Source organism: Camelus ferus, chromosome 33 (genome assembly GCF_009834535.1).
Source record: "Camelus ferus isolate YT-003-E chromosome 33, BCGSAC_Cfer_1.0, whole genome shotgun sequence".
NCBI classification, from domain to species: domain Eukaryota; kingdom Metazoa; phylum Chordata; class Mammalia; order Artiodactyla; family Camelidae; genus Camelus; species Camelus ferus.
The window spans coordinates 8,175,310-8,318,965 of record NC_045728.1 but is presented as its reverse complement, the minus strand read 5'-3'; the positions used below and the strand labels follow the sequence as shown (position 1 = coordinate 8,318,965).

Sequence of the window (143,656 nt, the reverse complement as noted above, 5' to 3'; positions counted from 1 at the left end):
CTTAGGTTACAGCACACCTGAGCTGCTCACAGGTTATCGTCTTAGCTTGAATGACAACCAAACATCCTAAGGCTCTCATAAGTAACTGTCCCGAAACAACGGTGAGGATCAAAATGATGTGGTTAGTAAATACTAACACTGATATTAATTAGATTACTAAGTGCTGCGTGAATGAGTTCCTCTGACGGTGACATCTACACACCTGGTCCAGCAAGACTCCTGGACTGGAAGAGGAGACTCAGACTTGCTGGTTCTTATCAGAGGGAAAATCACTGGGGCCTAGGAGGGCTATGAACACACAGCAAGTTGAGTTTCCAGGTACAGAGAATAATGAGAGAGGGGGGGAGTGAAGCAAGGCGTTTTGAGGCTGCAAGAGAATAGCATCTGAAGAAGATGAAAACAGTCCTCTCACTCGGGACAGCGCAATGGAAAGGAGGCTTCAATTAGTATGTGTGAGTGTTGTGGAGGAGATGGCTAGATGACTTGCAGCTGTGAAAGAGATTAAATTAAGAAGAAAAAAATCTCGGGTGGGCTTCTCTCAGGCCAAGAGCCCTCTGGCCTCTTACCAACTTACGTCTGACCCGGGTTACTCTCATGATGGGAAAGAGATGGAGGAGACACAGACATGGCAGCTCTCAATCAGGGAGCGATGATCAGTCACTAGAGGAGTTTTCCCTCCACGTCCAGAACCCGCTTGAGAGATTTTGCTTTGCTAACTCTGACACAAGATTGGAGGTGTCTGTACTTTGACTATGGATCTTTGGGAAAGCGTAGAATAAAGGGGAGCAGGGTCCTTCCGCTCAAGAACTCCGCAGCGGGTGCAGGGGTATTAGGAGTGGAGGGGAGAGGAGCGAGCAGAGATGGGGCTCCCTCTCCCCCGGCCCACCTGCGTCTCCGACAGGCTGAGGGCCGTGGCCAGCTCCACCCGCTCCGGCGTGGACAGGTAGCGTTGGATCTCGAATCTCTTCTCCAGGCCGGAGAGCTGCGAGTCCGAGAAAACCGTGCGAGCTTTGCGGCGGCGGCAGTGCTTCCCCGGCAGCTCGGTGTGCTGGGGGTGCGGGAACAGCGCCGGGACCGGCACGCCTGCGGAGAGAAGAGCCGCCGAGTGGGCAGAGCCGGATCTCCAGCGAGCGACCTCGGCTCCACTCCCCACTCTAGTCCCCTGTCCTCTCCGCCTCTGCCTCCACCAGTCCGCGCCTCGCCCCAAAGCGCTTCTCCTAGGAATCGCAGAGACGGGGGGAAATCGCAATAGCGCTTGGAGATCTCTACCAGGAAGGCCATCTAGAAATATAAACAATAAACAGTACAAAGGAGAAGGAGATTATAAAATAGATCTGAAGATCTTAAAAAATGTCTTCTTGGAGAAACTTCCACAGAGTCCTCGGCTGCGCGCCTCCCGAAGTTTTCTTGCAAACGTCGAAATGGTCCAGTAGCTTCCTTCTCCCCACTATCTCCCCCGTCCTTTCAGACCCCGGATGACAACCAGTGATGCTCTGGGGCTGGTAGAAACGTGGATGTGATCTGCCTCCCCACCGCACCTAAAAAACTCCTTTCTCTTTCCCCAGCCGCCTCCATTCTCCCGCCTGCAGCCAAGGGGAACAGAGCAACGCTCTCTTACCCAGAGAGGCTCATGAGCGAGAACGGAGGGGCAATTCCCGCCTCGAACGTTTCCTTACCAGTTTCGGGGTCGCGCTGGGACCCCTAGCTCTCTAATCTGGTCCTTATTCTTTTTCTCATTCTTTCCATCCGATTCTGAGCAGAAGGATTGAAGCGCTCCCCTCCTCCCCCGCCCGCCAGGTCGTGGGAGACTTCTCGGGTCTTTCCTGACCCTCGCAGGCGTTACGGTATGAGACGCACCTAGCAGGCAAACCGCCCCAAACATCAGTACCGGCTGACCCGGGGGACCAAAACCAGAAAACAATAAGTTCCGGTATCTCGGACCTTGGCCACTACTATTTGCGGGGTACACGGGTGCAGCCCAAAAGAGACTGTTTCTGGCCGGAGGTCAAGCCAACGTTGGCAGGCGGACTGAGACGCCGGCTTTATAGCTGCCCTTCCAACCCAGTGCCCCAAAGTCTGGGTTTTACCGCTTCAGCTTTTGTCGTGGATTCCAGGGCCCACATTTCACAACTGTCTCGTGTCTTTCCAGCCCCCGCCCGTACCAGTGTTGTTTTCCCGGCTGTGCTGTGCTTCTGGGCTCAACGAATGATTCTATTCTGGCCTGAATGAAGATGCCGGAAAAGACAGCATGAATGTGGCCTTTCAGAGAGGGGCAGAAAAAAAACCTGGGTATTTCCCCATATCTCCCTGTCCCACCCAGACTTTGCGGCTCCCGGCTCCTTGCCATGCCTAGGAAATCAAAATACTTTGGATCCAGGCTCCAGAGACACCAGCAACTGGGGCAGAAGAGGGCAGCCCAGCCCAAGATTTTGAGTTAAATGCTAGATGTTGGGAGTGAGGAGGATTAAAAAGCAGTCGAGTCTCTCCCTCTTCTTTTTCTTACCTTTTCGCCCTTATTCAGGCCAGCCCAAACCTTCAGTGCTCAGAATATTCCAAACCCTCCTTCACTTCTAAGCCTCTGCTGTATTGGCAAATGCTCAGCGCCTGAGAGAGCTGGCCCCACTGGGGTGTTTGCAGCTTCTGCGCTGGAAAGTTGAGTTCCCTTCCATGGGGTGAGATAGTCAGGGGTCTCCCTCGGAGTGGGAGAGGCAGAGATGGGGACTGAGAGATAGACCAAAGTGGCCAGTATGACCAAGAGAAAAGAAACTGAACACTGCCCATCAAAATTATCGCCAAAACCAACCGTCACCTCTTGTTTAGGAACGTTTCCTCAGTTATGAAAAGTGTGGAGTGACCACGAGTTACTACCATGGATTGGCCTCATGGGAGTTCCCTGTGTTCTCAGCCATATCCCCAACCTTCCACTTAGGGAAGAAGGCGGAAAGCCGGGCCTAGCCAGCTCTAGCCTTTCCTCGGCTCCATGACAGGGTCTGTGCTGGAAGACCTGCTCTCTCGCTCCCCGAACCTTCAGACCCCTGTTACTTACCCGAGGTGGTGAGGAAATAAGGGTGGTGGTGGTCTGCCTTATGTAGAGGGTGATGGGGGTGAGGAGCCAGGAGGGTAGGTGTGGGCATGAGAGGGTAGCTGTAATCTAGCAGAGGCACCCGAGAGGCCAGAGAGCTGGCGAAATGGTCGGGGGCCACCTCCCTTAGCGGCTTGGGCTTGTGCAGCAGGATGTCCTCGATGAAAAAGGACGTGGGCCTCTGAGAAGACGCCGGGTGTAGAGGGGAGGTGAAGTTGAGATTCATCTTGAACCGAGCGCCTGCCACAGGGCGAGGGCCCGGGACCAAGTGTAGGAAGTAGGCAGCGTCTCGGCACGCCTGGTCGAGAGCCAGCCACTCTCGAGGCTCGGATCCCCGATGCTCTCTCCTCTGCCTGGGCTACCCCGGCGCTGGAGAGGCGAGAAGACAAGCTCCTGGGTAGGTTGGGTCTACGTGTAGAATTGGCAGCTTGGAGAGGGGAGCTGGGAGAGCCAATGGCAAGGCTGCCAGAGGCGGAGGGGAGGGTGCGGTGGGCGCGGGGCGGGGCGGGGCGGGGAGCTGTCCGCGGTGCTGAACACGACCGGCCAGGCCTGAGGAGAGCGGAGCGGAGCGGAGCGGGTTCTTGCTCCTACCAGGTTTCTCCCCCTCAGTTCTGCCCCGCCACTGCAGAAGCTGCCTGACTCCCTGCCGTTTTCAAAGAAAGCCAAAGAGAACAAGTCTCTACCACCGGGGAAACTCCTCTTTAGAGAGCAAAAGGCATTTAAAGGGCCCCAAAGCAATAGGGATAAGGCACTTATTTCAGTATTGGGATTTTAAAACTTTAGAGAAATGATAGCAGGAGGGGAAGAGGAAAAGTGAGGAGACAGCCCGTATCTGCTAGGCCCAACTTAAGTTGATGGCTGAGGGATGACTGGACTGTTGAGGTAAATAAATAAAATGATGATGATCATAACATTCCTTACCTCAGTTAGAAGGTGGTGTGAGGAAAGTTATATCTGTATTAGCCAAGCGATTTGGTCTGTGTAAATATGCTCATAGCTACCTCTTAATGCCAGTCTCCACCTTCTCTCAAATTTCCATTACTTCCTCCTCATTCCTCTCACACAGCTGTTATTTCTGCTGTACTACCCCTCCCAACCCTAGCCCCCCAAAACAACTGTGCTGTGTTTTTGTTTCCCATTCCCTTTTGCAGCCTTTCTTTTCATTTTTCCTCCCTCCCAATCTTTTGTGTTTTTTTCTGTTTGTCTTTTTCTAATCTGTCACATTTATTTCCCTGGAGTCAATTTGCTAAAATTAAGGTGATCATCTACAGCACAGCAGGGGTAATTTCAGCTCACATCTCCGAAAATTGCTCTAATTATTGATGTTAAACTCAGGGAAATTAAAAGAAGCCACTTCTCTTCCATCTCCCCATTTTTAAGCTCTAATTTGTTGAAATCTAGTCATCATCACAATTCCAATCACTACTGCTAATAGTAAAAGTGTTTTAATAGAGACTGAGTCCTCACAACCCATGCTATTAGATAATTAGAGGAGGTGTTAGAAAGCCAAGTGCTAATCCTTGGGCGCACGGGCAGGATTTCCATCTGATCTAGCAGGTAGAACAAATTAATTACCAGAATCAATTAGGCCCCGAACTACAGAGCTCCAAGAAGTGGGAGCGTTGTATTCCATACGGATGAACTGGTAAATGGTAAATAAATGAGGAGAGTGAGAAGAAGGAGGAAGAAGGGGGCAATGACTTTAAAATAAGATCTTGGCAAGTAAGCATCTAAATGATGTCAGAACTCTATGTCCTAGAGTCTGGAATGTGATCTTTTTAAAGTTTATAATGGTAAGAACTGAAGGCCGAAAAGCAGACAGCCACGGAGAGGGAACATTGCAGACTTTCAGGAGTAGTTCCTTGGTCCTTAGCCCTGGTCCAGTCATCTCCTGCAGAACTAAAAGGAAGACCAAAGTGACTTGTGAGGAGGTGCTGGGGGTGGCTGTCCACACTTTGCCGACATCCACCCTGTTCTGTCAAGTGGAGACCGAGGCATCCTGTCTCCTAAGACCCTAAAGGCTGAGTAGCTATTGAGAGTGTGGCCGGTATACAACCAGATGTGGCCCCTGTAAAGAGCCTTGCCTTGCCAGTGTGCACCTTCACTCCATCCCTTCAGGGCACAGATTTGCACTTGGCCTTGGAGGTGGGATTTCAGCTTCACTCTGAGTCAGGGACTAACTTCTGCCTCAGAAACAAAAGTAGCAGGACTACTGAATGTCCCTTGGGAGCAGGGGCAGCAAAACAACGACTTTGGGTAGCGATGACCCTTGAGCCAAGGCACTGCAAATCCTTTCTCAGAATTCAGCCTTACACATCTCCCAGTGTTCACAGGGTCCAAGGAAGGAAGGGAAGGCATGGGATAGACCGCCTGCTCAGTCCTCCCCCTTCGCCTTATTTCATATACTTTTATTTCATACTCCCTGCTCTCCCTCAAAGCTAAGGCTGTCTCCCCAGGCCCTGCTCGCTGTCCAAGACATGAGGGAGGATGGGCCGACTCCCCACTCTCCCCTTTTTCTACTTCTGCTCACACTGGACCTGTCTGCCCGAGAGCTGAGAGCCACCGAGGGAGACTTGAAGGCATTTTCCTAGGGAGGACAGCTCTCCTGCCTCTGCCTCAGCCCCACTGGGAACCTAGGAAGTGAGAGACGGAGGGAGGAACCTGAACCACTCTGGGAAGGGCAAGACCTCCAGGACTGCAGGATCTTTCCTTCCTCTCTCCCTTTCAGCGATGCTGGGAAACAAAGCTCCATGGCTGAGAGAGTGAGACCAGCCTTCTGCACCAAAGCAAGCCCCTGGGGACATGGAGGGGGTAACAGGGAATCAGAAGTGGAGGCGGAGACAGGGATTCCTCAGTCACCACCCTTTTCCACCTAGGAGACCCCCTTTTCCAAGGGCGCTCAGATAATCCCAGCTGGGGCTTTCCAAGGGGACTGTGGGGCCAGAAGGGCAGGCAGTGCAGGCAGGGCTTGTCTTGGAGAAGTTCCTTTCTGGTCGGCCTTACTTTCCTCTTAGAGTAATGGCCCAGACCTGCAGGGAAATCGAGAGGCCAAGAAAGCTGGGAAGTTTCTCTGTGATGCTGGGACTCTGAAACGGAACCACAAGAAACCTCCTGGGTTACCAGAACCCAGCCCCTACCTTACCCTCAGGGATCAGGCCTGGCCCATCTCACTTCCCCTGTAGGGTGAAGGAGGCCCCCAAGGTGTCCAGCCCATCTCCTGAGATTCAGTTCCAGTAAATTTCAGGGTAGAAGGAAGAGGCATTCCAGAGCCAACAGGCCTCCTTCTCCCCTCCACTCCTGCCAGCCCAGGGAAGGAGTAAATGTTATGTTTTTATTTAGTTTGTAAACAATTTGCCCCTTAAAAGCAGAGATATTTCATTGCCTGGATTGTCTCTAAAGTCTAGACCAGCGATGTCCAATGAAAATATAATGTGAGCCACATAAGTAATTTAAAAATTTCTACTAGTCACATTAAAAAAGTAGGAAGAAATGGGGGAAGGTATAGCTCAAGTGGCAGAGCACATGCTTAGCATGCACAATGTCCTGGGTTCAATCCCCAGTACCCCCTCTAAAAATAAACAAATAAGTATATCTAATTTCCTCCCTCTCAAAATTAAAAAATAAGTAAATTAATAATTTTTAAAAAGTAGGGAGAAACAAGTAAAACAGTATTTCATTTAACCCCAATATTTCCAATGTTCAACATGTAATCAATATAAACATCATTGAGACTTTTTGCATTTCTTTTTTTTTATACTAAATCTTCAAAATACAGTGTGCATTTTATACTTACTCACATCGCAGTTCAGACTAGCCATGTTTCGGGTGCGCAATAGCCACACGTGGCTGTGGTTACCTACTGGACAGCTCACATCTAGTTAATTGCCATAGTCCCTTTGACCCTTTTCCAATGCAGGTAGACACACACAGAAAATGGAAAGCAGCTGCTAAAGCCCACTTAGCACATTTCAGTGCTTGCCCTTCATCCACCAACTATAGTCTATTATTGTGAGAATTCATTGAGCATCTACTCTATGCCACGCTACTCAGTACACACCTTCACAAGCTTTCCCCAAGCCTTAGGAGATTAAATTAATGCATTTATATTACACTTATTTTTTATTCTCATTTGACTAAAATCAGTCACCCAGAGCCAGTAGGCTGTGACCGTCTGCCAGGCTGACACATAAAACCAGATCCTGTTCACTGCTCTGAGCAAAAAAAAATAAAGATCAAATAATTTTCCCCCCGCCTATCCAACAAGACCTGATAGAGCTCCTGTTTATGATTTCAGCTGAAGAATTATTAATTTTAAGAGAGAAAATCCATGTTCTTTTCAGGGAACTAATAATTAAACAGTCTCTCTCTCTTTCATGTCAGCCTCATCTGAAACTGTCATCTGAGCTGGAACTTAGTTTCCCGAAAAGATAACCCTATTGATGATCAAAGGAAGAGACTGGTTCCATTAGCCAAGTTGCCTATACTGTGGCCTTCAAAACAAAGGGAGGAATGTATTTTAGAAGGATCTGAGTAACACACTTTACTTATAACATTTTGTATTATATTGCTTGTTGTCTGTTTCAACTTACCTTCTATCTGAGTACTTTATTTTAAGCACAACCAAAGTGGATGACATGTCTAGGAAAAGAGCAGGAGTCACTGAATGCTTCCTGCAAATGCATCTTCAAATAATGCCTTGACACTGGAAACTAGGATATGAACTCATGTGAGAGCACATTCAGGATAGGGTATTCAAATCACAGTACCCCTAGCATCAGGAGCACTAAATCCACCCAGTATGCTCATTCAGGACTGGGTCAGACTGAAGGGTCAAAAACCTTCGTTTCATTTCTCTCTTGAAGTTTTCTATGCCACCTTTGGCATCTCAATTCAAAACAAGCCTCATAAAGTGATTTTTTTTAAAGACCTGGAATTAAAGGTTTGAAATACGAGTGATTATCTATCAGTCCTTAATCCTCTAAGAGGTATGTAGTAGAATGAGGATGATCTTTAAATAGATTTCTTAGTATTCCATCATTTTCCTCATCAAGTCCTAAAAGAATAGCTAAATACATTACCAGAAAGCAAAACATAAACTAACAAAAATGCCTTTTAAATATCATTTTCTTCCATTCTAAACCATTCAAATTCTATCATCAGATTTAAAATTTAGCACCTACTGGCACAATGTACTTTAAACAATAATATAAAATTAGTATGCAGAGTTTTAAAAACAAAGGGGCATGAATTGATACCATCAATACTGTGAATATCTGATGTTACAGGTTGTAAGACCCTTTCAAACTCTACCACTGGATATAGAAATTTCAAACATTCCTCAAAAGGACTTGTGCATGGAATGAAATATTTGGTATGTTTTGTTAAAATGCTGGACTGTTTATATTTTGTTTGAGATACTGTTCATGAAACAAGTTGATTTTTATTTTTAACTCTCACTGATAATGCAATCAAGTTAGTGCAACAAAAAAATGGAAGGTACAAATGTTGTCATTGTAAGACAATACTATTGAATTTGTCTTACAATGACCAAGATGGTAGATAATCTTAAAAGGAAACAAAAGGAAAAATACTGGAGAACTTTTCTTAAATAAATTTAAAATAGGAAAAGTCATTCTGTGTATAACATAAAAATCTGGAAGTCATTAACTATATTAATTTTTTTTTTAATTCTGCATGGCAAAAGTTATAAGCAAATGAAAAAGACAAACAACAAACTGGGAGAAAGTATTTGCAACTCATATCCCAGACACAGGGATAACTTGTTATATATAAAAAGTTCCTACAGATCAATAAGAAAAAAGATCAAGAGTACAATTTGAAAATGGGCAAAGGGTAGAAAGAGTTCACAAAAAAGAAAATATAAATAAATAGCTGTTAAGCATTTTGAAAGATGCTAATAATATACTAAAGGTAAGATTAATAAAAGTTTACACTGAGACATCACTAATCTGTTGAATTTTTAAAAATTAAAAATCTAATTACCCACTCTCTTGGCAAAGCTGTGGGGGAAAGAATCACTCTCATATATTGATGCAAAGAATGCAAATCTGCACAATTTCTATGGAGAACAATTTGGTCATATATACTGAAGTTACAAATACACATTGGAATCTATCCAATAGGTACGATTTGCACATCATCACTAAATTACACAAACCCAGGATGAAAGGCACTCTAGGATGCACCGTTAAGTGAAAACGGCAAAGTACGGAAGCTAATGTTTGTTTTAAAGGGGAAAGGTAGAGGGAAACTACACAAATTTGATTATATATTCTGTACATACTTCTGGAAAGATACATTAGTTGCCTCTAGGGACTGAGGTGCTGGGACTTGGTGAGAAGCAGTTTTTTCCCCGTAAATGCCCTTTCATACCTTTGAGAAGAATCGTATGAATGTAACATTTGTTCAAAAATAATTTTAAAGTTAAAACATACAGGAAAAAAGAATTTTACTTCAACCACAAAATGTTAAAATCAAAATCCATTACATTATTTTTATTATGATTTTAGCTTTTCTCCGTAAGTTACTAGACCCAAATTAGTACATAGCTGTATTTAATTGATATTTGCCAATAAGGGACATTAAGATTTTATTCCTTAGTAAAAGTTCTACAAGTCTTTATTTTCATATAAATGACATTGTGATTTCAAAAAGTTAATCACACACCCCCCACTCTCACCCGGAAATTAGACATAATAACGATTTAATCACTTCAAAAAGTCTTTGATGGGGGAGGGTATAGCTCAAGGGGTAGAGCGCATGCTTAGCATACAAAAGGTCCTAGGTTCAATCCTCAGTACCTCCTCTAAAAATAAATATATAAGTAAACCTAATTACCTCCCCTCAAAAAATAAATTAAAAATTTTTCTTTTTTAATTTTTAAAAAAAGTCTTTGAAGAATGCTTTTTAACTCTTTCAATGATGGTACTGTAGATAATGAGGTGAATTTCTTGCATTTATATTGTAAATCATATATTTTGCTCTGCCTTCTCATTTGAATATCACAACTCTTCCTTTTTACACACAAAGAAATGGAGGATCACTTAGGTCGAGTCATGAGGTCAAGATCACTGAGCTCTGTTTGCTAGGATTCGAACTCTGGATTATCTGACCCCAGTGTCTCTCCAGAGTATGTCAATCATACTCTGTTCATTCCAGCCACGTTATCTTTGAAAAATACACAAATAAAGCAATAGTATATGTTTCCTATTTCTCATCTGGAATGGAACTATGGCCCTTGATTTAAGAGGCCAATTCTTCTCGTTGGAGGGCTTATAAATTCATACTATGACTTACAATAACTAGAACCTAAAATACCAGAAAGGATGTTTTAAGGTTTTAACTTTGGAATATGAACACACACACACACCCCTAAGTACATGCAACCAACCAAGAGATTCTCTGTGCATTTTACTTAATTAGCAAAATATTTTCATCACTAAAATGATGCAGGCTCAATTGTAATTAGGATAGAAAATGATATTGGGAGACAGTGAAGCCAAGAGCTCTGTAATTTATTCAATTTACATCTGCAAACATATATTTCCAGAAATATGTGTTACATTTCAAGAAACTGAAGCTCAGAGAGGGGACTTCAAGGGCAGGCATCTGGAAAGTGGCAGAAGAGGTAATCAGACCCAGACTTGCACGGGATTGAAGACTGAGCTCTTTCCACCAAACCTCATTTTGACTTATAATGTAAATAAATAAACCACTATTATGGCTTTAATTTTTAAAAACACTTATTTAAAGCATCTATCAAATATAATGAATGAGTGAAGGCTTCATGCAAAACACAGGACTAGAGCTGGACCATCCAGGACTGGTAGAATTTGGACAGGTGGCGTGGAGGTGATGAAACTGTTCCAACAAAGGAGAAGAGCGCATACAGGTACTCACAGGTGGGACAGAACAGAGCGTATTTGTAAGATACTGAGGTTAGCCTAACTAGAGTGGAGCCAGTAGTATCTGGAAATGTGGTTAGGGTCTTATGAACAAGTACTTTGAAGGATAGTCAGAAGAGTTTTTTCTTAATTTAGAGGACAATGGGGTTGAGGGTAGAGGCCAGTGAAGATTTTCTGAGCAGAGCTCTAACTGTGGATGATAACACTTTAGGAAATTTTATCTCAAATCTCTATGTGTGGTGAATTAAAGGAATGGTACTAGAAAGTCCAGAAAGTAAATTACTGGTGTTTCCAAATATAAGTCCAGTCAGCCATTCAGTCAATAAACAACTATTCATTCGTTCATTCATTCAACAAACATTTTAAAATCACTTTCTACGGATGTCATAATATAGAAGATATAAATACAACATGGTCTGCTTTAAGACTTTCAAATCTCATGATAATGGCATGATCTTAAGTGCTAACAGCCTCTGTGTTCCTCCCTTGTCACTCCCTCCAATCCATTCCTCACTAGCCAGGGTGATGATTCAAAAGTACAAACCTGATTGTTAGTCCATACTTAACATCCTTTGGTACTATGTCCCATTACCCTCTCTGCCAGGAACATTTGCTGCTCCACCATCTCTCACTCCAACACTGGCTTATTCCTATACAGTTCTCAGTTAAAACAAATCACTTCCTCCTGGAAGCCTTCCCTGGTGCCCTGAAGTGTGCTAGGTACCTTGCCCCTGTTTACCACACATTTCTGACTTCATCAGAGTTTTCTCACTACATTGCAACTGCCTCTTTAATCTTTTGTCTCCCTCTCTACACTATAAACCCTACATCAGAAGGACCAATTATACCCCAAGCATCTAGTTCAATGTCTGGCACATGGTAAGGTCTCAAATATTGACTGACTGAATAAGTGGGTAAATAAATACGTGCATTGGTGAAATAGCCACTCAGATAAGCAAGTCTGGACAATTTTACTTTGCGTGGGAAAGAAGCAAGTGTTTCCCATTGTTTATAAAATGGCATGAAAGCAAATCAATCCCTGGTCACCTTTCCAGTTCAATATCAAACGGGGCAAGATCCCACGTGGCAATGGAGTTGGAATGGCTGGTTTTCAGATAACAAGCTGTGGGGAGGGTGGTTGCTATGACAACCTGTAAGCTTATTAAATACCACAAGCCTACAGCACAGGAAGGGTGTGGGGATTCACAGGCTCAAGTTGGTTCAAGATCTGCGAGCTCCAACTATCTGGTCCCAATAGCGCTTTGTTTGTTTGTTTTTTTAAGAATCCCGGAATTCTAAGGCTGGTAGAAACTTAGAAATTTTTCCTTTTTGTATTCCTTGTGGTACAAGGTCCTAAGTTCCAGAGAAGGTAAGTGATTTGTCCAAAGTCACACAGCAAATTGTTGGCAAAGGTGAGTCTAGGAAACCTGCGTCTCTCCACATCCAGTGAGGTGTTAGCATTTCATGCGTCCCAAGGTGTTGGACACTTTCACTAACGTATCAGTCACAGGTGAGTTTGTAGAATTTCTTATTATGTTAAGTTTTTCATTTTATTCACTCAAAACCTCATGTATCCATCCATCCGTTCATTCACACCTTCCCCCAGTATTCTTCAATGTTGCTACATATCTTACACTACTAGGTGCTGCAGAAAACAGGGAACTCTCTAATGCAGGGTCCTTGACCCTCATTTGCTGTGAAATGGGGAAACTGATATTTTTTTAATGGCACCAAAGAATCACTCTACAGATTACTTGCTGTTTACAAACAAGAAAGTGCAACTGTATCTGGTGCGATCAGGCTGTCAACACTTCAACCGAGTTATCCATCTTAACACCCCTGATGGTGCGACAACCAGATATCACATGTGCCCTTCCGTGATGCTAAACGAAGCGCATACCATCCCCTATAAAGTATTCCTGCCAAATGTTCAACCTGAATCCAATCAGATTTAGATCCGACTGTAAGTTACAGAAAATACAAAGCATAAAAAAGCAGGCTAAACTATACTGCATAGAAGCAGTGAGACAAATCCAGGAGGTCCAGCGTTCCATGGGACAATTCCCCATTTCCCTCAATGAGGGAATGCCACGAGGAACGTAGAAATAAAGTGAGGATTGGAGACTTAAGACGTAAAATCAAACACTATGTGTGGTCCTTGATTAGATGCTGCTTCGAACACACCAACCGTAAAAAATACTTTTAGAGGAATGGGGAAATTTAAGTAAATCTCAGGGGCTGAGAGAGAGGAAATAAATACGACAAAAAGTTACTATTAAAATATAGTGATCAATACACGGAAGTTCCTTATACTATTTTGTTCTTCTATTTGTTGAAAGTTTCCATAATAAAAAGAAAAAGGTAAGAGCGAATATAGCATTCAACCATAAAGAGAAAGTTGGAACATGGCAAGAGTTAGGGCGTGCTCAGTAACCGGTGTCCAGAAAGCATCACGGAAACATAGACCAAAAGCTTTCTAGGAGTCCAGAGAAAAAGGATCTCTTGGCCTGAGGTGGGCAAGGAGTACTTCCCGGAGGAGGTGGGACTTGGATGAATGAAACTGAAACATACAGCAGGGTCAGTAATCCCAGGAAAGCCAAGGCAGTGCCCGTATAAAGACACGTTCCCCGCCCCTTTCCTCCCACTGTGGGCTGCAGGAGGGGTGCTGGCGAATCTATCCTGAATTGTCTAATTTGATATTAAAAGTCCACTCACAGTTGGTACATAAAGCAAACCCAGGGCCGGACCTCCCTCTGTGCGCCGACAGAAGCCCCCAGCCGAATAATCAAAACTAATTATAAACACAAAGGGATGCTCATTTGCAAAGAAATGACCTCCAGCTACTTGTTGCGCCAGCCGGAGGTCATCTCAGTCCCACCCAATTAGTACTTTCCCGGGAGATTCCTGTGACCCCCCTCGCCCATCCCAGCAGCAGGCTCTAGCTGGAGCCCCAGTGAAACCACCCAGAAGCCTCTAAAAGTCAGAGGGGCATGTTTTCTCCAAAGCTCAAAGCAGACCAGTTTTATAAGCCCTTATCCCTTAAGAACAAACTCGGCGAGTCTTCATCAAACAAAACAACAGGCGCTGGGATGACGCTACCATTTAAATACTCTGACTAATGCACGTCCTGATTTCCCTTCCAAATTAAATGCATTTTGCTTTAGTACATTTTCAAAAGACGTTACTCATCTGCTCGATTAATGAGTTTGCAGTGAAAGCTACTTGGGTAGCAATTTGAAACAAAAGCACCTCAACGTGACTGAGGCTTTGCTTCCCCTTCTCTCTCCATATTAGCCTGCCTTCCTCCCTCTCCCTCCCCAGGGCAAATGCATCACCGCCAAGGACCGGGAAGCTGGAATCGGCGAGGGTTCTCTTCTGTCACTACACTACATTAGGAATAAAACCTTCCACTTAAACACTTAAATGAAAACATCGAGAAACTAATTTACTATTTGCAATCACATGATTTAAGCCGAAGCTGCCTTAATTTCCTTCCCATTTTGCTTCATATTCAATGTGAGCGCACACTAGATTGGTCTCTGAAAAGGCTGTCTTCGAATCACAACACTTAAGACCTCTTTCATTTTCTTTTTGATTAAATAATTGAAATTCCTGTCAGGGCCTGCACTTTACTGACGCACAGATTTGGTGTGTGAGGATAAAGACCACTTTTTGTTTGCTGCCTGGGTCTTAAAAGCCAGCAAGCTTTTCTTCATTAAGCGGCTGAGAAAATGGACCTGCGCTATTCACCCATTTCGCAGAAATTTCCTGCGCCCATTAAGTGATTGTTTGAGACCAAGTATGAAAAGCATCTCCTCTTATTTAACCATCCTCATTCATCGGAGGCTTCTTCCTGCAGCAAAGAGGTCGCCTTCTCCCATGCCAACCTCATCCGTTAGGAAAATGAAAACAAACACCCACATGCATATGTATGTACGGACACAAAACATGCAAAAATTAAAATGAAATAAACCACAGAAAGCTTCATTTGCTTCCACTAAAGAAACCTGAGGTTACTGACATTCCGTGATGGGCCACGGCAGGGAAACCCCAGATCCACAGCCTGGCCCGGCCCAGCCCTGGCCCCTGGGGCTCCTTCAGGGTGAGGTGAGCAGATCCTGAAGGAGGCAGGGAGAGCCCCTCACTCAGAAGAGAAGCTACGCCACCCCCTGCAGTCCCACCGTGCGATGAGCCAGCGGATGAACTGGCCAGCAGCAGGTGCTTCTGCGGTCTCAGTAACACACACACAGTCTTAGAACGCACATCTGTGTTTAAATACAAATCACCCATCTTCTTTTATGAGGCTGATCATCAGACACGCCCAGATGTTCAACCCATGTCTACCTAGCTGTGTGCCCTTGGGTATGTTATCTGGAACCCCTCAGAGCCTGCATCTCATATGGAAAATGGGCACATAAATAAAGGGTCCCCACTTCCTCACAGGACGGTTGAGAGCTTTAAATGAGACAGTGCATGATAAGTGGTTAGTGTGTCCAGCACATGGTAAGTGCGTGATAAAAATTAGGCAATCCTGTTATGTGCTTAGCATCTTTAATATGCATATATGACCATGTTCACTCTCCTTCAAATAGTCTACTTTCAGAGAACAAATGATCTTTCCCACATTTACCCATTAAAAAGCAAACAAAAACCTATGTCTGGGTCCAGGAGGAGAGACACATGCTTCACACACACACATATGTACATATATACATAGTATAATTTTATAGCAGAAAGGAGCCTTAATGGATATTTGGTCCAACCTCCACCCAGAGTAGGTCTCCCACCTAAAAGATCCAAAACCGTTTAATGACTCCCTCATATGAAGCCTCAGTTTACTTTTGTGTAACCTGTACTACTGAGCCCTGCTCTGACCACTGGATTCACATAGAAGAAAACTCCCTGCTACAAAGGAGCCTTTCCAATATTAAAGAAATTTTTAAAAAATTTTTAAGCTCTATTGTTTTCTCTGAGTAGTCTCTTTTCAAGAATGAATATCCCAGAACCGGCCCTGCTCCACGAAACACATCATTTTTTGTCTTCTCACAACCATGGAGCTCTGAACTTTAAAAGAGAGCCTGCCTGGAACTGAACATAATATTCCAAATGTGGTCCGAGTAATGCTGGATAGAAATACGCTTTGTATTCATTCATTGATAGACTAATCCAGCACTTACGGACAGCAGGAACTAAACTAACCACATATTTGTGCATATGTATTAAAAAGCATCATAAATGCTATATAGGAAAGGTTACCTCTTCAGCATAGTGTCTATAATTAATAATATTGTTTTGTATATTTTAGAGTTGCTAAGAGAGTAGATCTTAAATGTTCTCATCCCAAGAAAAAAACTTGTAACTATGCGTGATAATGGATGTTAACTAGATCTATTGTGATGATCATTCTGCAATACGCACAAATTTTGAACCATTATGTCGTATGCCTGAAACTAATATGTTATACGTCAATAATATTTCAATTAAAAAATAATAAACTATTCCAAAAGTAATTACCCTTTGGTTGTGCATATTGAAGACCATCCGTGGCAAAGCATTCTTTCCAAGGATGTTGCTCCTATCCCAGCCATGCTTCTTGGGGTTCTTCATTTATTTTCAGTTGTTAAGGGCTCAGGAACCACGAAATCATTTTTAGCCTTAGCCTAAAGAATAAAACACCAAGAGATGCATCTCCCTCAAAAAGTTTCCCCATGCAGAGGGATAAATCAGGAGTTTGGGATTAACAGGCACATGCTACTATATATAAAATAGATAAACAACAAGGACCTACTGTATAGCACAGGGAACTATATTCAATTTCTTGTAATAACATATAATGGAAAAGAATTTGAAAAGGAAAAATATACATATGTATGTATATGTATGTGTATAACCGAATCACTTTGCTGTACACCTGAAATGAACATTGTAAATCAACTACACGTCAATAAAATTTTTTTTTAAAAAAGCTCCCCCAAACTTCTCGGCACCAGACGGAAAGACCTTGGTATTGGGCACTGCTCTGCACTGCCACCCAGTCACCCTTCTCCGTGGCAACAGCACCGGCAACTGCGGATGAATTCCGATCTTAATGAAGAAAGTGGAACTGACGTTTACAAGGCTAGACCTGGGAAGGCCCACAATATTATCAGCCAAGGAAGCTTCCGCAGGAGGTGACTGGGGAGAGCTGGCAGTTTGGATGGAGGGCTGAGGGCTTGCTTGGCCCTGGCGGGAGAGAGGGGAGTGCCGTCCAATGGTAAGACTGATGCAAGCACAGCCCTGCCTGGAGGCCAGGGGAGAGACAGGATGCTGCTTACAGATCCCAGCCAGACTTCTTTCTCTAAAGCAGAACTGACCAAACTCACGCAGAGCAGGAGAAGCTTGGTGTTTATTTTCCCACTGTCAAGTTCAGACAAGGATGCTGGTCTCCTCATTTCCACCGTCAGGAATTCGGTGGCCTGGGGAGGTACCTGAACACCTCCAGCCTCAGACTTTCAGGCCTGCTTCTCCCCTGTTGCTCTTGCCCCTTCACGGGGCTCTCTTTCAGGGATACTTTTTCAGTGTTTGAGTCGCTTTATTGCCATTTCCAAGCCTGCTGGACACCTAGCAAGTAAGAGATACTAGCCACACAAAGCCATTACCCTGACTCCCAGGTCACTGCTTTGGGCAGAGTGGGAAGGGCGATTTGGAAGAGGTGGAGCCCAAACAACCGAGGGGAAGAAATAAACAAGGTTGCTGGTACAGCGGCCTGGAGACGCTTCTGGTCTTTTCCACTCTGCACAGAGGTGACTCTGACTTGTCCCATGAGTAGATCCATGGATGAAAAGCCAAAGAGCCAGGATTGATCCTAAAACCATCACTGCCTTACCAGGTGACCTCTTCCTGGGGCTCCGTTTCCCTGTGTGGGAAATGAACTTGAGCCCCCAGGGCTATTAACGAGCTGTAAGGAACCAGGAGAGGGAAAGGTGCTTGGAATGTTTTGAAGGGTTTCCAGACTTACTAGTTAAGGTTTAGAAAAAGTAGTCAAAGTACAGTGACATGCACATGGCCACTTCCCCGGTGGAACCAAAGCAGCGGAAGCTGCACTCACAGAAGCCTGGCTCATGCCACCCCACGTTGTACACACCACGCTCCATTTCCTCCCTGAGCCCTCGAAATCTAGACCGCATCTAAATTTTGATCTGATTTCCTTCCATCTGAGATGACTTCAGGGCTCTGTCCCTGGAAGCAGACAAACGCTGGTCTGTGGACCAATGCTGCCACTAGACAAGGTTGTAACTAATGGAGATGAAAAGATAACAATAAGGACACTGGGAAATCTTTCATAGAGTTTGGTTTGTTTCACTTAGAGAGCTGAGATTATGTGACTGGAATGTCAGCTCCAAGAGGGCAAGGACAGTGATATCCTCACTCGGTTTTTTCACCAACACCCAGAATACCTGCATGTCATAGGCACTTGATATTCGTTGAATGAATGAAGGAAGGAATTATTTCCTTTCTATTCTCTTAGCATTAAAATATCCTTTCTTCTCTGAAATGATATCAGTAGTAGGTGTCAGGGTTTGGTTTTGTTTTTGTCATTTGTTTATTTTTAATAGAGGGGCTGGGGATTGAACCTAGGACCTCATGCATGCTAAGCATGTGGTCTAGCACTAAGCTATACCCTCCCCCAGTGTCAGGATTTTTTTTTTATTATTATTTTTCCTTGGAAAGAAGTCAAAGTGTATAATTATCTTTCAAAAGGTTCATGGATCTGTTATGTTTAAGTTTGGGAATCTCCAGACCAGATGATCCACTAAAGAATGTTCAGTCCTAATGTCCAGCAGACACTGAGTGAGAACATATACACAGCCTTTGGCCACATCACAAGAGAAGCTTCCTTTCTGAGATCTTAGAGGCAGGGAGACCTGGGCTCAGATACTGGAAATGCCTTTCGGCAAGTCACTGGAGCCTGTTTTTCTCTCTGTGGAATGGGAGTCATGCTACTTGGTTTTTTGTTTGTTTTGTTTCAGGGATGTGTGTGTGTGTGTGTGTGTGTGCGCGCCATTTGTGGGTTTGCAGCACTATGAAGGAAGGACCTTGAAAGCTGTCCCAGTAGCCTGGCTGCCTGAGGATGTTCTCAGCCTTCTGTAGGAAAGATGTTCCCTTTTCTAGGCTGGTACCTGGATCCAAAAATCCCTTTAAAAAGAAAAAGAGCAACATTTGCTTCCAAATTGGGCACGTTCTTGCCAGCATGAGGGCAAACTGGGGCAAATCCCAATGCAATGAGTTAAGTGGGGGAAATGAGTTGTTTCTTTTTTTAGAGCAGAACATATTTTACTTGAAGGATTGCTCTTTATTCCATGTCTTGGGCATTAAGGCTTTTCGTTCTGTTATTATATGATGGTGATGGTGGTAGTTGTTTCTTTTTAAAGTCAGGAATTAACAAAATTGAAAGTTTCCAAGATCAAAAACTGAGAATCTATGCTGCTGTGTCAAACTGACCTAAGCCAGCTCGGTCACACACAATTTTTAGGTTCTTTTTGATAGATGCTGGTAACTTCCAGCAGTTGAGATAGGAAAAGAACGCAGGTTTCTGCCCTCCAACCTCACCAGCTGGTCCTACATCCAGGTGAAAAAGAGGCACAGACTGCATTCTGCTGCACATGCAAACCTGAGAAATCAGGTCCCCAAACAATCCCACAGCCGGTTCTGTGAGCTCAGTGAAGCTGAAGCTCTATCCTTTCCCCGGGTTTCTGGGCACTGCTGATGTTCGGGGGTGGGTCATTCTTTGTTGGGGGACAGGGCTGTCCTGGGCATCGTAGGATGTTTGGCAGCCTCTCTGGCCTCTACCCACAGATGCCAGGAGCTCCCCCAGCCCAAAACACACACACAATGGTGACAACCAAAAATGTCTCCAGATACTACAAATGCCCCTGCTTGGGGGCGGGCGGTGCAGAATTGTCCCCAGCTGAGAACCACTCCCTCCATCCAGTATCTTGCAAGCAAAGTTCACTCACAGTAGATTCAGGTCACTTCTTAATCAAAGCCAGGCAACCAGATCCTGTATGATTCTTAAAAGATGACCAGGAAACATTCTGGGCTGAGGCACCGTCCTGGAGGGTGCTGACCACTGGGCTACCCTGTTCGTTCATGACAGAAAATGCCTCATCAATATTTCTAACCCACACACGTGTCTTGAACATCGCTCATTACACTAGTGAAAAATCATTTCTGATGTCAGCTGTGCACATTAACAAAACCCCGATGTTAACAGGAGCTAAAGATCATTAAAGTGCTTGCAGAAGCCACTGTAGGGGTAGGAGCTTTTGATGGGAGACTTTCAAATGCTAACAAAGCAACTGAAGTGCGAGCAATACTCCACATTCTTCATCTCGAAGTAATTTTCAACCAAGGCCACATAATAGCTCAAGAGAACAGCTATTTAGACATCCCAAATCTTTCATTATTATTATTATTATTATTACTTTAAAGATGATTCTGATCCACAAAATTCAAAAGGCTGAAAACCACTGCCTCACAGCAAACCGCTTCTTTGTGAAAGGCTTTTCAGGTAGGCACAAGTCCCTCTGAAGCGACAAGGGACTCTGGCACTCAGACTGTTCCTCCATGTGATCTGTAGCCGAATTTTAATGAAAACCAATGTCCCCAGCCACTTTTCCCAACTGACAGAGAGGACAATCGAGACAAGAAGTCAGCCCAGAGTCCATCCAGGGGGTGAGCTGCATGAATGCCAACCAGAGTTTGTTGCTTGCGAGTTTGTGTGTATAAGAATGCACAAGTTGCAATTAATTCCCAGTGAAGTCACTCCTCAAGTTAATTAGAAATGCAAAGTGTGAGTCTAAATGTTATGAGATTATAAAATGGCTTAATAATGGGAACAATGAGATTGAAGCATATGCATTCTGGCCATGTAAATATTTCATAACAGTGCCAAGCTGATTTCATTTGCCTAATCATGCCATTGATATGCAGCAACCAGCCTGCAAATAGAAAGGCTGAATTGCAGCAGATCACCCTTCTAATGTCATAATTATTAATATTGGAGGGAACTGGAGCCGCTACACTCCGATGGAAACAGGCTGGGCCTCTGGCATTGAGATGGGGGTGGTACTGCTGGGGGAAGAGGAGGAAGGTGAGAGACACACCAGCTCCAACATCCCCATCCTGCTTGTGGGCCAAAAGTATTTAGGTAATTAGGCAGCTCAACAAATTAAAGTGACGAGAATGCTGGGGAGAAGGGTTACAGGGGATAAATTCTCCAGCCCTCAATCAAAACCATAATGAAACACACAGGCAACTTGAGGAAAGGCAAAGAAAGAGACATTCTGTGGCCCTAAAGGATTCTGTGCGTGACGGTTCCGCCGGGTGCCGGATGATGGGGCTGACGGCTGGGCAGGGCGGCTGCTCCCTCCCTTTTGGCTTTCTCTGTTCGGTCAGTATGTTCTGCATACGTGGTGCACAAACCTCTTTTGTATGCACAGAATCTGACCTCCTCCTTGCCATTTGAGAACTGCTTTCCCTTCATTCCGATTGCATGAATGCTTTGGGACATTTCTTCTACCATTGACCCATCTCCCCGTGCGCCTTGCCTCTGCACTTGAAATGTAAGGAACTTCTAGCCCAGAAACCCTCTGACTCCTCCACGTAGGTGTCGTGAATTTGGCGGCTTGGTTGACCTCACTGGCAGTGGTGCCAACTCCTACGCAGCGCAGTGTAGAGAGAGACTGCTCGATGGAAATTTGGAAGATGAACGTTTGGGTCCTGGCCCTGCACCGAACTTGCGCCAGTGACCTAACCCCTCCCAGTCTGTTTTCCCATTTATACAATGGGGATCATAATGCCTGTCCGACAGTTGTGTTGTCGAGGACTCTTGAAGAGAAGGAATGTGACAGCACTCTTTTTTTGGTTATGCAATCCCTTGTTTCAAAAAGGATTTGAAATCACCAGAAAGCACTTAATAAAAGGTCAAACGCTGGGCATGTTATCACAGCTTCACATTTACACAGTTTAAGATGCACATTTTCAGCCTTAAGGTTCTCTGCTTCCTTTAACTCCAAGCAGTCTCTTCCTGGCCTAACAAGCCATGGCTGGGCAGCAAACACTAGGACAGCTTCCTTTTAAAGAACAGTTCCTTTCCCAGAATTTCTCATCTGTAAGAGTCATAGATATCGACAGAGGATTATATTAAATCTGGACAGCACCTTTTTTGTGCTTTTTAAAAACTGACGGAGCAAATTAGCTAATGTCTCTAAGCCTCAGCCACCTCATTCGTAAAATGGGGATAACAGCCCTTGTCACAGAGGATTAATGTGAAGATTGAGATGACATATATAGAAAACATTTAGTACAGTGCCCAACTTAGAGAAAGCTCGCTATCTCTATGTAATCTCTTACTATTATTACTTTTAACTAATTGTGTTATTACTAATACATTGTATTTTAATAAGTAATACTAATTATTTATTTTTAATAACTGTAAAATAATAAGTAGAGATATATGGGTGAACTCCAGGGAATCTGGGCAGTTCAAGGTATTGCCACACATATAACTCTTAACTTACCTTCTCGCTGTCAGGCTGCACACAGAACTGGAGGTTGATGGTCCGCAGCATCCTGAGCTTGTGAAATGTGCACCACAGAAATAATAATACCTGCCAGACACTGTCCTGCACATTACATGTAACTCATTTAATTCCTAAAACAGCTCTCACGGCATGGGCCCCGCCATTCTTCTCATCTTACAGATAAAGAAACTGAGGCAGAAGGAGGCGTATCATTTGTCTGAAGTCAAAGAGGCATTAAATAGTAGAGCCGGGATCAAAATCACATAATCTGGCTCCAGAGTCCATGCACACCTTTACAGTGCGAATGAACCACATTGTGCTTCCTCCTGACCATGAGGAACTCACAGGAAAGGAGAAATTCTAGGTCCACTCCCATCATTCCGTCTTCCGAGGAGCTAAGAGCCTTGCAGTGATGGACCCAGAGCCTTGCACTGCTCAGTGGTGTTGTTTTTGTTTTTGTTTTTGTTTTTAAAGTTTTTATCCTGAAAGCCTTTAGGCAAAATGCATGCTCTGCAGGTAAAGGCAGGAGCCACCACTCTCTCACTATTTCCCGAGGACATTTGAACACGCAACTCTGTGCTCTTAGAAACAGAAGGATTGGCGTCTGGCATTCGAATTTGAACTTGAGCAGTTTTACTGCAGTGAGGGAGCTGCTGGGCTTTGCCGGGAGCATTGAAATGAGACGAAGTGGGGACAGGGAAGACAAATTTCCTTTTCACAGTCTTCATCCACGGCAAGCACCGGAGGCTGGAAGGCTGGCAGAGGCGCGGGGTGGGGGTGCCCTCGTGCTTTACTGAGGGGTTTGGGCTGCGTGTTTCCGGCAGATACTAACTTGTCTGCTGATCTCGATCCACTGCGCATCCTGTTTCCCCTTTAGACCGGGTGTTCCCAAACACTGCAGCCAGGTCAGAGCTGTACCTTCGGGACCCCCCCTCCCCCCGGTACTCACCCAGGCTCCCTGAGCCGAGCACGGGGAGTCCCCAGAGGCCCAGGCTTGGTGCTTCTCAGCCCCAGCTGCTTCTCAGCCCCAGCTGCTGCACTTGGGTCTTGGCCCCGACGATGCCTGTGACTTCGGCTCCAAGTGCGGGAAGGAGGCAGCTGAGGTGAGGAGCCACGCAGCCCGGTGGTTATGAGGGCAGGGGGCGGCAGCAGCAGGAATGCCCAAGCCCAAGTCGTGGTTTCCCTTCACTTGAGCTGTGACCTTGGGCAAATACTTAACTTTTTTAGTGCCCCCGTTTCCCTCATTTTTAAAATGAGAACTAGTAAGAACACTTAACTTGGCAAGTTGTCGCGATTAAATCTGTTAATCTGTTCCTTCCATATACAGCATATGCCTGGTACGTAGTAAGTACTCAGAAAAGATTTATTTTTATTCTTTTTCATCGCAAGTAAATCAGTCACTCAGGTGTCTAGGTAGTTCCCCCACCGCTGACCTCTGAGCCTTTGGCCAGTCACCTTCTCCCTTGATTGCCTCCTAGACTGCAGACAAAGGAGAGACAGAGCCCCTTGCCTGCCTCCCTCTGTCTCCTCTCGTGGGGCTACAACTAACAAATGACAACAGCACAGGTTGGACTCAATTAGGACAAGATCCCAAAGCAGATGCTGCTTCTGTGCAGAGGATGGAGCCAAAGAGTCGGCTCCAGAAGGCTTAGGACCTGCTCACAGAAGACACTAATTGGTTTTTTGCGGGTAATTTTTCACCCCTAAGTGAACAAGAAAGAGGGCATCTCAGAGGCTCATCTGCTTCGCAGGTGATCAGGCAAATGAGTATCTGTATCCAGGGAGAGGTGAAGATTGTCTCTTTTCTTCTCTCTCTCCAAAGGGAACATAATCTCATTTGTCCCAGGCAAAGATTTCATCCCTCCAGGTCTGCAGAGCTGGAGTGGGATAAGGTCACCTCCACGTGCCTTGTGATAAGACATAAATATGCAAAAGTGTGTGGGAACAGGGGTTGTGGTGGGGCCAGGAGGAAAGCGCTCCTCCTCGCAGCCTCACCCACTGGTCGCTCTTCGACACGTACGCTTTGTCGCCTAATCATTTGAGGGTTAGCTTTGTGCCACCTCAAGGCCACAAATTCTCTGGAGGCCTCTGTCATCTTTTCACCCCAAAGGGACTAAGAAAATATCTTGCTTTTAGAAGACACACTGTCATTGTCACCACTTCTCTCCTTCCCTCTCCCTCCTCCTGCCCTCACACACCACAAGATGCTCAGTCTCTTCTCTACACCCACGGTGGTCCTCCCCAACCAGACTTCTCTCCTCTTAGGGAACAAGACAGGATGGACCGCTGAGACTCAGTCTTATGACTTCAGCAAAGGACGCAGCTGCTTATGCAAAGTGACTTGCAAAATACTATGTGGTTCAGGATGTAACAAGTCAGAGTAACAAGATTCCAACTTTAACTCTACAGGCATAACACAGAGATATTGTAAGTTTGGTTCCAGGCCACTGTAATACAGAGAATATCACAACAAAGTAGGTTACAAATTTTTTGTTTCCCAGTGCATATAAAAGTTATGTTTATTAACCGACGAGGTGAAAGACTTATATGCTGAAAACTAAAACACTGATAAAGGAAATCGAAGATGATTCAGAGAAATGGAAAGCTACCCCAAGCTCTTGGATTGGAAGAATTAATATTGTTTAAATGACCATACTCCTCAAAGCAATCTATAGATTTAATGCAATCCTGATCAAAATACCCATGACATTTTTCACAGAACTAGAACAAATAATCCTAAAACTTATAGAGAACCACAAAAGAGCCAGAATTGCCAAAGCAATCCTGAGGGAAAAGAACAAAGCTGGAGGTAGAACCCTCTCAGGCTTTAGACAATACTACAGAGCTACGGTAATCAAACAGCATGCTACTGGCGCAAGAACAGACACGCAGATCAATGGAACAGAACAGAGAGTCCAGAAACAAACCCACACACCTACAATTAAGCTATGACAAAGGAGGCAAGAATACACAATGGAGAAAAGATAGTCTCTTCAACAAGTGGTTTTGGGAAAGTTGGAGAGCCACGTGTGAATCAATGAAGTTAGAACACTCCCTCACACCATATACAAAAATAAACTCAAAATGGTTTAAAGACCTTAATATAAGACACGACACCATAAAAGGCCTAGAAGAGCAAAATATTCTCTGATATAAGTCATAGCAATAACTTCTTAGATCAATCTCCCAAGGCAAAAGAAATAAAAGCAAAAATAAACAAATGGGGCCTCATTAAACTTAAAAGCCTTTGCACAGCAAAGGAAACCATCAACAAAACAACAAAACAAAATGACAACCAATGGTATCGGAGAAAATATTTGCAAACAATGGGACTGGCAAGAGGTTAATATCCAAAACATGTAAACAGCTCATAAAACATAAAATCAAAAAAAAAAAAAAAAATCCCAAACAACCCAATTTGAAAAAAAAATGGGCAGAAGGCCTAAATAGGTATTTTTCCAAAAAAGACATACAGATGGCCAACAGGCACACGAAAAGATGCTCAACATCACTAATTATTAGAGAAATGCAAATCAAAACCACAAATGCGGTATCAACTCACACTGGTCACCATGGCCATCATCAAAAAGTCTACAAATAACAAATGCTTGAGACGGTGTAGAGGAACCCTCCTACGCTGTTGGTGGGGATGTAAATTGGCACAGCCACTATGGAGAACAGTATTGAGGTTCCTTAAAAAACTAAAAATAGAGCTACCAAATGAGCCAGCAATCCCACTCCTGGGCACGTATCTGGAAAAAAATGAAAACTCTAATTTGAAAAGATATACATACCCCAATGTTCATAGCAGCACTATTTACAATAGCCAAGACATGAAAATGACCCAAGTGTCCATCAACAGAAAATTGTCTTAAGAAGATGCAGTGTACATATATATATATATATATATATATATATATATGTGTGTGTGTGTGTGTGTGTGTGTATACACTCACATATATATACACACACGCACATATACATATATATGTATATGTATATAATGGACTATTACTTAACTATTAAAAAAAGAATGAAATATTGTCATTTGCAGCAACATGAATGGACCTGGAGGATATTATATTTAGTGAAGTAAGTCAGCCGGAGAAAGACAAATACTATATGATATCACATATATTTGGAATCTAAAAAATAATACAAATGAATCTAAGTACAAAACAGAAGCAGACTCAGACATAGAAAACAAACTTACAGTTACCAAAGAGGGGAACAAATTAGGAGTATGGAATTAACAGATACAAACTACTATACGTAAAGTAGATAAGCAAAAGAATATACTGAATAGCACAGGGAATTATATTCAATATCTTATAATAAACTATAGTGGAATATAATCAGAAAAAATAGCTGAATCACTATGTTGTACACCTGTAACTAACACAATGTTGTAAACAAACTATACTCCAATTTTAAAGTTATGTTTACACCATACTGTAGTCTATTAAGTGTACCATAGCATTATGTCTTAAAAAATGGATATACCTTAATTTAAAAATACTTTATTGCTAAAAATGTTAACCATCATCTAAGTCTTCAGCAAATCATAATTTTTTGCAATAGTAGCATTAAAGATCACTCATCACAGATCACCATAATAAAATAATATTAATGAAAAAGTTCAAAATATTTTAAGAATCAGCAAAATGTGACACAGATGGGAGGTGAGTCAACGCTGTTGGAAAAATGTTGCCCATAGACTCACTCGACAGAGAGTTGTCATAAACCTTCAGTTTGTAAAAAATGGTATCTGTGAAGTGCAATAAAGCAAAGTGCGATACTGTACACCAGAAACTGACACAACACTGTAAACTGACTATACTTCAATTAAAAAAAAAGGAATTTAAAAAAAGTAAAGTACAATAAAGCAATATACATCTGTACCTTCATCTCTTACTGTGATCTTGGGCAATTTATTTTGCCTCTCTGGGTCTCAGTTTCTTCATCTGTAAAATGGGGAACATAAACAATAGCACTTATTTTATAGGGTTGCTGGAAGGATTAAAGGTGATAACATTAAAGGAATATTAACATAGTGCCCCGTATATTATAAGCACCCGTGAAATGTTAGCTGTAACTATAATTCAAGGGCATCAGAAAGGCCCCAGACCCCAAGTGTCATTCACCAGCTGCTAGCTGGTACCTAAACTCCACACAGTAAAGGGTTGGCTGGAGAGCCAGACAGCCTTGGTTCAAGACCTGCTCCTCTAATTACAGCAGTGTATCTTTGGTTCGGTTCCTAAATCGGGCAGTCTGTTTCCTCAGCTCTAAAATGGGGGAGATGCTGATAACATACCCCCTCTTCAGGACGTCGTGAGGATCAAAAGCAAATACATGTAAACTTCTCATGAAGATGCCTGCCACACAGTAAATCCTCAATAAATACTAAAATTAAGGGACAGCCACCACAGCTGTTCCCACTGCCAGTGATTTTGTCCATTTGTTCACATCACGGCAGAGAGGATGTATTCGTTCTGGCCTGCCATTGCCAGTGACAATGACCCTTCGATTCCTTTCCATTAGATACCAGAGCAGGAGTCAGAACACAAAGGTGACCCAGGTGTGATTCCTGCCCTCCAGGAATGTCCGATCTGGTCCAGGGGATCTGGTCCATAATGGCTAATAATTAGGCAGTAACTTTCTCATTTACCCTCCTGTGCTTGTTCACAACTCTGGAAGATAGATGCTATCAGTTTATTTTGTAGTGGAGGAAACCGGTTCATGGAGCGTAAGTGGCTCACAAAGGTCACACAGCTTGGGAGTGGAACGTGGCCCTCCCACAAGGCATGCCTGCAGCACCAGAGAGAGGATTTTGAAAGGTGGGAGGGGATCAAGGACCTGGGATTCCTGAGGGAGCCCAGAGGCAGCAGAGAGTGAAGGAGAGAGCGGGACGCAAGTCACAAGTTTCTCCTACTTCATCTGCCAGCAGTGGAAGGCAAGGGACTGTCCCCATAGAGGTGGCCTCCGGGCAAACGCCGGAGGAGCAAGTAGGGGGTCGGGGTCTGCAAGAGCCCCCTCCTCTGGTTGCCGGCCTCCCCCTCCTTCCGGTCTACCCCATTCTGGTTTTGTCCAAGAGTAATTAAGCCTTTCTCTCCAAGCTGCCACTGCCGGGGAGGCTGCATTCAGGTCTTTGAATTTCAGGGCTGCGTTCTCCTCCCTTGTTGGCAGCTAATGAGTCCTCCACTAATTAGAGTTGTACAGCCACCTATAATCAGGCCCCTTCGGTGCTTTTGAATAGGATACTTTTAACCTATTCTTGCCTCATAATTGACATCCTTCCAGGTGTAGGGACATGGAAGCGGGCACAGGTGAGGGTAGAGGGTAAGGGGGCTGGCTCAAAGGCGCCTAGGCATATAATCACATATACATGTGCACGTTCGTAAATGTACATGGATGCACCCTTATTTACACACGGGACTCGTGTGGGGTACATGCGTGTGGATGCCTGTGGGCATGACAGACACAGGGCTGCCTTCGTGTGCATGGTTGGGTCCTGTGGTAAGAGGGAGAGGATTTGGCTGTGTGTTAACTGTCCGTGCGTACTTGCGGCAGGAAGGTGTGTGTGTGTGCAGAGTCCTAGTCGTGAGCATGTTACGGGAAGGCAGAAGGGGATAGGATACCGCTGGTAAGCTCCTACTATCTCTTTCCAAGCAAGGAATTTATTTTTAATAGGTAATACATGTACATGGATTTAAGAATAGAAAAAATATACAGTAAAAAGAGAGCTCCCTCCCACCCCTGCCCCCAGCCACCCAGTTTTCGTCCCAAAGGCCATCTTTATCACCAGAGACACCTAATGCCTGTACAGTATATATTTATAAGTGAACACATTGTTCTGAACCTTGCTCTTCCCCTTTTAAAAAATTTACTTTTATTTTTACTTTTTAATGGGATTGAACCCAAGACCTCGTGCATGCTAGGCATGCACTCGACCACTGAGTTATACCCACCCTGCTGCTCCTTTAAACACAGATCTGTTGTCCATGACTGTTCACAATCTCAGTCAGCGTCCCACATCGATATAGAGAGCTTTTTTCTCTCTTTTAAATGTCTATATATAGTGTTTTGTTTTCACACTATTATCACTTAATTAACAACACTCTCATGAAGGAAATATGTTTCTTCCCACTTAAAAAAACCCCCACATCTTCCTTTCCCCTAAGGAAGCTTAGCTGGCTCTTAAGCCCGCTCAGCAGAGGGACTCAGGCAATTCCAGATCCTGAGACTCAAGGCGGGAATTCCGAGGACGGGTTGCAGGAGGGCAGGGAGTTGGGCCAAAGACCCACAGGGCTGTCTCTGAATTCCGGGATGCCCGAGAATGAAGGGGTGGAAATGCCCCTGCTTGGCTCTAGGGCAGCCAGTCAACCCTTCAACATTTGGTGAGCATTTACTCCATTCGTGAGATTTTGCTGCGTAACAAACTACCCCCACACTCAGTGGCTTACAACAATGACAGTAAGGTCTTATTGCTCACGATTTCTGTGGGTCAGGGAACAGGGAGCAGCTGGTTGGGGGGGTCTGCCGTCGGACGTGCCCCGGGCTGCACCTGCAGGCTTGCCCCGGGTGGGCAGACCCTCTCCTGAGATGGCTCCCCCAGGGTGGCAGGCTGATCCGCGTTTCTCCCGAGAGGCCTTAGTTCTGCTTCACGTGAGTCTCTCTGCAGGATTGGGTGAGCATCTACATCAGGTTTTCATTGCTCCATAGCAAATTACCACCAACTTCGTGGGTTAAAACGGCACCCATGTATTAACCCACAGTTCTGTAGCCACAAGTCCAGGCAAGTTTGACTGACTTCTGTGCTGAAGGTCTTCCAAGGCCAAAATCAAGGTGTCAGCTGGTCTAGGCTCTTGTCTGGAGGCTCTGGGGAGGAATCTGCTCCAGCCTCATTCAGGTTGCTGGCAGAATTATTCCCGGCAGTTACGCAGGACTGAGGTCCCCATTTTCTTGCTGGCTGTTGACTGAGGGCAGTTTCCAGCTTCCAGAGGCCAGTTCCAGGCCCAGCTAAGTCAGCAGCAGTGCATCAAGGCCTTCTTATGCTTTGCATCTCTCTGATGGCCTCTCCTGCCTCCAGCTGAAGAAAACTCCCTGCTTTTAAAGAACTCATGATTACACTGAACTCATTCAGATAATCCTTCTGTCTTAAGGTCAACTGACTAGCAACCTTAGTGACATCTGCCAAATCCCTCTGGCCTTGCAACGTAAGACCATGATGGGGAACACGTGAGGGCAAAGGTTATGGGGGCCGGCCGAGTATGAGGGCTGCTCCACATCGTCCCACGTTTGCCATTGACTGTCTTTTTCATTATTCTGGTTCCCACTGAGTGCCATTCATTCCGCAAACATTTATCGAGTCCCCACTGATACTTGGTGAATGTAGTGTCTAAAACCATGTCTAGCAGAGAGGAGGAACTCAGCAAATATTTAACTGATTCTTCCAAATGGTGGAGATACGTGGTCTGCCCTCAAGGAGCTTAAAAATATATATGTAGGGACCATAATAAATAACCACAACACAGTACAAAAGCAGTAAGAGCCACGAAGAGGGTATGTTAGAATGCTAGGAATTCAGAGGAGAAGAAAGCAAAGGAAATAAAAGCAAAAGCAAACAACTTAAACTTAGAAGTTTTTGCACAGCAAAGGAAACCACTGACAAAATGAAAAGACAACCTACAGAAGGGAAGAAGACATTTGTAAATGATATGATAAGGGGTTAATACCCAACACGGATAAACAGTTCATACAACTCAACATCAAACAAACAAACAAACAACTGGATTAAAAAATGGGCAGAAGAACTGACATTTTTCCAAAGAGGAAATGCAGGTGGCCAACAGGCATATTAAAAGATGCTCAACATAGCTAAGCATCAGGGAGACGCAAATCAAAACCACAATGAAATATCACCCCACACCTGTCAAAATGGCCATCATCAAAATGAACACAAATAATAAATGCTGGCAAGTATGTAGAGAAAAGGGAACCCTGTAAACTACTGGTGGGAATGTAAATTGGTGCAGCCATTGTGGAAAACAGTACAGAGGTTTCTCAAAACACTAAAAATAGAAATACCATATGACCCAACAATTCCACTCCTGGGCATATATCTGAAAAAACAAAAACACTAATTCAAAAAACACATACATCCCCACTGTTCACAGCAACATTATTTACAATTGTCAAGATATGGAAGCAACCTAAGTGTCCGTCAACAGTTGAATGGAAAAAGAAGATGTGGTATAAATATACAATGGAATACTATATAGCCATAAAAAAGAACAAAATATTGCCATTTGCAGCAACATGGATGGACTTGATGGGCATTATGCTAGTGAAATAAGTCAGACAGAGAAAGACAAATACTATATGATATCACTTGTATGTGGAATCTAAAAAACACAACAAACTAGTACAATAACAAAAAAGAAGTGGACTCAGAGACATAGAGAACAAACTAGTGGTTATGGGGGGGCGAATATAGGGATGGGAGGAGTGGGAGGTACAAACTTTTGGGTGTAAGATAGTTTCAAGTATGTTTTGTACAACACAGGGAATATAGCCAATATTTTGTAATAACTGTAAATGAAAAGTAACCTTTAAAAACTGTATAAAAAATTTAGGAAAAGTTAGCTAGGATATTGGAAATCAAAACAGTGATTACCTTTAAGGAAGAGGGAAAGGTACAGTTCTACTTACTGTCCAGGATGGTAGATGTGTTCACTCTGCTGATACACAGTGAGCTGCATACAATGATCTGTACACTTTTCTGTATATGTGTGGTAGTGGTGTGCTAAAGCTGGTTCATCCTGGTTCATGGGAGCCAACTGTCAAATAGGAATTCCTGAGTCAATTGTCAAACTATTGGTAGCTTAAAATCAGCCATGAAGAGAGCATTTACATTGTTAATCTGACAAAACTACAAATGAGCAATGTTTCTTTTTCCAAACTTTTTATACATCAATTTTAAAAAGTTTTAAAACGTTAAAAAAATTTCAGAGGAGAGAGAAAATGTTTTCCAATCTAGAGAGGACAAATCAAGGAAAACTTCCTGGGGTAGGCGACATTGGAGTGCGTTTTGTAAGAAGGATTGAGGATTTAGACATTCAGAGGTGTTGGAGAAGGGTAGTGGTAACTAATACTCCAAGCAGATAAAAGAGTATGAACAAATTATAGAGGATTCACAGAACCTCAGACTTAAAAGAAACCTTAATGAAAGATTCTCTAGTTCCCAAACTGCAAACTGGCAGCTTTCTGGACACATTCAATGTTCAAACATACTTTTGTTTGGTCTACTCATTGTTTTTTTTAAAGTTTAAATGGGAATGCATTTTAGTAGGGTGTGCACTTTCCAATTCTAGTTTAGTCAGTCCCCTGGCAGATTTGCTATCCTCCCCCCACCCCTGCCCCTCACCCTCCCCACTCCCACCCCCTCACCCCCAGCTCCTGAGGGATTTGTGTTTGAGACCATGAAGTCCAATAATCCCTTAATTTTACACATAGGAAAACTGAAGTCCAGGGCCGCTCAGTGACCCCTGAAGGAGGTCTCGACAGTGGTGGAGTTACCACCTGAATTTCAGCCTCTTGATGTCCTGTCTAAACTCTTGCAGAGAGGCTGCCAGACCAAGGCACTCAGCCACCCTTAGCGTGAAGGCCCCTCGGCGGGTAAACCCATTAGGCTGTTAACAAACTTGTAAGTTTTTCTTTCCTTGAAGAAGTTTTAATGAAAGGAAACGGGAAGGTTCCCACAGTTCCTAAGCAAAGACAGGACAGATGCTAAAGTGTGCTTCGTGTGATGTTTTGTAGAGAGCTGAGCTGAAGACCTAGACGGTCTTAACCACATTAAAAGTACAACGAGAACGTCTCTCTCCCTTCCCACGAACGCAATCGCTTCCTGAAGCCAAACTCACCTCTCGGGAAGCTGACATTTATGGGCCTGCAGTTGACTCAGAGGCGCCACCTGGTGGCCTCCTTCAACTCGAGAGAACGGAAAGGGGATGGAAATAAGCTGTTTGTTCCAGGTAGGACTGATACTGAGTATGGAAGGCTCCCCACGGATGAAGGTGGTACAACAGGTGTTAAAAGGTTTTATTTGGGCTGAGACTAAAGCAGTGGGGAGTTCTGTGGAGATGGGCGAGATTGATATCCAGGACTTTTAAAGCACTTCCCAGAGCATTAAAAAACAGGTGATGCAGAAACAGAGAAGGGTATTGGTAAAAGAAACAAGGCAGGAAGTGATCAGGATCCACATCTTCCTACAGAAGAACCTGTAGGGACCTCCCTAGGAGTCCCCAGCCTTGAAATATTTCTCCAGGCCTTCCGGGTTATGGGAAAGAAACAGTTCCATATATGTGGCTTTTTTCAAAATATTTCTACAAATATCATTCACTTTTAAAGACATGTATTGACTTTATTACAAGTTAATAACATAACCACAATAAAGGGTGGTGAAGAAAAAAAATGAACATAGGGAACTTTAGACAGTAATTTATACTATATACTCTAAGGCTAAAGATAACACAGCATTGTGCCCTCATTAATAAGGTTGTTTTTCACACTGATGAGGGATGTTGAGGGTAGGGGAGTATGTATGTGTGGGTGGGGAGGGCTATGTGAGAACTTTCTGTATTTTCTGCTCAATTCTGCTGTGAACCTGAAACTGCTCTAAAAGAATAAAATCTATTTAAAAAATACATTTGTTTTTCAAATAGGTTTTAGGCTGGCAATACTGAAACTGCTTTATGTATAATCTAAGGTTGAACAAATAAGTAAATATATTTTTAAAATTAAAAGACTATGGACTAAGCCTAATGCTGGGAATACAACCATGATTAAGCCTGGCACAAATCCTGACTTTCAGTGAACTAAAAGTCACATGCAGACAGAGTTAAACAGCCAATTACAATACAGTATAACAGCTCTATTGTCTGGATTCAAATCCAGGCTCCACCACTAGCTGTGTGACTTTCAGGAAGTTACTGAGCCTCTCTGTGCCTCTATTGTCTCACCTGCACAATGAAGATGATAATAGTATCTACATCTATGGTTGCTGTGAAAATTAAATGAGTTAATTTTATAAAGCATTTAGAATGGTGCCTGACACACAGTCAGCTTTATAAGACATTTAGGGAAAAATATATGTTCCAGAGCAAGTGACATGTCAGCTGAGACCCAAAAGTCAGAGTGATCAGTCTTTGCAAAGGTCCACAAATGAGACAGAGCAACAAAATGCAAGAGTTATGAGTGGTGACTGGTGAGAAATGAGGTTAGGGATGTAGGGAGACAGGGACCAGATCGTGCAGGGCCTTTTAAATTGGATGAAGGAGTTTGGGCTCTACCTTTAAGACCATCGGTAGCCAGGACAAGAGACGAGAGGCAGCATGACCAATTTGCCCTTTAGAAAGATCTCTAAAGCAGCAGAGAGGAGATTTACAGAGGACCACACTGGAGCCAGGAAAGTCAATTAGGAGGCTCTTGTGGCCCAAGTAGGAGATGCTGGCAGTCTGGTCACAGAGGAATGGACATATTTGAAAGATGCTTTGAAGGCTGAATCCATTTGCCTTTCACTAAGATGTGAACACTATGAGAGGGGAATTTTCTTAACATCTCTGTGGAGGTATAACTCACATGCACACAACCCAGCCATTTAAAGTGTACAATTCAGTGACTTTTAGGATTGTGCACCCAACACCACAATCAATTTTAGGACATTTTTGTTATTCCACACCCATCAGCAGTCACTCCACATTTCTCCCCAAAACTCCTCCCTCAACCCTAGGCAACCGCCAGTCTTCTTTCTGCCTCTATAGATTGGTCTATTCTGGGCATTTTATATAAACAGAATTATATAATATGTGGTCTTTTGTGACTGGCTTCTTTCTCTTAGCACGATACGTTCAAGGTTCATCTATATTTCAGCATACACCAGGACTTTGTTCCTTTTTATGGCTGAAAAACATGCCATTGTGTGGATAAAGGATATTTTATTTACCCATTCATCAGTTGGTGGACATTTGGGTTGTGGACACTTTTTGGCTATTATCAATAATACTGGTGTGAACATTTGTGTACAAGTTTTTTTGTAGACAAATGTTTTCGTTTCTCTTGGGTCTATAAGTAGGAGTGGAATTCCTGAGTCATATGGTAACTCTATGCATAACTTTTTGAGGAACTGGTAGACCGTTTGCCAAAGTGGCTGCACCATTTTACATTCACACCAGTAGTGTATGAGGGTTCCAACTTCCACATCCTAGTCAATATGAAATGGTATCTTGTGGTTTAGAGTTTCATTTTTCTTTCTTTCTTTTTTTTATTGAAGTACGGTCAGTTACAATATGTCAATTTCTGGTGTACAGCACAGTGTCCCAGTCATGCATATACATACATATATTCATTTTCACATTCTTTCTCATTAAAGATTATTATACGATATTGAATGTAGTTTCCTGTGCTGTACAGAAGAAATTTGTTTTTTATCTGGAGTTGCATTTTTCTGATGGCTAATGGTGTTGAGCATCTTTCCATGTGCTTCTTGGCCATTTGTACAGGAAGAAATGTCTATTCAGATCTTTTCCCTGTACTTAAATTGGGCTATGACTGAGTTGTAAATATTCTTTACATATTCTTGATACAAATGTCCTGTTTACCTCTATTTCTCTTGCTGCTTTTGTTTTTGGTATCATACCTGTGAAACCACTGACCAACTCCAAAGTCACAAAGATTTACATCTAGGTTTTCTTCTAAAATTTTTGTAGTTTTAGCAATTACATTTAGGCCTTTGATCAATTTTGAGTTAATTTTTGTATATGGTATGAAGTAGGGGTCTAAATGCATTCTTTTGCATGAGTATCCAGTAGTCCACCTTGATGGGATTTTGATAGGCGTTGTGTTGAAATCAGTCCCAAGAAGAGTGGGGAATGGGATCTGGGAAAGTACCCTGAGTGACACTTTTAGGTAAGGAAGAGCAGAGAAATGGTGTCACGACAGAGTTTGGAAAGCGGGTAGACAGAGAAAACCCAGGAGAGTGTGGTAGCAGCAAATCTAAGGGAAGAAAAGGTTTTGTAGAGAAGGGAAACATTAACAATGTCAAAGTTCTCAAAGAACTGAGAAGCAAAATAACTGAATTTAGTCACCTGGTGGCCGTTGGAAATAGGGAGAGCAATGTTAGTGAAGGGGGGCGGGGTTCATACCAGAGTCAGGAGTGAAGGAGAGGAGGAAGGTGGGATGGAAGAAGTAGACAAGTCTTCGAAGTAGTTTGACAATGATGGAGACAATGAAAGCCCAAAGAAAGCAACTAATATTTACAATGCATCTACTACGTGCCAAGAGCTTTCATAAATATTCTGTCGTTTATTCTCTTCAACCACCCTGTTATGTCAAAGCTTCTTGTGTCTAGAGCACTTCCCTGTCTGAGAACAGTCAGAATGGAAATTATACCTCATTCTTAGTGACGCACTGTCTTCTTTCAAAGGCTCATAAAAATTTTTTTTTCATAATTTATTCTAGAACTTTGCCATGATCAATTTCATTATTGGTCTTTACTTTACAGAAGATACCTTCCCCCTGCCATATTTACCTATCTTTTGCTTTCTGGCATCAGTTTTTTTCATATTTTTTTAACCAGAACTGACACTGTTTCCGTGATTAAGTGGATTCAAGAATATGGTTTCAGATACACACAAGACTTAGAAGAAAGACCCCTAAACCCTGCTCTCTTTGTTCCCCACCCTCTGTAACTTCTGGCCTGTCCCCATCAGCTCAAAGAACACAAATGTCACTTCACAGATAACTCTTACAAAAGTTCCCCAGCCTCTCCTTCCTAACATTAAACCAAGCTTGACATGAAGCCCAAACCAAGAGAAACCGGGCAAATGTTGTTACTCAGCTTTATCCATTGCCCACGTCCCCATTTCCTTGAACCCCACTGCCTGGTTTTTGAGTGGGGCCCACTATTATTTTTAGGCATATGGGGCCAGGGCTGATTTTCTGAACTTGTTTTCAGCACAATAGGGCATTCTTGTTTCAAACAAAACAAAACAAAACACCATCATGCTTTCTTCACCTGCTCAAAGATGCAGCCCCACCATCCCCATCTCCCTAAAAGCTTTCTGCAGCCCACTAAAAATATCCAATGTTGACAGATGCAAGCTATCAATACAGAGACTCAAGATCCCAGGGTGAGAAGTGGCCAGAGGCGAAGTCTTGATAAACAGCTCAAATTGGCTCTTACTCCACAGGTGACGCCTAGTTTATCTGGGTAATTGTAAAGGGCATTTTACAGCGAATCAATTAAATGAAAATCTTTTAAACCCTTTTTAAATGGGGGAGAAGTGGGAGGGCGGAAAGGGCCAACCTTTGTAAGCTAACAGGTGATTTTAATTGGAACCAGCAGTGTTACACCGCGGTTTGGACCCATTCGGTAAAGGCAGAAAAAGAAATCAATAAATTTCCATCAGCATTTGCCCTCCTGGAGTCTTATAAGTAGAATGGAGACACGAACCCCAGTTAATGGCTTCATCAAGCACCTCACTGATTCTCTAACACAATTAAACAGGTTGCAGGTCTCTCACTGTTGTCCTCCAGCTTGGAGACGCCAAAGGCCCCGTGTGCTGGGTGCTGCTTGGTGACACATCGTGTGCCAGACTCCTCTTTATAATTACAGGCTCCCCTGCCGTCCCCCGGCCCAGTCATGACAGAACCTCCTGTGTCAGGGCAGTGACATCCACCCGCTGATCCTTTATTAAAAACAAAACTCCGGAACTCCAAGTTTCACTCCTGGAAATAGATCCATGGAGAATCCACAGGGCCTAACAGTCAGGTAGCTTGACTTCAGCCACATATTAGCTGTGTGACCTTGGGTAAATTACTTAACCTCTGTACTCTACCGTTTTCTTATCTTTATAAGAGGACGTAATGATACTAGCCACCCCTCCCCCAACTCATTGGGTGGTACTTAAAAGTTCGTGCAAAGATTGGACAGGCAGAAAAATGAAAACGGTCATCCAACACATGAGAAGATACACTACCTCACTCATAGTAAGGACGGTGCAAAATAAAACTATATCAAGATACTGCTTTATATCAATTAGATTGGCAAAAATCCCAAAGTTCGAGAGTACATTCTATGGATGAAGTGATGGAGAAACAGGCACTCATTCATTGTCATGGGGACTCAAAAAAGCATCACCCTATTAGAAGGGGATTTGTAAATATCTAGAAAAATATGTGCATTTACCCTTTGACTCAGAAATCTCACTATTGGAATCGACCCCAAATATACACCAGCAAACATTCAAAATGACTTACACAAAGTTAATCTTTGCAGCATTATGTATAATTGCAAATGGTTGGAAAAACTCAAATGTCCATCAGTGTCTAGTTGAATAAACACGGTACATGCATGCAATGGAATACTTTGAAGCTGTAGAAAATAATGAGAGAACGGTCTATGCTGATATAGAGAGATCTGCAGGGTATACTAAGTAGAAAAAGCAAGCTGTGGAACATATATGTATACAGAATGCCACCTTTTGTGTAAAAAAGAAAAGGGGGGGACCAAGCACAAATATGCATGTGTATTTGCTTATATTTGCAAAAAGAAACACTGTAAAAATAGATCAAAAAAGTAGGGGCGGATTGGCAGAATGATAGTTGGAAGCAAGATTTCTTTAAATACCCATTGTATCAATTTGACTTTGTAAACATAAATAATTTATATATTAAAAATGGCAGTATGCATATAAAAAGTAATCCCTAAAAATTAAAAATGAGCAAAATTAACTAATTTGATGAATAAACTAATAAACCAATTTGATGAATAAACACTCAGAGAAAATAATTATTCCAAATGATTTTAGACAACAGTAATAGAGAAATGTATTCTAAAGGCAAATAAAGCTGGAGAGAAACTTTAAACTTCATTCGGTAGTCCAATTGTTAGTAATAACATTGGTTTGAGTATTTTTAAACTATTTTATATATTGTTGAAAAATGCTAATAAGTAATTTGTTGTCAGGAACCAAGATTTTTAATGTAATAAAAAAGATGTAAAGGGTAAGTTTTTTTAAATTGGAGGATAGCCAGTTATAATGTGTTAATTGCTGGTGCACAGCATAATGTCCCAGTCATGCATATATATATATATATATATATATATATATATATATATATATATATATATACACATATATATTCATTTTCATATTCTTTTTTTATTAAAGGTTACTACAAGATATTGAATATAGTTCCCTGTGCTATACAGAAGATATATGGTTTTTATCTATTTTTATTTATAGTAGTTAATATTTGCAAATCTTAAACTCCCAAATTTATCCCTTCCCACCCTCTTTTCCCCTGGTAACCATAAGATTGTTTACTATGTCTGGGAGTCTGTTTCTGTTTTTTAGATGAGTTCATTAGTGTCTTCTTTCTTCTTTTTTTAGATTCCACATGTAAGTGCTATCATATGGTATTTTTCTTTCTCTTTCTGGCTTACTTCCCTTAGAATGATGATCTCTAGGTCCATCCATGTTGCTGCAAATGGCATTATTTTGTTCTTGTTTATGGCTGAGTAGTATTCCATTGTATAAATATACCACAGCTTCTTTATCCAGTCATCTGTCAATGAACATTTAGGTTGCTCCCATGTCTTGGCTATTGTATATAGTGCTGCTGTGAACACTGGGGTGCATGTATGTAAAGAGCAAATTTTTTAAAGCTAGTAAAGATCTCAGCCAATAGAGATTATACAATAATTCCTAATTTCTTCTTCTTTTTTCTAATTTTGGAAAGAGACATTCCACCTGGGCAGTGTGTGGATGAAGAGGTTCAGAATACGTTGAGTTTCTTCTCTTTGCTCAGGGTTCTCTTATACTGAGTATTCATCACAAGCAGCAGAACTAGACTGACTGCCTTGAGGGGAAAAATGACCTGTTAGGAAGATAATCAGAGGATCAAAGGAGGTGCTGACCAGTCACACTTTGGGGAGAGCCCTTTGAGCAGTGCAGGCTGGGGGACTGTTTAATTTTTCTATTGCAGCAGAACAAACCACCACACGATAGTGACTTAAAACAACATATTATTTCTCATTCCCCTTATGGGTTGGCTGGAAATACTTTTGTTGGTCACTCCTGAACTCACTCACGTGACAACATTCAGCTGACGGACACAGTGGGAAGTGGTCTTCATGTGGTATTTTATCCTCAAGGATGCTACACCCAGCCTCTCCACATGGTGATGGGAAATGCTCCAAGGGGGTGAGAGTGGAGCTGTGAAGCCTGTCTTGGCAGCTGTCCATCACTTCTGCTCTGTTCCGTTGGTCAAAGAACCTCCCTAGGATAGCCCAGATTCCAGGGTTGAGGAAACAGACTCCACCTCTTCAAGGGAAGGACCACAAATGATTTGTGTCTATTTTTAATCTGCCAAAGTCCATCCTGGGGCCACAATTATTTGCAGCTCCTCCCATCAAGAAATGGAGCCCATGTCTTCACCCTTGACTCTGGACTGGCTTGCACTATGTTTCAAATGGCAGAACGCCTGGGAAGACTCAGGCCGTGGTGTCTGAGCGAGGTCTTGCCTTTTCCCTCTTAGAGCGCCATCTCTGCCAATGTGGAAAAGCCTGGCCAAGATTCCATGTGGATCCAGGAGCACGTGGACATAAAGCCACCCCAGGCCCCAGCTGGGCTCAGTTCCCAGGGATTCTGCTGCCTGAATGCAGCTGTGGGAGTGGGCCCAGATGGAGAGCTCCCCAACAACTCACAGAGTCATGCAAAATCATAAATTATTCTTTCCAGCTACTACATTTTGGGGTAGTTTGTTACACAGCAGTAGATAACTGCCACAGGGGCTCGCCACAGCAGGAGCCGTGTGAAGTCTCTGGGTTGTCACCAACACGGCTGCACTAAAGTCTGGAGTCCAGGTCTCTTGGCTGCAAGTTTGAGTCAGGAGTCTACCTCTGAAACAACCAGCTGCTTCAGGGAGGTGAGGGGCCAAGCCTCCCAGCACAGACAGGGGGCCCGGGAGTCACCCAGGCCGACAATCTCCCATCACCTCCACACTGCGTCCCAAGGAGGTTGCTCTCTCTGCTTCTAGCCTTCAAACCCAAGCCCAAGTGGGATGATTCTCCTTCCATGCTTCCCTTTAACACAACTGAAAAATGCTGAAACTTAAAAAAAAAAAGCTGTACACCAGAAATTAACACAGCATCGTAAACCAACTATACTTAATAAATAAATAAATAACATTAAAAAAATTTTTTAATGGCCAAAACCTCCAGAGGAACCAAAGAGACTGAAATAAAGAAAACAAGAAATACCTAATAATCTAAATAGCAGGGTTTCTGAGGCATGCTAGCTAGACAGTGATGAATTCTATCAGTCCTTGCCTCTTACCTGCTGAGGATAACTCTGTCCCTGCTGCAGGTCACACAGCACATCGGTACCTTGACCACGTGATCCACACGTCTGTGGCACATGGGTTTGCTCCGAGAACTTTCCATTTACAAATTCCACCAGGGGAAGTTTTTTGGGGGGAGACAGTATTGCACAGTGTTTAATATTATGCATTAAAGAGTTAGACAGACTAATCTCCTCACTTGTCAAATGGGAATAAAATGCATTACCTAACTCCTAAGATTATGGCACAGACTAAATGAAAAAGATACACACAGTTGTCCCTTGGTACCTGCAGGGGATTGGTTCCAAGATCCCTGAAGATAACAAAATTCTTGGATGCTCAAGTCCCTTCTATAAAATGGCCTCGTCCAACCAGCTTTCTGCACTTGTGGGAGCAGAACCCATGGCAACGGAAGGCCAACTCTATAGGATTTAGCATAGCTGGCAAACAGAAAGTGCTCAATAAATGTTTACTGTTAATAATAAACTGTGAACAGCTTTGAGCCCAGGGGCATGGCTCATTCATCTTTGCACCCTCAGAAACTGTCACGCTGCCTAGCATCTCCAAGGAGCTCAATAAATGTTCCCTGAATGAGTCCCTGTATGTGGGGGATCAGGGAGCATGAAGACACCCAGCAATAAAGTCATTTGCTCAAGGTCACCGTGCCACACTGCCACTTCAAAGCAGAGTTTATAAAGCTCTACAGTGTGGGTTTCCCTTTAAGTCTCTTGCTTCCTGTGTGTTTAGGTGATACCTGACTGAGCATAAGTCTTGGGGAGAAAGATTCAATCAAGATTTCAAGTCTGATTCTATTCCAGCCAGAGCTGAGTGTCTGTCTCTCCTTTTCCCTGAGCCTAAGACAATCTCGACAAATAGGCTTTTAAATTAAGTAGTGATTTGGAATGTAAGTGAGTGCATTTAAGATGATAAGAGACAGAGAGATCCTAATGGCTGAAATATTTGTCATATCACAAGTAAACGGAGTGTTTCGGGGAGTCACTAATAAAACTAATTTCTTCCAAACCCTCCTCTGCTCCGTGTGAGCAGATGAGGTCACGCAGGTTGAGCCAGCCCGCAGTGAGCAGCTGTCGGGGGACGGAAGAGAATACTGATGGGCGGCCGAGGCGACTGGACTGTTTTCCTCGGGAAACCAGAGCCCAATTGTTCAAATTAAGCTGCGGCTCCCAGTAGCCACTGGCGGACTGCTGCAAATGAAAAGGCGGGGGAACAAACATATAGCCCAGACGGCCTCCCCCAGAGAGTAGAGATGATGATGGTTTGGGCTCAGCTCTGTGCTGAACAGGGGAGGGGCGGGGGGGGGGTTGTCTGGAGGGAAGTTGGAAATAGTCTCCCACAACTCCCTCCTCCCCGCCACTCCCACCTCCTACTCCTGATTCTCCTCTGCAGCAAACCTAAATCATGCTAGGCAAACCTCTTCTTGACTGCCTCCAGAGCCCAGGGTCTCCCTACCTACAAGGCAGCCCATTTTGATCAGCATGTTCGGCAGAACTCAGCGGCATCCCCGACAGCAGCCTTGTTAACATTCCACCTTCGCTGGCAGTGAACGCAAGGGTGGACAGCCCTGGTCAGTCGGGCTTGGTGCTTGCAGTGTTCAGGCTTCCAGCCAAAAACCTGAGTTCAGGTCTTGATGCCACCACCGAATTTGCTGTCACAACCTCAGCTAGGAACAATGCTTGCTGAGACTCTTCTGGTTTATAAACATGGGGATGTTATCTGCCCCACGGCCTTTCTCAAGGGGAGTGGCTGGTGCAGAGGGAGAAAGGGTCCTTTCACCTGAGCCTCAGATTAATGAAGCCCCCTCAAATTTAGATTTTGACATCATCTCAAAATAAATATATATTCAGCTGCAGAGAAATGCTGACAAGATTGAAAGGAGATGTTCCTCTTCCACTTTGAAACTGATGTGTCATTTTTGAACCACACCTTCTGCAGTACATTCTGGAGGATTTTTAAAAAATAAATTCTGGCTGAGAACAGTATATGGCATTGCATTTTTTAAAGCATTCATTTATTCCATGTAATAAAATTTTAAATATACCACAGTTTTTGTCATCTCAATTTGGCATTTCTTAGTATCTTCAGAGCCTGAAAAAAAAAAAAATGGAAATGGTCCTGGCCACTCTCTAAGAGGCTCTGTCCTGCTGCTTATAGTGTGTGTATAAGCAGATTATTATTGTAACCAAAACAGATTAAGAATGTAAAATGAGTTGGTTATAAAAAGGTTTTATACATTATATGAGGTTTAATAGTCAAATTCTTAGAAACAGGAAGTAGAATGATCCTTCCACTTCCCCAGGGGCTGAGGGGAGTGGGAAACGGGGGAGCTGTGGCTTCACGGGTGCAGGGTTTTAGTTTCGTAAAATGGAAAAGTTCTGGAGGTTGGGTTACAACACTGTGAACCTACTTAGCACTACTGAACTGTACGCTTTAAAACGGTTAAGATGGTAAAGTTTGTTATATGTAGTTTACCCCAATTAAAAATATTTTAACTCTTAAAAAGAACCTTTTTCTAATGTTTAATATAAATATTAGGTGTTTATGAATACTACGAATGCTATGAATGCTAACAGTAATTACAGACTCAGCCTGCCTTTAAATATGTCCTGAGTATCCACGCTGCACAGCGCCAGACACTGCACAAGACCGTAGAGAACTTCTCACTATAGGTGGTGAATCAGCATAACATAGAACTTCTTGAGGTAGGTAACGGGACGTTTGCAAAAACGTAATGGAAATTGGCATCTGAGAGTTGGAAGGCTCACCAGATGGGAGACTGGTCTACCATCAGCATGGCAGCAGGGACGCCAGAATGGAAGGCAGTGGTCCTACTCTGAGCACGGCTGCTCGTTCACAGCAAGACAGAGAAAACGGGTCAAAGTAGGAACCCAGGCCAGAAATCTCTGGTCCAAATCTCAGCTCTGCAATTTACTAGCTGTGTGATCTTGGGCAAGTTACTTACCCTGTCTGTATCTTGGTTTCCTACCCTAGGAAAGGGGGAGTGATAATAGTACCTACCGGAGAATGTTGTTATGGTTTAAATGATCTATTTATCAAAGTACTCAGAACAGGATTTCCCATAGAGGAAGTGCTATATATAAGTATTCAGTGAAATAATATACTTTTCAGTAAATCAGTTTTAATTTTCTGGACTTCAGTAAAATGATGGGGGGCGATAAATGACTCCTAAGGACGCTTTCAGGTTTAGAAATTCTGTAATTCCATATATTTGGAGATGAATACTCTGTAACCTCGCAAGTCATGAAATTTCGTTTTTAACCAATCTAACTGGTTGTAACAAAAGCTTTCTTGAGAGTAATTATGTCAGGGTCCAGTTAAGAAATCAGAAACCATACTATGGGTTTCAATGGAGAGAATTTCCCGGAGGAAACTGGTTAGATCAGTATTGGATAACTGACAAAGCTAAAAGGGAATACAGAGCTAATAACTTCAGTCACCTCGTCCAAGGCTGGGGCACAAAGGGAAGAGGAAGGGCAGATGGAGCCTAGAAGCTTAGCTGGGTCCCTGAGAGGCCAGGGACCCAGCTCTCTGAGGAGGGGCGCTGCCTGGTCGCGGCTGGTACCTCAGGAGGAGAGCCCGGCGGGGCTGAGATTCAGACCTCTGAGGGTGCAGTTTCACCCAGTGCTGACAACCCCTGAAGGGCCACCGTGATTTGTGCTCTGGCTGCGCTGGAAAACAGCTGGGAACTAGAACCAGCTGCTGCGGTCAAGGTGGAGGGCCACCGCTGAACGATGTGATCGGTAACAGCAAACAAGGACACGGAAGTCCCTCATTCCTCCTCCTTCTCTCCAGTCTCCCTTTGACGCCCCCTAACAGGGGGACTTAGCAGGGCTCCAGCTGGCAAGGGAAATACGGTTTTCAGAGTCCCCGACCCTACTCTGAAAAGCAGAGCCTAAAAGATTGGCTTTGGCGCTAGAAGCGATAATCTAGTAACTGACGTAATAGCCTGGAAACTGCTTCCTGTTACTTCAGCTCAGCCACAGATGCTGGTTCCAACATCCAGAATAATCCAGAATGTTCACACTATTCAACAATCGAAGTAGTTAGCCCAGCCTCCCCAGCGCTTTCCTTTTGCAGCCTAACAGAGCTTCTGCTGACGTCTCCACTGTGAGCTCCTCAGGACAGAGTCCCTGAGACTCATGTCCACGGCCCTCCAGAGTCAGGATAACACCACAGACACACCAGGTGCTTTCTCAGCATTGACGTGAACTGTCAGATGGCTCTGACTGTTGGGAAATTGGTCTTTGTATTGAATCCAAATCAGCCTGTCCTCAAAGCAAGTGGTCTCTGCAATTCAGCAAACCACCTCACCCACTCCTAGCCCTGGTATGATCGCAGTTCAGGTGGAAGCGAACTCTCCACCCCACATCAAGGGAGTGGGCTGACAGCGAAATGCATAGCAGACTGGGTTTGGCATCATGCTTGTCTTGCATCATGGAAGACAAGGACCTGGGGTAGGGGAGGGACCGGTCCCCACCTCATACAACATGTTGGCCTTACTCAACTAGATGAGGTCTCCAAATTTCATATGCTTTTTGTTGTTTTTTTTTAAATAAGGTTTTTGTTTTTTTAGTTTAGGTGTGTTTTTGTTTTTGTTTTTGAGGAGGGGGTTGGAGGTAATTAGGTTTATTTATTTTTAGAGGAGGTACTAGGGATTGAACCCAGGGTCTCGTGTATGCTAAGAATGCACTCTACCATTTGAGCTATTCCCGCCCCCTCAGCCTTTTTGCTTTCATTCTCAGGCCTTTTCAACCTGCTGTTCCACTGACTAGCATGCCCTTCTTCTTTCCTATGACTACCTCCTACTCATTCTTGGATCAGTTTAGGCATTTGCCCCTCCAGGAAGCCCTCCTGGCCCCCAAGCCTGGGTCAAGGCCCCATTCACGGGGTGCCATAACCTCCATTATTTTGCCCTTTCTCAAGGCTCTTGTTGCTACTTCTTTACTTATTGATCCTTCCACCCCTTAGTAGAGTAGCAGTTCCCTGAGGGCACAAGGCAGTCCTCTGTACCCTGGGAAGGTTGATGAATGACTTAAGTGAGGGTGTGGCATATTCCTGAGCTACAAAAGGACTCAAAGCCACACAAGGGAGTCGCTTCAAGATCTCTTGCTTTGTCCCCAGTGACTGTGCATCAATCTCCTCCCTGCACAGGCAAGCTAGAACTGGGCAGAGCAGATCTGACAGAGTGATTAGCGAGTCCCTCGGTGTGAACAGCCAGCACTGCAATCTGCTCAACCATGGCCTCCCCTCCAGCCTCCCCAAACCAGCCAACTCCCCTTCCCAGCTCCTCTCTGAGAGTAGATCGACCTGCTTCCCACCACAATCACAGACGCGATAATAGGAAGAAAAAAATAGGGTCGAGGGTAGGACAATTGGTGGCAATGAGATGAACACAGATTAATGACGCAGACCTCGCCCTGGCCACCCCAGCCTGGGCTGGCGAAGGTTCATAGTTGATACCCATTAAAGGGCTTAATGAAATAATTATAATTCACACCCCAGAGCATCAAAGAATCAATACTGGAGAACTTTGGGCCACTCTGGGGGTGGCATCCCGCTGGCTTCACAGTTCAGCGCAGCAGGCAGAGCTGGAGGAAGTAAATGCAGTTGACACGGAAGTTGCATTAAAAGAGAGCAGTAATAGATTAAAAGCTGCCGGGATCCTGGCGACTGGCCGTCAATATCCTTTATTCCCTGCCTCTCCCCGATTCTGCCCCCTCCATGCACTATTAGCCCGATCGATGGGCTGTCAACTGACAGCACCAGGTCCAGCATTAATGCGAGCTCACAAAAGAAGCCCGGCCCTACATTATCACTCCTCTCGCTTCCAAATTACCACATAACGCAGGCCGCGGGCAGCTTGTGACATGTTAACACTATGCACGATTTGTTGGGATTGGACTAAATATTTCATGGCTAAAGATTTCATCAGAGATTTGATGACAGAAATAAACTGCTGCCCACGGGGAAATCACTGGAAATAATAGAATTAGGCATTGTTCGGGAATCCGGAGGGACCAAGGCCTGGTAAAGGGATAGAGAGGAACACTGCCCACAGCTGGCAGCCTGCGGGGGAACTGCCTCAGGGAAAGCGGCTGCATGCAATTAAAAGGCCTTTTTATTAGTCCCAGAAAAGAACAGGTACTTGGATCTCGTCTGATTTACTTCATATTCTTGTCCAAACGCTGGGGAGGGGATGCCTCTTCTGTGATAACAGGGAATGCGATTGTTGCACGTTGAACTTTGTCCCCCAGTCATCAAAAACAAACAAACAACAACAACACATTAGGAATGAAGTACTAATCTCTACAACCTCGAATGTGACCTTATTTGGAAGCAGAGTCTTTACAGAGGTAATCAAGTTAAAACGAGGTCATTAGGGTGAGCCCTAATCCAGTAAGACTGGTGTCCTTATATAAAGGGGAAATGCAGACATAGAAACCGACATGCTTAGAGGGAAGTCAATGTGAAAACGCAGGGAGAAGACAGCCCGGTAGCCGGAGTGATGTGTCTGTGAGCCAAAGGACACAGGAGGCTCCCAGAAGCTCGGGGGGAGGCAGGGGACAGGGCCTTCCCCGAGAGCTCGGAGAGCTGGGCCCTGCCGACACCTTGATTGCCGGCTGCTGGCCTCCAGGGACAATGCATTTTGGTTGTTTAAGTTTATGTTTACATTTTCTGTTGTTTACATAGCATTGTTTAAGGCAACACTTTGTTATGGCAGCTTTAGGAAATGCTAATTATTATTATTGTTTAATCAATAGTTCACAATACCAGCCCTCCCTGAGCACGAACCCTATGAGCCAGGTACAGAGCCAAACGCTCCATGTGCACTGGCTCACTTAATCCTCGTAACCCGCCTAGTGGTTGATAATCCCCATCTCACAGGTAAAGATACCCAGCTTCAGAAAGAGTAACTCACTGAAGGTCACACACCTAGGAGATGGCAGAGCAGGCCCCAGACAGACACCCGAGAGACACTAAATCACCAAATACAACGGTGTCTGGTGAACGTTCCCAGTGTTTTTTCAGGTGGCTGCTTGCTCCCCCCACTTTGGGGAAGCCAGCTCGGCAGCCTCTTTCTTTACTAACTTAAAAAAGCTTTTTAAAAGTGTTTTGTTGAGATACTTTTCATACACCACACAATTTTTCAATTCCTCTGTGTAAAGTGTGCAAGTCAAGGGGGGCAGAATATAGCTCAAGTGGTGGAGCGCATGCTTACCACGTATGAGGTCTCAGGTTCAATCCCCACGACCTCCTCTACAAGTAAATAATCTAATTACCTCCCACTCTCAAAAAACTTAAAAAGACTCCTTTAAGAAATAAAAATAAAAAATAAAGTGTACAAGTCAATATTTTCAACATACTCACAGAACTGTGCAACCACGACCACAATCAATTTAGAATGATTTCACCATCCCGTAACAAAACCCCACACCCATTTGCAATAACTGCATTTCTCCCCAACCCACCTTTCCGCAGCCCGAAGCAACCAACAGTCTACTTTCTGTCGCAAAAGATTTGCCTGTTCTGGACATTTCATATAAATGTAGCCATGTTTTCAAGGACCATCCATGCTGCAGCATGTATCAGTACTTCATTCCTTCTCACGGCTGAATAACGTCCCATGGTATGGATATACCGTGTTTGATTTATCCATTCATTAGCTGATGGACAGTTAGGTTATTGACACTTTTGGGGTATGGTGAATAATACTGCAATGAAAATCTGTATATAGGTTTTTGTATGGATGTACGTTTTAATTTCTCTTGGGTACCTAATGAGAAGTAGAATGCCTCGGTCATAGAATAATTATTTTAACTTCCTAAGGAACTGCCAGATTGTTTTTCAAACTGGCTGCACCACTTTACATTCACACCAACAGTGTATGACGGTTCCAATTTCCCCACGTCCTTGCCAACTTGTTCTTGTGTTTTGACTATAGACTTCCTAGTGGGTCTGAAGTACTGTCTCACTGTGGTTTTGATTTGCATTTCTCTGATGGCTAATGATGTTGAGCATCTTTTCATGTGCTTATTAGCTATTTGTATGTCTTCTTTGGAGAAATATCTATTTAGATCTTCTGTCCACTGTAAAAATTGGGGTTTTTTTGAATTGAGTTTTTTAAATGCATTGTGTATTGTACTACATCAGATACACACTTTGCAAATATTTTCCCCAGTTCTGTGGGTTGTCTTCACTTTCATGGTGGTGTCTTTTGAAGCGCATTTTTAATTTTTATTAAAAGAGTATTTTCTCTTCCCATGCAGATTCATCTTTCTTCCCTCGTTTCAAGCTCTCTATGTATCTAACCCGTCTGCCCCAAGTACCCTAAAATCTCTACTCAAAGCCATACCCCCAAGCAGAGCACCTGCTCAACTTACTCAGCTGGGCTGCTTTGCCTGGAGAGTGAATGTATTTGGGGCTGACTTCCTTCCTCAGCTTCGCTGTGCTTCCAGGTAGGCAACTTGTGAAACAAAGAAAAAGCACAAACCTTAGTGAAAGCTTTCCAGCAGCCTCCCCAGCTACCCTGGAAGTTTTCTAAATGGCTTACTGCCATCTAGTGGATAAAGATGTCCTTACATCCATACATAGACCACAGAAAAAAAATTCTCAGCCTTTCTTTCCTATTTATGTCCACCAATCTCTCCATTCCACCTTAAGAGCACCCCAAAGGCGATTTTTCCTCTTAACGTATACTGTAGGTACTCAAGATTGCTTGAGCAAAGGACTGTTAGCAGGCATCACTGTTTTCTTTATAGTGCATTTTAAGTACATAAATACTGTAGTGTTGTTGAGAGTAAACATATTGCTGTGGTTTTAAAGACAAAAACTATTCCCTCGGTAGTTTAAAAGTACAACTAGTGTTGAGTAAAACAAGCTAATTAAGTTCAGCTGAAACCAGAATGTAACACTTGAAAGTTGGACATGGAGATTGAGGGACAGTGAACTTTTTGCTCCCTCTTCGCAATCCAATGGTGCCCGGTGCAAAATTTAAGCATCAGGCATCTAGGGCCAAGACATTCTCTTATAACCACAACCTTGTTACAATAACCCACACAGAAATAAAGTGCTTTTGCTGCCCTATATACACTTCTGCATGCACAGCCGGACCGCCCAACCATCTTTCCTCTCACGAGGTTGTTAGGATAATCAAGTAAGGCAAGACCAGCAGAAGCCACTTAATCCCAAACTGAATGGCAAGTTGTTAATGCTGTTCTTACGCCCATTTTCTCTGCATCCTCCTCCAAGCTCTAATAAACCAAGTTACACTGCTTATTGCCAGCGTTTCCCCACAAGACCATTTTGTAACTGTCATCTTGTTCTCCTATAGTCAGGGCTTAGCCCACAGCAGGAATCTACTTAAGATAAGGCAAAATTTAAGACGAAAATTGACTTGTCATTGGGATCCTCAAATCCCCAGATTGCTTAGTCTTGCAAATGGTCAAATTTGAATACCCAAAGGACTAAAAAAATCCAATGTACAGTGAACTCAGAATTACCCCAAGAACATTGGGACCAAGTACATAACTGCATGTGCGTCAGTAAACGTGAATCCCAGACACTCTGCAGAGATGAGTTGGTGCTTCAGTTTACTACGCTGGGACATGGCAGCAAATGTATTTTGGAACAAAGTGTACCCCAAATTCAAATGCCTCGCTCCCCTCCACCACTGTGTAATATACTCAACCCCTGTGAATCTGTGTCCTCATCTGCATCCTTTTCAGATTAATACTGAGAAAACCTAATTCCTACACTCTTCCCAAACCCCGATTTCCTATTACACAGGCCCAGCAATGCATTCTCATTTAAGTATCACACCTTATCTTTCAGTCTCACTGATGGAATTTGTGTAGTTTTTCTTATTGTTAAACAATTTGTAGTAATAACTCCTTTGATAACCTTCAGCTGGGCTAGGTCTTGTGCTGTCTTCCACTCATCACATTTAATGTCTACAATTTTCTTACCAAAATTCCACATTTCAGAGATCTGTATGTAAAAAATTTCCTTCTTAGCTGTAAGTTGTCTTAAATCACTTGCTCCAGCTCATTAAGGATGTAGCAAAGAAAACTAAAACCTAGGTCAGATTCTTCGTCACCAAAAACAAAGGTGGAAAAAAACCAAACTATACACTTTTCATTTGTGGCCCTTGAAGAAAACATGGGAAAACAAAAGTACAAATCAGGTATGATGCTTTAAGTTGTCAAACACCTAAAGCACTATTTTGTCAGTGGTATGCATTGACCACCTAGGACAAAGTTCACTTCAGCTGTTTAATGACAGTGTCTTGGGCATCTAGAAATGCCTTCATGGTTACTGATGACCTACTTACGAAGCCCAAGTATAACCTATGGTAGCTGGATTACCCAAGAACCAACCAGTCCACAAAGGTGATGGAAGGAGGGCTGAAGGCAACTTAAGGCTGGGCCTCCCTGTGAGCCTAAACCATGAAACCATGACCTGAGATACCCCACTGTCCCAAGATTGAGATTCTTCTCAACTGACCACCAGGGGGCAGGCTGGCACTCACACCTCACAAATAATTCTTTAAATCGTTTCCTTTTAGGCCCGAGTTTTAGAGGCCCATCATGGAAAAAGTGACTTTAAAAAAGGATTCAAAGGTGGAGTACCTTTGCTGCTGAGACTTGATTTTCTGTCAGCTGAAACATACCAATACCCTAATAAACAAAATTCCAATAAAGGCATTTGCTCCTAAAAACCACCATTCTTAAAGGCAGCCCAGTGTAACTAGGCTTGGTTTACCTTCTGCCTTCCCCAGCCTTTAGTTCATGTCTACACAGAGCATAGATTTCTGATTTTAATCATAGCCAATTGTCTTAGTTTGTTATCTCGGAGTAAAGGGCTCACCTTTACAGCATGTTAAGCACCCAGCCTTTAAAAGAGCTTGCCTGAACAGTCACCAACCCTCAGGTTGTTACTTCCTCTGACTTGTTTCCTTGTTCTAATATGCCTCAAACCCAACCTCTTTTGAGCCTTCAAAACGCGTTAGATTCAAAATGTTTTTACTAAGCCAGACTCAAAACATTCGGGGTATTCCCTCCCAATCTAACACTTCTCAACAGCTTATCAAGCACTGGAAAGCATAAACTATCTCCAGTTTATACATTTTAAAGCTAGTACTCTTACCAAGCCCAGATAACACTCAATGAATTTACCTTAAAATTAAAACCTTTTAATTTACAACCCAGACACCGTAAGCCCAAAGGAAATGCAACCTCAAAAGCCTACTGCCCCTATAAACAGAGTCAGACAATTATATATTGTGCCAATTTTAAATAGTTTTATTTAAGACATTGCATTTTCCACTTACAATACAGTGCTTATAAAGTGCAATGTTACTTCCTTTCCCTGTGCACATTTTCCATATTCAAGTATCAAGAATGCCCAGTTATTTACTATAGCAGCTCAACTTTAAAACTGCCATGGAATTTGCTACAAATTTGGGTCCTTCAATGTTGTGTGTGGAACAATGCTAAACCTATGAGGTCTGCTTAATCAACCTCTTCGATGGTGGGTCCAGAGGAGGCACCACCAGATGGAGGTGCTCCACCGCCAGGGAAGCCCCCAGGCATGCCTCCTGGCATCCCGCCGGGCATGCCTCCTGCACTCTGGTACAGCTTGGTAATGATTGGGTTGCAGACTTTTTCCAGCTCCTTCTGTTGATGTTCAAATTCCTCCTTCTCTGCAGTCTGAGAGAAAAAAAAAATTTTATTGCCACAGAATTCTTCAAATAAAGAGTCAAGCCTGATGCAATCTGACACTAGACACAAAAACCTGTCACATTTAAGTTACATGTAAAATCTTGGGTCACTCAGACATCCAAGGAAGGAAACTGCCAACATCTGGAGTTCTGGTGGAAACCGCGAATGTTTTGGACCATTCATCACTGTGACCGTTAAAATTAGACTTTGCTAAAAGCTCTGCACCCAACCCTACACCCTCAAATTTCTAGCAACAGAAATTACAAACCTGGTTCTTATCAAGCCAGTTGATTATTTCATTACACTTATCAAGAATCTTCTGTTTGTCTTCATCATTGATCTTGCCTTGAAGTTTTTCATCTTCAACAGTAGCTTTCATGTTGAAAGCATAGGATTCAAGTGAATTCTTTGAAGACACCTTGTCCCGCTGCTTCTCATCTTCAGCTTTGTACTTCTCGGCTTCCTGGACCATGCGCTCTATGTCTTCCTTGCTCAAACGGCCTGTGAAATAATAAATCCTTTAGCTACACCTTTAAGACTGAATATCTGCAGTCCTGCACCCTGTCATCCTACAACTCCACAAGCAACCTCCTGAAACACACTTGGGCCAGTAGAAACATCTGTAAAGTGTTCTCTCTCTTAAGACCAGATAGCAGTGCCACACTCAGAACAGTAACTTACCCTTGTCGTTTGTGATGGTAATTTTGTTCTCCTTCCCTGTGCTCTTATCCACAGCAGACACATTAAGGATGCCATTGGCATCAATATCGAAAGTGACTTCAATCTGAGGAACGCCACGGGGGGCAGGAGGAATGCCTGTGAGTTCAAACTTGCCAAGCAGGTTGTTATCCTTGGTCATGGCACGCTCACCTTCATAAACCTTGATAGGAAACAGAAATTACTGACAAATCAGAAAGGTTACCCTGTTAGCTTAGATTTGCATAAGCTTCGTTAGGCAAGACTGATCGCTCAGACATCCAAGGAAGGAACTGACCAACATGAGATTTCTGGTGGAAACTACGAATGGTTTTGGAATCAGTCATCACAGCGGAACACGTCTTCTCCAGCTTTATAGGACCGCAGTAGGCCAGGCCAAACCAGCACAGAAACATACCTGAATGAGCACACCAGGCTGGTTGTCAGAGTAGGTGGTGAAGGTCTGCGTCTGCTTAGTGGGGATGGTGGTATTGCGCTTGATGAGGACAGTCATGACTCCACCCGCAGTTTCGATTCCAAGGGAAAGAGGAGTGACATCCAATAGCAGCAAGTCTTGAACATTTTCAGATTTGTCTCCAGATAAAATGGCTGCCTGGACAGCTAGATTAAAAGAAAATAGTTTTTAAAAAAAAAACAGTACTAAACTCATTATGTAAAATTAGCAACCATGAATCGCTCAGACATCCAAGGAAGTTGTGCCATCATTAGCTTAGCTTTTGGTGGAAACTACGAATGTTTAAAAATCATTCATCATAGCGAATGAGTTCAGGCCTCCTGACTGTTACACTAGGGTTGAGAAATTACCTGCACCATAAGCAACAGCCTCATCAGGGTTGATGCTCTTATTCAGTTCTTTCCCATTGAAGAAGTCCTGCAGAAGTTTCTGAATCTTGGGTATACGAGTTGAGCCTCCCACCAAGACGATGTCATGGATCTGTGATTTGTCCAGTTTCGCATCCCGAAGAGCTTTCTCCACAGGGTCCAGGGTGCCACGGAAAAGGTCAGCATTTAATTCTTCAAATCGGGCACGGGTAATAGAGGTATAAAAGTCGATTCCTTCATAGAGGGAATCAATCTCAATACTGGCCTGGGTGCTGGAAGAGAGAGTGCGCTTAGCACGCTCACAAGCAGTGCGGAGGCGACGGACAGCCCTCTTGTTCTCGCTGATGTCCTTCTTGTGCTTCCGCTTGAACTCTGCAATAAAATGGTTGACCATTCGGTTGTCAAAGTCCTCTCCACCTAAATGGGTATCTCCGGCAGTAGACTTGACCTCAAAGATTCCATCCTCAATAGTGAGGATTGACACATCAAAAGTGCCACCACCCAAGTCAAAGATCAGCACATTTCTTTCAGCTCCAACCTGCAATTAAAACACAAATTTACTCTTACCTATTTCTAATTTAAACCAATCTGGCCTCAGATACATCAAAAATGGTACATACCTTTTTGTCTAAGCCATAAGCAATAGCAGCAGCAGTTGGCTCATTGATGATTCTAAGTACATTGAGACCAGCAATAGTTCCAGCATCTTTGGTCGCCTGACGCTGAGAGTCATTGAAGTAAGCGGGTACTGTGACCACAGCATTGGTAACAGTCTAGGGAAAAGAAAACAAATTGAAACCTCATTGCAATTAGAAATTTCATCAGTCCCACAATAGTATCTACTTAAGCACACAAAGATACAGCCTCAAAGACATTCTGGTTTTTATCACCCTTGATCATCTTAGCTATTTATTCTTAGGTCAGCCAAACCCCACATACCAAGAAACCTGGTACCTAACTGCAATCTCTGCCTGCCTCCTCCCCCTGCAGTATTGTGTAAGTACTCACCTTCCCAAGGTAGGCTTCTGCAATTTCCTTCATCTTTGTCAAAACCATGGATGACACCTCCTCTGGATAGAAGCTTTTTGTCTCTCCCTTGTATTCTACTTGGACTTTAGGCCTGCCTGCGTCATTCACCACCATGAAGGGCCAATGTTTCATATCAGATTGGACAACAGCATCATCAAATCTTCGCCCAATGAGACGTTTGGCATCTTTAAAAAGCATTAGATACCATCATTACACCTTGAATTCCGTTACACTTCATCCGTCCATTAAGAACCTAGCCCACCTTTCCAAGACCAAACGCCTTTAGACCCTAACTCACAGTAAGTGGATTCATTCAACTTCTGAATACCCGAACTATCACAAATCTTCCAGCCTTAAAAGCAACATCGTTTCCTCAAAGCTTTTCCTATTCAAGAATTTCACAGCCACCTCACGTTTAACTTTTAAGACAAGTTTTTTAAAGTTTAAAATTACAGGCTGCCTAAATAAGTTCCATACTCTGATTAAAAATTAAGTGGCTTACCAAAAACCGTGTTGGTGGGGTTCATCGCAACTTGGTTCTTTGCAGCATCACCGATCAACCTTTCCGTATCGGTGAAAGCGACATAGCTTGGGGTGGTTCGGTTTCCCTGATCATTGGCAATTATCTCCACTTTCCCGTGCTGGAAGACACCCACACAGGAATAGGTGGTGCCAAGATCAATGCCAACTGCAGGTCCCTTCGACATTGTTGCTAAGAAAGGGAGAGAAAAGCCCGTTGTTCAAAAAGCCGATTAAGGCCTTGGGAAGATTTACCAAATCGACACTATCGGGTATGACCGCTCGGTCTAATGATACTCAGCACCTCGCCCTAGAAACACCGCCCTAGCCGGGAGTAACCACGTGGGAGGGCCAGAACAGGCAGAAAATGCTGCAGTCGAGGTTGCCGTGCCAACCGCAGAGCCCGCCGCAGACCCAAGAAGCCACCTGCCAAAAGGGTCTGCGCCATAGCAGAGCACGTGGTCCCCTCCCTGCAACTGTGATCAACACAGCACGGCCTGTGAGCACTCAGAAGCCCCCTCCCCCAATTCGGGCGCATGCAAAACCTCGTCTTTTAAGAAACACCCATCTACGAAGACAGTTAAGTGGCCGTCTCTAAGGCGCTGGCACCACGCCCCGCAAGCGGGTGCGGCCCCAGTCCCCGTCCGCTCGCTCGCAATCACTGTCACCGCCCAGCCCTCCGCGCCCCGCTCCTCCCTCCTGTCCGCAGATCGGGGCCATTGCCTCCCCTCGGGAACAAAGACACCCCGCCGGGCAGAAAGCTCGCCACACCCAGCCTGCTCGAGACGCTCAGAGGTCCGGCCGCAGCACATGCCCGCAGCCTGCACGGGGGTGCATGCTCCGAGAAACCTCACCTGATACGTGCGCCCAGCTCTGCTTGAGGAAAAAAACAGCAAGCTACAGAGGTTCCGCCGCGTTCAATGAGACCGGTTTCCGCCCGCCGCCCTGTCTCTTATACTCTGCTTCAGAACCTTCCAGAAGGGGCCCGCCCCAGCCGGATGCCCATCATGGCGTCCCGGCCAATGGGCGCGGGGCCACCTCCACAATCCCCAATGACGAACCTGGCTCTACCTCACGGGGCCTCTCCCTCCCGCCCCAGCTCGCCCCGCCTCGCGATGACGCACTCACCGCAGCGTTCTGGAACTTTCATTGTCGCCCCCTCTCTCCGAACGGCCCCGGGGAAAGGGAGGGTGGGGCCGACGGAGCCCGCGCGCGGGAGTCCTCAGTCAACCCGGGAGGGGGGAAGGGAGAGCCCGCCTCTGCGCAAGCGCTCCTAGAAAGCGCGGGCGGGAGGGGACGGAAGGAGCGGGAGGAAGGGGGCGGGCCAACGTGGAACCCGCCAATGACGGCAGCGCGAGCCGAGATCCGGCTCATGCGGAACCTGGAGAAGAAGAGCGCAGGGCCTGCAGGGAGGGGTCCGGCCCCGGCAGCCCTGGAGAGAAGACGGAAGTGGAACGAGGACAAAATGGCCGCGAAGGTTGTTTGCGCCCCTCCCCCACCGGGTCGTTATTTCTCCTCCCCGACTCCCACCCCGGCCTTGTAGACGGCCCTTTAGGCCCTCCCGGACTCCACACACCCACATTTCGTAGCCAGCGTGGCTCTGGTCCAGGGCTGACCCCGAGCGCCGGGGGCGAAGGTTCCGACCACGGGGTGCTCCTAGATAACATGCTGCTAGGGGCACCCGGATCTGGGGGTGGGAGGAGCTGCCAGGCCACCTCGGGGTCCCGCCTCTGCGCGGGATGCGACAGGTTAGCCGGTCAGGCCCCCGAGACCCTCAGTCCACTCTGGCAGGTGGAAGCCGGCTGACTCCGATGCAGAGGTTGGAGGGGCCCGACTTGTTATTTCCCAGCATCCGATCTTGTATCCCGACCCTCGGCGAAATAACTGGCTGAACTCCCTTCTCGGAGCCCAGATGCCTCCGCCACCCCCCGCCTCCCATCGCCTAGAATAGGTTCGGCTTCTTGGCTCGCCCCCTCCTCCACCCGCTCAGACCCCGCACTTCTCAGTTATTTGCTTAAAAAAAAAAGAAAAAGGTACCTAGCTTTTCCCTTATAAGTGAGCCAGGCGTTAGGAACGTCGGTTCCGGTAGCCCTGTGTCCTTGGTTTAGACTTCCTGAGCTCCTTATTTTCAGTAACATGAGGTAGTATCTTTCCTACCTTAAGTTTCATCAAAAACTAAGGACGAGATCAGGCAGAGACGCCTTGAAATGCGTGCACAAAACAGCGGAATCTAGAATCTTAAATTGTGGTGCATGGTGGCAGGTATTTATTTGGATCCTTGTCATTCTAAGGGCCTTTCGTCTCAGTAACTGGGATGCTTTCCAATATTCTCACTCAAACAGGCAGGGCAGGTAATATTCTTATTTATTTAGTAGATGAGTGTGCATAGATAGGTGAAAAGGTTTTTTAAGACTGCCTAACAGAACTTTTAGTGGCGTGGTTGGAATTAGGTCTGCAGACTGTGAGAAAGGCTGTCAGAAATGCGAGGATACCTTGTCCTTTTCAAAGTCAGTAAAGCCTAGAGACAGATTCGAATATTTGAAGAAAGGATTTTCTTTCTTTATTTGCCTTTTCAGGGGAAATTTGGGCTTGAGTCCGTCGAGATAAATACCTAACTTCTCCCCAGCTCCCAAGAAGTTCATTTTATGTGATGTTTTCACAGGGTACAGAGTGCTTTCATTTGTTATACCATTCAATCATCAAAACAATTCTCTGAGATATTTATCATTCATTCCTGGGTTAGGGAAAAATGATTTTCAGAGATGTTATTTGTGGGAAGAGAGACAGCTGCCTGAGCTACAGTGGAACCTAGCTCTTGATTCCATTTTCTTTGGTCTTGATTATTAGTAATTTCCTTTCTGGCAACACGTGTATCTCGAACTGCGGAAAGAGGAAGATGTGTGCCGCCAGAGGCTTCTTTCAGTTTTCTTTAGTATCTGCAGTCTTCCTCTCCGCACGCAGTTTATCGAGTACAATCTCTGAACTACACCCTGCATTTTGCTGCTTTTGTAACTAAGCTCTGAACTACCGACATTTAAACCATTGAACCAGTGGAAAATAGAACGGGCCCAAATCCACTGGTTTGGGGTCTCTCACCTAATGGTAATTAAAGAAAGCTGAACAGATAACCTTTGTTTCTGATCTCTTTCAAAATGCATTCTAAAATTTGGACTATGTTCTTATTAACTAGGATGAGTCAGAGTTTATATATTTGGGGTTCAGATTATGATAAATGTCTCCACTTTAAGTGCACAGTTTCACGTTGGGGTGCCTGGGACTGCATTGGAGGAGTCTGAGGCCTAGGTTTCTGACTAGAGAATAGGGTTATGATTACCATCATAACTTGTGCTTGTTACATGTCAAGCACTGTTCTGATTTCTTTGCATTTGTTACCTCATTTAATTCTGAAATGTCTTCAGATTTATTTGAATCTCATAGTGTTTACCTTTTAGATTTCCTTGACCCCCTTAATGTGTACTTTTTGGTAGGCACTTCACCTTGACATAAAATATTTGCTTGGTAAATGTTATTTTGATAAAGTCCTTAAAGGCAGAAACTCTGTCATGAACTTTGTCCGCACTTGGTATGTCCAGCATGACTTAGTATATTGCCTTGTGAGAAAAAAGTACTCAGTATATTTGTGACCGAAGTCAGTAAATAATAGCGCATATTCAGTCTGAGTTCTTCAGTTGTCAGCAAGCTAATAAACAAGTTTCCAATGCAGGTTATATACGCTTCAGCCTCTCCTACATATCACCTTTACTTATTTATTTTTAAGTTGCTGACACAGATGCATCTGTAATAAATATTTGATTTTTGTGATCAGAATCCCAGTTATAAGGCAACTTAGAAATTAAAGTTGAAATATAAACAACACCAAAAATGAAGCAAAATTATATATGTCTTTGCAATGGCAGTTCTGAGATTGTTTTTATACAGTGTAACAACAGAGGCATCAACTTGGTTATTTGACAGTTTAAGTTTAGTGTATGCATTTTATTAAAATAGTTACTGTCTAAACATCCCCATCATTCCATCTCTGTCTTCTTCCTACAAATACTTTTTCTCTTCCACCATTTATTTTATCCTTGTTTGTTTTATATTAAAGAATCGAATTTATTTGACTTGCAAAGTTAATGGAATGTGGTTTGAAACCTGTAATGGCGTACACTTTATCTTAAGCCGGGGAGCCTGTCTTACCTGAATCTGAAAGTTTGACACACTGTCATTGCTAAGACTTCAGCACCTTATCTCCTCAAGATCTTCAGTTTCTAGAATTTCTCAGATTTCAGGTACTGATTTGTTTTGTGACATTTTTGTAGATTTCCAGAGTGAACAGATTTTCAAAATAATCTGAATATTCAACTGTTATTTTGGTCTTCTAATAACTAACACGTTTAAATAACCTATACCTTTTCATGCAAAGGGGACTGACTCCTGCTTTCAGAGGCATAGGCAGGAAACCTTAGGTTCAAAGGTAATAAATACTGAGAGCAAATTGCTAGTGGTGGTACAGCTGCAGCCTGCATAGCGTACTTGTTCGGCTCAGGTACTCTAGGAATGAGAATTCTCAGAATAACATAGCAGAAGTGGTATGTTGCCTGGATACCACACTGCCAGAAGAATAAAAAAGTGGAGTAAGTAAGGAGTTGATATCTTAGAGTGAGGCAGTGTTAGCGTAAGAAGCATTCCAAATACGCAAGCCCTCTTAAACTAATGGCAGACGTTCTTTACAATACTGCCTCCATGTCTCTTTCCAACTTTTTTTTTTTTAGAGGAAGATAAAGCTCAAGCTGAAACTTTCACTCAAGGATAAATCCCTGTTTCTTAAAGAACTTTGGAAGGAAATGCATTTGCACTATGTGAGAACTAGATGTAGACATGGAAACCAGAGAAATGGGACAAAATCCCAGATCAGCATTTTCTCTTTGAGCACCTGATAACCATTTTATAGAAACGGCTTTCATCACCATATTCAGCACTACTTTTTCTTTCCTATAGCCTGCTTCCCTTTTAATAATAAACATTTTGCTCTACCAGTGGTGATCTCTTGACATTTGTTTAGGGCTTGGCATTCTTGACATAGGATGAATTTGACTAGCACAATAGTCAAAACTATTAGAAAGGCAAGTTATTGTATTGGAGGCTGCTTTCTTTTTATTTCTCAGACACCTTCTCCCATGAGTCAGCTCTTCTGAGAGCTCTCCTGGTGAATCATTTCCGCTAATTCTTTCCAACATGGCAACAATATCAACAAGCACTAACCCGGATCTCTCCTGCCACCCACTAATTATCCTCATCTCGTCCCTAAATGTAAATTCCCTTTCCTTCCAGCCCAGAGCTCGGCTTCCTTAGAGACTAAACTGGGAAAATACTGACTTTCTCGCTGTCTCAGCATCTCAGGAGGGAATGACTGTGGCAGTGCCATCAGGATAATATTGGCAATCCCTGATCTTTTTGATAATGTAAGGCCTAGAATCAACAGAAGTCCCAGATTCACATCCCTCCCCTAAAATGAAAGAAATGGAGGAAGCTCCAAGTTCGGTGCAGAACTGAACCTCTGATGTCACTCCTTGATATATTCAGAGAAAATTGATCTGATCTCCCTCTTTAGTCAGTCTTGCCATTCTGATTGCATTCGTTCTCAGAAAGAGGAGCTGTGATGGTTACGTCAGGTGATCTTTCAGCATCCTTAAAAGGTCTCTTTTCTCTAGAAGACTTCTTTCTAAAGACATTGTTAAGTGACTTTTCTTGCTCCAGAGAGATCCAGCAGGGAAGTCCTTAGAGACATCCATTTGAGAGACAATCCACAATTATTCCAGCATTTATTTCTGATATTTGTCATTGACCCTCTGAATGTCATTAAGATGGAAAGTTTTTCAGTCCTTTGTCACACATTTTGGACTCCATTTTTAGTTCCTTTATGGTTCAATATAATAAGATAAGTAGTGGATAGAGTGGGAAAAACAAAATCATTCTTCTCCATCTCCCACTATTTCAACTCCTCTTGAAATTAATATCCAAACTTTACGGTGAATGAAGTCAGGATAGAAAAGACTTGTTTCCTTTTTTGGAGTTTCTCATGGTGCAGACAGGTGTAATATAAGGCTGTGTGTTCTGCTTGACTCTGAGTAATCACAGTAATCCAACTGGCTTGAAGAAATGCATAGAAAATTAATGAACAACACCTCATTGCTTCTTGACAATGGTGAATCAAAGTGCTGATACAGAACATCCCAAGTGAGAAGTTCTAAGAGTGTTCTCTTCCCCTTTCGCCAGCCTTTCTCACCGCAGGTCCTGGTCCACAGATACACAGTTTAGGCCCCCACCTTCCCCCCCACTCTGGTCCAAAGGCACAGTGAGATGCCCTTTTGGAGATGATCAGCTCATCCTTCTCCTTGTTTGGTGTCCCACGAGGAACGTGCTCATTTGAATCTGTTCCGTGCAGTGGTCGCGGCTCCTTCAGTGACCTCTCATTTGGTTCGAGGGGGTTGTGTGGCTGGTGATGAGCTTCCAGGACTAGAAGAGTCCTAAGATCCTGACTCCTGGGAAAGCACGGTGTCCAGTCCACTCGAACTCAGACAGTTTGGAAGGCTCTGCTCTGGCCGGGGGTCGTGCTGGGTGTGGTCTCTGCTTTGGTCAGGGTAGCCTGGTGGACTTTCTTTGGTTCGGAACCTCTCACCCCCGGCCCCACTAGGCTGTACGCGTGGGTTGCCAGCCCGGGCCGGGCCGCTGCCTCGGTGGACAGGGTCCGCTGGCTGCGAGAGGCACTGTTGGCCGTGGAGCGAGTGGAGGCCGAGCCCGAGCGGGAGCTCCCAGAGCCCGAGGAAGAGGAGCGAGGTTTCACGAGGCGGGCTTTCGGGGCTTCAGCATCTTCTCTGAAGAGAAAAGACAGCAAAGATAAATGTTAGTACTACAGGATTTGGAGCACTTCCACCATGGCTGCTGCCTTCTGAGGTGGCCCAGTACAATCATCAAGCTGGAGGGCTGGAATCAGCATTGGAGGAAAGCCCCTGAGGGAAATAGGAACATCCCCATTTCCTGGGCCCTCGTGGTCTGTCAGCCAGTGTGTGTTTTGTTGGCCCAGCAGGAGAATGGGCCCTCGCCTAGATCTGGAGTCTGTCTGCATAAACCCTCTTATGGCCCATCGGCTAGGCCGGTCTTTCCTGTGCGCCCTTTGTAAGTGGAGGTGAATCAGAAGTAATGTGAAGCTTATCTTTTAAGTCTGTTGTGGATAGTTTCACAGTGAAGTCAAGGTAAACCAGACTGTCTGTCCTAGGCTGGAACTCCTTACACCAGAATCATCCTTTTAACAGATTCATGGTTAAGAGGAGGTTGGCATTTTCGTCGGCTGGTCATTGTGGAGCTGGCCCTGGAAAGGCAGCCTAGTAGAGGAGAGCGCTTGGAGGGAGGCTCACCGGATTTCGTTCGGTCTCTCTTCTTCCTCGTATCTCTCTTTGTCTTTCCTTCGGATTAGCAGCCACACCAAGAGGAAAATCAGCAGGGCTCCTGCCACCATCCCTGTCACCGCTCCTGCGACCATGCCGATGCTTTGTACATCTGTTTTCTCAGAAACAAAAGCAAAAGGTAAAACCAAACATAAGCTAAGAAATACACAGACTTGAAAAACAAGCTCTGGACAAGATGAGTGTTTCCAGATCTTTGGATCGCTCTTCCTGAGTACCCCACGTGCCCTCTCTTGGTGTACGACTGTCCCTCTTGACAGTGAAGGGGAGCAGAATACGCCACCCCAGGGAGGGATAGATTAGGGGTCTGGGATTAATAGACACACACTACTATATATAAAATAGATAAACAACAAGGACCTACTGTATAGCACAGAGAACGATATTCAGTTTCTTATAAAGAGCTATAATGGAAAAGAATCTGAAAAAAAAATGTATATGTATAACTGGCTTTGCTGTACACCTGAAACTAACATTGTAAATCGACTACACTTCAATAAAAAATTTTTAATTAAAAAAAAAGGATGCTACCTCAAAATATGCTTTTTGACATTAGGATTATTTTAAGCTGATTATTTTTGGGAAACAGCAGACACAGGAGAAGCTCTAAAAACAGAGTAAAAGTTACCCTTTTGTAAGGGAAATTTACATTTATAAAGGAAACCTCCATTTGGTCCCCTTTTGGATATAATAATAATTTCTTTAGGGGGCTGGAAAATCACATATACTCATAAATATAGAGTTAGCTACAACTGTTGGCTAGACCTTGGCAGCTACTGAATTTATTTCAGTGCTAGCCATGTCCTGGAAATAAAGCTTTTCACCTTACTTGTGATTAAAAATGTTTTACACTGAACCACCTGCAAAACCAAAAGCAGACAAGCCCTTCGGGTACTTACACTGAACTGTCACCCGCACCACGCAGCTCTCCTTCCCAGCCTCATTGCCTGCTGTGCACTGGTACAGCCCAGAGGAGGACATGGTGAGGTTCTGCAGCAGGACGCGTCCCGGGTGGTTGTAGTCTACACAAGGAAAAAGAATGACTAATCCCCATGGCAGGGTTGAGATTTATCATTTAATTTATTGCAACATTGACCTAAGATTCTGTAATACATTTGGTAAGGATGAGACAAGAGAGTCGATCCCTTTTTGGAATGTGGGAAGAAAGGTGAACATGCTTTTAAATTGTAGTGCATCCTCAAAAGTCACTGTAGATTCTGAATATTTAATGGATACTAACAGTAATTAGATATAATGGATTCATATAATATATTTCTATCTAATCTCTTTCTATCTAATCTTTTTACCACTTTTATTTTTGCCATTTGAGAAAGGAAAAGAGGTTTTTCTGTACTCATTTAGAGATGAAAAATGGAAGTTCAAAGAGGTCCACCAGTGTATTCAAGGTCATATTGTGAGTTGCTGACAAAAATCAGATTTAGAATTCATAGAGAGAGGACTGTCCTGTTGTCTCAATAGACTGGTAGGAAGATGACTTACCAATCCTAGACTTGGGAGGAAGATGTTCATCCTCTCCCTCCTTCTCCCGGACTCGCTGCCAGTAATACACAATGGGCTTTGTGCCAGAGGATGACTCACACTGCAGAGTCAAGTCACTTCCTTCTGTCAGGTCTCCTTCCAATTCACACTTGGGCTTTGATGGTCTCACTGGCCAAAATAACAAACAAATAAATATCAAAGATCTCCAAACACCTGATTCAATGGAAGAGCTACATGTTAAGTTGTTTCTCCAACCATATGGTCAACTGTTGAGTGCAGATTCAGTAGCTCTTTGTTACCTTGCCATGCTTTACATCACCCCCAGAAATAGACCCACTTCCATCCCCTGCACACATATACACCCAAATCTAGCTACTTCCGGTGGTGCTGTTGTAATTTTCAGAGGCTGCCTCAGAAACTCCCTCACCACTTCTCAAAGAAGAGAAACTTTTATAATAGGAAATTTTAGGAAAATTGAGTATGATTTTACAAATAATGAAACAGGGACAGAAGTTCATTAACTTGGAAGCAATTAAATAGAACTTGGTAGCTCCTGCTGTCAAAAAACAGAAATAAATTGGAATCAGATCTGAGAGATCCGTTCAGTTTGAGGATGCCATTTAAACATTAGAGGATGTTTAAATTTAGTAATGGGCTACCATGGAAAATTGTGGTAATTTGTCCTTGTTTCATTATGGTTAAAATACAAAACATACACACTTCTCCCCAGGGAACTGAACTAGGTAGCCTGTGTATAGTACAGTGTTGAGCAAGAAGTCTTGCGCCACCATGACGCATCTGGCTCTCCCTCGCAGAGACCTTATTTATAAGATCCAGGCATTTATTACCAGGACACTCACTCTGTCTTACCTAAGACTTTTAAGATGACATGGCTCCACACATAGCGCCCTGAATTCTTCACCTTGCAGGTGTACCGGCCCTCGTCACTGGGCTTCAGAGGCTCAATCTGCAGGGAAGCATCTCCTGCGAGGAAATTGGAAGCAAAGGCCACCCGGCCCTTCTGTTCCTCAGTCAAGTTACTGTAGACATGACGACTGGAGTATGTGATCACCTGAGGGACAGATGGAGGCAGAGTCAAGCAGGGTGGCTCTCAGCTTTGTTCTCTTGCTGAGCTCAAGATGAGGAAAGGGAATGCTCCTAATGGAACAAAGCAGTCAAACCTGGGGCTGATTCTAAGAATCCAAGAGACCTCTATTCTAAACAAAGTTAAATCCAGTATGTTTGTTCTAAGAATAAGAACACCTCATATTTGTGTTGCATTTTAACTATAAAGTAGTAATTGTCTCAGTAAGTGCTCAGAACCTTTCCATTTTATAGGTAAGGACTTTTCTTTTTGCCCCCCACCTTAAGGGAGGCACTGGAGATTGAACCCAGGACCATGTGCACGCCATGCATGCGCTCTGCCACCGACTGTACCACCCACCCCCCAAAAAGACTTTTAAATGTGAGTTAGAGGCTGAAGATCTCGGAGCTAAGTCCAGGAAAGAAGGAAATGCACGGAATGGTCTCCAGAGTTGACTCAGGAGAAGTGAGAGAATGGAGGCTAAGGAAGGACAGAGACTTACCCCCCATCCCCACATACCTTCTTAACTTTTGAGTTTCCTACCACCTGCATGTGATCGGGTCAAAGTACATACACCCCATGTGCTTGGTGCTTTTCCATCTGGTTTATGTCTCACACAGTTTTTCCAAGTATGCATTATCTATCCTCATTTCCCAGGCAGGCAGCAGAAGAAGGGTTTGACACAGCTATCTAAAGCCATCCAGTTCATTGTTCTGGTTACCACCGTGACCTCTCCTTTTATTGTGCTGCTCATAGACTGCTTTCAGAAAGTTTGGAAATGAAGGAGAAAACGTGAAATGAAAAAATGTGTTTTGTCTTTATGAAAATAAAGAGTTCAGCTGAAGTTAAAGAGCAGAAGTTAATCATTAGAATCCAGGTCTGTTACTCAAGGCTTCACTGTTAGACTTCCCTCCTTTTTTTTTGGCTTCACTGTGGATTAATAAGAGTTAGTTAGGTGGGAAAAAATTATATCCTTTCCTTCCACAAAATACACATAAGCTCCATATCTTTGTTTTCCCAGGTGGGGAGACCAAAGTTGATTCCCCAACAGAAAAAAAAAATCATGATTTTTACTGAATTTTCATCTGCCTGCATCACAACCTCTAGTTCTTGAACCTTTTCCTGGTTCTCTTAGTCCAACACCTCCTGTTAATCACACACACACAGACAAAACCATGCTGATCTAGTCTGCCAAGACTTGAAGCTATGTAACTTCAGTTTTGCCCTCCCTGCCACTTACTAGTCATATTCCTAAACTTACTTGATTTAAACAACAGCAAACTTTTATGGAATGACTGCTCCCCATCAGGTCAGGAGGAGGCTATTAAGATGCATAAAATCCTCTTCTTATCTTCAAGTAACTTATTATCTAGTAGGATTAACAAGGAGAGAAATTTAAACATAGAAAATTAAGGAATGATTAACTTGAAATAGTATCCAAGAGAATGTCCCAGAAAAGTTGGTGGCATTTGAGTTAGGCTTTGAAAGATGAGTAGACTGAAAAAGAAATGCGAGAGGCAGGGAGAAGGTCGCTAGAGGGAGCATTCCAGATACACAGAAGGGCACTAAAAAAGAAGGCAGGCGAGCAATGGGAGCCCCCAGCACACTTTCAGCTGCAGCTGTTCCAAATTGTTTCACTTGGCTGTTAAGCCCGTAACCCATCCTCAATCACATGACTCCCTACAGCTCAGGAAATGCTTTCCTGAAAAGCTTTGAAGCATCCTATAAAATGGCCATAAATTCTCTCACCAGTATAGCAAAACTTTTCAGTATCATCCATTTTGCCCTTAGCACCTCTCTGAGAAAAGTGTTTTCTCCTTTCTCTGCATTTTTTTCTTCTCCAGCAAATATTTGAGCACACATAGTGTGCTGCATGCTGGAGAACCAGCAGGAGTAAGACACAGTTCCTACCCTGAGGACCTCACAGTAGTGTGGGGGGTAAAATGGGGGAGAAGCGAGTACGAGAAAATTGAGGTAGACCCTGTAACCAGTAATACCATTCAAACGTTTTAGGTCTTCAGTTTTTGCCCCCTCACTTCAATCCACACCACCACTGTGATTGTTCTGACATCCTTATCTCTACCGCCAGCACATTTTTGAGCTCCAGTGTTATATTTCCAGCTGCCTGGCCACTGCAGATGTCTGTCCTATCCAATCTACCCTACATAACAGTGTACCTTAATGCCAAGTTAATACTCATGTAAAACTCACACTAGCTCTTTTCCAGACTGAAAACCTTTCATGGCTCCCCACCACCTCTGAATGATGACCAGATTCAGTCCAGGGTCATCAAGATGACCCCTGCATCACTTTCCCAACCTCATTTCCTGTTTAGTCCCCCTCACATCCCTGGGTGCGTCCACATTACGTTCCTTCCCTTGCTTTCCTGTGAGCTGTGCTTGCTTTGTACTCATACACCTTTGCTCACAACATTTTTTCACTTAGAAACTCCCTTTTCTCTCCACATAAAGGATTCATATCCATTCTTTTAAACCCCAAATCAGCGTTAACTCCTTCCTTGATATGATACTCAGACTAAGAATGGTCTCTTCTCTTTACTGTCATCCATGGCATTTCTTGGCATCATTTTTATGTGAGGAGAAATTGTGAAAGACAAGACTTTGAGCAGTTTCCTGGATCCCCCTTCTATGATTCTGGGCACGGTTCAGGAGACCCTTCGGGCTAATTCTGATTTTAATACACATTAGTTGCCCTTGACTGTCTTTGGCTAGGCTATTTTGCAACCTCACAGTCCTTCATTCAATAAACATTTATTAAAAACATACTCTGCACTTGGCACTGTTCTAGAGATGATAGCAATACAAAGAAATGAGTTTTACAAGTGTTGTTGGGGACTAGCACGTCACCCCAAAATACACCACTTCACATATGCATAGGATTAATTTCAACTGAAGGCATTTGAGCTCCTGAAATCCCTTATCAGCGTAAAAGCAGAGCCTCCCAGAAGAATTCAAGTGTCCATAAATCTCCTTTCCCAGGGCAACTCTAATCGTTCCTTCCGGGAGACCAGAAGTTGGCATCACACCCAGACAGACATTGTCACAAACTAGCATATCTCCCATCTGTTCTTCTAAGGGCCCATTTATCTTTTGAAAAAGTCATTTTCTTTTCCAAAAGTGCCCTTTCTACCCCTCCCTTTTGTCTACTAAGTAAGGTATAAAAAGCCCTAATTCTAACCACCCCCTTGAGTTACTCATCTCCGGGTATTCCCTTGTGTTATATACATACACAATGCATGGGTTAATAAACAGTTAGCTCTCCTCTTGTTAACCTGTCTTTTGTCCATCTAGTTTACAGTGCTGCACCCTGAAAATCTAGGAGGGTAGCAGGAAAAAGCCAGACTTGAATCTTAAGCTAAAGGGATCCAAGATGACAGTCATTTATTCAACCAATTTTGAGCCTCCACAATGTGTCAGCACCTGTTTTAGGGGCTTGGCGGTATCAGTGAGCATAACATGTAAAAATCCCAACCCTTGAGGAGCATGTATTCCAGTGATGGGAAACAGACATAGAAGAACATTATATGGCAGATTTGACAGTGAGAAATACTATGAAAATAATAGAGCCAGGAAGGTGGACTGTGGGCCAGGGAGAGACTGCAATTTAATTAAGGTCATCAAGGTAGACCTCACCAGAAGATGAAATTAGAGCAAATACTTGAAGGAGACTTGGAACCAGTCTTGGAACTACATAGGGGAACAGAGTTCTAGGCAGACGGAAGAGCCAGTGCAAAGGCCCTAAGGTGGGAGGATGCCTGGCACGTCTGAGGCGCAGCAAAGAGGCCAGGGAGCTGGAGAGAACCAGGCGGATGACAGGTGACATCAGGCAGTGGGGCCACGTCACCTAAGGGGCTCGTGGTCCACTGTGAAGATGATGGCTTTTACTCTGAGGGAAAAAGGGGGAGGGCAGTTAGAGGGTTTTGAGCAGAAGAGTATCATGACTGGTTGATGTTTTGAAAATAGGCTGTAGGAGGCTGAGAGTGGATACAGGAAAACGAGTCAGGAAGCTACCACAGTGAAGATCCAGGTGAGAGATCTAAGACGGCCTGGAGTGAAAACAATGGAAGTGATCAGAAGTGATCAGATTCTGAAAGTATTTTGAAGATAGAACCAACTAGATTTCCCATTAGACTGACTGATCACCTTATTTAAATGTATGTTCAGGGCATGAGAAGAAAGGGGTCAGGGACTACTCCCAGGTTCTTGGCCTGAGCCTCTGCAGGGAGAGAACTGCCCTTGACCAAGAGGGAGGAAGACCGAGCAGAGCAAGTTTGGGGTCAGAGTGTGTTGAGTTGGGAGGGGGGTCTGGAGTGTAGTTTTGGATTTACTCCCTTTGACATCCCCGTTAGACACCCAAAGGAGGTGTGGAGTCAGCAGGTGCATATGGAAGGGTCTGCTGTTCAGGAGTGAGGCCTGGACTGGAAACAGGCATTTGGCAATTATCAGCGTGTGGATGGCCTTTAAAGCAGGAGACTGGGTAAGAGGGCCGAGGGCATGAATACAGAGACCAAGAACACAGACGGGAAAGTGAGACCATGCGTGTAGGAGGTCTGTAAGCGAATCTGGGTAAAATACCACCAACCTTGGAGTGAAATAAATGACATCTTGGTTTTGTTTTCTTCTTAATTGAAACGAACCTTTAACTTTCGATTTGTTTTAGATTTACAGGAAAGTTGCAAAGACAGTTTAGAGAGTCCTTGCACCTCTCCCCCAGCTTCCTCTATGTGAACACCTCACTTTACTCTGATACGTTTTTCGCAGCTAAGAAGCAGGACCGGCACTTTACTGTTAACTAAATGCTGCAACTTCATTCCAGTTTCACTCATTTTTCCTGAAGACTTTTGTCTTGATCCCACCCTTTAGCTTAACATTCAAGTCCAGCCTTTGCTCACATGTCCAGCCTGACCTCTGGATGACAACTCCCTTCTTCCTGCCTTCTCTCCGAGACTCAGTGAGTCGCCCGGATGAGCTTTCAGGGAGACTACAAACCAAGGGAGGAGGCCTCGGAGGAGTAGGGGCAGGGAAACCGCCTTCAAGAGATGGAATTCTTCTCGTTATCAGAGCCTTGAGGCTGTCTCCCCAACCCAGCCTGAAAACTCCCTCCTGCCCCACTCCGTTTACACCAAAGGGAGGAGCCTCCTGAGCATCGTCTTCATGCTGAGAAAAATTCTGGGAAGTACAGGAAATGCATGATTTCAGTCAAATGGCCAGTGTTGACACACAGGCCCATGTTTTGTCTTGAATTTTTTTTTTTAATGGAGGTACTAGGGAAACGCTCTACCACTGAGCTATATACCCCCACCCCTTGTCTTGAATTTCTGCATTCTTTTCAGTAGAAGCCGAAAGCTCTGGGAGGAGGGCCAGCAGACTTTAGCTCCTGGAATCTTGAGTTCAGATCCGAGCTCTGAAATCCATCTTGGACGAGGCCTTCACTTTTGCAAGTCTGAAAGGGTTAGAGTCCAAGTCATCTGGAGATGAATTAGGTCTAATTTCCGCCACGTATTAAAAGAAAACTACTGTAACAGTCCTTACCCTCCCAACTTCTCAGGCTTGTAATAAGAGTCAAGTCTGAGAGCCGATGTTTGTGAAGGGCACTGTTCCTTCCCTCAGCGACTGCTGAGCGACTCCCCTGCCAGCACAGGGCTCGGCTCTGTGCTCAGGGAGGTGTGGAACTGCAATGTTGAACTGAATTGAACGAATTAGATGTAGAAATGAAAAACCATCAACACAATACAATACACCCAGTCAGGGATTTTGTTTTTACTTAGCAAACACTTACGTGGTGTTTATTTTGTTGTAGGCACCGTTCTAAACACTTAACAAATATTAAGTCCCTGCGTTTAGGGGAAAAAAAGGCAGCATGATGACAGTGAAAAGTTTAAGATTACGGAAGTAGTCTCGCCAACAAACTGCTTAGAGTTGAGGCTGTTCTTTGGTTTAATAAATATTTGTAGAATGCCTTCTACAATCTGGGTACATATATCTTAATCTGAAACTGGGGCCCTGCTGTTTAATCCCGTAGAATGGGGTAGCTCTGTGGGGCCCTCCTGTAGTCACTAATTAACGACTGCGTTTGCCACTGAGGCCGGGCAATCCAGGGGGAGCTCCTAGGGCCAGGCAGAGGTTTCTGTCCTATTCTTATCCCTTAAAATGCAACCAGCCTCTTGTGCCAGGCCGTGGCCAGCACCATTTCTGAATAATTTCTTAGTCCCACCTCACCGCTTTTTGTTTTTCTCCCAATCAGATTAAAACCTATGAACTCTGACCTAGAAAAATGTACAGAACATACTATTTTGCAAATAATGCCATAGGGTTCCTAGCGTGCAGCTTAAAGCCCTGTGCTTTAGACGGAGACCAGGAAGGGCTAGGCGCCCAGCCTTCTTTTCCCGGTAGGGTACTTTGTTTTAAACAACAAACAGTGTGCTTGGCCCCACATCCTGTTTCACTGGTGGGAAGAATAGGTTCCCCGCAGGGTTGAAGGAGCTGCCATAGAAATGCCAAACCGGTGGGACAATGGGGAGAGGAAGAAATACACTAGCACCAGGAAAGAACTGGAAGTTTCAGAGCTTATCTCGTCTCTAGGACAGAGAGTGGGGGGCTGATATTTGGAGGTAGAACAAGTAAGTATGGAACTCTTATTAGGCACTCAATTAATGTGATTTTCTTTCCTTCTGACTTTCTCATGTTTATCTACATTTATGTAGGTGCATAATCACCTATGAGGAAGGCAGTGTGTGCTTCTGAAGAAGAATGAAGAGATTCTACACCTGGATATCAGTCAGGAGCTGGGGGATTTTTAGGGACTTTGGGGTTTTGTGGGCTGTGGGAGGCTGGTGACCTTTGTGGTCTAGGGGATTCCTTCCTTGTCCATTTTAATATTTAGATTAATATCCGAGGATACCTTTGTCTTCAAAGGTGCTTTTGACTTTGGAGAGCCTTAAGAGGTGTGGTCCAGAGTTGAATCTGTCTGCTTTGGGCTGTTGGAAGTTCATCACCCTAGAAGCTTTCAAACTTTGAACAGGTTCAATTAAGAAATAGATTTTTCTTCATAACCCAGCACACACAGAGCATACACATAGATAACTGAAACATAAGTGTCATGAAACACTGTATGTGCAATATACTCTGGTATTTTCTAGTCTATGTTAAAACAAAACATCTGGTCGCTTATGATCCACTACTGAGGCTTAATTTTGGTGATGTGTTTTTGGGTGTTTTTTTAAAAAAACATTTTTTGGGGTGGGAAGATAGTTAGGTTTTTAAAAATATTTCTATTTACTTTTTAACAGAGGTACTGAGGATTGAACCCAGGACCTCATGAATGCTAAGCACATGCTCTAACACTGAGCTCTACACTCCCCACTCGGAGTCCTAATTTTGAAAAAATGCTACACCAGGGCACAGTGACTAAGAGAGCTGAAGTTAATGGTCTTCTGTATTCAAACAGGAGCTCCTCCACGTACAGCTGTCTGTAATGAACCTTTCTAAACTTTAAGGTCCTCACTGGTCAAATGCGGATAAGCTACTTCATAGCATTTTTGTGGGAATGAGATAGTAAGTGCTCAGGATCACTTTTATTAGACTGATTCTGGGTTCAAGAAAGCCCAGTAGGTTTCCAAAACTGTCCATCCCATTACCCCACAATATTCACCGTTCCATCCATTCGTACAGCAAAGCTTGCCTGGCTAAAAGCCTCTATTGTTTCTCATCACCAGCACACCCTGTGGTCTGCAGTCTGATGCTCTGAATGTGGGACCACGCCTCTTCTTGGCCCAAACTCGAGGCCCGTGATTCTGAACAGCGCCCTCTGATGTGTCTTTGTCTTAGATCACACAGTCTTCCCCCTTCTGAACTGCCTCTCCTTCTTTTGTTTTCACCTCAACAGTAGCTACTCAGACCTCAAGATCAAGCTTGAGGGTCACCTTCAGTGTCTACAGGCTTCCCTGGTGCATTGCTTTTCCCTCCCGTTCCCCCAAATCCTGTCCTAATATCTTACGAAGGAAAAAGCAATAACTACAGGTAAGTATTTAACATCTTTGGAAAGCGGAGATTCTTCAACTCCAAGATAATCTTTATATAATTAAATAACCCTTATTAAACATGAGATTTTCACAACACTTCTGACATGGATTGGGGTTTAGTTACAGCTGTGCAATTTGGCTAATTTTTTTTTTTTTTTTCAGATCTACGTTGAATCTCAGCTGCTTGTGTGTCTCTCTGTTCTACTCTGTCTTTAACTCTAGGGAGCATAGTGCTGAGACAAAGCCGTTGATCAATCTGGGTGCAATGGGGGAACAATGCACCTAAATTTAATCCTTTTGCAAACAAACAAGAAATTAAATATATGAATCACAGCTGTTGTGGGGCTGCCTGTCTTACGACATTCCTGGTGGACCTGCTCCGGATGCATTTTTAGGGAGAGAAGGCAGGACAATTTGTTAGGATGGAACAGATGGATCCGCTTAACTTCCTGGCAGTTGCTCCACGTGCCACGCGCTGCGTAGCAATTGTGAAACTGCCTTGAAGAAGATGGATGGAGACCCCTCACTCTATGTTTTAGGTCCAGATTTTTCCTACTCAAAGCCAAAGAGGAAGGGAAGAGGTGAAAGAGTGGCCAAGAGGGTTAGCATGGGAACTGGAACATCTCTGTCCTGATCTCTCCATATTTTCGGGAAAATAGAGGGGAAAGATTTCTGTTGTGTGTTCATGACTCACCTTGGGGGAGCTGTTCACTCTTACTTTGGAAATTCTGTTTCCATCTCTAGAAACAGGAAGAAAGCTCTCGAGTTCTAATGGCCACGCTGTCTAGGCTGAAATTCAAATATTCCTGGGGCTTCATACCTACCCCTAAATGTTCCCTGCATATCTGCACATCTGAGACAAAAGGGGTGAAAATGTTTCTGTTCAGACCTGGGATCCAGGTCTTTGTTTAGGCACCACATCTGTTCCAACCCTTCCTGTATTTTCTTTCTCGGTCCCTCTCACTCTTACTCCCAGCACCCTGGCAATTAACAAGCTTTGGCAACTTTACCCACTGCTTGTTATTCCAGCTACCCACGACTGGCGTTTAAGCCTGAAACTGTTCAACTGATCTTGCTTTTTTACACGAGTCCCCCTTAAAACAGCGTGCCACACATAGATCAGCGTGCCACACAGTGCCAGAGTGATCACTCTACAATGCAAAGATGCCCTTTTCTCTCTGAAAATCCTTCAAGAACGCCATGACATTCTAGGAAAAATTCCAAGCTCCCTAGTAGGTAGGCAAGACCTTTCCATTTCAGGTCCTGCAGCCTGCACAGGTTCCCACTGGCACTCCACCCAGACCAGCTGCTTAGGAGTTCCCAGCTTGTGAGCTCCTCAGGGCAGAGCCTTCTGGCAACGTGAAGGTCAACCATGCCTTCTTACAAGAAGCACACCTTGACCTCGCCCCTCCTCCAACTCTTCTTGGCCAGTGGCTTTTCCTTTGTTTTCATCTAGAATACTCTGCGTATCTCTATTGTGATATGTATCTGTTCTAGGAGCTCCTTTATAAAAGAGAGAGTGTGTATCGTGGGAATCCAATATTTATTAAATTTAACTAAATTGATTCTTGATCTTTTAGAACTTCCAATAGTGCCAAACTTTTCCCAGCATCAGGGTCTTTGCACAATTAGGTCTGTCTGGAATACTTTTCTCCCCATCCTCTTCTTATTTCCATATATAGCACATGTTCTGATTTCAAGTTATTTATGAAGATAATGCAGCTAGTGGTTAATAGCCCAGGTATTGATGTCATAGTGCCTAATGTCAAAAATGGGTGACTTTAAGCAATTTCTAACCTTGTATGTGTATGTGCACGTGCCTCGGGTCCTTATTTGTAAAATGGCACTAATAATCCTAGTTATGAGGATTAAGTTAAATGAGATAATATGTGCCAAACAGATCTGTGCCCAGCATGTAGCTAATATTTATTGCTTTGTACTTAAAATTTTTTTTTTTTAATTATTGAATGTCATTCCACGGTAAGCTTCAAAATGGCAGGGACTCTGATATTTTGTTCGCTATTACACCTCAGCGCCTACCGTGGCATACAGTAAGTGCCAAGTAAATTCACATCATCTGAATGACTGACTAAATGACAGTCCTTAACATCAGGTCATTAACTGAAGATAAAAGTAGGGAACTATGACTGCTTATCAAAGAGCTACCAGAAGCTGTATCAGTCGCCTTCTTTAATCAGCCCTTAGGTCCACTTGGCTACATAACCAAGCAACTCTTTTTTTCTTTAGTTTAAATGAAACACTTGGGTAAAAGTTAGATGAGTGGCATCATTCTTAGGTTTTTATTAGAGGAACCTGGGCTTTTATTTACTTCATTCAGAGCTGAGAGTATCATGTCTAGGATTGATTACAAAGTGGCTGGAATAAACACGCTAAGGTTAAGGTGACCTTGCTTTAGAGAGAATAGGGTGAGTCGCGGGGTGATGAACTATAAGAACAAAATGACAAGTGGTATCAAAATAACAAGGTGATGCAGGCCACCGCTGGAGCAAGTTCAGCGCCAACAGTGAGCCTGAATTTTATTTTCAGCGAAAACCTGCACGTCTTTCCGCACAAACCCTCTAATGAAATTAGTGGTACAGACAGAGGAGAGGAGAGGGCAACTTTTCACTTTGTAGTAGGAAAAGAAGAAAGTTCTGAAGAAGAAGGAAAGTTTAAAGTCACCTTCCCTCAGTTATAGATTTTTTTTTAATCATGAAACTTTCAAAAAAGATTTTTTTCTGCACATATTTTATAAATTTACATATATGTACTGTTCATTGTTTCTAAGAACGTTTAGAGCTTTAGCTTTTTAAACTTATATAGTTATTAAAGGAATAAAGCCAACCACAAAATAATTCAAAAAGATACATACACCCCGATATTAACAGCAACATTCTTTATAATTGCCAAGATACGGAAGCATCCTAAGTGCACATCAGTAGATGAATGGATAAACAGGCAGCATATATATGTAATGGAATACAATTCATCCATAAGAAAGAAGGATATTTTGCCATTTGCGGCCCTTCGTTCACTTTTTTTTTTCTTTTCAATTCAAAAACCAGAATTGTGTAACTGGCATAAACGTTTCCATTGCATCGAAAACAACAAAATACCTAGAAATAAATTTAACCACGGAGGTTACCTATACTCTGAAAACTGTAAAAAGGCTGACGAAGGAAATTGAAGATGATACAAAGAAATGGAAAGATACCTTGTGCCCTTGGATTGGAAGAATCAACATTATCAAGATGGCCATCTACCCAAAGCAGTCTGCAGATCCAATGCAACCCCTGTCAAAATACTCACGACATTTTCCACAGAACTAGAACAGACAATTCCAAAATTTATATGGGACCATAAAAGACCCCAAACTGCCAAAGCAATCTTTTGTAGGTCTTTTTTTTCCCCCCCTCTTTCAACAAAGAGATTTTAAAAATAAGTCAGTGGGTAAAGGGAGTGAGAAGAGAAAACCTAGGTTGAGGAAAGGCACAGAGGCTGCGTGCAGCCGAGGCAGAAAGGACAGTGACAGTAGGCCCCTCAGTTCTCATTGGCTGATCAAGGCCAGCCCAGTGGGTCATCAGGAGCAGGGTGCTCCAAGTTCTGTTCACACGGCCAGAAGCTCACAGAAACCACCAGACCGTCATGGTGGCTCTGCCGAACCTGAGCACGGAGACCCAGGGCCAGCTCCTTTACTCTCCACCTCTAGAATCAGTATCAGTTCCTTTGCCAACCAATTATACATGTGTTCAGCATTTCCGTTCATGTCCTGTACTTGTTCCTCTGTATCATATGTTCTTCATCATATTACACAGAAGTCATGACCGCGCGACGCTTAAGCATTGGCAGGTGGTGATGGTTTCAGAGGAGGAAGAGGAGCAGGCTATACAGTCTGGCCCACGGGACTAGGCAATCAAGCGGCTGCATCTCAGTTCCCTTCAGAGGAAAGACACCACTAGTTCAAGCTCCCTCCTTGGGCAAAGGAGAGATGGCTCTCTTGCTTGGCCAAGGAACGCAGACTCTCTTATCCTCACCACCCACTACCTTTCTGGTTTATGATTTTGTGTCTGGAGTCCGTCAGCAGTAAGCCAGATGGAAGAGCAGGTCTGTCGCTTTCTGACACAACGAGAGAGACTGGGGGACTAGGGGAGGCGTGGGGGACGAGAAGAGAGGTGGCGGGACCCTGGCCAGTGCACACTCACCACTTTCTGGTTCCCGTCCGTATCCGTGAGCAGCCATTCGATATCCAGTGTGTCTTTTTCTGGGAGCCCCAGTTGATGGTGACAGGGCAAAGTGACCTTTTCCTCTGCCACTCTCTTGATCTCAGTGTGAGTCCCCAAAGTTCCAACACAGTAGGAAACTGGAAGAGGAAAACCTCTGATGAGTGATGCAGAAACTGGATGGCAACGTGTGGGAAGCAAATGTTACAACTAATAATTATTGGATGTTTCTGTGGGCAAAGGTACTGGAAGAATCCTAGACCAGAAGTACCGCAAGTGCCAGGTCTCACACTGGATCCTCCACTAACTGAATCCATCATCTCTTCCTTAACGCCCCCCAAATTACACTCTTACTAACACCCCTCTTTCCTACCTGACTGGGGTTTTGTGAACAATGAAATCACTCAGGTCAACAACTGTGTCTTTTGACCTTTTGCTCTCTGACTAGCAAAGGTTTCCAAAAAGGACGGAAACCACAAGGGGAGACAGGAGTTGGCATCCTCCCAGGACAGGCTCCAGATACCAGTTCACTCCTCAGATCCTTCTTAAAGACAAGCTACACTCACCGAACTATGAGTCAATGCGGCAGTGCCTCCAGGAACAAGTGGGCTCTTATAGGCACTTCCTGCTTTCAAACACATGTTCTCTTATCCCCCCAACTTCTGGCGTCGTTCTCTGTAGTTTCATATCATATGGCTTCAAAATAGGAAGCAGCACTTTCTATCCAAAGCAAAATTCTGAGTTACCACATTTGGATCCTGTCCCTTCTTGCATCCAATATTTCTTTGGCCAATAGGGATTCAGTCCCACTTTTGGCTTTCTTTACCTCTAACTTTCATCTTCTCCCAGCAACTTTAGATTCTAAGTTCACCTTCTCTCCTTCCTGTTGATCTCTTTCAGTCCCTGACTATGAAATCTACAGTACTGATGACTGATGAATTGGTATGATGGTACCTCACCTGATTCTCGGTATGACGTGTCTGGCATTCAAGGTGTGCTTTAGCCCTGATCCTCCTCCACCTCCTTACACAGTAATAAGAAGCTCAGTGTGAAGAATGGTCTCTTTCAAGCCATTCACAATGTAACAGGATCATACAGCCTCTAAGCTGGAACCTTCCCAAGGTCCAGGGTTTGTGTGACATCCTCTCTCCTGCAGAGAACTCACTCTGTCACTTCAGAAGGGCTTTAAGCACTGAGAACCGAGGATGGATCGTGACTAACAGAAGCACACAAACTCCCTCTCTTATTCCCTGTTCATTTCCCGAAACCAATTAGCAGCCAATCAGTGGGAAGGAAAAGGGCCAGCTTTTGCCTGCAGGGGAGAGAAATAAGGAGGAAGGGAGCAGGGGAGATTGTGATTCTCTTTCAGGGTTAGAGCCCTCAGAGGCTCTGAGAGAAGCAGCAGGTGGGTTCCCAAGCTCGTGGCAAAGAAAGGAGACAAGGAGTCTGCTGAGCCTAAGAAAGGGCTCAGAACCCACAGGATAAGCCCATCGTGGGGTCTCACTGACGTTCTCAGGAAGGTTTCTGTTATTTCTGTGTCGTGAGCACTTCCAGTGGTATGTCTCTACGCTGAGCATCAACTCTATGCAGAAAGGATTATTACCCAAGTCTACTGAGGAAATGAGAAGAGCGGGTTAGCAACTTGCCCAGTATCACACAGCTAGGAAGAAGCAGGGCAGGGCTCCACCCAGATCTGTCTCACTGCGAAGCTCACACTCAGACAGCCATGCTATGCTGCTGTGCCTTTTTAAAAAAAATTTAAAAAGTAGATATAATACCTTAAAAACAAATTTTTTTTAATGGAGGTACTGGGGATTGAATCCAGGACCTCACGCATGCCAAACACGCACTTTGTCACTGAGCTATACCTGCCCCACCCTGGGCCCTTTGTTTTATGTGGCTTCCTGGATGTCTGGTTCTCCCATTAGCTCATAAGCTCCTTGAGATTAAGCTCCATTCAGCATTGCATGCCCAAAGCACTCAGGCCGGCTCTCACACACTGCAGATACTCAAAAAATACCTGTTGGATTGATTTGAATCAAACCCATGCACTGATTTTACCAATGAGCAAACTCAGATCTGGGGATAAAGGAGTCGGCCCAAGGTCCGAAAACTCATTTAGTGACAGAAATAACATGTAAAAACCCATCTTTCCTCAGCCTCCATAAAGCAGCAACAGAGCAGCAGGGAAAGGAGCCGGCTTGCACTGTACTGAGCAGTGCCTGTAAGGAGGACCTCTGGCTTCCACCTCAATCGCCTTCCACTGGACACAACAGTGCGCAAATGAAGCCAGGGTCCCACAGCCCCGGCAAGGCTAGAGGACCCAGCACCAATCTGAGCACACAGTAGGCATTTTTTCTACATCAAATAAATAAATGCAAAGAATCAGTTACGAACGAACATTGTGGATTTGAGCCACTAGAGGGAATCAAAGGCTCAGGTTTGATGTCCCAAAAGGAAACTTGGTGGTGGGTGGTGTGCTCTGCCACAGCGCCAAGCCTATTTATACCATACCCAGAATTAAATACAGCGGTGCAGGGACGGGGCCACTCGGTGAATATAAATGACTTTACCAAGGCAGGGAGCCTCAAGATCAGGGCGCATGCACCTCTGTTCCTCCCTGAACCTCAGTTCCTCAGGATCCCTGCATTTCTCAGGTCCTCCTCTGCTCTTTAACCTGTATATACCCTTGTTTTACAATCTACGCAGACAAGAGCCTGGGCTCTGGGTACGACCCCCAGGCTCTGCAGTGTTCATGGGGACTGCTGAGCACGGGTCTGTCCCTGGGGTCAGCAGGAATCCAAACACCTACTGGCCAGCCTCTAGTTCCCCGGGAATTGAAAGAGTCATCTTTGCTGAGAAAGACCTTAGGGGTCATCAAAATTTAACTGCAGTCTGGAGAATTGACATGTCAAGTCACAAAGCTGGCTGGTGACAGAACTCTAAGTAAAGGGATCATCTCTACTGTGTGTCTGGGACTCTGGTGGCGTTCAGTGGTGGGGAGAGGTGTGGGAAGGTGGCAGTGGTGAGGATGCCTCCACGTGCAAATGCAGTCAGGGAAGCCACAGGCTCCCCCTAAGCTGAAGCCTCTGCGTACAACTCAGGCATTTAGCAAAGGACCCTTGGGAGCTTGGGAGAACTGCCCTCTCCAAGCCTCAGTGTTCTCATCTGCAAAATGGGAATTAAGTAAGACACGGAGGTAAAGCACCTGGTGACAGCACACAGGAGTGGGGATACATTCCTTTCAATGGACCTGTTCACTCACCTGAGTGGCAGGAGAATTTTGTGTTTCCCTTTACATAGAATATTCAAGAAAGCCTCAGGAGAATCAAAGGCATCAAATGTCATTCAGAAAAATAAAAGGGATTTTGGAAATTTTAAAATAAACTTATTTTATAGATCAAGAAATTGAGGCTTAGAAAGAAATGGCTCATCCAAAGGCCACCTGGTTTCTAGACTAATATATATAAAATTCATTAGGGGGTGTGTGTGTGTGTACACGCAGGTAAGTACCTTCCAGACCGTTTCTGGAACACTGTATATAATTCAAGATAGAGCAGGATGCAACAGAGAGTATGAGTTTGGAGCCAGATGTGGACTTAAGTGGCCCTACGACCAATTAATTCCCTGGCCGCTCTGAGTCATTTTTCTTCTCTGTAAAATGAGTATAAAAACATCAACCATGAAAGATTAGTGTAAGGATTACATATGACGTCTGTAAAGGGTCTGCCACTGGCACAGGGTATACAGTACATACTCAACCAGTGGTGATTAATAATTGTACACATGGTACTTTGAAAGATGAGGAAAACCAGAAGAACGTGCTGAGGAGGTGAAGCTGAATTGTGAGGAGTTTGAACGTCATTTTGCTGGGCAACTGTTAATATTTGGCCACATTTGCTCTCTCTCTCCACGTGTGTACATATATTTTTTCTGCTGATACATTTCAACATCATGATCACACCTAGGAAAATTAGTAGTATTGTATGGAGGATCAGTCATTTTTGACAAGAGTGGTTAAGGAAGACTCCTGATGAGTGATAGAGTTACGATGGGGTTCTAGAAAGACAGCCAGGCTCTTCCTGCGCAGACCTGAGGGAAGGCAGGAAGCCGTCCTGGAGGAGGGAGTAGCTTGAGCAGAAGGCAGCCCCTGTCCTCTCTGCCAGCCCCCATCCTCTCTGCCAGCCCCCTCGAGCGCCCCCACTGGGATCCAGGGAAGTTTCTTTTCTCTCTATTTTGCCTTCCCAGCCCCACATCCATCCCAGTCCCAGCATCTCTCCAGTCAGCTCTCTTTACGAGGTCTTCAGGAAAGGAAAACCAGATTCACTCTGAGCTGCTAAGTGACTGATTCATTTTACTGTCTTCTCAAAGACAAACGTCTATTTGATATTTAGAGAGAGCCTGGAGCTGAAGGAAGGCAGCTGTGGGTCTCAGTGGAATTTCAGACGTCTGGGAATTGGTGCGGTGCTTTGTTATTTTTTTCCCCTCAGGAGGTGAATATTTGTTCCTATAATCCTCAAATTAGTGGTGTGGGTGCAAGGACCAAGGTGGCAGCCTGAGCCTTGGGCTTCGGTTTGGGGGACGGTGAGCTTCCTGCTTCCTCCTGCCTCCCAGCTTGAGGGTTGGTTTTAGAGGAGGAGGGGAAAGGTGGGATGAGGAAGATGGAGTAGGAAGTAAGAGGGGGAGTGGAAGGAGGGGGCATGCGAGGGAGGGAGCAGGGCTAGAAGAAGGAGAGGACAGGGGAAAAGGGAGAGCTTTGTGCTGATAGATGTTAGCTAAAGTTTCCAGGCTAAACACAGGCTGATTAAAAATGATGATCTCACCTCCCTTCCCCTCTGTGAAAAACTCTCACTATGTACTTCGTGTGTATTTATCCACATTAAAAAATTGTATGGAGCTCTTCACCTGCCAGGTATACAGGGAATACAGAAGATGATAAAAGTTTCTCCTCCCTCCTCAAACCGTCTGAAAGCTAATGATTAATAACACTTTACATTTATTTAGCAAATAACAATTAACTCAGCCTAGTCAAATGCATTATCTCACATGAGCCCTATGAGCTAATGTTATTAGCTCTGTTTCAGAGAAGAGAAAACTGAACATCACCCATTCAAGGCCACAGCTGATGGGTGGCATTGGGGGGACAGGCACCAACCTCCAATAACAATAGAATTGTTATTCTGTTCTCTTTGCCATACCAAAGTTCATTGCCTTTGCCTTGAAATTGGTTGGAAACACAGAGATCATGTTTATTAACTATGGATGGTACACAGTTAGGTAGCAGACCTAATCTGAGTGGACCCACGTCAGATATATAACTATCTTGCTAGCTGAGCCAAAAGCAAGATGAAATTTAATAGAGACAATTGTTAGAAGTTATAGCTCGACACCAGCGGAGGGTGGGAAAGACCCAGAGGACCCGGGAGCGACAAGATTTATACTGACTAGTAGCGTGAAAACCTGCTGAAAAAGCCCATGGAGTCTGGGCTGCATTAAAAGAGGTTTGATGTCCCAAACAGGGGGAACAACCACTTCCTTGTCCTCTATCCTAGTCAAACAAGCCCATCAGAACACGTGTGTTCAGTTCTAGAAGCCGCGCATGAGAGGGGCATTGACGAAAAGTGTTGTCATCCAGGGTTGTAACTAGGGGACGATGGAATCTAAAAAACATGTCGTGGGAGGAATAGTTGACACAATTATGGGTGAAAAGTTAGGAGGATGGAAGACTAAGGGGTAACATGGTAGTTACCTTCCAACATTTAAAACCCTGCAAAACAAATAATAGGTTTATTGGGTGTTGTTACAGAGAGTAGAATTAGGTCCCAGTGGCATAACAGAGTCAACCATAAAATGGTAAGCTGAGAGATCTCCGACACCTCTTTCCAGGTGTGAAACAACATGATTCTCTTACAGAGGATTTATTCCATTTGGGCTTAATATGTTGATAAGACCTTCTGACAGCCCCTGCCTCATAGGAGAATGAGTTGCATCATTTAGTGAATTTCCCGTTAGTGGACTCACTCAGGTGGGGGTTATGACAGGAGCTGTGAAAGGGATCCTTACATGTGGATGTTGAGCTCAGTATTTCATGTCCTTTCTAACTAGAACATTCTACGAAATATTTATTGAGTGCCTGCTTTAGTCCAGGCACTGTCTTAGTATACAAAGTAGGTTACCGATGTATACTGTTAGCTGTCAATTGATTTTGTCAGCATCAATCAGCTTATACAATTTGTACAAATGGTCTACTTTTGTTCCCCTGTAACATTACTTTTATAGATCACGGAAGGGCTCTTTCATAGAACTGAAAGGAACTGGCCCACACGTCTAGAGCATTTCTTTGCTATCTGTGGATATTTTAATCCACAAGGGGGCAGCATTTACTTAGAGAGGATTAGCCGTGCCTGACCTTGAATATAGCTCTTGTATTACTAGTAAAAAGGATTAAAACTGACAAAGAATTATAGACTGCCACGGATTTAAGCTTGATAAGCACTTTGCTGCCATTTGTGGTTATATGCTAAATTTCAAACTGTATGCATTTAGTTTCCGAAGGCTGTGGAAAACGTGGAAACATGGTCAGGCATTTGAGAGGAACTTCATTAAAGAAATAGAAACATACGCTTTTTTAAAAATAACTTAAGGTCACTGGTTTAACTTTTTCCAACTGAATGGATGTTTACTTTGTCTGAGACCAAAAAAACTTATTTTTTACGAAACAAATTAGTCACTCGGGTGTTGTAAAGTATTGTCTGCAGAGTCAGTAATGAAAGGCAAAGAGAGAAGAAACAAGAATCCATCCAGGCGGCGTAGAGGGACAAGGAATCTGCAGAAGAAACCTCCAGGTCCTTTTGATTTAGTTATTAGCCTTTGTTCTTGGCCAGTAATTTACTGAATTACAAAACCCCGGAATGCTCTGTTTCTCTGTAATCTAGATCCTCTGTAACTGGTAATCTAGAATCTCCCAGAAGGTCATCTTGGTCGTTGTTTTGCCTTTAGGCCAATTTCATAACTAATCTGCTAAAACATACTAAATTATTCACATTCTTTCATTATCAATGAGAATCTGAAACCACAGCAAAACTGTTACAAGATCTTGACAGGTCTGTTAGTATCAAATTGTGTATTATTGTATATCATAAGATATTCAGGAATACTGACCTCCTTAATCAAACACCTTATCCAGGATGCTTCAGATTCTGGGTGCCACAGACTAACAGGAACATTGACAAAAAAGTTGGCACACAGAGGGAAGTAACCAGGCGCACACAATTGTTCAAGGAATATGAGTCGCACTCCTGTTACCAGCCTGGGTGATGCCGGGGTAACAAAGAGGAATGACATCATCTTTTGTCTATGAAGATGTCCCGATCATAGAGAAACAAAACAGGCACCCAACACATCCAGTTCAAGGCAGTGTGTGATCAAGGATGGCTTCACAGAAAAAGAAGTATTTAACCTGGGCCTGAAGAATGGGCTGGACGTTTAGCAGCTGTAATCGATAGGTGATGACATTCCAAAGACTGGGAATGGCAGCCTGACTGCTTAGGAAACAAGTTGCCAAGGCGACCTCCATGCTCAGCAGATTAGAACATCATCATGGACCCTCAGTCCTGACAAGTTCTCACAGGCTGGTCAGTAATGTCACAGAATCAGCATGTAAGCTACACCACTGACCCACAGCCTAGGGGCTGACTATCTGGGAGTAACGTATTATCCTGATTTCTCCGTAATAATTGTCGGAGGAAGGCTACCAATGTGGTCTACAGGGATCACTCTGCCACTGAGAAACATACTAGTTACCCCTCAGAATTCTGTTCTCAGTAGCAAGCTCATCCATGTTCCATGCATGTATTCAAGTTCACATGTGCAGGAACATGCACACACACCTGTCTAGAGACCCCTACAAGCCTGCCTGCATCAGTATGCAGATCAGACGGGAACATACGCCTCGGATGCTGAGGCTCCAAGAACGAACCTAGTTCATTGACATGCCTATTTATAGCCTCTATCTCATTCCAAATGCTAAGTCGCTTTCTAAATCTAAATCTTTTATTACCTTCGGCAGAGAGATTTGACCAGAGGAAGGAAATTAAAAATAGACACAGACTGGCTACTGAGAGAGCAGTAGTCAATTTTTAGGGCTTCACGGCAATGGAGAATTGAGATTATGTTGATAATTAAAATCCACTGATAAATTAAAGCCTCAGCTCAGCCTTTAACTTTATCCTTCCCCCTCCACCTTCCCATCAGAGCTAACGACAAAGAGAAGATGACCGGTCTGAATTTCATCTGTTTCCGCTTCTATCACCCTCTCTAGGGACAGACAGAAGAGCCAGGAAGCAAACAAAATGGTAGTACAAATTTGTCATCCAATATATTTCAAAATCCCCTATGGAAATATTTATCCACTAATAGCTAACAATTTCTGAGTGCCTATTACGTGCAAAGCATTGCACTACATGACTTGTATTTATTTCCCATGAATATTTTCTCTTGGTTTTTTTTTTTTATGAAGGGGAGGTAATTGGGTTTATTTATTTATATTTGGAGGGGGTACTGGGGATTGAACCCAGGACCTTGTGCATGCTGAGCATGCGCTCTACTGCTTGAGCTATACCCTCCTCCCCAGTACACATTTTGAGTTTTGTTCTGCAGAAAATGTGGGAATTGTAACTTAGTGTTAGTTTATCTGAAAGTATTCTGCAAATTATAAAAATGCTTTATATTATTAGCAATATCTAACATTCATTGAGTGCTTACAATATGCCAGTTACTGTATGCTAAGGGATATACACATATGTATACATTTTAAATATATAAAAATTCATTTAATCACTTAACCTTATGAAGCAGAGTTTACCTCATTTTGCAGAGCAAAACTTAAGACTCAGAGATGTTAAGTAATTGGCTACGATCTCAGAGCTAATAATTTCAACTCCGTCTGACTTCAGACCTCCCATGCTTTATAAATGATGTAAACTATACTCTTCCTATCATTCTGGTAATACATTTTCCTGGAATATGTGGGGAAATTTTTACAGAAGCCGTGCCATGCTAATATCACAGAGGGAAAAAAAAAAGAAATTACCTTCCAAGATTATGGCAGGTCAAATGTGAAAGACAGTAATCCCCCCAAATGGCATTTGTATCCAACATCCAAGAATATAGTCTTTCTCCAGGAGGCTGATGCTACAGACCTATTATCATTTGGACAAAGTGCTGGAATATATTCTTACTAATATGTTCATGAAAAGATGACCATTCGTACCATTCATTTAGCACAGACTCCTTTAAAAGGGCTTAAAAGTAACTAGTGTATTAAGTACTTAAGGTCAGCAGGAAGCTTTAATATGTTTTCTACAGCATGTTTGTGAGCAGAACAATAACTGGGCTTAGCTCGTGCTTCACAAGAAACATCTCAGAAGTCCTCTCCTTCCAGAGACAGAGAATGGCAACTGAAAATCAGGACCTTGATCTGCACGCGACTTAAAGATGGGGTGCTGCTAAATCTGCTAAACCAGGCTTCAGCTTCTCACCTTAAGGCGGCAAGAACAGACCTAGCATTGCCGTTTGGTTCCCTCCACCCAGTATATACCCCTGCAGACAATGTCAGGTCTCAGCACAGGAGGATTTGTAATGCCAAATGATTTCCCCTAGCTTTACTCCCTTCCCGTCACTCACCCACACCCAAGTGACTCAAATGGCTGCTTCATGCTCATTTATTCTTTCGTTCACTCATGTATTTATTCAAATGACCTAGAGCTGAGTCTTGGCTTTGGCTCGCCAGAGGATTGTCTTCCAGATGATCTTCGCATTTCACCAGCACAGCAGATTCTGGCTGACCGCCCCTTCCCCCTGCCTACTTCACGCTTACGGGAGACGAGTGAAGAACCGGAAATCACCCAAGGGCTTTTGGTGGTTCCCAAATCTAATTAATTACTGGCATCACTTAAGAAGTGACGTTTTGATTCGAAACTTTTTGGAATAATGTAGTGTAAGCATATGGTAAACATTCAAACAGAACAAAGCAGTAAACAGTAAAAGGTAAGTCTCTCCCCCACACCTGTCCCTCGGTTTCCCTCCTACAGGTAACCACTTCCCGTGCGTCCAATGTCTCACCTGACTCTCGCTTTGGCTGCTGTGGAATCTTAGCTTGAACAGTTTTCACTCAAATTCCACAAGGCATTGCTCCATTGACCTCCAGCTTCCAGAGTGACTGCTGAGAAGTCTGATACCATTTTAAATCCCAGTCTTTCATAAGTGACTTCTTTTTTTCTGTCTGGAAGTTTTTAGGATCTTATCTTACATCCCTGGAGATGTCAAATTTGGCTAAAATGGGTTTTTGGTTATAGGTCTCCCCCCACCTCCACTCATTTATTGTTAGGCTATTTAATCTGAAAACTCATTTCATTTAAATGTCAGGAAAAGTTAGTATATAATTTTAAAATAATTCCTTCCATTTTTCTCTTCTTCCTCTTTGCACACATGTGATAGATGTTGGACCTCCAGGGTTGATCTTCTCATTTTCTTACCTTTTTCTCGTGTTGTTTGAGTTGTTCCAAGAGTTTTTTCCAAAGGATTTCTTAGAGATCATTAAAATCAGCGATTCAAATACATTTAGTACACACTCCTTTCTGGCTGTGCAACCTTTGACAAGTTCCATTCTCTCTGTCTCTCAGTTTCCTCATCTATAAAATGGGGGAACTAACTATAACCAACTCATGGGCATTACATAGGATTAAAGCATGTAATGAGGATTAAGTTAGTTTTACTACATGCCTGGGACACAGTAAGTGTTCAGTAAATATTGCTATTATTATGAACTGGTTCCTTTTGTATAACATTCTACAATTTCTCCCCTTGTGTCCCTTAGGATATCGATCATAGGGTTCCCTGCATGGTCTCTGTTTCTGTTTTCCTCTTGCTTTTCTCAAATGTCTCCTGTTGGAGAGAGAGAGATACCAGAAAGCTCTCTGGCAGTGCTGCAAGTGAACAGGGCTTTCTGCACCTCGGATTTCGCTGTAGGCTTTTTCCGCTGTGGGATTTCCAAATGTCAGCATCCGGAGGCTTTCCCCCTGAAGCTGTTTTCTTTCTCCAGAGAAGAATTCTCAGGGCACCCATCTGTCAGTGGGAGGTGGGTAATGACTGCCAGTGGCCGGCAGGGTCCTGTTCAGAATGCAAATCAAACAGCCTCAGAGCAAAGGCCTCCCGACCCCGACTGGGAATCCCCACGTTTACAGTGTGGCTCTTTGCTCGTTGCTGGGCCCAATGTCTCCGAGTCTGGTCCTCCCAAACTCCTCTCTCCTGTGGGCTGGGGGGGGGGGAGTTGGGGTTTCTCTGTGGAGGGTGCGGAAGGAGAAACTTTGATCTTTTTAACAGATTTTCACCCGATCCCCCAGCTTTAAGAACACTCCTCAGCTCATCCTTTTGCTCTACCTGTGGAGCCTCAGTTCCCGAGCCTTTCCACGGGAGCCTTTCCACACGAGCTGGCTTCCCTCCCACAGCAGCGGGTTTCAGCCGCCGCGATCTGTTAAGTCAGTTCTCTCTCCCTCTGCTTCCCTTCATCCAAACGTCTGTAGACATTTCTCTTTCCCCTTGATTTTGTCCTTGTGGATTCACAACTGTTTTATTCCTTTACTTTCATCTTAATGGGATTTGGGGAGACTTGTGTTCAATCCACCACCAATAAGTGATTGGGGGAGGGGAGCCGGCATCATCTTCGACGCCCTAGACATTTTCTCTGCTCCATTTTTGACAACAACTAACAACTCGATAACACCTGTGGCTCTTTTCCTCCCACTTGTCTTGTTCAACAGATAGTCCTCTTTGCAGGATGTGTCCCTCAGCTGTGACACTGCCGTCTAATCCTGTGCCCGATAGGACAGTCCTTCAGGGACAGAGCTGCAGGTCCTTGTCCTCAGGTGGCTCATGTTGGAGACAGAGTGGTCACACCCCTACAGAGAGTATTCCTGCTGCGGCTTCCTTTGTTCAGCGTGAGAGAAAAGGAGAAAGGACCTTTCTGACTTCTCCATAGGACCCTGCCTGAGAGAAGGGTACCAGAGCCACATGAAAGCAAGTCTCATCTGGAATTAGGAAACTGTCATCATTTTGTTGAACTTTGGAATCCACAGAGAAAAAGTGGGGGTGATACATATTTTTTTTACTGTCTTTTTTCTTTCCTTCCTTCCTTCCTTCCTTCCTCCTTTCCCTTCTGTTCATCAGGCATGTTGTATTTAAGCTATTTTGGTTCAGACTGGGGAGAAATGAATCAAGGTTTTCAAAACGCACTAGAGAAGCACAGAGACCTTGGGGAGAAGCCATCCTGCCGATATAAATGCAGCCCTGTTCTGCTCGGTACCCTCCTTCCTCCACCCTCATCTTTTTGCTGTGTTTGCAGCTTAGAAACCCTACAAGAGACTGAGCCTTCTTAGGAAAAATATTTGTTTAAAGTGTTCATTTTCTCTGTGGTCTTTAAAAGCCACTGTGGCTTTTAGTCCCGGAATCAGCTTTTCTGGGCATATCACGCTGGCCCCCAGCTGTGACCTTTCTGGGGACATGACCTCTACAGAACTCTAGCAGAGATCAGAAGATTTTTGTTGGTGAGAAATGGGTGGCTAGCCCTGCGAGGAGCTGCGTGGGACACGCGGGTGGATCTCCTCGACCCCTGGCTCCCGTGCGCGGGTACCGTACCCATCTGTGCGCAGGGTTCTGTGAATGAGACGGGAGTAGGATTAACACGGGATTCCTGATTCCTGCCCTCACGGAGCATCCAGTACAGTTGTAAGTGGTGTGATGGACTGAGAATAGCGTGCGACAGTACAAAATTGGCAAATCCTGTGAAGTCACAGGAGCTCAGAGGAGATGGCAACCCCATGGGCGATGAGCATCGGTGGAGGAAGTAATCCTCGTGGTCTGAAGAATCCGAGCGCTTCAGTAGGTAGGGTGGGGACAGGCAGAGGGAACTTCGCCAGACACAGACGCATGAGTAGGGCCGGATGTTTGGGTGGGAGCAAAGTGACCACTCAAGGCGGGGTTGCAAGGGAAAGAGAAGAGGAGTGAGTCATCTGAGGAGAGATTTAGGAGACAGAAGCTTCTAGAGAAACACTATTTCAGCTGGCTCTCAGAGAACAGCTCTACTTTTCCTTGTGGTTGTTGTTTTTAGTTTAGCAGTAGTCTCAGTTTTTATCTACAGTCTTCCCCCGCGTCTGGTTTACCATTCTTTGAGATTAACCCAGAAGCAAATGGACACTTAATTTTGCCTGCTTCCCCCACCCCATCACCACCTTTTAAATCTCCAGGCTCTTGGCTGTGGTGGCACAGGTGAGAAAACTGAGACAAAAAGGACTTTAGATAAATATGGAAACCAACATACGTATGTAGATGCATGGCTGGGACACTGTGCTGTACACCAGAAATGGACACATTGTAACTGACTGTACTTCAATTTAAAAATAAATAAATAAAAATAAAAACATTTTTAAAAAGGACTTTAGATACCTTTCATTTAGCACACAGGCCTATCTGGCAGTAGAGGTCTGAAGTGTGCAATCTCCACTTTCCTGGGTTGTGCCTCTGAAATAATATACCAGCTACCTGCCTATATCACTTTTGAGAATATCTGTCATATCATGCCCATCATTCATTCATTCATTCATTTAGTAAAGACTTTCCAAGCACCTGCGAAGTGTCCGAGCCTGCTGGCGGTGCTGCAGACACAGCAGTGAGCAGCATGGATAGTCCCTTCATTTTGCGCTTTTCAGAAAGACATGCCCTTCTCCCGGGGGCTCAGGGGCAGTGTGACGGGGTCACATAGAAGTACAGAATAGTCACATGATCAGTATTTTCTTGGGGCGTCATTTTACTAAATGGTAAGAAATTGAAAATAATGCCCTGTGTTTTTTAAAATATATGGAGTAGAAGATTAAATTTGTATGCATTTAAACATTTGGAGGGGGTAATTCAGTTTGTTTGTTTGTTTGTTTATTTATTTTTCATAGGCGGTCCTGGGGATTGAACCCAGAGCGCTAAGTATACACTCTACCACTGAGCTACATCCTCCCCCTACATGCATTTTTAAAGCTGAAGTAAGACTTTAAAGAAACATCTCACTGATGGCAGATTGCTCTGGGCTGCGTCCCCAAGTCCCCAGAGGTGCACGCTCCTTTGCTGTTAGGAGCATTTTTGGTGGAAAAGTTTGCAAAGTGCTGCCCTACTTAACAACCTCTAGGGGACGCAGCCTGGCTACAGGATCAAGTGGAAAGTCCTTCGCTAGGTTCCAGCTTTCCATGTCTGGTCCAAGCCACTCTGCCCAGCAGTCACTCTCCCACTTCCTACACCTCCTCCTACAGCAGAAGCGACTCGTTCCTAAACACACCGGTCACATATGACACATACCCAACACCCACCAGGCTCGGCACAGGGGTGAGGAGGGTTTGTATCCAACAAAAACCACTCCTGTCCACGACCCACGAGGAGTTGCTCACACCCTTTACTGCCTCACCTTCCCTGCCTGGAAAATCTCTCTCCTTCTTTTAAGGAGCCAACCCAAGTAGGTGGCTTTGCCTGAACAGCCGGAGTTTTCCCATAGTACTTTTATCCGTTTCCCATAGTACTCAATATACACCTATTTGACATGAGTCTTTGTATTTTGTTGTGCGTATGTATTTGCTCGTCTGTCCTCCCACTAGATGTTAAGCTTCTCAGGCAGACTGTCTTGTAACCATCCTTGGATACAATGTGTGTCACCAAATAGGCCTTCAACACACGGAAGCTGAGCTAATTAATTTTTCAGAGGGACACACACATTCTCCAGGAAGCTCATCTGAAAGCATTAATTAATTTATTCATCATCTGTCCATTCATTAAACATTTGTCAGCTTTCTACTATTGAGCCAGGTTTATGAAGATAACGGTAAGGAAAACAGAGTTAGTCTCTTTCCTCCTGAAGCTTATAAATTGTGTGAAGAAGGCTCCCAAGAAGAAAGGAAAATACTTAATGGTAAGTTTTAAATTATATTAAATGGGATCAATTAAATATAATTAAATAAAATCTGTACAGGAGGCTATGAACATACAGAATTCCATCTTTAAATATACTTTGAGTTCTTAACATTCCAGGCGATTATGTCATTTGGATTTTAGTAGAATTCTTCTTCCTTTTAAAACTTTTCCTTAACTTGTTCAAGCCTTTTTTGAACAGTATTTTTGGACTGTTCTACCTCTTGAGATAATGACTTCTTTTCCATTTCAGAATTAAGGCTCTTGTGCAGGCAAGGCGAGGATTGGGAGGAACAGTCTCTTTCACATTTAAAAACCAGAGCCGAACCTTCCCAGGGAGGAGAAATGACAAACTGTTTCAGAAAACAGAGAAGGAGGGAACACTTCCCAACATATTTGATCAGAATTACTCTGGTCCTGAAAACCAGATAAAGATATCACACACACGCAAAAGAAAATCAGACCACCATCCCTCGTGAACAGAAAGGCAGGCACCTCTCAACAAAGGCCATTCAAGCGGTAAGTACAAAGAATAATGCATCCAACCAAGTGAGTTTTATCCTCAGAACACATGATTGATTTAACGTTTAAAAAATCAATCATTGCAGTTACCCATATTTATAGAAAAGGAGAAAGGAAATATCATTTCAGTAGATGAAGAAAAAGAATTTAACAAGTTCAACACCCATTTATGATAAAAAAAAAATCTCGGCAAACCAGGAAAAAGGGAACTTCTTAAAAAAAATAAGAAACAAAACCAAAATAGAACTACAAGTTAAAGAGTGAAAATTAATTAAAAATTCAATCATCAATGATCTTCTTGCAAATTGAGTCATAAAATGTACAGAGGTGGGAGGGACCTTGTGGAACTTCGAATAGCTAATTTTATTGAGCACTTGCTAAGAACTTTATGAATATTATCTTATTTAATCCTAACAATCACTCTATAAAATAGTTTCAGTTTTGATTCCCATTTTACAGATGATGAAACTGAGGCTGGGAGAAATCAAATAAATGGCCTAAGGATACACAACTAGTAAACGACCCAGCCAGTAATAGAACATAGGTCTGTCGTTGCAAGTTTGTGCTCAGTACTACTTCTCATTCAGTCACTTTACCTTATAAATTAACGGCGACTGAGTGTCAGGTCACACTGATGCAGGTTAACAGCAAATTTAGGACTAGAACCCAGGCCTTCTGACTCCTGGGGCACTAGTTTCTCCAGAAACCATGTCTTACTTTCACATCTAATCCTCCTACTCCTTCCTTTTCAACAAACACATTATTCCTCCTTGGGAGCTCCAGGCCCAGAATACTAGAAAAATAAATATAATTTGGAGAACCAAGGATTGCACTTCGTCTCCTGCTCTGTTTAGCATTCAAAACCACTAAGCCACACAGAAGACGCTGCCCATGCTCAGAAAAGAGCATCTTGAAGCAGGACTGAGTGGACTCCTCCCTTCCTAGGAATGCAGATGGTGAGAAAAGAAAGTATGCAAAGGAAAAGGAGGTAGAGAAAGTTACCAATGAGGGTAGAGAACACTGTATAGTTTTCATCTCTTGGAGACTGGAAACTCTCATGCCCAAACAGGGGAATACAGGGGGTGTAAGGACCCCAGGAGGCCTCAGATTGGCCCCTTTGTGACAAAGGTCAGTTCCCATCTTCCTACTCACAGTCCCCAGGGCTTCTTGGAACCACCTGAGAGGTACTGGGAAGTGGTCCCAGGGGCATCAAGGCTCCGGACCTTTTCCCTAACTTCTGGAAAGTTTTGGCAAAGTCAAAAAAAAGAAAAAATTCTTTGCAATTTGAGTACTGTGAATTGAGAAGAAAAATGGCATGGGCTGGATGGTATCTAAGCAGGTCAGGAGGGGGAAGACTCATGTCAACAGCCTTTCTTTTGCATAGACTGAAGTCCCCTCAGTGGTGACCACGCCCAGACAGAAAGGAGCCCACCTTCCCTGGCCAGCACCCGTCGTGAGCCGCGTCATTCCTGTGTCCCGACCACGTAGAGGAATGTGGCACGAGCATTTTGAATGATAAGAGTTGAAAATGGTTGCAGGGAAAAAAAAAGTTCAGGAGTCAGAAAATATTCACGAATCTAAAACTTGGTTGAAAGCTGCTTCTAAACACACCACGTGCGCGTGTGCAGACGGGCTTCGCATAGAACAGAAAATGTGTGCTAAGACCTGCAACATCTTTGTTTTCTTCTCCAGGTGGATTTCAAAAATAATATACATCATTCCAAAATAGGATGGATACACATGATCATTCGTCCTTCCCCCAAAATAGTTTGATCACTTAGTTTTTAGTTCTTTGTTCTCCTCCCTCAAACATAAAGGGCAGAGAAACTTCACTTGCCCCATCAGTTTCATTAAGAAATGTTTCCTGGTAGTCGCAGAGATTAGAAAATAAATATGGAAAAGAATACTTTGAGTCGTGGAGGGAATTCTTAACTCCTCTTAGTTTAATTTTATGTACTTAAGATTAGGAGCAAAACAATCAAATGGTCAGTAACAACAAAACAAATCCCAGGCTTACCTCCTCTAAACTCTTAAATAGTAGGTTTAAAAACAGTGTGGAGAGTGCTCACCCCAGTGGGCTTGGGTCAGATTCTGCCATTTACTGTGTGGCCTTACGATCCTTAACTTGCCTAAACCTGGTTTTATTACCAGTAAATTGCATAGTAGTAGTCATCCCTATGTCACAGGGCTTTTGAAAGGATTAAACAAAGGAACGCTTGTTTTAAAGCACATAGTATGAAATACATCGTAGCTGTTATTACAAGGAGTACAAAGAAAGTAATCATCGTAGGAAGGGGGAGGACATAGATGTGAGAACCCTCTAAGGAAGGAGTAGAACTGACCCTAAGTGCTGAGCAGGGCCCCTGCTAGCACAAACAGCATCTTTTTTGAGCCACTTGCAGAAAGATACGGTTTTTATCTTCTTCTGGGCTGATTCAGTCCGACGCCAGGGCACATGGCCAGTGAGTGGGCAGCAGCTCTTACTAAGGGATCAGCAAAGGGACGATTCCTATGGGCAATTGTCAAAGACAATTACTTTATGATGCTACTTATTGGTGGAATTGGTGGAAAGCTTTTTGGAGGGTTGCTATGGAGAAGGCTATTTCCTGAATAACAGTTTCTCCGATGTTTCCTATTTCTCTGTGTTCTCCAGTTAGGACTGCCGACCAAGGGGATTCCAGGATCGTAGGGCTGACGTGGAGATATGTTTGGGGAAAGATGAGAAATTTCCAGGAACCTCAGCACAGAGTTGACCAGACCTAATGACTGGAAATGAGCTGGAAAAGGAGGACAGGGCCAGACCAGGAAAAGTTTGCAAGACAAACTAAGAAGATTAGAGTTTATCCTTGATGCTTAGCTAACAGGGAGCCACAGGAGGTTTTAAGCAGGAGTGCTTCATGCTTAGGTTTACACTTGAGCATGAGAGCTCTGTTCAGCTGTGTGACAAGTGGACCGTAAGGGGAGGGCTTGGTTCATGGAGGCCAGGTGCAATAAATCCGGGAGCAGCAATAAATAAATCAACTGTTTCGACTGTGTGAAATATTTCCTTTTTCCTTATTCCTTTTTCCTTATTTCCTCAAGGACAGCAGAACACCCAAGAAAGTTGTCAAGCATCCTTGTAACGTTTGTGCTGATGATCTCAAAAGTAAAGTGTTTCTATGAAAATGATGATCCTGGTTTATAGAGTCCGTAAACAATATACATGTAAGGTCAAGGCCAAGGACTGAAAATTAATGTCCCAAGAGGGAAAAAATGGGGGGAAAAAATCCCAAATGAAGTGTCTGTCTTAGGTATTTTTCAGGAGTGTAGGCTGGGTATTGAGTGCTTTGAAGTAAGATGATTTTCCACAGGTTTTCATTTCCAAGGTCACAGCTCATGGCTGGAACCTAGAAGAGTACTTTAAAGCAATACTTCTGACACGTAGGCCCAGAATGTCACTTAACTGATAATAACTCACCATAAATGGAATCTTGCTTATGTGCTGGCTAACAGCCTTTGGTTTTAGGTGTGACAAGCTGCCAACATAGACTGACAGGGTCTGTCCTCATTTCATATTGGGTCAGTAAACCTCCCCTGCTCAGGTCCCCACAGAAGTTTCTAGCAACCCTTCTTTTCTAGAAAACCAAGTGAATCTTCCACGCTGGAATGTCGAATTTTCCTCGCAGACCTTCTTTTTAAAAGTTCACAAAGTGGTATCAAATTCAGAGCAGAGCAGCTCGGAAGGAGGAAGAGCGGAGGGAGTGAAAGCGGGGGAGGGCTGGTGGAGCCGGCGGGTCCCAGGGGGGAGATGGCCATCTCCTAAGAATAAACAGTTTCACCAGAGGCTGCGCCGGGGACATCTGCTGGCTGTTTGCTTTGGACAGCGCCGGCCAAGAGGTCCCGGGGTGAGTTCTCCCCAGAGATCCGGGGCGGCCCCGACCCAGCAGCCCGGCTCCCCGAGCAGCCGCCCGGGCCTGCAGCCTGTCGCCTGGGGCTGCCCTGCGACTTCCGGAATTTCACAGAAGGGGAAGGCCGAGCCCCAAACAGGCTCCTGGGGGCGGCCACCCTCGCGGGGCCCAGCTCGTCGCAAACAAAGAAGTCAGATGGGCGCCAGGAGCTGGAGCTGCTGGGCTTCTGCGCGGGCGGCGGGCGCAGGGCTGGGCGGTTAAAACCCCAGGGGCTGCAGGTCTCTGCGCGCCCCGGCTGGATCCCGGGAGCGGGGTGGTCCCCTCTCCCTCCGGCCTCACAGCCAGGTACTCCAAGGCCTCTAGACCCCCAGTATCCCGGCAGAAAGAGCAGTAAGTTGCTTCCCCCCACCCCTCCCATTTTTTTTTAAAGGTAACGAAATGTAATGAAAGTGATGTAATTCCATCCTCCGCCCCCCACCCCAAACGACTAGAAAGCCCCAAGCTCCGCCTCTCGCTGGGAGCCCTCCCCTGGATTTCTCTCCCTATGGGAGACCTCAGTTCCTTCAGCTTTGACAGCAAGGAGGGCTGGGCTGGAGAGAGAGGGAGAGGGAGAGAGAGAAGGGGGAGGGGGAGGGAGATTTGGTGGTTAGGGTGAGGGTGGTAAGGCACCTTTATCAAAGTAGTATAAGATACACATCAACCCTTTTAAAACGGAAAGCTTTATGAAGTTCTAAGACGAATACATAACTATAGTCTCATACAAAAAAATGGAAACACTTCAAGGCCTCCCTCCACCCATTCTCTCCTCCTCTCCCCCAAGTACTTCCTATTGTTAATTTTATGAATATTCTAGATTCTTTCTTTCCAGGCTGAAGTCCCACATCTCATCTCTGGTGTCTCCATGGATCGAGGGAGGGGCACAGCAGGAACCCAGTGGAGGCTCCTGACAACCTGTTCCCTGCGTGGGGTCACCTCTGAGTTCTAGGTGGTCTTTCTAGCTCCTACTCCCCAACTTTTTTCACAAGCTGCCTACAGGCAGGACTCCTGTCTCACTGTCCCTCTGTGGTGGAAGGAATACTGGCCGTGGAATCAGAACACATGGACCTTTGTTCCCTACAAGCCGAGTCACTACTGTCTGTCATCCTCCCCGACCCTCGCTGCCCATCTCTGTTAAATGCGGACAATCCCACTCCAGTGGACAGACCCGAAGGTGCCCGCACGTCCCCAACCCCTGGTGTTCATGCTTCTGTATAATCACCGGCCCTTGAGTGCAGGTGAGGCCTGTGACTTGCTTCTAATCAATAAACATGGCCAAGGTGATGATGGACTATCATTCATGATTACGTTAAATTACAAAGAACTCCCTCCTAGCAGACTGGCATTAGAAGCACTCCTGCTGGCCTTGCAGGAGCAAGCTGCCGTGCTGTGAGCTGCCATGGAGAGGGCCCCAGGGCCCCCAGGATCTGGGCTTGTTCTCAGTCTGTAGCCAGTAAAAAACGGAAACTCTCAGTCCTCCAACCACAAAGAAACTGAGGGCTGCCAACAACCACTTGGAGGGAACACACATCCCTCCCCAGCTGAGCCTCCACATGAGAACCCAACACTGGCTGACACCCTGACTGCAGCCTTCAGAGGCTAAGCAGAGTTCCCAGCTAAGCCGTGTCTGGAGTCCAGACCCACAGAAATAACGAGATAATAAATGTGTGTTGTTCCTCACATTGTAGATGATTAATACACCTCTCCCTTTGGTTTGTGTGTGAAGGGCTTTGTAACCTGCAGGGCACCGCACATGCAGAAGGCATTATTGGATCCAATATCTAACATGGTGTCAGGCACCCTGTACTCCCAGGAACTATTTGTGGATGATGATGTTCTTGGTAAAACGAAGTTAAAACGGGCGCCAGGTGAGTATCATGACAGGAAAGAAGTCGTATAGAGCAACAGGCTGGGAGCTTTCTTTCCAGTGCAAGGAGTCCTCCACCTTGCAGATTTCTGGACTGACTGCACGTGGCCTTCAGGTTGCCAGCTGGTGGGTCTCTTTCTACCTTGTCTCTCTGGCTGCATGGTGTCTGTCCCCATTCCACTGCCTGACTGGAACCTGGAGGGACCCTGATCATTCCTGCTGACCTAGCCCCCTACACTTACAGACTTTAGAGCTGTGCCAGCATCTTGGCCACACTGGGCACCTGAAATGTGGCTGACTGGAACTGAGATGGAGCTGAACTGTAAAATACACACTGGATTTGGAAGATTTAGCGCAGTAAAAAGAGTGTAAAATATCTTGCTAATAATTTTCTGTATTGATTATAAGCTGAAATAATCATATTCTGTATATTTGGGGCTAAATAAAATATAGTACTAAAATTAATTTTACCTGTTTCTCTTTGGTTTTTGACGTGACGACTAGAAAATGTTAAATTACAGGCAGACTTGAGTTCTGTTTCTTTATTTTCTATTGGACAGCATTGGTCTAGAGCAACATGAAAGGCTGACTGTGCTCTGATCCATCCCCTGACAGCTGACTGTGATGGGTTGGTGGAGGGCTGCTGCCAGAGGTAAGGGCTCTCTTTGGTCTGGGCCACGGGAAACCCAAGTTAGAAGTTAGAGGACACCCTGTCCCTCGCACACCATGCGCTGCTCAGTGAGTGGTTCGGTTCTGCTGATGGTTTTAATGTGCTGAGTGAGCTGTGCTCCCGAGCGTGTAATGCAGGGTGACACCGTGCTTCCGAGCCTCAGTGAGCTCAGTGGACACACCGGGAAACAGAACCTACTGCATCACCCCTGTCACTTTGCATATCCCCTCCTGCCCATCAGCTCACACCTGTAGCCCTCCCAGGAGGAGAAGATTCATGGCACCAGCAACCCCAGCTCTGGGCCAAGCGCAGGTAGCTCCCAGCTGCGTTAATTTCTCCTGCTCTTTCAATGCGCACTCACCACGCCCAGGAGAGGCTCTCCGGCAAACCTCCGGAATACTTCATCTCAGTTCTAATAATGAGGCTTACAGTTCTTCCGGTTAGACAGCCATTCATAAAGGTTTAAGGATTTTTTTTTCCTGGGAGGTGTAATCGATTCAGCTGTTGGCTTTTTGTTTGTTGGTGGGGAGTATCACCTTGTGGTTAAAGGCAGGGATGCTGGAGTTAGATTGCCTGGATTTGAAATCAAGCCCCGCTACTTCATAGCTGTGTGACTTTGATTTTGTTTCTTAACTTCTCTGTGGTTCATTTTTCTCATCTATAAATGGAGATAAAAAGGTCATGCACTTTTTTTTTATTGTGGTAAGAACACTTAACATGAGATCGACCCTCTTCAATTTTTAAATGTAAAATGGGTACGACCCGCGATTGTTGGCGCTACCCCAGGGCCCAGCTCTCTCCATCTCTCCCTCCACCCTCCCCTGGTCTTCTGGTCACCACCAGCTTCCACACACCTGAATGCTAATAACTTAACTTCCTAATCTAGCCCCACCACCCAGACCTCCTCTCCTTACAGAGCGTTTGCTCACTGCTTTGCAAGGCAAGGGCTATATTCTATTTCCCGTGTAATCAGAGCATGTGCTCAGGCACAGGGCGGCTAGCTGAGCTAGGATATGGTGCAGCTGGGCCAGATTTCAGGGGCCCTGAATTTTCAGGAAGTAAGTATCTAAACGATCACCAGAGGAGATGACTCTAAAGTATATATGACAACACGTGGATCCAAAGAGCCTACTGAGCCCTGATTATAAAGTGTTGTTTAGCTTCCCCAAATCTTAGGCTTTTTGCCACATGCAGTCTAATTCCAGCGTCCTTGCTTTTAACCATGAGGTGATACTACCAACCAACAAATGAGACTGGCTCAATGTGGGACAAATCCAACACCAGTCAGGAAGACACTGTTCTTCCCATGGAAAGAGTAAATTCCTGGAAGGCAGGAACTATCTAGTACCCATCTTTGTAGTTTTTGCAAGACCTATGTATACCCCAGGGGAATAAAAGAATGGAGGTCAAGTGAGTCCAGCCCACCTAGGCCTCCCGATAGACACTGAGAGAACAAGTCACGCTGATTTATTTGGGTTCTTTCCTCTTATCTCACAACTTTTCTTTTTTTTTAACTGAAATATAATTGACGTACCGTATTATGTTAGTGTCAGGTGTACTACATAATGATTTGATGTTTGCATACCTATGCAATGATCACCATGATGAGTCTAGTAACCATTTGTCCCACACACAGTTATTACAATATTATTGACCATATTCCATCCCTGTGGCTTATTTAATATATAACTGGACGTTTGCACCTTTCACTAGCTCTCTCTTACAGGCAGACTTGTTCATTCAACAGGTGCTTGGAGGGGCCCCACCACGTGCCAGGCAGAGACACAGCTTGGAGTGGGGCAGCAGGAGAGAGGACAGGTGGTTGTCCAGGAGCTTGCGGGAAAGGACCCTGGAGCACTGACAGGGTGAGGCCATGGAGAGGAAACCACCAGTTTATGCTTATACATCTATTCTTTGAAATAAGTTATTTCACATCATCGGTGCCATCTCCCCAGCAGTTCTGTAAAGTCCATGCATGAAAAAGGCTGCTGCCTGCAATGACCCGGTGGGCAAAGCCACTTACTTGAAGTTTCTTGGTCTTCCAGAGATGTCTGTTAGGTCAGTTTACCTGCATGCAGAGGAGGCTGTCCTGGGGGCCCTTGTGAAGTCACTGACACTTGTCCTTAAGGCCCTTCACCTCTGCTTTTTATGCTCTTCCCCTCCTCTGTGTCGGTGTTCTTGCCTGCTCACTCGCATTCATCCATTCATGCATTCATTCATTCATTCATCCATTCACTGATTCATTCATAAGGTGTTTATTGAGTTTCTAACTACTACAACTACTGCAGCGTTCTACAAGGTGCTGGGTATGCAAAATATGAATAAAATACTGTCGCTTTCCTAGAGGAACTCGTGGTCTGGTGAGGGAGGCAGCTACATGAATACAGAATTACAGTGCAATATACTAAGTGCTTGCAAGAGACACACAGGAACAGAGCTGCACTTCTGCTCTCCCTGTTCCTATTTACCAAAGTCAGGGAGGAATCTGATCAATTAACTCACACTGAGATGCAGAAGCCTGGTGAGAACCAAATGCATTACCCTTCCCAGGGGCATTTTTGCTAATCTCAGAGCATCTTTGTTCTTAGCATGTTTATTAATCAAAACCAGCATAATATGTCTGTTTAAATCTTTCCACTTCGGGTACCACTCCCCTAATTCAGACTTTCATCACTTCACTCCTGTTCTGATTTCTAATAGCTCCCTGCCCCCTGCCTCTTCAATCTCCAAAGCATTCTTCACAGCTTGTCAGATTAATCTGCCTACAGCGCAGTTCTGATCATAGCCCTTATATCTGCTAGTCAAGCAATTTAAACTCACCACCTCAATCTCCTCGTTATAGGATGGTTATAATGATGCCCTGCTGATTCCGTTAAATATCTGCGGCAAGGAAATGGGATAACGTTGATGAAAAATCTTAATAATTCTAAGGGGCTGTTCACATATGTTATTACTGTTCTCATTTTACTGCCAAGTTTAAAAGCCTTCAGTGGGAGACAGCGTCTCTGCAGCCCAGCCCCCCACACTCGAGTTTCAGTTCACGTCCCCTCCTCTCCTCGACTACAAGGCTACAAAATGAACGCTCCGATCTTACAAGATCGGTGCAGTCAACGTCCTCCGAGCGTGTCTTCTGAGAGCTCCATCTGAATCACGCTACTCTTTCCTCCAGGAATGCCCTCTCCTCCTCCCGACTCTCTTCCTTTATTGTCATCTAAGTCCTACTTCCCTTTCTTCTCCATTCTCACCTCTTCTAAAGCCTCTTCAAACCACTCTGGCTCATGGCAATTTCTCCATCTCCTGAGTTCCTTCCCGTAGTACCACACACCTAGCAGGGAGCAGAGCAGCCCTACTGATAGATTCACATTACTTTTCACAAGGGTGAGAATCGTTTCCTCTTCTAAACACCCCTTGACATGGGTGGAATCATGACCCCCCACCCCCAGTTCATATGTTGAAGTCCCAACCCTCACTACCTCAGAATGTGAAGGTATTTGGAGACAGTTTAATTAAAATAAAGTTGTTAGTGTCAGCCTTCATGCAACATGACTGGCGTCTTTATAAGAGGAGGAGGTATACCATGTGAAGACAGGGAGAAGACAGCCATCTACAAACCAAGGAGAGAGGCTTCGGAAGAAACCGACCCTGCTGATACCTTAATCTTCGGCTTCTGGCTTTCTAGAGCTGTGAGCAAGTCAATCTCTGTTGTTTGCATCACCCAGTCCGTGGAACTTTGTCATGACAGCCCTGGCACACTAATAGTCCCCTGAAGGAGTCCCTGAAAGGCAGCCACTTCTGATTTTCTCCAAAACTCAAAATGGGAAAATATTTACAGAGTACCTGGTCATTTTTTCCCCCTTCGCCTCCATATTTCCTTCTGTATCTTTTCTTTGTTTTTCTTTTTGGGGGGTGGGTAATTAGGTTTACTTATTTATTTTTAATGGCGGTACTGGGGATTGGACCCAGGACCTCATGCATGCTAGGCACACACTACCGCTGAGCTATACCCTCCTCCCTTCCCTTGGTACCTTTTCATATTGTATATCATATACGTTCCAACCAGACTGTAAATGATGAAAGCTCAGGGCCATGTCTTGTACTGTACAGACTCAGGAGGGCCCAAGAAGGGGCTTGCAGCACAGAAGGGGTGTAAGAAATGCCTGAATGGGAAGTATGCTGAGAAAAGTGTTCCAGCCACTGGGCCGATAGAGATTGTCCTCAGAGGAAGTTCACTGAGGACATTTATTTTTTTCTCTAAAGGTTTTCTCTAGGAAATGAAATCTCTTGCCACGAAACGCATCTGGCTGAGAGTACAGAGCAATGACATTAACTGTAATTGACATTAAAGCATCTCCCTGGACCACTGTTGATGAGGCTCCCCAAGGTTTCAGGGCTCGTGTTGCACGAAGCACTGACATTCAAGCTTGCCCATCGTCTGGAACACTGAACTCCTCGCCTCTCCCCAGGCACAGATAAGCCTCCAGCGTTTGAGCAAATAAGAGCTACGGCTATTTTCCCTTTATGCAGGAACGTGCAACTGAAAACTTTTATCTGATCTTTTTCTCTGAACTTCCTATTTTTCCTCCTGCCAGCTTCTCTCCTCTGAGTCCTACTGCCATGACCACATCTGTCCCCAGAGATTTCCCTCTCCCACTTAATATTTTGGCCCAGGTATGGAAATAGAACATCCTCCCTCCTTATGCTCTCTAACAAAGCAGCGGGGGCTGGAACAGTTGAAAGGAACTTTTCTGTGAAGTTCAAAAAGGGAGGGGGCACAAACACGCATACAGAACCTGACAACATTTATGCAGTATTTGTTTTTAAACCACTCGCCCACTTAACCTGCTCCCAGGCACTATTCTTCCCACCTCTAGGCTGAGGAAATTCCTCTTAATTATTCGGCTCTTCTTCCTTTGGTTCTTTTTTGTTCCCTTTCAGAGAAGATACTGGAATGAAACAGCTGTCGTATACTGACCTTCTGGTGAAAAAGTGGGTTGACGGCCCACCCTGGATGAATACAGAGCCCCTCCCCCTTCTCTTTCTTAGAGGCAAGACGGGGGCACCCCGTGAACTGTGCCCTCCCACCCTCTCCTCTATGCAGGTAGTATCAAGGGTGACGCCCCTGACTTGACTTCTATTGTCAGTGAAAGCTAGTTTCTCTTTGTGATTGGAGTACAGGCCAGCACACTTGAAGATGCAACACTAGCTCCCATCCAAAAGTTCTCACTAAATAGCCCTAGAACTTACAGGCATATCGGCTAGTAGCACCGCCCTCCATGGAGGCCACACAGGCAATCGCCTGCTCTTGGGTATTTATGGGCCCACATTGGTGGGTTTGGAGGTCTTGCCCATTTGTGCAATCCATGAAACATGGGCCTTGAGAAGGTGGATATTTTATCCTGGAGTTTTATAATGTTAGAGACTGAAAGACACCGGTAGATCTCGTATGATGTCAGATATCACCAAATATGGCATCAAACAGATAAGGTGACAACTTAGAAGTAGGGGCTGATCGTTGGTTTGGAATTAGGAGGCCCTGGTTTGAGTCCTAGTTCTATCATTAACTCATCTAAATGACCCTGGATAAATCCCTTCCATCTTTCTGAGCCTCTAAAATGACCGTTGCTTTGCTTTTCACTGAAATGATCATAGCTCAGTGTGGGAACACTGATGGTCTCTCACCGATCAGAAGTTCTGATGGGCAGTTACATATGCCTTCAGTGAATTTAATGGGAAATGAGATATGTAGTTAATGTAATTTGCTTGGAGATCAAAAGTACTTTAAATTATGGGTCTCACTGGGTGAAAAACAGAAAGGACCTTTGTATTTTAAAAAGTTGAGGATTCTTAGACTGGATGATACAGAAGTCCCTCAAAGTCTGACATTCTAGAATTCTCGTCTGTATTGTCATCATACAAGAAGAGTATGTGCAACTGGGCAGACACTGAAAGCAGGAATAGCAAGGTGGTGGGAGACTCGAGAAGGCTGGGGGTGGAAAGAGCATTTACCAGATGACCATGACTTATGACTCAGCAAATCTATCTCTTGTGTAATACAACGATCCTATGAGGAAGGTATTACTAGCCTACTGATGGAGAAACAGGCTCCGAGAGGTTTGCAGAGCTCACAAGTAGTGAAGCTGGGATCTGACTCCAGCTCCAGGTCTGCTGGTTTTTGAAACATATGTTCTGTTTTTGATACTATAATGTCTTTTCAGCCAGAGATGTGGCGCCAGCCTCCAAGATGGTCCCAATGACCCTTGCCACCTGGCATTCATGTCTTTGTGTTGTCCTTTCCTACACTTCTAAGGCTGGGTCACAAATATACTGGGGCTTCTACCTTGCTGCTTGGACCGCTCTCTCCAGGGGATGCCAGGCCCCATGGCTCAAGGAAGATAAAGCAGCTCATGGAGAGGCCCATATGCGGAAGACCTGAGGCCTCCTGCCTACAGCCAGCATCCTGTAAATACGCCATCCTGGAAGCTGTTGTGGACTGAATGTTTGTGTCCCCCGACATCCCAAATTTGTATATTGAAACTCTAACCCCCAGAGTGGGTATATTTGGAGATGGGGCCTCTAAGGAAATAATTATGGTTAAGAGAGGTCATACGGGGGGCCCTAATCTGATAGGATTTAGTGTCCTTATAAGAAGACACACCAGAACTCCCCCCCCCCAATACCCATGCACCCAGGAAAGGCCATGTGAGGTCATAGTAAGGAGGGGGCTATCTGCAAGCCAAGAAGAGAGCCTTCAGAAGAAACCAATTTGCTGGCACCTTGATCATGAATTTCCAGCCTCCAGAACTGTGAGAAAATAAATGTCTGTTCCTTAAGCCATCTAGCCTGTGACATTTTGTTACGGCAGCCTGAGCAGACTAAGACAGAAGCAGCAGATCCTCAGCCCCAGCCAAGCCTTCAGGTGAGTGTAGCCATAACCTGAATGCAAACTCAGGATCCCACGCAGAACCACCTGGCTAAGCTGCTTCTGAGTTCCTAATCCACAGAAAACGTGAAATAATAAATGTTTCTTGTTTTAAGTCACTTAATTTGGGGGAGGATAGTTCTGTATGCAGCAATGGACAGCTGATGCCAGACGTGAGGGAGAGGGCCACTTATGCCAAGGCAGCACACCCACAGGGCATCTGCACACCTGGAGGAAGGAAGCATCATCAGTGTGACAGAGCCCAGCTACGTGTCATCCCGCAGGCAAAGTCTCAGGCCATGTTCCTTCCTCTAGCGACGCAAGATGGTGGAGAGACGCCCAGCTATGCACCAGCCCAGAGAACATCTCTCAAATTTCCTCCCAGAAATACTTGCTAAGCCTCCCTGACAGCAGGGCATACGACTCCAGGGGAAATCTCCCCAAATATCACCACTTAGACACTTTCTTTCCAGGACTCTTGTCTTTTACTTTGCTAACAAACTATTTTGGTTAGTATTTCTGTTGAATGCTGAAGCTTCTGACCAAATTAATGTTTAACAGTTTTAGAAGTAGAAACACTGAGGGATACAGTTACTTCCAGGAGAATGGGGGACTTGGAGAGATTTAATACCCAGGACTGACTTAACAGCTGGCTCTGTATTTCAAAATAAAATTCAGAGGAACTGGGAGAGGTGGTCACAGTGGTGCTATATTCTGAGAAGGTTTAGGACATCAGGCCTGACCTCAAATAATCCCAGGGCAGGAGAATCTTAGAATGTCAGAGCTAAAATATCCTAGAAATCACCCAGGACAACCTCTCTATTTCATGATAAAGGAGAAATGGAGGCCCAGCTGCTGAGTCACTTGCTCAAGTATAAGTGATGTGTGTGTGGATGATGGAACAAAGCCTTTGGATTTTCATGCAGGCTGGTCTAGCACCTTCCAGGGTTGGGAGGAGAGCACGAAGCCACTGCCTTCTGCTAAGGGAGAGCTTGATGGGACTCAGCTCTGCACGACTGCCCTCCCTGCAGCCCTTTCTTCATTAAATGATTTTTTTTTCCTGCTCCTTCCTGCATGGTCCCTTCCACACAACACTCCCCGCCCCCCAAGTCTGGTCTCCTAGGCTTTTTCACGTAGATCACTCAGCCCACCTGGAAGTGCCCCCCGCTGCTTTGCTAGAACTCTGATGACCAGCCAGCCTCCTCAGGTTGGAGGATGGGGGAGGGGAAAGTGCCCTGGGCAGCAGGGTGGGGAGACGGGGCCCTAACATCAATTGGCCACCGAAGATCTGCCCTGGGACCTCAGGCAAGTCACACACTGCTTCTCAGCCTCTAAGTGCCCTTCCAATTATAGCCTGCCGCCCCATCAATCAGAGAAGCTGTCGCTTTTAATGAGCTAGCTAACTGTCAGCATGCCTACGTAATAAGAGGCTGCAGTCTTGATAAAATGCCTTTTTCCTGGAGGAGACCATTTAAGAGCAAGAACAATGCTGGAGAATTCAGGCACTGTGGAAGTGGGGAGTGCTGGTCTCCTCTGCTAGAAATCAGCCTTGGGGTCTCAGGGACAGCGCTACCGTGGCCACACCTGCTTTGGGTGGACCCAGCCACCTAGCTGGGCCTCATTGTCTCCCTCCTTAAAAGGCTTGTTATTTTCTCATGCGGGTTATGCCGTTGGGTATATTATTTTAGTTTCTCAATACATCATAAAGCCAGAGGTACCCGAATATATCAGCCCCTAAAATCAGGGTTAATTCAACTGCTGTCCTCATGTTGTGCAGTGCCAAACACAGGGGCTTTGGGACTAGACAGACCTGGATTCAAAAATTGGCTTTATCGCTTCCTGGCTGTTGGACTTGGGCAAGTTGCTTCACCTCTCTGAGCCCTCTGCTGTTTCCATCTCCAATGCATGACGTCAACTAGTCATCCGCAGCCCACGGGGTGGGGTGAGGATAAACAAGCCCATCACACAGAGGCCCTCACAGTGTCTGGCACAGAGGAAATGTCCACTGAGTATTAAGTGTGATTACTGCTATTCTATGTCTAATCCACTGAGCTCCTTATGTGCCAGGAATTGCACTAATCACTGGGAAATTCAAATAGAAAAGACAGTTGTTCCCTCAAGAAGTTCATGAAGTAGTTGCCATGCAGGCCTGGTTCTAAGACATTTGGAAAATGTGGAAAAACCAAAGATCTGCCAAAGCATTAAAAAAACGAATGTGCTTAAATATGGACGTGTGCCTGTTATTTTAAAAAATGATGAAACAGTGTCTGGAAAGACCAGCAAAAAACAGTATCTCCTGGGAACTATTTAACAGCTACTTTCAACCAGAAAATAAACATTGGGCTAAGAACCTTCCAGAAAGTGTTCATACCAGATTGCCTGTGGGCCCCGTGCTGCAGGCCACAAGTGATGCCCTCCAAGCCGGTGTGGAGATCATCTGAGTGTGTGTCGAATCTGAATGGGAACATGGAGCGTGCTGGATGGAGTCAAGAGATGCTGAAAATCTGTGGGCTGCTTCGGTTATAATTTGCATTAGCTTCTCTACGGAGATAACTGTCTCACGCTTAACAGGGCTGGTCAGCTGACGTTACAAGGCAGCGAGGAAAGTGCTACCGGGGCAGGGAGAGGCCCCGCTGTGCCGGGGGCGCGTGGAGGGGCGTGGTGTGGGGACACCCAGAGGAGGGCTGGGATGCCCTGAGTCTGCAAGGAGGGGCAGGTATTTCCATAGTTCTCTGCAAATATTCTCAGTCAATTCGTAATTGTTGCTCTAAAAAATTATTTTCCATCTCTAGCCCAAAAGGGAAAAAATGAGGAATTCATCCTTTTTCTTCCCCTTAAATGTACCACATTTGTTTGCTGTTAAGACCTCCTGCCTAATGGTGATGATGGTGATTTCATAACAAGTTATTAAATGTTCTGAGAACCACAAAACAGACCCTGGTGATAAGGACTTATTTCAGTAATCCAGCTATTACCTTCATGAACTTATTTTTTTTTTCCTGAGAAGGTAAATAACTACTGACATTTTGAGAAGGACAGTCTTTTCTAAAAGCATGCTGTGCTGAGTGGCTTCTCTATGCATTTTAATGATTTCCTAATAGCTGGCTCACGTCAACACTGACTGTCTATTTTAAGGGAAAATCAGAGGGCACAGCAGACAGGCAACGCCAGAACTTTGGGGAAAGGGGCTGAGTCGTGCTGAATTATTTGGGATGGCGTGGGCTAGAGACAGGTCTTTTTGACTTACTGATTCCCCGGGCCTGCTGTAGTTCACGTCTTTAGACATCTCCTCCCCTGTAAACAGCCCAGGCATGAATGCTCCCAAGGAGTTGACAAGGAACTTGCCCTCCTCCTATTTATTGATTGAAATGGGTAACTTTAGGTTTCCTTGGCTTTCTTCCAATAGAGATACTGAAAAGGGGCAGGAGAGGCTGCTAGTCATTCAAAGGTCTATACAGAGTGCAAGCTCGGTGCCCAGGCTTCGGCTCTGCCTGATGGAATTTGCAAGAGAACTAGTTGCAGACTTGGTCTCTGACTGCAAGTTATTTATAATCTATTTGGGGAGGTAGGACTAAGCTAGATGGAGCAACTCATTTAATCCATTAAATGTTTATGAAGTCCCTACCCTGTGCTAAACCAGTCATGCACAGCCTGCCCACGAGAAGCTCTGTGGTTTCTTCTCTTCAGATACAGAATGGCTGGGCCTCATCCCAGAGCAGTGGTCCTCCAGGAGCCATTTTCAGAGCAGCATGAACATCATCTGGGAACCTGTTACAAACAAATTCTTGGTCCATCCCACAGTCTCTGGGGCAGGGCGCAGCAACCCGTGTACTAACAAGCCCTCCAGGTTGCTCACGGTGCATACACGCTCAAATCTGAGAACCATCCGATTCAACAGGCCTGGTGTGTGATGCAGGGATTTGGGCTCCTGAATGTTTCCAAAGCTGCACAGAGATATTGATGTACGGCCGAGTTTGGGAACCACTGGGCTGGCAGCATGAGAGATGCAGGGATGCTGAGAGCATGGCCCCCAACATGAAGGAGCTCATAGTTCAGCAGATGGTATTAAATCGAATGCTGTTGAAGGCCATGGAACAGCTCCTCTCTGGGGGAGGCACGCGGGGTTGGGGGCAGTTCCTGGAGAAGCTGGAGCTCACCCTGCATCTTAAAGTTGAGCAGGGTGATTCCAAAGAGCTGCAGGAAGACCTTCTAGAGGGACAGATGAGCAAAAGGGCCAGAGGCAGGAAGGAGTGAGAAGAGCGTGGCCCTAAAGAAGGCATTCGTTTATTCATTTAACAAACACTTCCTGAATGTCTACTCTTGCAGCTGATTATTTATGATTTATAGCTCACCAGTTTCCAAAAAGGATTTGAGGTGGTTTACAGTGCTAAAACACGTTAACACAGGAGCATAAATAATGCAAATGGAATAGAGTCCCATTAAAAGGAACAGATCTTTCAGGCCCCTGGGGTGAATTAACTGAGGGCTGCCTGGGAGCAAGGCTCCGTGAGAGGTGCTATGGGCTTTGCTGAGAGAGATGAAGGAAGGAAGGAAGGAACCAAGGAAGATGAAAGTGCACATAAATAACCATATTTGAGCCAAGAGCTATGGCACCTTCGAGATCACTTCCAGCTATGGAGGTGGGTGTCCATGCTTTGAAGGAGGAGGAGGGTTTGGCTGCTGAGATTAGGGCCACAGTTGGAAGCAGGAAGGTGCATCAGTGGAAAGAAGAGTACCCACAAAGTCCCCGAGGCAAGGAAGCAGTGTAGATAGAGTAGGATAAATTAATGGGAATCGTGAGATTTCTCACAATGAAGAGACTGAGGTTAAATCCGAGAGGGTCTGAAATTCAGCTGGAGAAATGTGTGTCCAGTTTGCTAGTTAGTGGGGACCCAAGGAAGGTGTCTTGGAGGGGAGCAACCCGGGGCAGTTTATCTTAGGAAGATGAATTTCGCAGAAGCATGCAGGGTAGGGTGGAAGTGGAGTGTATGGGCAGTGAGACCCCTGAGGAGGGTGGGTCTAACGACAGGATAAGGATGGCCTGAGCTCGGATGGCAAGAGCAAGAGAAGGTCTGTCAAGTCACCTTCCCCCCCCCACCCTGAGCCCTGTTAAAGGTGTGCTAGTTCCAGTGAATAAAAGGATCTTGAGTTACATTACGAGGGACAATCAAAGAATGATTCAAGGGGCTAAGGGACTGAATTCCCTACCACAAAACCAAATGGGCTTGTCCTACATCAAAACGCCCCTAAAAATTCATGATTTGTGGCCACGATCCTTCCATCCCTTCCACCCTCCTACCTCCCTCTGGCACTGGCTTGCTCTTACATCTCAGGCCTGAAGGGGGAGTAGTTGAGCCCAAGTTCTGGGAAACGCGTAGGGTTTGGAGATCGGGAGGTGTCTGTCCTGAGTGCTTGCCTCCCACCGCCAGGTGCCTCTCTTCCAGCTTCATCGCTTTCGCCCAACCCCAGGGCTACACTTGCTTCAGAGGGATTGACTATAAATGGTCATTAGGGGGAAGCGCCCAGGATGCCAAGAGCTACAAGCCTGGTGGAGCTTGTGTATCAGCCTGACAGCTTCAATAGCCCAGTCTACATAAAATCCCAAACAACCTTTGTTTCTTCCTCCCCAACCACAGGCCTCCTGCCTGCCTCCCTGGCTTTGTTTAAACAAGATGAGAGCAGGCTGTGTTTGGACCGGAAGGCTGGGGACCTCTCCCCAGTGCCAGAGGGCAGGTCAGCAAGTGAGGGCTCGGACTGAACATCAGCTGCTCTCCTGCTTTCAGGTCCTCCTGACCTCTCGAAACTGGGGACCAGAGGAGACGTGACTGTCTCCCAGGCACGTTGGGGTGATGCCCAGCACAAGGCACACAGTAAGTACTCCATAAGCAGGAGCTCGTATTATCAATAACCTTACAGATCATCCTACAAAGATGTATTATTATTCATTATTATCCTTTCTTTTTTTCTGTTTTGTCTTTTGGCAGCTACGGAAACAGACCCTCAGAGAAGTTCAATAACCTATTCCAGGTTTCATCACCATCAAGGCAGAAAGATGGGGTGTAAAGCCAGGGCCGGTGCTCCACTCTGTGCCACCTCTTACCGTATTGGCAAGGAGATGTCCACAGACTACAGCCCAACTCTGAAGAAGTCACCTCCTCACTCTGGGCTCTCATGAGGTAGGAGTTGAAATTAAGGACCTTCAAGAATCCTTTCAGTGTAACCTGCTGTGACTTCAAGTTGACAACATCAGGGCCAGGGGAGCTCCTTCCTAGCTCGACTGCCTCCTTCCCCGTCTAAGAGACGGACGCTGTTGGGGGGAAGCTGATCGCAGTCCATGAGAAGGAGATGGAGAGCCCTGGGCTCCTTATCAGGCCCAGGGAAGAAAGACAGATTTCCTAGGGTGGAAGGCATATCAGAGAGCAGGATGCCTGTTCTTAGATTCACTGAGGGGTGCCAGGTCAGCAAAGGAAGTGGGACTGGAGAAATCTTGTCTAAAGAATCTGAGCTGAAAATGCTGTCAGAGTTTGGAAATCTGCCACCAAGATTTCCCCCTTTTACTGCATCTACTACCCTCCTCTAGTCCTCTACGTGATACGTGTGCTTTTTCTTTTTCTTTCTTTCTTATTTTTTGCAGAGCAGGCTGCAGAGGGAGAGTCATCTATGTGGCCAGGACAGAGCTGGGGCCAGAAAGCCAGAGGGACAGCCACCCACACCAGGCTTCCCCCATGTCCATCAGGACTCCAGTGTCTTCATCCTGTGGCTTTTCTCTGAAAGCCCTTCTTTCCTTCCAGACTCAGAAATAGTTGCGGTAGTCGGGCTCGCTACTTTGGAATGAGACAGAGCTGTTCTTGGGAGTCTGAGAACCTCTGGAGCTGCCTTCTCCCTGCCATTCCGACTGCCCTGCAGAGCCCTGGCCCAGTAGTCCATACCCTTCTCAACTCCATCCTTTTCCTGTCAAAATTCACCTCCTCTAGGAAGCTCTGAGATTGGATGGAGCCAGACTTCCCTCTGGCCCCGCCCCCTCTCCATGGAATTTACAGAGTCCACACACTGCTGATTATTTTCTCATTTACATTTCCCTGTGGTTGGTGCTATGTCTCAGGTTTCTGCTTTGTGATTTTCCTGCTGGGTTTTGTATATTCCATTAGACTGGGAGCCGTTTAAGGACAAGAAGCCCTGGGTGTCCTTATGCCCTAGGTCCTGTGTTTTGCAGCATCCAGCGTGGGCTTTGCACGGGGCTATGCTGCGTCCATCCTGGGATTCACTGGCCTTCAAGTATCCAGGATCGGGGCTGTGGGAGGGACAGTGAGGAAACTCCTAGTCTTCAGAGTCCTTGGACCACCACAAGGAGGAGGGGGCAGAACAGAACCAATCTCCCAAAGGACCAAGTATCTGTTTTTGTACCCGGAAAATGAGCTGTCGGGCCCCTGCTAGGGAGGAGCCACATGACACTGGGCTCCTGAGAGGCAGCTGGGCTCAGAAGGCCCAGGAGGAGGTGCAAAGAGGGCGAGATTTTACTTTGGCTGTGAAGGCCTCTGGGACTCCCGGGGAAATCCACAGGCCTCATATATATTTATGTGAACTTAAGATGCTAATGAGTGTTCTGGAGCCAAGAGCCCTGCTGGGCTCGGGAGCAATCTGCCCCACTCTCAACACAGTCTTCTTTGTCTGCAGGGCTTTAGGTTCAAATTGCAGATCTGGGTCTGGAAGTGCAGCTGACGTGGAGACCTGCCCAGGCCTAGGGCAGAACAACAGTGGGCGCGGGGAGAGGGTGGAGCCCCCCACCCTGCTTTCACGGACAATATGCTGAAGTCTCAGGCTGGCTGAGGTCCCCTTGTCCACCATCCAGTCTCCAGGAAGGACAGTGTCCAATCGCTCTCACACAGGGAGGTTTTTACCCTCATCTGAAGGCATCCCCCTACCCTAGTCGTTCGTCCACTCCCCTGATGGCACACTGTGCAGCCCTCTGGGCTAACTTAAATTTGTTCTGCTGCAATGGAATGCAGGTCAGCTCACTGCCCTCTCACAAAGATGATCACCTTGGCATTAGGACTCCCTGCTGCATCCTCTGTCCCAGCTCAGTCACTAGTTTCCTTATCTATCCATCATCGGGCAGCAGCTCTGTGCTAGGCACCGAGCACACCAAGATGAGTCTCAAACTTCATCCTCACAATTATATGGGGAGGAAGCTGGGGGGGAGCAAGAGATATTAAAATATATTTATTATGATAAATTATATTTGCTACAACAGAGCTATGGGCAAAGTCTCTGGGAGCGAGCCAACAGCAACCAGCTCTTCTTGGACTGATGGGTAAGAATGTACAGAGGGGCTCACCTCTGAGCTTGGCCTTAAAGGCAAGCAAGCCTTTCCCTGGTGGAGAAGGAGGGGAAAGGGTGCTTCCTTCTAAGCAGAGGAAGGACCACGCATGTAGGCCCGAAGAGCTGAGAGTCTGTGTGGGGAACAGCAAATCATACAAAGGAGTTTGAACCCTATCTTTTAGCCAGAGCCTGTATGAAACCAACCTGATCGTCTGGGAGTCAGAGAAGGTGGCCCTGGAGACAGCACAGGCTGGGCTGGGGAGGGGGTGGGACCAGAGGAGAGGAGGCCGTCGGGAGGCTCCTGTACTTACTCAAGCAAAAGAGAGAGCCATTTAAGGACAAGTGGCACTTAGACATTTAAGCAATTTTAAAAGTAACATTAAAAAAATGGAAGTTATACACACTAATTATACAAAACTTGGAAAATAGGGACAAAAATAATGCAGAAAAGAACAATCACCCCTAAAATTTCCTTCCAGTCTTTTTTCTATGCATTTATATATATATATATATATATACACACACACAATAGAGATTGTACTATATACATAGTTCTATATAGTCTTTTTATTACTTTTTATATCATGAGCATTTATCCAAATCATGAAAGTTCTTTGTTACCTGTTTTACTAATAGCGTTATATTCAATTGTCTGGAGCCAAGAATCGTAATTTAGGTAGTAACTCTCCCATTCTGGGACATTTAGTTTGTGCTGGTGTTTTTACCACAGTAAACATTTTAACCCATAAACTTTGGTACATTCTATTTGATCATCTGTTTAGCATAGGTTCCTAACAATGGAAGTATTGGTCCAAGTCTATGAATGTCTTTAAAATTCCTGAAGCCAACTTTTAAACTGCTCTTTAAGATAATTGTGTTGTGAACACCCTACTAATCACACGTGAACGCTGCACCCTTGGGTCCAGCCCAGGAGTTCACTCCCTCTTTCTCATTTCCTCAAAGTCCACACTCTCTTCCCAGAATTCCCTGGAAGAACAATCAGTCAGAGCAGACATGTTATGTTTCAACCCCTTAGAAAGAACTCACTTCTGGAACAGGGTGGTTGGACTAGGATCATCCCAGAGTGAGAGGAGAGTCACTCACGCTGGGAAGATCAGAGCTGGCCTTAGTCAGAGCACGAGCAATTGTCTGTGACCCAGGAGGGCTTTTCCTCTGGCGAGAGCCACCGCAAAACCTGGATTTCTGGGAGAGTCCCTGGTTCTGTCCATTTATTCTGAAAGTATTCTCATGCGTCAGAGCACAAACTTGCTTCTATCTATAAAGCACAGTCTGACACGAACGTCTTCCCAGGCACATGCAGAAGTGGGCTGACACGTCTGCGGACACACCAGATGGAAGTCTGTGCCTAATAACCACGGGGATGACTGCACCGTGCCTGGCTCATTACAAACATTTCACTGCATATGACCTCATCCTGGTGTGGTTAGGGAAAAGAGCACAGGGTTTGCAAGAAGACAGACAGTAGGCTGGGACTTTGGCCAACTTTCTGGATCTCTAAGATCCTTACCTTCCTCCTTTGTGAAATGGGAGTTGGTACCCTCCTTTTGCAGATGAGGAAACTGAAGCTTAAGGATAAGTGATTTACCTAAGGTCACATAGCTGGTAGGAAATAGAGCTCTCCAGGGCTCCCATTCCCCAACCAGATTTTAAAAATTCCAGCCCTGTGAGTCTACACTTCCACGAACCTTAAGCTTTTACCTGATATAGAGGCTAGGACTTGCCGCTCAGCGTAAGTTCTTCCTACACTTACTTAAATGCTCTTTCTACTACATTGTACTTCCTCATATGTCCCTCCAAATCTAGTTCTTTGGGAATAAGAAGCAGTTTGAAATTTTTTTGTCGCATCCAATGTATAATGGGAAGTTCTAACTCTGTCCTTCTTTCCTATTCAAGGAGGCAAGATGGTTAGGGGGAACGGACGACACAAGGAAAGAGCGTCTGGACTTAAACCACATTCTGTCCTGACTCTGGCTTCTTTTCCATCTGGATATGAAACGCACTATCTCCCGAAATGCAATATTTCACATCTAGGCCTGACACTGGGCTTCCTTGGGCTGATTTGCTAAACACTGGAAAAATAAATAGCAGGGCCTCCCACTTGCTTCCTCCTTTTGAAGACGTGTCTGGTCTCCAGGGAGACTTAGCCATGGATGACCTTGCTGGCCGGCCCGTCTTCTAAAGAAGGCTCTTCTGTCTGGAGGCAGTGTCCTAAGGTCCTTTATATCCTCTGTTTCAGGCCTCCATGAATTTCCTTTAATCCAGAAATTAGGAAACACTTAGGAATTTTTTTTTACATGGTTGTTTAAGGGTTATTTAATTCATACCCTGTTACTCAACCCAGCATTTTTTCCCTTGGCTTAAGCCATCTGGTTTGTGTTGACTGTGAAATATGATAGGATGTTAAGCTTTTCAAAGTACAGGCAGGGAAAGGGAAAAAAGGCTCTATCTTGAGCAAAAATGGTAGCTTTTCCTTCATCTTCATGACCCAGAAATGTAGTTGGAAGCATTTTCTCTTCAGCTGGATTGTGATTTCCTTGGGTCACTGCATTGGTCATCAAAAGCTACAAGCTTGTGAGTCTCCATTGCAACTGGGGACAGAACTCACTGCGTCCCACATATAGAACAAAACTTCAGAGGAAGATCTTTGCCATCTAGGTCCTGCACAAGGAGCTTGCCCTGAAGGGTCATGTCCTGGCCTCTGCATCAGGCAGAAACTTTAAGGTTCCCAGGAGTTTGACGCCTAGGGCTGTGAGTTACCTCTAAGAAGTTATTTCATCTAGTGATTCCCTAACTCTTGGGTATACACTGGTGCTGCTGGTCCATGATGAAATTTTCATAGCTTCATAGGGAAGGAAAAACGTAGATAATACAATACATATGATGTAAAATGAGAGAAAAGTAAAATATTTAGAATGCTGCCTGATATACTGTTAGTACTCAGTAAATGTTAGCTGATGTAGACAGAGTGCCAGGTATGGTTGTTGACTGCCTTTTTGTTATTCTTTTCTTCTTGTTGAAATGCCATTTCTTTAAGGAATAATTGTAATAGTAGGATGGTAGCTTGCATTTTTACTTAACATCGACAGTCAGCAATATTTAAAAAGTGGGCACCTGGTTTCGTGCCCAAGTTTATTTTTGAAATTTCAAGAGTCCCTGAAATCTAAAAGTCCAACAAACAGTAACCTAGGCGTGCTTACTCAAATCAAATTTTGTCGAATCCATAAATGGATTCCTTTCCGAGTGACCCAGGATGCCTGATCACTGGGGCTTTTCCCCGTCTGTCCACAGGGAACAGCCCTCTCTCTCAACGGGGAGTTAGACTGGCAGCCCACAGGCACCAGGATTGGACACTTCTTTCCAAATCGGACCTTAGTTGCTGCACCCCCTGCTCCCCTCTGGTTCAGAACTAGCCTCTCCTCCTTCAGCTACCTGTTCTCCCCTGGTCATCAGCACGGGCTGGAACAACAGGAGGCGGGAGCTATGTCTCCCTGGGAGGCGGCCTCACCAGTGACGACGGCCTCACCAGTGACGACAGCCTCACCAGTGACAGTGGCCTCCACAGTGACAGCGGTCCATTTCCTTTCATGAGCCAAGCCTGTCAAGCTCGGCCTCCCCTCTGATGAGAATTAACGGCGTGTGCAAAGAAGACAGTGTGTGTATCTTCCTGCCTCTGTTTATATCACCCGAGTGAGAGTTACATTTTGGGTGTAATACACCAATGCTTCAGGTGTGACATCTGGTGTGAGAGACACAGGGGTGACATGAGCCTTAGCTCTGAGTCCTGTATAAGCAGAGCGACACAGCTCTTCCCTGAAGGGCAGGACAAGGTGGGTCATTCATTCATTTGTTCAACAGGTACCATGTGTGCCATGTGTTAGACAGGCAGGGGATGCCCAGATGGGTCAAACTGGGATCATGCCTTAGAAAGCTTACATCCCAGAAAGTAAGTAATTATACTGCAAAGGGTAGAAGGTGATTGGTGACATAGCAGCCAGTTTATGGGAGTTTAGAGCAGACAGATTACGTCAACTGAGGGGAATGAGAAAGGTCTTAGGGCGAAGATGGTATTTAAGCCGTTTAGCTCTCTTAGAGCAAGCCTCGGTCTTTGCATTCAGAGTCCTTCCCTGGAAATCCTCATGACTTTGGGTGTCTTTGCTCCCTTTAATGCAGTGCATATTTGGGGATGGGGTTTCAGGAAGCAAGAATGATGGAAAGGGGCAGCTGGGAGACAGGAAGTGGACATTGACCCCGGGCCTCCTATTTCCTGTCTCCTCTTGGAGACTCTGATGGGCCACCTCATCCTTGCTGACTTGAGATCCCTGAAAAGAGGGGTCCCTGAACTGCAGCACCAGCCCCTTGGGTTCCATTTTACTTAATTTTTCAACCCTAAGAACTTGATAGTTAACTTATTCTTGAGAGGTTCACAGGAATCCAGAGAAGCCAAACAGGGCTGGAGATGTGGGCTCTGGCCTCAAGGTCAAAATAAACCAGAAAACTGCAAAGTAGTATGGATATTTAGAAGCAAAGGGAGGCTGGAGGGGCCTAAACCTCCCCCAAGGCTTTCCAGGGATCGGAGATGGCTTCTATCCTTCCTGGGTCCTTACACTCACCCCTCCTTGAAGATCAGAACCCCCAAATCCATTACTAGAGATGCTATCCTTTTGGATTTATGACATATAGTTAAAATATCTTGATTGTGGTGATGGTTCCATAGGCGTATATATATTCCAAAACCTAACAAATTATAAACCTTAGATACACGCAGCTTATTGTGTGTCAATTATACCTCAATAAAGCTGGCTTCTTTTAAAAAAGTATTTAGAACTGGTGTAAAATAAGCTCCTCAACGATAAGGCCCTCAGTAACTCAAGGCCCTCCTCCCCGCACAGATCTGGCTTCCCGAAGGCCTTGCTTAGTGCGAGGTTGTTCTGTAAGAGAGGCCGTGCCTGCCAACACAGTAAAGAGTGTCACCACGGGAGAACATCCAAGTTTGCGTCATTTCTCACCCACTGTCCTCATGCCATCCCTTCAACCCGCACTTTTCTCATTTTCACAGTCTATGAGACCCAGGCTCTAGTCCTCGCTTTCTGTCACCTCCTAATTAAGTGACATTGGACAAATGACTTCTCTGAGTTTCAGCGTTTTGCTCATCTATAAAATGGAAGTGTCTTCTTATGGCGACGAATTCAGTCTACATGTTGGGTGCCTGGCTCATAACAGGCTTCAATTAGTTGCATAATCACTTTTTTAAAAATACTCTTTTTGGGGGGGGTGGTAATTAGGCTTGTTTAATTTGATTTGTTTTTTCAGTGGAGGTACTGAGGATTGAACCCACGACCTCATGCATGCTAAGCATGTGCTCTACCACTTGAGCTACACCCTCCCCAGGCTTCAATTAGTGATAGTTGTGATAACTGGGGAGAAAGGTTAAAGGAAACAGGAGGGTTTAGTTTGTGAAAGGGGAGAGCAGGACAGGAGACAACATTAAAGAACTTTCTTCAACTACCCATAGGGCTTTTGAGTAGAACGAGGTTGGGTGGCTATGATATGACATCGGCCGTCTGTCTTGAGGGGAGTCACTTCCGTCTGAGCCCAAGTGCCCACATGTAAAGGGCGTGATAACTACATACCGCAGGGTGTGCTTACAGTCCTGCATGAGGCGACGTGTATATGAACGTGTCTAGCACGGTACCCAGCACAGATGAATGTTTTCAAAACATCACTTTATAAATTGGAGGGCTCTTTACTTGTAAGGTAATATGGTAGTTCCTCATCTTTGTAGCCTCGGTTCGTGGCAGTTTCTTGGGAAAAGTGACTCCAGCTCAGAGCTGTCTTAGAGCAGACACGGCTCAGCAAGTCCTGAGTACCCTGTTGTGTATTCCACTAGAGGATGGGTGATTATCTTCCGGAAAGGGACATCTGCTGGGTGGGAGGTGGGACAGACAGATGTGTAAAAATGTTCACCAAATCTACATTTAATCTTCTGTGTCAGGAGGACAGGAACAGGGATGGCTGGGGAAGGGTGGCGGCCGCACAACCGAGCTGATGCTCATAGTAATAAACACTGTGATGGCAAAGACAGCAAGCCCTGCAGCAGGGAGGGAACCTGGTGAACCTGAGATAACGGCCTTTTCTGTCCACGAGGCAGAGGAAGGGGGGTGTAGGCTGGAGATCACACAGCTCGACAGCTGAGTGTGTATGCTTTGGAGGAGGGTTGGAAATTTTGCGGAATTTGTTGTCTCGCAAGACAAGAACTGTCATGCCCAGTAAGGAAACCCAGCAGCAACCAGCTTGTGCTCAACAGTGGGCACAGGACAGTATCATGGGCCCCCTTCACAATCTCTAATTCAGGTGGCTTTGTTCCTAAAATGGTCTTTGAAGATGCGCACATGCTTTCAAAATCCTTGGGGTTGCTGAGCTGTTGAAAGAGCTTCAGGCTAGGAGCCAGGACCCTGGGCTGGCCATGAACTAGCTATATGAACTAAGGAAGGCCACCTGACCTCTCCGAGCCTCCGCGTTTCTCCCTCCATTTCTCCCTTCCTTCCTGAGAGGTATCTGCCATGGGCTGGCAGCACTGGCTGGAAACTTGTCGGAAGCATAGAATCTCAGGCCCCACCCAGACCTACTAAATCAGATCTTGCATTTTAACAAGATTCCCAGGTGATTCATAAGCACCTTCAAGTCTGAGAAGTGCTGGCTTAGGTGACTTGAATAGCACATGAACTTATGGTACCAGCTCTGGGGTCAGACTGCCTGGGTTCCAACCATGACTTCACAGCTTACTAGCCTTGTAATCTTTGGCAAGGACTTAACCTCTATGATGTTCCATGTCTTCCTGGGTAAATGAGATCCTGATAGTCCCCCCTGGGGAGAGTTGTTACGAAGATTAAAGGGAATAATGTATACAAAGAGCCTTCCACATAACAAGGGCTCATTAAATGACTTTTCTTCATTTATAAAACATTTCAGTTGCTATGCACACCACAGAGTAAAAAGCATACATGTTTATTCATCATCTCTTTACTGAGCATCTACTTCTGTGTCAGGCACTGTTCACATGGAGGATATAGATGTCAGTGATACAGACAAAAACCCTGACTTTTGTAAACAGACAATAGACAAGTGATGAGCAGAGGTAAAAAGAACATTTCAGATCGTGACAAACGTTAGGAAGAAAACATAGCAGGGTGATGTGAGGTGACTTGGCTGAGGCTCTGGTTAGAGGGGAGGCTGGGTGGAGCTCAGGAAGGGTCTCACTATTCGCACTGAAATTTGTAAGGCAAGAGCCAGCTTTGCGAAGACCAGGGAGAGACCACTCTAGGCGAGGGGGAGACTTGTGCAAAGCCTGTGGGACTGGAGTGACTTTGGCATCTTCGGGGGCAGAGGCTTGGGCAGGTCAGGCTGTGTGGGACTACTCTAGTGCCACAGACAGCAGTGGGCGCCGAGCTGGGGAAGCTGGGGTGGAGGGTACAGGACAGCACCAGCTCACACTGCCTGCACAGAAGGACAACGAAGGGTCACTGTGTCTGCCGCCTTCCCCTAAGGAAACACGGCAGAACCCTCCTGCTGTGCAGCGGAAGGCCCTAGAAATTGCCCCCTCCAACCTTTTCTTGTGCCAGGTGACCACTGAGACCCAGAGAGTGAGTTGCCCAAGACCGCAGGGGGTAGGTCCCCAAACTGGCCTGTAAACTATGAGTGTGCGTAATTTCCAGAGTGAGGCTGAATACCAATTTCACAATCAACTCCGTGGTCCTCCCCGCCCCCACGCTCCAGCTCGGCGTCTCCAGGCTCCTGCCCCCTCACCTCACATGACACATACTCCCGCTCCACTGTTAGCCGAAGGAAAATCTCACACCTTAACCACTGTCCTTTTCTGAAACCTGCATCTCACTTCCTGTCCACACCAAACATTTTGGCATTTAATACCTTCTGTCTGCCACCGTTCACCATGTCCTTTCTCCTGGGTCAGGCTGGTCCCCCGAGCAGACTGTGCTGAGCAGGGTCTTGGCTCCCCCATGACACTATCTCCACCCACAGTCCCCAGCGCACAGGAATTGCTCCATAATGGAAATCTGTATCTTCTTATAAAATCCACCCACAAAGAAGCCCTTGGAGATCCCAGGGAAAACACCACCCACAGATGGAATTGTTACTAAACCAACCTGGATCAGAGACATCTCTCCCTATTACAAGAAAAGCGATGGTCTGATTTCTTGGTTGTCAGGGTGGGATTAACATCACAGCAGAAATCAGCTTTGTCTGAAACAGCTCTCACTGAACGGATGAACATATCCATCTCCAGGCCTGCCTGTCATCCCCTCCCTTGGGCTGTCCTTATTTCGGAGTCCTTACTGGGCATGTGACTTGGAACAGAGGGAAAGTTGACAAATGTGGGTTATGCTTCTTCTAGTTTGAGGCGGCTCTCCCACCCCAGACATACAAATGTCTCCTCGTACCTTGCCTGGTGCCTGTGATTTTAACATGTGACAGTTAGGTTTGAGAGCAAAAAGACAAACAGAGGAGGACACACCACCACCATCACTCAAAGGACGGCACGGCTGCTTTGACCCAGGTTTACTCTGAGATAAGCCAAGTCTTAACAGAGCCAGGGAAGCCTACGTGGAGCTGGCCAGCCCCTCCTGACAGGAGCACAGGTTCAGTGACTCCTGCGCATGTCCAAGCAAAGTGCTCCCAGCAGGGGAGGATGGGCCTGGTCACCACTGACAGCTTGTTTGCCGAGCTGGGTTAGGTTCCTGTGACGGGGAGCCAGGCATCACACAGGAAAACACACAGGTGTGGAATACAGCCCAAACAGCCGCCTTATTCCTTCAGTAAGTCTGCCCTTTGGCAAGCATGGCCCTATCAACTGCTTCGCCCTCTGTGCTCTACTTCTGGTGTCCCCAGACCCCAGGAGCATAGCCCGCTGCTGCCCCGCACACACCCTGCCCTGCTCCAGTCTTGCTCCAGTAAAAGGGAAAGCGAATCCAAGAAACTTCAGTGCCCTTATAACAACATCATCATTTCAAGGCCAGACTGAAAAGCTTACCTGTGATCACTTCGTGCCCACACGGCATCAAGACGCCCTCCAGCCCTTCACCCCAGTGGGGTCAAATAAGGACCTTTGACTCCTCTCTTCCTCAGCCTCTAAGCCTGAGTCAATGCATATCACCTGAGGTTACAGCAGGTGACAGTCCCAGCTCAGCGAATTCAGGTGCGGGTCTTCCATGTCCCCAGCTCCTGCCAGAGGTGCCTCAGGTCCCGCTCTGGGGCGCTCAGGTTTGTCTCGTGTTCTGTGGGGATCTTGCAAATGCTGGTTCAGTGGGTCTGGGGCGGGGCCTGAGATGCTGTGTTTCTAGCAAGCTCCCCGTGCTACCACTGCTGCTTGTCTGAGGACCACACTTCAAGTGGTGACAGACTCTACTCCTCGGGTGACCAAGCAAATGGTTTTCTCAGGACTGTCTGGGTTTTAGCACTGAATATCTTCTGTTCCATGTCCTGAGATTCACCCCACTCCCTCTCCAGTCCTGGGCAAATCAGGACGGTTGGTCACTTTACCTATCAGACAAATCACAAGCTTTCCCAGAGCAGACAGCAGCCATATCCGGCCACGACCTTTCAAAGGAAGCCCATTCAGTACCTACTCGATGAGCTGGAGTGGCAACAAGACACCAGAGGGTGGAAGCCAGTGAGGAGACCTGTTGAGAGCTGCTGCCACACATGAGGGCTCCTGGTCCAGTGCGGAAGGGGGATGAGCAACAAACAGTCTGGGAGCCAGAAGATCTGGCTTCTCGTTTTGATTCTACTACCAACTAGCTGTGCAACATGAGGAAAATGTCTTAACTTTTCTGATCCTTTTTGATACACGGAGGCTGACAATACCTGCCTCACAAAGTTGTCATGAAGATTAAGTGGACTAACGTACACATGAGCACTAAGCCTGGAAGCAGTATTTTTTAAATCCCACCAACACTCTGTAATCTTTGAATTGTGTTTCCTCCGCTTGTCCTGCGGTGGAGTTGGTGACATGCAGGGTGAATCCTCCCAGACAGAGGGAAGAAGAGAAGAGGATCTTTGACTCCACGTGCCAGGCAAGGAGCCCCTGACTTGCCATTCACCCCCAGGGGACCTAACGAGGGCCAGGGACGGAGTCAGTGAGCAGGCTGGTTGGCCTCGTCCACTAGTGAAGCTAAAGTTCAGAATATGCTGGGAGGAGAGGCCACATGTCCTGAAAATCATCACATGTGAACTAAGTCACCAAAGTCTAAAAGGGCTGAACTGCTTGCTGGACCAGACCTAAAGCAGAGGGTATCAGGAAGGCAGTGTGCCTCCCATCCATGGGCCTGTTCACCGCTCAGCCCTAACCACCCGCTATGACCACGGGGTGGGGTGAGGGGTGGCGGTTCTTTTCCGGGAGACACTACTGTGGTTGGCTGCCCGGTGGTAGGATTTCAAGGCGTGCTGGACAGGCCTCTCTGCCTGCAAATATTTCCACCATCTTCCATTCCGTGACTAAAATTGCCATTTCTTCTTTGGGGTCTTTTGATGATAAAGAATCCCCATTAAAGATACTCCAGGGAGAGGTAACAGGTACTCGGAAGTCTAGTAAGGAGGTATTCCCTTTACTTTCATAAGCTTGTATTCGTTAACGTGATCAGTCATCAGTTTGCTCGTTTGTTCACTCATTCATCCATTCTTCAAGTGTCCTACTGTGTGCCACCACGGGGCCTGGTATTCCAGACAATAGGATACTGTCCCCTGCTCGCCGTCACCCAGGAAGGACAGAGAACCCGAGGCTAGAGAGAGCGTGACATACGCAGGTCCAAAGGCGCGAACGCGCGGTGGGCGGCAGCCGGGCAGCCGCGCTCTCCCGCCGCCGGCAGGCTCCGGCAGGGTCCGGGAGCCTTGGCCGAGCCCGCGGTCTTCAAGGACGGGTGGGCGCTGGGCAGGGAGACAGCCCAAGAGGCAACCCGGCGGAGAGAGAGACGTGACGCAAGAGGACGTAGCTGACGTAAGTGACGTAAGGAGGGATTACAGTCGAGCTGGGAGGCGTAAGCTGACGTAAGCGACGTGAGGAGGGGTTGCAGTCCCGCTGGGAGGCCGGAGGGCAGACACGCGGCGGGGCAGAGCACCTCCATTAGCTTGGGATCAGCTGAGAGCAAAACTTCCCTTTTGGCAGAGGTTGGGGTGTGAATTGGGAGAAGTGGGAGGCGGCATAGGGAGGAAAAGAGGCAACGATGCAGGAAAGATGAGCTTTACAGAGTTCACACTTGCCTGTTCTTCCTCCCTCTCTGCCCCTTTGTCTGTCTGTCTGTCTGTCTCTCTCTCTCTCTATCTCTTTCTGTCTGTCTCTTTATCTCTGTATGTGTGTGACTGTCTCTTTGTGTGTGTCTGTTTCTGCCTCTCTCTCTCTCTGTCTCTCCTGTTTGTCTCTCTCTGCCTCATTAAGTGCCAGATCCGAGAGAGGCCATCCTGGGCCCAGAGAGAGAGGAACAGCAAGGAGAAGGTGGGGCTCAGGTGGCACGCATGTGAGGGACGGTCACTGGATTCCTCGGGGCTTGGGAAGCTGCAGGACTCCGGGAACAGGGAGTGAGGGGCAGCAGAGCAGAGACGGTGGCTGCGGAGAGGTGGCCCCGTTTCCAGTTCTCCTCCTCTGAGGGTGGAGAGGCCAGAGGGCGGGCGCCTGCCCTTGGCTATTGGCTGGAGCGTGTGGCGGATGGCACTCCAGCCTAGGAAAGCAGATGGGGACCAGGCCTCCTCTGGAAACCCAGCCTCTACCTGCCTGGCCCAGGAATCCTTCTGAGGGGGATTTCTGGGTCTGTGGAAATCTGGGACACCCACTTTAGCCCTCCTGAACAGGGAGGGAAATCACACTCTTTGCTGCTCAGGTCAGTGGAAAAAAACAGTCATTTTTCTTTCCACCTTGAGGTTTTCCTTTCCTCCCAAATTTAAACAGGAAATAGAATTCAACATGTCTGGAATGGGGGTGTTGGGCTCACGGGACCTAATTTCAGTCAGGACAAAAAGTGGAAGATGCCAGGCCCTGCACCTCCTTCTTGGGCCAAATCCTCAAAGACGGGGGTAGGGTCTTGGTCCCTGAGTGGCCTCTCCGTGTGTCCTCATAAGTATGTCATCCATCTGTCTCTCCACTCCCATCTTCAACAGATCAGTGCTAAGCAAAAGTTCTGGTCTCCCGTTTTGCTCTATTCAAGCCGTACAGCCTACGACAGAACACCTTACCTCTTTAGTCTCACTGTTCTGACCCCAAATAGTGATAATAACCCCAGGTTTATAATAATCCCAGGCTAATAAGCACCCGTTGTTGTGAGGATGCCAGAAATTCCTTATATGAATAAAGTCTCCAGCATGATGCCTGGTACATAGTAGGTGAAATAAGCCACTCAGTGTTTGCCCGGGCTGGGCAGCCCAAGCCAACAAGGGCTTTGGGGAGTGTGTGGTGGAGAGGGCAGAGCCAGGGAGGGCAGAGCAGGGGAGGAGAAGGCCGGCACCCCGTGATGCTGGTTCAGCAACCTGCAAATAGTCTGCAGAGCAGCGGAAGGAAGGGCGCCTCTTGCCCGGGGCTAAATAACACAAAAAGTTACTCTCCCAGAGGAACTGTCTACAGGCAGTTGAGGGAGGCAGGTGGTCTATGCACCTCTTGGGGTCCCAGAGCAGAGTGACATTCCCAGAAGAACATCTGGGGATTCAGCTGCAGGGTGGAGGGCCAGCAGTGGCTGGAGCCCTGCTGGTCTGGTGTCAGCTGACTTCAAGCAGATCCTTCAAATATCCACAGGCTGAGGCTCTCCCAGCAAGCATAGTCATGGTAAATACATCCTCCATTTATTAAGCTGATCATGTCCCAAGCAGGATGCTACAGTTCTTTATACGTACAGCCCCATTTAATTCTCACCACAAACCTATGCACTTGTTATTAGACGCAATGACTGGTGAGAAGACTAAGGTCAGGAAGGTGAAGGAACTTGCCCAAGGTCACCTGGTTATGAAGTGGCCCGGCTGGGCTTCAGAGCAGTTTCTGAGGCCCCCAGGGCCGGGCTCTTGCAGAAGTTGCGACACTGCTGATCTACAGGGAAGCCTTATGTGACTTCCCTGACTCTTCCCTTGAAGAGTGATTGGAAATAATTGGAACTGTCACTGGAAGTAATGAGAAGTGACAGAGGCTGGGTTAGAAGGCTTATTGCTCCGAGTCTGAATGATCCCCACAAACCCAAACCTAAATTTAAGCAATGAAGTCGCAGAGCAATTTCCCTCTCTGGGATTTGACACCCCCCCACCCCCCAACCTTCCCAACAAGAAGAAAAGGAGCAAGGCTGTGTCAGGGGCAGAGTCTGTTCAATACCATGGATTTCTTCTGGAACAAAAAAATTCCTTCTTGGCTTGATCCTATTCGCCTTCCGTGTGGACAAATACTATTAGAACCGCAGATGAACAGACCCCTGTTCTTAATTAAGAGATCCAAATTCACTGGGATGTTTTTCTTTCCTTTCTTTTACATCCCGTGAGGGATGAAGAAATAGAGGGAGCTATGTAACTGGCAGGTTGTGATGAAAAATGACCTATAACTTTCAATAGGTAAGGCCATCGGGAGAGTCAGTCCCTCCAGGAAGCACTAGACTGAATGCCCCGCTGAATCTGTCCTTTCTAATGATGGAGGGTCAGCCATCAGCCCACCAGCCCCACTAATGTGCAGGCGCTGCGAGCAACAGGGAAGCATCAGCCACGGCCCCGAAGACCCACAGGGGAAGAAACACGCTGTCTCTATACAATAGCACAGGACTGAGCTGCTTCTTCCTGGGGACTCCTAGAAACCTTGGTACTTTCCTAGAAGACAGTGCCTACATCTATCTGTAATTCCTTGTTTACGACTGTGTCGCCCCTCTGGGCTGAGTTCTCAGATGGCAGAAACGGTAGAAACGGTGTTTTGTGTCCCTGGAGTCTCAGAGCCTACCTAGTTCGGGGCCTGAAATACAGCCTCCCTCCTCTACTTGTTTTGTGAGTGAGGGTGTGTGGATGAAGTCGAAGATGGATGTTATGGTCCACACAGGCGTGCTGCAGGAAGCTCCTCCGACAAGTAGAACAAGCTCATAGAGGCTGCTCTGTAAACACCGAGAGGGCTGGGCATTGAGCTCTGGCATCCTATGCTGTTGTTATTTCTATGCCTTCTTCTCCCTCCTGCTCCCCTTTTGTCTCCTCTGTCACCTTCTGTGACATAAGCTCTCCCCATCCCCTTGCCACTAGCTTCAGATAAACCTCCCATGTTCCACACCAGCACTGGAGGATGGAGGACCACGGCCGGTTTTCCTCTCTGAGCGTGGCCACAGAGGAAGCACTCTCTCCCCAGCTTTCTGCTGAACAAAGCAGCCCACAGTCTCATCACCACCGGACTCTGGCTGAGGCTCCACACACCGTGGTCCAACTACTGCCACTCACAAAACAGAAGTCATTTGATTTCAGCGTTCTTCCCCATTCTGGTCAATAGGGTACCAAACTTATTTTCCCAGAATCTAGACAGTGAGGAAGCTCAGATAACCAGAATTTTTTTTGGGGGGGGGGTTAGTCTGCACTATTCTCTGCGGAGGGGAAGCAAAGCAGTCAAAACTGTTTAAAAGAGGAATTTAGCAAGAAAAAGCAACATATAGGGTAAGTCATAGCCAATCATACACCTCACCACCCACAGCCTCAGGTCTGGGTGCTAGTAAGGCGATCCTGAGTCTGACCCCAAAGCACGGCGAGGTCTCCACAACAGTAACCCTGAGAACCACACGAAACTTCTAATTAAGTAGATGGAACTAATAATCCATGCACGACGTAAGGTAGTAATTCTGGGTTACAAACAAGAGACATTAACCCAAACAAACCATTTCCTAACCATTTGAATGGAGTGGGCGGGGGAGGGGTGGGTGATAAATGTTCTAACTGAATTTTCCACTGTGGGATTTCTTTTGGCATCTTGTAAATGAAGCCTTGCTTCAGCCTGAGACCCTCTCTTCTTGGTAACACAGAAGCCTTGATTTCAGGATAACTATTTGCCTCCTGATAACTGGAAAGCAATTCCAAAATGCTGGGTTGGTGTCCTGGCTCAGCTGTTAACTAAGAAGGTAATCTTGAGAAACTCCCTTTATTTCTCTAGGCCTCAGTTTATTTATCTGTAAAATGGCGTAATAATGGCATGTACTCTCGAGTGATTTGAAGATAAGCTATGTTAGTATTTTGTAACCTATGAAACCATGTACAAATGTTAGAAGTAAATTCTACTGTCATCATCATCCTAGCCACATAGTCCTCTCACAGGTGCTACAGGTGAGCTAAAAATATGCAGTTCGCATTTCAAAACCCAACCACAAGTTCAAACTCATGCAAGGAAGCCATTGAGTCACACACATACTGGGTGCACTTTATTGTATGTGAATTATGCCTTAATCTTAAAAACTGAAGAAAATACTTAATGCTTACAAATAGTTTCATACAATAGACTCCCTACTCAGAAGTCTACCCTGGGTGTCCATGCTTGGGATTGTTTTGTGGGTAACTCTGTCTAGGATGAGGTCCTTTTGGTGAGTATTTCAGAGGTCTCTGGCCAGCCACCCTGACCCTGGATGATGCTGCCTGGCCAGCAGAGCCTCAGTGCAGACCCAGGATAGAGTCCTGACTGCTCTCTTCGCCTTAAGCAGTCAGCCCTTCTGGATTCATAATCATGTGCTACCAGTTGCCATGGGTGGACAGTGCCTGAAAAAAATCAGATAAACATGGCGACACCCATGTGTTCTGATCACAACCACATCTAGGCCAGGCAGCAAATTCTCAGTTGTATAAAACCAGAGAACGTTAGTGATATAAGGAAACACAGAGATAACCCAAGTCTAATAAGCTCATTTACAGAAGAAACTGAGGCTCTGAGTGTATGTCTTGCCCAGAAGAACCCAGTAAAATTATGAAGGAGTTAGAGCTATTGATTTCCCATTTTATTCCTTATAGGCACACCTACAGCTTTAGGAATCTGAGTAAAATCCCTTTTTCCCAAATACATCAAGACATTATACAAGATACTACAGAATTTCCCAGGAATTCTAGTTATGATGGCTAAATTGAAATGTTGCAACATCTGCCCTATTTTCAGGCAATTTCTCAACATAAAAGCCAATTATTCAGCATTTAGCTCATTTAACTGAAGCATCTGAAGAGCAACTGTGATCTTGGAGCTTAACTACATGACCTGAAAAGGAGGGAGAGAGATTTTTCTATTTTGAGACTGTGTGATAGGACAGATTATGAAATTAAGAGGTCTAGTCTTGGCCCTTCTACTAAGCTACTTGTTTAACTTTAGCCAAATCTCTGTGAACTTTGGTTCTTTCTTCATCATAGAAGAAGGGATAGGTTTAGATCAAGGATTTAGTTGAGTTCCAAGGAACAGTATCAGGAGGTCAATGAATCCCTAGAAGTTAGAGGAAAATTTGATGTGTATGTGTCTTTTAAGAATTGGATTCAGGGTTTTCAACAGATTCTCAGAGAGGTCTGGGATTTAAAATTTTAAGGACTACTGATTTAGATACTGTCTTAGCTTTTCCCCATGTCTGACAGTCTTTGACTCTACCTTTTAAAAATGTCTGTCTCTGGACATAGAAAACAAACTATGGTTACAGAAGGGGAAAGGGCAGGGGTGGGATAAATTAGGAGTTTGGGATTAACAGGTACACATTACTATACATAAAATAGATAGACAACAAGGACCTATTGAATAGCACATATTCACTTCTATATTCAACTATATTCAACTTCTTGTAATAATATATAATGAAAAAGAATCTGAAAAAAAGTATGTATGTATAACTGAATTGCTTTGCTGTACACCTGAAACTAACACTGTAAATCAACTACACTTCAATAAAAAAATTAAAAAATTAAAAATTAGAAAGTCTGTCTAGTTCATCATCATTAGGCACGTTCATGAAATATACTCACATGTATAATGCCCAGCTGAGCACAAGGCAAAAACAGGATAAGACAAGATCTCAGCCTACCAGGAATGTATTTTTATTATGACCATCATCACTAACGTGGGAAGATGAGGGAAGGACGTGAAATCCTACTGAGACCTGTCATTAAACCACAGGCCAATGGACTACGTATTGAAGCCTTCCTCAAACTCATTTTCTGGGAAACAAAAATCCTGGCAAAAATTTCAATCCTGGCAAAAATTTCAATGAAGAAGTCTATTATTAATATGGTACTAACACTCTCGCTGTAACAAGGTAAGTTTGTTTAACAAATGTATTACCTGGTTCCTGTCCGTGTGATGTTCTATGTATAATTTAAAAAAAAAAAAGTACTGTTTGTATTTGCAGTAATGGACAAAGAAACACAAAAGTAAACTGAGTTAAAATTGGGTGATTCACAATTGTGTTGTCTTACAGTCAAAGAGTAGTAACACTCCAGATCGTTCACCTTTCTTGACCTTAAATGTTTCAAAAATCCAATTATCTTAATAGTTCACAAGCTTTTATTTTATGCAAGGTTCTGAAAGTGGTACACCAATGAATGAGGCATGGAGCTAACACTTGAACTGGGGTGTTAGATAAGCATTTGAATCACTAAAATACAAGGTAGCGTGATAGAAAGGCTATTGCAATTCAAAGGAAGGAAAGAAAGTCCGTTCCATCAGTGAGATCGTGGACGGGCATATGAAGGAAGTGGTATTCGAGGTGAAACTTGGAGGATGAACAGGATTTTGATCAGAAGGGGTGGAGAGTCATGCAGCATGTTTAGAGTACAGGAAGTAATCCAGGTCTCCTGGACAATCATCTAGGCGCAGGGAAAAGGGGGACTGTGAGTGACATGGTGTAAAATCTTTAATATGAGAATGAAGTGCTTGTACTTGACATTGTAAGTAATGGAGACTACTAAAGGTTTATGGAAGAACAGACTAAGACCCTGGAATTAGAGAAATTTTGTATTCAAGATTCCTCCACCCCCATTTTCCAGACAAGGGAGTCAAAACCAGAACATAGAGAGCTCACCAGATTCCTAATCCAAATTCTTTGCATCACCCAAGCTGTTTCACTAGGTTACTCGGGTGGCAGTAGTGGTACGCAGCATGGCGAGGAAAGAGCTCGGGCAGGAGACCACCCGGCAGCTGACACAGCAATCCAGGAAGAAGCTCAGGTGGGATAATGAGGACCTGAGCATCTAGGGAGGGGGGAGGGGTGGTGGTCAGAGGAGGGGCTGGGGGAGCCCACGAGGTCCCCTTCCTTTCTCCTCCCTCTGTAGAACTCAGAGCATTCCTTCTTCATTCACGTCAGAGAGGCGGGACATTTGATTTCACCCTCACTGGTGGGTCCAGAAAGCAAGGAGTCAACTGGTCCATCATTGTTCAGACTATGAACTCTTAGCCCTCCCAACTCCCCTTCACTACTGTGCTTTCTCTAGAAAAAAAGAGGCCAGAGATCATGCCAGCAGTGCTCGGAAGCAGCCCTGGAACTGCTGCTTTCAGGGAGCAGGCAGGAGATGATTTTAGGATTTAGGCGACTCTAAGGGCTTTCTTTCTGGCTTTGCTAAAGAATGTCCAGGTATCCCATGGCTTAAAACCACTCGCAAATAAGGCTAATCCAGCTCACAGGGGCTGCTGACCCATGCAGGGAGGTCAGTTCCTTCAGCGTTTCTCCCCTCAGATGCTGGCCTCTGGCTCACCAGCCTCATCTCGGGTCTCCTACCCTGTCCCTCATCCTGATCCTGCTGCTCATCTCCTCTGTGACTTCTTCCTTGAACAGTGTATTCAATTGATAGCTGGGATATCATGAGTCTGACAAAGTCATCAGTGTGGCAGAAGCTTAACAGTAGGTGTGAAGGATGAACACCCAATTTTGCAGAATTCTAAGTCAGTGAGTGGTCCCCTTTTTCTACTCTACGTGTCCTCTGGTTTGTAACAATTTTATGAAGACCGAACCCCCACAACCCCCCTCTCCCCCCAAAATCATGAGAGACAGCTTCTACGAGAAAGACAGAGCATCAACGCCACAGATTGTTTTCTCACCAGAGGAATGATTACACATAGCAGGCACTCAATCAGGAAGGGCCAAGGAATCAGGGACATCTTTTGATCCTTATTTTGGTCAGTTCCTCCTTTTCATGGACTAAGAGGTTGACCATCATCAAGGCCAGCTGATCTCAACTGACCACGTGGACCAAAGTCACTGTTCACTTTCCACCAGATACTGTGCCAGAATGGGGCTGGTATAGAGCAGGTGCTCAAATACTCAGTTTTGTGTCCCTTCCCCAGGCCCCTTCCTCAGGGCAGGATCACACTGACATGGATTTCACTGCAGAGAACATCGGTAAGAGTCCTGCAGTGCCAGAAGGCTGTATACATGGCGGATTAGTGAGCAATGTCTGGACGCAAACAACCTACATTCCAATCCCATCTCTGCTAATTATGAGCATCTGGCTTTGAGCGAGTTACCCGACCTCTTTACACCTTGACTTCTTCATCTGTAAAATGGGGATAATAATATTAGGTGGCCAATAGCATTGTAGTAAATAAACGAGTTAACAAGACAGCCCACGTAACACACTCAGCCTGATAAGTACTTAATGAGTTCCAGCTGTTTTTAATAAGGCTGCTCTGACGTTTGAGTCCTGACATCTGGTGATTGGTAGCTTAGGGGCAGGGGCCAGTATAGGTGAGGAAGGTGCCGCCCAGATATGCCCGCTGTACTCAGGAGCAGTACTGCAATACTTGGCTGGTATTTAAAAGAGCTTAGACAATAGTGGCTCCTCACCTGTCCTACTTGAGCAAGAGTTTAGGCTAATCCACCTCTTTTATTTCTCTAACCTGGGTGATGGGTTATTATTGGCCAGAGGCTGGCCCAGGCAGGCACACATATGGCCCAGTTGGTTTGAGAGGTTTCAAAGTGAGACAGAGTTCTAGAGATCTATATCTTAGCACCTCTTCACTTCTGTTTGGGGGTTTTCTACCCATCAGCCCCCCATCACACTCCAGGTGTTTTAGGCTGTCAGAGATAGAAGAGACTTAGGAACCATATGGTTTGCTAGTTTTGGAGCTAAGGAAACCGAAGGCCTGGGTGGTGGGTAAGCCATCCAAGGTCACCCAGCTAGTCAGTTCAAAACCAGGATTAGTTCTCCACTGGCCTGGTCTCCAGGGCAGCATTCACTCTGCCATGCCCTCTGGCTCTTTGGTTCTCTGAACTTGGGCTCACATTTGGTCCTGGCCCCAGGTGTAGCCGTTTTCCTGGTGCCTAGCATGACTTCTCATTCCCCCGCCCCCGACCCCCCGCTAGTATCCCCCGCCCTGGCATCTCCTGTTGGAGCTGTCTCCCTCCTGCCAGCTCCTGGCTTCACACATCCTTGATGCGCACTGTCCTGCCCTGTCCTGTAAACCTGCCTGCCTCCAACCCTGAGGGAGTCTGTGCCTTAGGGCCTGGGAGGCCTCAGGAGTCCTGGCTGGGTGACACCCAGAAGGGACACACGCAACACTTCTCTCTGCCCCAGAACCTGTTTCCCTCTGTTCTGCTCCTCTGCTCAGGTCTTCTCCGTCTTCACACTCCTCACTCAGTCCCCCTCAGTCTGGCTGCTCGGCCTCACATCCCCCTCTTTTCTCTTTCCCTCCAGCCCTTCCCTTTCCCCTCTTCTTCCCTCGCAGGCTGGCTTCTCCTCTGCACCTTCCTGCTTCTCCCGGTGCTCTGCCCTTTCCCCTCTCCTGCTCCCGCCCTCCTCCCTCCTCCCGCTGCTTACCCTCCAACACATCTGTTTCTAATCTGGGCCCTCCAGGCGTCTGAAACAAAAAAGCTCCCCCCACCAAACCTCAGGAACCTGGCACGAAAATTCCTGAATAAACCTTCTCTCCCTCAAGTCTCCAGTTTGCCCAGATCCTCCTGAAACTAAACACCACCCCAGAAAGGGCCCTCCACACCCAGCGGTTCTCGGCCAACTCGACCAGGAAACACCCCCACCCCCAAGCCTGCTCCGGGGCCCAGATGTGTGAAACGTTTTCGATGGCCGACTGGGCGGCCCTCGGCTGCCAGATGTGCTCCTCGGCGGTCCGGAGGCAGGGACCGAGGAGTCCGGCTCACTCCGGGGGCCCGTGGAGACAACGGTTCGGAGCCCCAGGCGAGCCCCGGGCGCGGGACAGTGTGAACCCCGGGCCCTCCGCCCTCCCGCCCTCCCCTTGGCGCTCACCTAGTCCGAGCAGGACGAGGAGGGTCATCCCGATCCCGGGGCGCGGGCCCCTCCCGCTCAGCCGCTGCCTGGCTCCGGGACAGCCGGGCGCAGCCGAGGGCCCCTGGGCGAGGTGGGCGCGGCGTCTCGGGGTGCGCGCGGGGCGGCTGCAGCCATGTGCGGGCGCGGGAGCGGCCCCGCGCCCCGAGCCCCGCCTGGGGTCCCTGCGTCCCCTGCCCCGCGCCCCACCGGCTCGCGCCCGGACAGGAGCGGAGACCCGGGTCGGCGAGGAAAAGGCGAGGCGAAAAGACGCTACCGCTTCGTGGAACACTTTTCCCTGTTTGGAAAGAAAAAGGAGTGAAGAAAGAGAGAGGAAAAAAAAAAATAGAGTGAGCTGGAACCACATGGTTGCCTCCCACCGGCAGCCCCTCCCTCCGTCCCTCGCCCGCTCGCTCGCTCCCTCCCTCCCTGCGCTCCGGGCGCGCGGGGCGCCGGTCGGGGAGCGGCGGGGGTCGGGCCCGCGGGAGGGAGGCGGAGGGGAGGCGGCCGCGCGGGGGCTGGGGGTCGTGCTCGGCGCAGGGTGGGGGATCGATTCAGTAGGGCAGAACCGGTGACACCCGAGCCACCAGCGAGGATGAGGCCTTGTCAGTCTCCTCGGTCTCCGTCCTCACTTCGTCCTTCTCTGCCCTAGCATCTTTTTCTCGCTCACACACACACTGCTTCCGTTTCGCACAAATCAACGATTTCTCCCTCTTCCATCTCCTCTCTCCATTTCTTTCACATTCGCGTTATTCCTTACTCCTTTTCTCCTCTCTTCCGCCCTCCCTGCCTGGTTGTGTCTGGATGAAACTCCGAACCGACCCTGCGGACAATCCATCCTGGAAGTGACAGGACCGTCAAGCAGCAGGTCTGGTCGGGGCGCTCCTACCTGTTTTGGCACCATGGCCTTTCCCTCGGCTTTTCGCCCTAGTTTTTTCTCTCTCCACGGTAACCACAGCCTCCCACCCTCGGATCCAGCAGAGCTAAGCGAGCCACAGTCCTGGGGAAGCGTGGTCCAGAGCTCGGGGGAAAGGGGTTCGTTAGGAAGCCCTGGAGCAAATCACACTGCACGTAGCCCTGGCCAAAATATGCACCAGCCCTTTCAGAAAAGAAGGCAGAAGGCATGGAACTCCCTCTATGCGAGGGCTGGCGCTCTCTGGGCGCCAGGGACCCCGACAAGGAGGTCCGTGGGGGTCCGCTCGCGCGCTCCCGGGTCGGCCTCTGGGGCTCTGCCCACCAGGACGCTGCAGCTCAGCGGGCGGCGGGACTAGAGAAGGAAAGGGCAGTGACGGCTTCGTTCAGGTCTCAGTTGTCCTGGGGCTCTGAGAAAGGCTGGACCTGCAATCGCTGCGCCCTAGCCTCTGGATGTCCCTGGAGCAGTGGCTGCTCTTTGGCCCCACGGAGGCACAAGGAACCGCCCAGCTCGACCTCATCCGTGCATTCGTGGGGTGCTGGAGCCAGCCTCCAGCAGCGGGGGGCTTCCCTGAGCTAGAGAGATTAACCCTTCCCGGCCTGGCAGGCTGCTCAGTAACTCTTTAACCCGGTTTTTTCCAGTCCTCTCTCCAGGAGCCTTAGATGCCAGGAGCGGTATGGTCCTCTCTAATCAGCTAGTTCTTTCCACTGGTAATGAAACCACCCGCATAGCATAGATGAGGAAAGCAGAGGCCTGGAGAGGTCACAGGACTCTCACCAGGTCACCTTGCAGGGATGGCAAAAGCAAGGGCTGTTCTTGGGGCTTTGGGATCAGCTGTTTGAGTTGCTTTGGTTGAATTCTAGCATTTTCCCCCTCTCCTTTCCCCACCTTCTTCAGTAACTATTATGCACCTGCTTATTTAGGTGTGGAGGACACAAAGCAACAGAACTTGGTTATTGATATTTTTTAAACATTTGGAATTGGCATCAACTATGGACCAAGAATCATATTATTTAATATTTATCTTTTTATTAATTCTTATGATAATGCTAAGGGATAGGCAATTTTTATTCCATTTTAAAGACGAGAAAACTATAACCTAGAGAGGTTAAATGTCTTGCCCCAGATCACAAAATATTAAAACTCTTCTATTCCAATATTAAAATTCTAATATATTGTTTTTCTATTAAAAACATTTTAAAGCCTTTTGTTTTCCATTTTATACTTTTTGTCTAATAGGAAAATAGGAATATTCATAACTATAATTCATATATGAACGTATTGAAACAAATGTTAATTTTCCTAAAGGCTGAGGAAGGTAGGAGGGAAACTATATAGAGAAAGTGGCCTTTTTGTCATTACTATCTAGAAATTTTATTTAATATTTTGATATATTTTCAGACTTATAGAAAAGTTGCAAAAATAGTACAAAGAATCCTTGGATACGCTTCACCCAGATTTCTACTTTTTATATCTTTCTAAAGGAAATAGTTTTGCAAAAGTTTTAAAGCCCCATCTCTACTCCTCCACCACTGGTGGCCTTTCTCAAGAACCTGGTAACACCAGGTATTGCGTGAGAGCTGATGTGCACATGAGGACAGATGTGTGTGGGTGTGGACAGATGTGCACGTAAACCTACATTCACCAGCTGAAGATAACCAGACGCCCTCAGCTCCATGTTGTTAGTCAGTCACTAGTACAGGAAATGCTTATTTCTTATGATTTTGGCTGAGACTGAGTCATAAACACTCGGGTTTCCCAGATTCAAAGTCTTATAGCCAGTATACATTTGGCGTATACTCTTTGGGGAAAATGCTTGGGCCTCTGTCCCTGACTGTCCCTGAGTCCAAAGACTCTTTTCTGTTGCTAAGCATCTGTGAGCCAGAAGAGCTTTGTAATTCAGAAACGCATTGCCTACCTACTGTGTCCCACGTGACTGGCTGCGGGCCATGGGGATCCAAAGAGGTATGTGGCAGTCCTTACCCTAAATGGACCTCTTGGTCCAGTGAGAGAAGAAACATCAATATGTGAAACGTTTCCACAACAAACACGAAAGTTATGTAGTTAAGTGCCAGAATAAATTATCCTGACAATAAGAAACACTGGGAATTCCAAGAAAGGAGGGAGCCCTGTAGGCTGGGGTGGTTGCGAAGGTTCCTTGGGAGAGCAATTGTTGAGCCAGGCCTTGAAGGGTGGAGAGAATTTCATTAGGTGAGGGGATGTGGGGAGGACCACTGGTGGGGGTAGGGGGCACTCTGGACAAAGACACAGAATTTAGGGAGAGCTGCGGTGTATTCAGGGGGCATCGAATGAGTGAAATCCATGAAATGAAAAATTGATATTGGCACAAAATGCCTTGGAACAGTTAGCCTGCAGCAAGATTGTGAGGAGTCCTGAATGCGAGGCAAAGGATTCTGGAATTTGTTCTGCACTTTCTCCAGACTCGCTAAAAAAAATGTAAGCAAAAAGGACCTTGATGAGAACCATATTTTAGGAGATATAAATTGGCAGCTCTGCCCAGAGGTGACCCCACAGGCTGGCCAAGGGTGGAGAGCTTTAGTACCCTTACGTATCTGTCACGCTCCCCAACCCACGCTTCAAAATAAACAATGGACATTTTCTGAACACTTTGTAAAGGGATGTGCACACGCAGCTTCTGGACAAGTCCCTATTCTCCCCGACTCTGTGCAGAGCCAAAGAGAGCCACTCTAACCTTCTCAGGAATTCTAGAGCCACCATGGGGGGTGCATGAAGCATCAGAAGAAAAACTAAAAGCAGAGGGACTGGTTAGAACCTCTTGCATTAAATGGGGAGATGAAGTGAGGGTGGTAGAACAAACATAGAAGGTGCTTGGGAGAAAGATGAGACACGTTAAATATCCAATGGTCACTGTGGGTGGGAGGGGAGTGGAAGACAAGAGGCACCAAAGATAAGTATGTCATCTAATATGTCGTTCTATACGCTGAGATTAATGCTAGTTACAGACTTTCTAGTACATCCCAGGGATTGTAAGTGTCATCGGCAAGCCTCACAACACCACATTACAATGAGGAAACAAATGTTCAGACAGAAATACATTGCCTATCATTCCACGGTTAGTAAATGATCGAGCCAGAATTTAAAGTTAGAAGGTGGAAAACCCTCATACCTCACTGTCCTTTGAGGGTAATACTCACAAACTAGGAAGTCAAATTAAGTTAACTTGTCAGGAAGGGAAATATCCATTTAATTCGAGACACAGTACCTTGGAGAGGATGACAAACCACATCCATCCATCTTCATCCATCCATCCATCCACCTTTCCAATTTTAATTTGAATCAACAATTCAGTAAATCTTTGTTAGATACTGACTATGTGCCAAGCACTGGGAAATGAATGGTGAAGAAAGCAGAAGTTGTCCTTGCTCTCCAGAAGTGGCTGGTGGGTCAAGGAAGATGGACAACAAACAAGCGATCACAAGGCACAGTGAGAAATACTCTGAAGGGGAAAGTGCGGAGCGCTCTGGAGCTGACGGCAGGACCCTGTACCCAGCGTGGGTCAAGGAAGCCGCCCTGAGCAGGAGGGGAAGGAGATCTGTGCTGCTGTCTCATCCCACAGGACACCTGGGAGCCATGGACCATCTTTTCATCCCTTTGAGTTCCAGTCTCCAAATGTGGCCGTTCTCTCAGAGGAAGACATGTGCTCCCGAGGGCACCTGGGAGCAGGTAGCTGCGGTTTGATGGAAGGAGCTGGGGTCTGCAACGATTTGGGTTCTTAGTAGCTTTGAATAGGCCACTTGACTTCACAGAGCCTTTTTCTCTTTTCCTGACGCTGTTATGAAAAAGAAATGAGATGATGACTGAAGGTGACCAGCACAGTGTCTGACACATGGGAGACTCAGTCAATATTTGTTCCAACTGAAACTTAAGTCGAGTTCATAGGATTCCATTCCCTGCAGTGAAGAAGAGCCAACTTCTGTCTCACTTCCTTTTTCTATTAAAAAAGCTATCTTTACATAATCTTTCCTGTCCCGCAAGGACACTTCTTGCTTTGGCTGTATCAGTGCGGAGTCTCTTTATGGCTGGACAGTAAGAGGCCTCAGCTGGCTGTCGCATCTTGACCAGGCACCTCACTGAGGCTGCGTCTGAGGAGCCCTGCGTGCTAATGGAGGCTCAGGAATGCCGAGTTCTCACCGAGGAAGAGGGAGCAGCTGTTCTCTCCTAGCTGGCCTGGGAGCGGAGGCAAAGGGGAGAAGGCGGGCTCTGCTCCATCCCACACCCCCAGAGGACAGTCCCAAGCTTTGATCTGTGTGGTCAAGGAGGAGGCAGGGATGTTGTGGAGCTCGGGTTTCCGGTAGGACGTTTGTTAGTGAAGAAATGACCTCTGCCTCCACCTGCCTGCTAGGACCCAGGACACATAGGTCTGTCCTTCGACCCCAGTGGGGTTTTCAGGCGCAGGTGGGAGAGTCAAGAGGCAAGATGACAAACAGAGAAGGTTTATATAGTGGCTAAGCCTGAGGCTTTACAGTCAGATTCTTTGTTCTACAGGCCACCTCCTTCCCTGGGGCCAGCTACATCTGGGGTCTCCCAGCTCTTCCCTGTATCCCGCTTCCAATTCCTGCTAAAATGACACCCTCAGAGGTGCAGTTCAGGCTTTGGAGGAAGACAGACAGATTTTGAATTCCTGCTGCTCTCCTTACTGTGTCTAACCAGGGCAAGTGCCTTAACCTCCCTTGGCCTCCATCTCTTCGTCCAGAAGAGTTCTCAGATGGTTGTTGAGATGATTCTGTAAGACTAGGCAGAGAAAGCAGCGAGCACAGGGCAACCTGGTGCTCAGCACATCTCAGCTCCCGTCTGTTTCCCCTTAATTAATGCAACGATACATGCGCCCCCAGGATACCTTGTAACCAGGTTTGCAGGGCTGCTTCCACCTCTCAAAGAAGGGGGAGAGAGCATCTCCTTCTAAGGGAGAACCGAAGTCTAGGCACTTCCTTAGAAACACACCGCAAAAGGAGTAGTGAGAGTGTTCCTGTGCTCTCCCCTTTCCTCATGTCATTCCCCATCTCTAAACTGAGATGAAAATCAAAAGGTTCTCCTTTAGTTAATAATACTCGGAATCTCCCATAAGACAAGCTGTCCTTGTCCCACAAGACAAGCCATACGAGAGGG

The 143,656-nt window shown here is 45.4% G+C and overlaps 3 protein-coding genes, 1 long non-coding RNA gene and 2 other non-coding genes across 8 annotated transcripts in view; 1 reads left to right on the top strand and 5 right to left on the bottom strand.

Annotated features, from left to right (window-relative positions):
* BSX (brain specific homeobox) overlaps positions 1-3,308 on the bottom strand; it is a 149,331-nt gene extending 146,023 nt beyond the window's left edge. The window contains exons 1-2 of the mRNA XM_032472685.1: positions 3,047-3,308; positions 887-1,083 (exon numbers count right to left, since the gene is read on the bottom strand). Coding sequence (XP_032328576.1) covers positions 887-1,083; positions 3,047-3,308 — 459 coding nt within the window. The remainder of the gene's footprint in view (positions 1-886; positions 1,084-3,046) is intronic.
* Positions 3,309-53,291: 49,983 nt separating this feature from the next.
* HSPA8 (heat shock protein family A (Hsp70) member 8) lies at positions 53,292-57,970 on the bottom strand. 2 transcript variants are annotated; one of them, XM_032472506.1, is made up of 9 exons: positions 57,950-57,970; positions 56,805-57,014; positions 56,282-56,487; positions 55,894-56,046; positions 55,256-55,811; positions 54,849-55,051; positions 54,416-54,614; positions 54,003-54,235; positions 53,292-53,722 (listed from the first exon to the last, which is right to left on the bottom strand). In XM_032472506.1, the coding sequence occupies exons 2-9, from the start codon at positions 57,007-57,009 to the stop codon at positions 53,525-53,527; spliced, it is 1,953 nt and encodes a 650-aa protein (XP_032328397.1). In that variant the 5' UTR covers positions 57,010-57,014; positions 57,950-57,970; the 3' UTR covers positions 53,292-53,524. The 2 variants fall into 2 exon arrangements, with proteins under 2 accessions (XP_032328397.1, XP_006180341.1); XM_006180279.3 differs by lacking the exon at positions 57,950-57,970 and adding an exon at positions 57,676-57,831.
* On the bottom strand, positions 53,841-53,925 carry LOC116661219. Its single transcript, XR_004317037.1, has one exon. It is a non-coding gene; the product is annotated as a small nucleolar RNA SNORD14 (small nucleolar RNA).
* On the bottom strand, positions 55,124-55,210 carry LOC116661218. The gene has a single exon (XR_004317036.1). It is a non-coding gene; the product is annotated as a small nucleolar RNA SNORD14 (small nucleolar RNA).
* Positions 57,971-59,355: 1,385 nt separating the features above from the next.
* Positions 59,356-138,514, bottom strand: CLMP (CXADR like membrane protein). Of its 2 annotated transcripts, none has more exons than XM_032472507.1 (8): positions 138,485-138,514; positions 137,578-137,893; positions 79,115-79,272; positions 66,658-66,859; positions 65,788-65,955; positions 65,187-65,309; positions 64,240-64,381; positions 59,356-63,699 (listed from the first exon to the last, which is right to left on the bottom strand). In XM_032472507.1, the coding sequence occupies exons 1-8, from the start codon at positions 138,497-138,499 to the stop codon at positions 63,399-63,401; spliced, it is 1,425 nt and encodes a 474-aa protein (XP_032328398.1). In that variant the 5' UTR covers positions 138,500-138,514; the 3' UTR covers positions 59,356-63,398. The 2 variants fall into 2 exon arrangements, with proteins under 2 accessions (XP_032328398.1, XP_032328399.1); XM_032472508.1 differs by lacking the exon at positions 138,485-138,514 and adding an exon at positions 138,356-138,411.
* On the top strand, positions 66,854-75,245 carry LOC106729064. The gene is made up of 3 exons (XR_004316927.1): positions 66,854-73,912; positions 74,777-74,910; positions 75,075-75,245. It is a non-coding gene; the product is annotated as an uncharacterized LOC106729064 (long non-coding RNA).
* Positions 138,515-143,656: the final 5,142 nt, after the last annotated feature.

Excerpts from the sequence above, each read along its gene's own strand:
- CLMP (XM_032472507.1), bottom strand. Across the intron at positions 65,956-66,657 it reads TGTCATCTTAAAAGTCTTAG|TGAGACCATCAAAGCCCAAG; the intron begins GTAAGACAGAGT and ends TATTTTGGCCAG. Across the intron at positions 63,700-64,239 it reads GAGAGACCGAACGAAATCCG|AGAAGATGCTGAAGCCCCGA; the intron begins GTGAGCCTCCCT and ends TTTTCTCTTCAG.
- HSPA8 (XM_032472506.1), bottom strand. The coding sequence starts at position 57,009 with ATGTCGAAGGGACCTGCAGTTGGCATTGATCTTGGCACCACCTATTCC. Across the intron at positions 56,488-56,804 it reads CCCCACCAACACGGTTTTTG|ATGCCAAACGTCTCATTGGG; the intron begins GTAAGCCACTTA and ends TGCTTTTTAAAG. Across the intron at positions 55,812-55,893 it reads CTTATGGCTTAGACAAAAAG|GTTGGAGCTGAAAGAAATGT; the intron begins GTATGTACCATT and ends TTTTAATTGCAG.